The sequence below is a fragment of the Mustela lutreola genome, chromosome 9 (assembly GCF_030435805.1).
Source record: "Mustela lutreola isolate mMusLut2 chromosome 9, mMusLut2.pri, whole genome shotgun sequence".
Taxonomy (NCBI): Eukaryota; Metazoa; Chordata; class Mammalia; order Carnivora; family Mustelidae; genus Mustela; species Mustela lutreola.
Window position 1 is genome coordinate 29337034 of NC_081298.1, and position 123933 is coordinate 29460966.

The 123933-nt window shown below is 50.7% G+C and overlaps 7 protein-coding genes across 23 annotated transcripts; 1 reads left to right on the forward strand and 6 right to left on the reverse strand.

Annotated features, from left to right (window-relative positions):
• Positions 1 to 781: 781 nt before the first annotated feature.
• On the reverse strand, positions 782 to 2758 carry AVP (arginine vasopressin). Its single transcript, XM_059134015.1, has 3 exons — positions 2527 to 2758; positions 1154 to 1355; positions 782 to 1022 (listed from the first exon to the last, which is right to left on the reverse strand). The coding sequence occupies exons 1-3, from the start codon at positions 2644 to 2646 to the stop codon at positions 844 to 846; spliced, it is 501 nt and encodes a 166-aa protein (XP_058989998.1). The 5' UTR covers positions 2647 to 2758; the 3' UTR covers positions 782 to 843.
• Positions 2759 to 20531: 17773 nt separating this feature from the next.
• UBOX5 (U-box domain containing 5) lies at positions 20532 to 55599 on the reverse strand. 3 transcript variants are annotated; one of them, XM_059133797.1, is made up of 5 exons: positions 55486 to 55599; positions 28799 to 28893; positions 25890 to 27090; positions 23814 to 23975; positions 20532 to 21290 (listed from the first exon to the last, which is right to left on the reverse strand). In XM_059133797.1, exons 2-5 carry the CDS (start codon positions 28850 to 28852, stop codon positions 21169 to 21171), a joined length of 1539 nt encoding a protein of 512 aa, XP_058989780.1. In that variant the 5' UTR covers positions 28853 to 28893; positions 55486 to 55599; the 3' UTR covers positions 20532 to 21168. The 3 variants fall into 3 exon arrangements, with proteins under 3 accessions (XP_058989780.1, XP_058989778.1, XP_058989779.1); XM_059133795.1 differs by having other exon boundaries at positions 20532 to 21295; XM_059133796.1 differs by lacking the exon at positions 55486 to 55599 and adding an exon at positions 46522 to 46643 and having other exon boundaries at positions 20532 to 21295.
• FASTKD5 (FAST kinase domains 5) lies at positions 44407 to 55578 on the reverse strand. Its single transcript, XM_059133786.1, has 2 exons — positions 55486 to 55578; positions 44407 to 47141 (listed from the first exon to the last, which is right to left on the reverse strand). The coding sequence occupies exon 2, from the start codon at positions 47102 to 47104 to the stop codon at positions 44660 to 44662; it is 2445 nt and encodes an 814-aa protein (XP_058989769.1). The 5' UTR covers positions 47105 to 47141; positions 55486 to 55578; the 3' UTR covers positions 44407 to 44659.
• Positions 55600 to 57345: 1746 nt separating the features above from the next.
• Positions 57346 to 67096, reverse strand: LZTS3 (leucine zipper tumor suppressor family member 3). 7 transcript variants are annotated; one of them, XM_059133788.1, is made up of 5 exons: positions 66976 to 67090; positions 62476 to 62638; positions 61428 to 61904; positions 60274 to 61137; positions 57346 to 59937 (listed from the first exon to the last, which is right to left on the reverse strand). In XM_059133788.1, exons 2-5 carry the CDS (start codon positions 62545 to 62547, stop codon positions 59239 to 59241), a joined length of 2112 nt encoding a protein of 703 aa, XP_058989771.1. In that variant the 5' UTR covers positions 62548 to 62638; positions 66976 to 67090; the 3' UTR covers positions 57346 to 59238. The 7 variants fall into 7 exon arrangements, with proteins under 7 accessions (XP_058989771.1, XP_058989772.1, XP_058989770.1 ...); XM_059133789.1 differs by lacking the exon at positions 66976 to 67090 and adding an exon at positions 62900 to 63873 and having other exon boundaries at positions 60337 to 61137; XM_059133787.1 differs by lacking the exon at positions 66976 to 67090 and adding an exon at positions 62900 to 63871.
• Positions 67097 to 80457: 13361 nt separating this feature from the next.
• Positions 80458 to 90995, reverse strand: DDRGK1 (DDRGK domain containing 1). The gene is made up of 9 exons (XM_059133798.1): positions 90827 to 90995; positions 89432 to 89638; positions 87848 to 87960; positions 87519 to 87620; positions 84634 to 84756; positions 84328 to 84366; positions 81699 to 81755; positions 81137 to 81185; positions 80458 to 80758 (listed from the first exon to the last, which is right to left on the reverse strand). The coding sequence occupies exons 1-9, from the start codon at positions 90915 to 90917 to the stop codon at positions 80592 to 80594; spliced, it is 948 nt and encodes a 315-aa protein (XP_058989781.1). The 5' UTR covers positions 90918 to 90995; the 3' UTR covers positions 80458 to 80591.
• Positions 90996 to 93977: 2982 nt separating this feature from the next.
• ITPA (inosine triphosphatase) lies at positions 93978 to 104786 on the forward strand. 2 transcript variants are annotated; one of them, XM_059133800.1, is made up of 9 exons: positions 93978 to 94367; positions 96382 to 96439; positions 96536 to 96600; positions 97222 to 97295; positions 98366 to 98397; positions 99050 to 99165; positions 103077 to 103153; positions 103963 to 104094; positions 104312 to 104452. In XM_059133800.1, the coding sequence occupies exons 1-8, from the start codon at positions 94302 to 94304 to the stop codon at positions 104072 to 104074; spliced, it is 600 nt and encodes a 199-aa protein (XP_058989783.1). In that variant the 5' UTR covers positions 93978 to 94301; the 3' UTR covers positions 104075 to 104094; positions 104312 to 104452. The 2 variants fall into 2 exon arrangements, with proteins under 2 accessions (XP_058989783.1, XP_058989782.1); XM_059133799.1 differs by lacking the exon at positions 103963 to 104094 and having other exon boundaries at positions 94007 to 94367; positions 104312 to 104786.
• Positions 104787 to 107446: 2660 nt separating this feature from the next.
• Positions 107447 to 118501, reverse strand: SLC4A11 (solute carrier family 4 member 11). Of its 8 annotated transcripts, none has more exons than XM_059133805.1 (20): positions 118211 to 118501; positions 116315 to 116362; positions 113917 to 114069; positions 113725 to 113774; positions 113231 to 113462; positions 113074 to 113155; positions 112775 to 112898; positions 111202 to 111417; positions 111028 to 111121; positions 110778 to 110903; positions 110580 to 110693; positions 110358 to 110490; positions 109987 to 110060; positions 109328 to 109652; positions 109143 to 109249; positions 108887 to 109055; positions 108619 to 108792; positions 108278 to 108473; positions 108026 to 108195; positions 107447 to 107896 (listed from the first exon to the last, which is right to left on the reverse strand). In XM_059133805.1, the coding sequence occupies exons 2-20, from the start codon at positions 116343 to 116345 to the stop codon at positions 107833 to 107835; spliced, it is 2634 nt and encodes an 877-aa protein (XP_058989788.1). In that variant the 5' UTR covers positions 116346 to 116362; positions 118211 to 118501; the 3' UTR covers positions 107447 to 107832. The 8 variants fall into 8 exon arrangements, with proteins under 8 accessions (XP_058989788.1, XP_058989787.1, XP_058989790.1 ...); XM_059133804.1 differs by lacking the exon at positions 118211 to 118501 and adding an exon at positions 117953 to 118113; XM_059133807.1 differs by lacking the exon at positions 118211 to 118501 and adding an exon at positions 117953 to 118111 and having other exon boundaries at positions 109328 to 109589.
• Between the last annotated feature and the right edge of the window lie 5432 nt (positions 118502 to 123933).

Below are 123933 nucleotides of genomic sequence, written 5' to 3' on the forward strand. Positions count from 1 at the left end.
GTCAAGTACCCCAAGGCATGCCCCTATTGGTTGTTCACTGGTCTGTGTTTGGGTTAGTGTGTGTGGTTTGTGTGGCTGTGTGGATGGGTTGGGGGGGGGGTGTCATGTAGCGAGGGTTTCACTGGGCTCCGTCTTCACTCTGGCTGAAGGGGGAGATTTGGCGAGTGCTTAACTTCTTCCTGGAGGGATAGTATTTGGCCCTCTGTCTGCTGGGTCTGGGGTGATTTGCTGCTTCCCGCCTCCAGACTCTCTCTCTCTCTCTCTCTCTCTCTCTCACACACACACACACACACACACACACACACACACAAACACAACGCACAGCCCTGGATGAAATAGTAGACTGGAAATCTGGGGAGTTGGGTGGGACCCTGAAGCCGTGCCTCAGTGTCCGGGAATGTAAAGGGGCATAGGAAGCCCTGGTCACCCGTCGGTCCCCTTCGAGCTTTCTCACTCTTCCCTCGGAAGCTCTCAACGTCTCTCTCTCCATCCTTTCTCTGTCTTCTCTTGCTGTCTTGTTCAACGTCTTCCCCTCTCCTCACCTTTCCTTCCACCCCTCTGCTGGGGGGTCCACCCAGCCCCTGCAGGGTCGCTCTTGGCCCCAGCCCTGCCCGCCCCCGCTCCCCAGGTCGCCCTATCCCTAGTTGCCCCTAGCACTTAGCCAAGCCAAGATCGCTTCCCCGAGGCTGGAGCGGCGGAGGAAGAAGGGCCGGCGCCCCACGGTCTCCTCTGCGCCCCCTCCCCACCCCCGAACACTGAGACAGACACTCGCGGGTGCGTTTTAAAAGGTTTATTTCTCCAGGTTGCGGGGTGACGGGAGAGGGGAGAGTGTGAGCGAGCGGCTCAGTAGACGCCGGGCCGGGCGGGCTCCGCGGGCTCGGGCGCCCCCGCCAGCTGCACCAGCCGCAGCAGCAAGGCGCCGGTCGGCCCGTCCAGCTCGGTCGCATTGCTTCGGTCGCTGGCACGGGCACGGCGGTGGAAGCCGGAGCCCCCCCGGCACTCGGGGTCGGTCACGCAGCTCTCTGCGGTGGGGAGGGGGCATAGGGTGAGCGGGAGGCGGGCGGGACCCAGATCGCCCAGGCCCGCCCGGAACCCCACGGGCCACCCCTGCCCAGATCCCTGTCCGCCCCGGGGCTGTCCCGGTCGCGCGCACCATCGTTGCAGCAGATGCCGGCGGCGGCGCAGCGGCCCCCGCTCCCGCATGGCTGGTGGCCGGACTGGCAAGGCGACGGCAGGTAGTTCTCTTCCTGGCAGCGCAGCGCCTCGTTGGTGCCCACGAAGCAGCCCAGCTCGTCGCCGCAGCAGATGCTGGGCCCGAAGCAGCGCCCTTTGCCCCCGGGGCCGCAGGGGAGACACTGACGAGAAGGGCAGGGGTGGGGGGAGGTGACCGAGGGCCGAGCGAGGCCGGGGGGGCCACGGGGTCGGGGGAAAGGGCGCACGTCCACTAAAGTCCCTGGGTTTTCAGGTGACAGAGGACTGGCTCTGAGTGACAGCCCTCAGCATCCTCCCTCTTCGTTGAGGGGGGCCCCCTCCGCACCGGGCTGCACGGAAGAGACCCTCTCTCTCAGCTCTGGGGCCATCACTGGTGTGCGCCCCTCTCTCAGCCGCCCACCCTGCCCCTAACGCCGACCTTCCTCCCCTGCTCCCGTCGCTGAAACTTGATCTCTAGCACCTGCCCCGCCCACAGCACTTCCAGGCCCCTCCTCCCGTTTCCCGTCTAGGCTCTACCAGCTGGTGGGCCTCAGTGGGCCTAGACCTGAGCTCACCGCCCAGCGCTAACTGGGGGTGGCAGAAGCCTGACCCTAGGGAAGGGCATGGGGCACCTCGCTGACTCAGGTTTCCAAAGGTGCCAAGCAGAGGGAAGGTCAGTCTGTGGGGGCTGCCCACCACCCACTCCAGTCGGTTCAACAGCTCAGAATTGAGCCACCTCTGGCCTCGGTGGGATTGAGTATGGTGATCGGGTTTCCCTCAGCTCTGCTGAAAAGGGCATAAAAGGGAATTGACTGGACATGCAGGGTGGGAGAGAACTGGGCTAGGTTACCAGCAGAAGTTCCTTGCTGGAGGTGGCACCCTCACCCCAAGGAGCTCAGAGCAACGACCAGCTTCTGTGTGGGGTCCAGGGGAGCTGTGGCTAGGAGAGGGTGAAGACTGGAGGGGGGAGGCCTCCCATGCTGGCTAGGACACAGCCTGTTGTGGCTTCGAGGCTCGGACCAGCACAGAGGAGGCCTTACTGTCCAGTTCTCCCTGATGCGCCCCAAGCCCGGTTACTGGGGAAACACCGGCTTGCCTTCCTCCCTTGCCTGGATGAGGATAGCGTCCCAGAAGTCCCCCAGCTTGTCCTAGCCTGCCTGGCAGCCTGGCCACCCACCCTTGCCCAGCCACGCCAAGCCTCTCTTCTGCTGGGCCCTTCCCCTTAGAGCCTGCCTCTTCCACAACTTCTCTCCTTCCCGGCCCCTGCAGGGTAGTGCTGGCCAGCCCAGGGCCTCTGTCCTCTCCAGGCACTCCTGAGATGCGCCAGGCTCATACCTGTCTCAGCTCCAAGTCAGACAGGGCCCTCTTGCCGCCCCGAGGGCAGTTCTGGAAGTAGCAGGCGGAGGTGAAGGCCAGCAGGCCCAGGAAGCAGGCAGGGAGCATGGCGTCCGGCATCCTGGCGCAGGTGGGCACAGTGTGCGGATCACTGCGCGGACTGTGCAGCACGGCCGTCGCTGGCTGCCTATTTATGTCTGCAGGTGTTCCCCCGGAGACGACGTGGCCGCCAACCCCCCTCCCCGGTGACTCCCCAGGAGCCCACGACCGCCAGGTCCCAAGCCGTCAGCAGTGATTCAGACGTCTGGGGACGCACGTGGACCTGTCTGTGGGGGGGCCTGCGGGGGAGGGCCACCGGCCTCCAGGCTGTCACTGGCAGCGCGGCTGCGGTGTGACAGGAGCTGCTGCAACGGTGACTTGGCTCTCTGGACCTGGGGAGAAGGACAAATGGGGGTGGGGGTCTTGCAAAGACCATCCCCAAGCTTTCTGGCTGCCCAGAAGAGGCTGGGGGGGTCAGCGGGCCCGTCCCCAGACACGGACACCTGAGAGAGTGGTGAGGGGGGCCTGAGGAACTGGGGTGCAGGAAGCAGGGTTGGCCCCTGCCCAGGAATGGTGGGACAGGGGACAGTCAGGTGTGCAGAACCCCATCAGGAGGGTTGGTCTCCTGGGGTGGGGGTGAACGACACTCCCATCTCCCACCCCACACACATCCAGAGCAGAATTCAGACCCAGTAAGATTCAAAGGTGAGGGAAAGGCATCTTCCCCAATTCCTACCCCTACAAGGACCCTAGTTTGTGGAGTTGGGGCAGGTACTGTCTCAGGCCTGGAGTAGAAATGGGGGCACAGGAGGTTTGGTGTTGGGGGGCTAAAGGAGCCACAGCTGAATGAGACTAGCCTGAGAAAGCAGACTTTGGTTCACAGCCCCAGGCTAGTAGGATGAAGGGACTAAAGCCTCCCTCTCCCGGGCCACTGAAGTGTCTCTCTGGTCCTTGGACTCGGGCTAGCCACCCTACTCCTGTCAGGATCTGTTCGGCCCCTGGCTCTCCCAGCCCCAGGCTCTTCGCCTCCTCTCTAGGGGAGCCAAGAAAGTTCTGGCTGCCTTCTCCCCAGCAAGTGCTGTGGGAGACCTTACACTCAAGACCTTACACTGGCCTTTTCAGGAACATCCCTTTATGGACTGTGAGGACACTGGAGCCCAAAGACCTGTCAGAATCTGGCTTCTGTTGCTCAAAACCTCCTGACTCAGGCAGTTTTCTTGATCTTTCTGTGGCTCACTTTCTTCCAGTGTAATGTGGGGAAGACACTAACTAGTATCCACCTCATAGTGTGGTGAGGACTGAAATAATAATATATAAGAGCTTTAGAAAAGTTTCTGCACTACCGTAAAGCTAATTAATAATAGTATTGTATTGTAAATGCCATTATTTTTATTAAGAGCTGAAGAGAGTTTTCCAGAGAGAACAGCTTCCTGGGGTAACCCAGGAGGAATATTTTCATTCCATTCATGGGGCCTGGAGAGAAGCTGGGTCCCAACTGTTGCTCCCTTGAGACTCTCAGTTGTGACGGAGGCCACAACGCCTAGTTTAGGCCAGCTGTTGTGGCCCTGGCCTGGCACCTTACCCTCTCTGCACTTCAGGTCCAAGTCATCATCTGAAAATGTATGGAGCTACACTCACTAAAGGGCTCAGGGCCTGGGACAGGCCAGGACACACATGTACCAACCAGCTGTGTCTACTAAGATCTTCATTCTAAGACTTGCCTCTGCTTCTTCCTCTTTGACTTTGACTTCTAAATATCGGAGAATCCTAGGGCTCATTCATACATCTCTTCTCTTCTCCTCTTTCTACACATCTACTTCTAACCCCATGACTTTATATACTTTCTATAAAATCAAGATTCCCAAATTCATAACTCCATCTTGGGCCTCTCCCCTGAGTTCCAGATTTGGAGTTACAACCTACCTAATGACACCGCCATTAGGTGTCATTGAATATGCAACCAGCCTCTCCAACTCATCATGCTCAGACTCAACTCCTGATTCTCAGCCGTTCCCCTGCTCTCTCCCACGGTTTCCTAACTGTAGTCATACCACCAGCCAGCCAGCTGCTCCTCGAAGAACCCAAGATTCACCTTGGTCCCTCTCTTTTCCTCACCTCTTTAGTAATCCTCCCTTGAAAATATATCTCAAATCTATGCCTTCCTTTTGCTCCTGCTTTGAAGTCTCAGAGCATGTTGTTTTTTGGTCCTAGAAGGTTCCCCTACTCTCCCCTCAGTAGGATTCCCCTGGCCGCTTCGGTGTCATCTCCTAAGAGGACACTTCCCTGGCCGCCCACCTGGTGAATCCCTCCCTCGGCCCCACCTCGGTCACTTTCTAACTTGAGTCAGTGTTGAAGGATTAATTGTACAAACGACAAACTGCAATTCACTTACTTGTATGTTTATCTGTTGTGTGTGATGGCTGTACCCCTCTAGAGTGAAACCCCCAGCGCAGAAAGGACTTAAGCTTTCTGTTCAGTCCCATAGCCTGGTACAGTGCCTGCCACACAGTGGGTTTTGAATAAATTACGCAAAGGAGGAAGGGAGGTTGAGAAGTCCTGGGTTCCAGCCTCAACTTTCCCAGGAGTTACTCCACGACTTTGGGTAAGTCACACCTGTTCCCAAGGTTTCTTGTTTAATGCACTAACTTCCCTTCCTATCTCTCTGAGGACTTCAGGGAATCAGATGAAGGTGATAGAAAGGTTAAGATTTTCTGAAATATTTACAGAACAAAGAGCTGCAAGCCTCCAGATTAAGCCTCAAATCTCAGATACTCTTTAAAGTACTTCCTTACTACCAGAGCATCTTTTCTGAGAGCAGGTGATAGTTAGCTGCCCAGGGCCATCCATCCCTGTTTCTTATTCTCCTTTTCTCAGGATCAGCCACAGGACACTGCACGCTTCTTGTCGGAAGGGGGTTGGCCGCATTCTCAAAGGGCCTCTGCGGCCACAGTAAGCCCACCTTACGCCCTCCTCACCTGTGGTCCACTAATGACCCCCAGGACCCTCCGCAGTGTAGACACCCAAATGGCCTGTCCGCTGTGAAGAGGTGAACTGCAGTGAGCAAAGTTGTAGGAGCCCCGAACTGCTCACTGAATTGAATCAAAAAGGATCCACAGAGCAAGGATCACAAGCGTGAGAAAATGCTGGGCTTTCAGGCGGACACACGGGGAGCTGAGAAGGATCCACAGCAGGCGTGAGAGAGGACAAACCTTGGCTTCTTCACCTCCTAGGGGGAGCGCAGGGTGAAGAGCCATCAGATCTCTACAGGGCGTTACATCAAGCTTAAAAGAAGCAGGAATGAAAAGGCCTCATAAAAGGTCTTACTTGCAAAAACAACCTAACTAAAAAGCAAAACAAACCCGGACAGCATCTTTTGGACACGGTCTTCGTGTTAACGCCTATAGGCGGTAGGATGGGTGAAGTCGCATGTGGGGGTCTCAGTGCCCGCTGGGACCGCGTGCCCGGGCCTGGTGTCCCCGCAGGGCTGGGGCCTGAGCTGCTGCCCTCCCACCCCCGGCCCTCTGAGGCTGCCCCCTCCCTGCGCTGGGCCTGGAGAGCCGGGGTGTCAGGGGGCCTCCACCACCCCATCCCTCCGCCCCCGCACCACGCAGCTCAGCGCAGGGTCAGGCCTCACGCCGGCTGGAGCAGGCGCCCAGCGCCCGAAGCAAAGACAGGAAGAGGCTCCGAGGACCTCGGGGACCGGTGGCGGTGGCGCGAGCCGTGCCCTGACTGCTGAGAGCCGCATGAGCGTGGCGCCCGCGTCACTTGGCGCCCCTGGGGGCCTGGCCGGGCCGTGCTCCCATCCAAGAAAGGGGTGCACCCCAGCGCCCGGGTCCCGCAGCAGAGCAGGGAGCCGAGGCTAAGACGCGGAGAGGGCTTCTCGAATATTCCTTTGGAGCCTGTAATTTGGGTACTGAAGGTTAAATGGAGAGTTCTGGGAAGAAGGTTGGGGAGTGCACACCTGAGCCAGGTGAAGGAGAAGGATGCAAGCCAGTGTGTGTGCCTGTGTGTATCTGTGTGTGTGTCTGTCTCTGTGTGTGTCTCTATGTGTGTCTGTATGTGTCTGTGTGCATGTGTCTGTGTGTTTGTATCTGTGTGTCTGTGTGATTCTCTCTCTGTGTCTGTGTCTGTCTCTGTGTGTGTGTCTGTGTCTGTCTCTGTGTGTGTGTCTGTGTGCGTGTGTTGGTATGTTTGTATCTGTGTGTCTGTGTGTTTCTGTCTCCGTGTGTGTCTGTCTGTGTCTGTGGTGGGGGTAAGGGCACAGTTGGGCACACAGGTTCTGGGGTATGTTGACCCACAGACAACAGTAAGGACTTCCCCTGGGTCAAACTGTTCGCATGCATTTCCTTCTTGAGTCTGCATGAAACCCTAAGAAGGAGAAAGTATTTTTTTAAAGATTTTATTTATTTATTTGACAGAGAGGGAGAGCGCACAAGCGAGGGGGACAGCAGGCAGAGGGAGAAGGAGACTCCCCACTGAGCAGGGAGCCTGATGCAGGGCTTGATCCCAGGACCCCGAGATCGGGACCTGACCTGAAGGCAGGCACTTAGCCCACTGAGCCACCCAGGTGCCCCAGGAGAAAATATGTCTCATTGACACATGCAAACAGGAATCAGGGACAGAGAAGTTGAGGTGCTTGCCCAAGGAGGCTCAGGTAAAAACCAGTGAAACTGGGCCACAGGGTCTGTATTCTCCGGCACTCCTCTGCCTCATAGCCAGTGGGGACTAAACCCCCAAGATATTAATATTTGCTAGGATTCAGAGCTAGAGGTTGGTGGTCTTGTGGCTGACACAGGGTTCAGGGGTGTTACCTGGGGCTTCCTTACTCCCTCTGGCACCCTCCACCTGTCTGGGTATCTCTCCTCATGGTGAGGGTATAGCCACAAAATGGTTCCCTCCTCTGAGCCTTTCCCTTCTCGGGGACCCTCACCTTGGCCCAGGGTCCCCTCTCCCAAGCTCCTCCAGGCTGGGTGAGCACCTGACTGTGTGTTAGATCAGCCAAGGTTGACTCCAGGGCTGGGGTATCTGCAGGCCCCTTCTAAATGGGGTTCTCTTAGTGAGGCACAGGAGGGACTGGCTGCTGGCCAGTAATAGGGGTTGCTACAGGCCCCAGGCTGGTAGGACTTGTAGGATCCTATAGATCACTTCAAGTGGGAAGACCTGGTGGCACAGAGAAGCTCAGTGTCTTGTCTGGGGTCACACAGCTAGGCAGTAATAGCTACTGGGTGAGGAACACTCAGTCCCCCATTCCTGCACCTCCCCAGGCTACACCTGGTCTCAGTTCTGGCTGGATCACCTGCAGAGTGGCTCCCATCCGTCAGCTGCCCAGACTGACCACACCACTTTCCTTGTGTTTCACTTCAGGACCCTCCATGGCTCCCCACTGCCTGCCAGATGATGCCCAGACATTTTTACGTCATCCACCCTCAACCCCCCAAGATTATGCTTCTCCCAGCCAGGACTGCAGGGTGTCTTCTCTTAGCACCTTTTATTCGATTTTTCCAAGAATCAACCTTTGCTTTTATTGAATCTCTGATTTGTTTCATTAATTTATGCTGTTATCTTCATTAATTTCATTTTTATCTTCTGTCTTTGAGTTAATTCTGTACTTCTTTTCTGACTGTATTGAGTGCTTGGCTCATACATTTTCAATCTTTCTCCTTTTTATTTTTTAAACGTTTTATCTATTCAAGTAGTCTCTACACCCAATGTGGGGCGCAAAATCACAACCCTGAGATCAAGGGTCACAAGCTTCACCAACTGAGCCAGCCAGGCACCCTCCTCCTCCTCCCTCTTCTTCTTCTTTTTTATTTATTTGACAGAGAGAGATCACAAGTAGGCAGAGAGGCGGGCACAGAGAGATGGGGAAGCAGACTCCCTGCTGAGCAGAGAACCCCATTCAGAGCTCGATCCCAGAACCCTGGCATCATGACCTGAGCCAAAGGTAGAGGCTTAACCCACTGAGCCACCCAGGTGCCCCCTTCTTCTTTTTAGACAATATATTTTAAGGTTGTAAAACTTCCTTTGTTAAATGAATTTTTATTTGTAACCCCCTTATTGTCATTGGGTTCTATACATTTCGTGATGTCCACACTGATTTGTCCTTTTGCTTTCTAGTTATTTCCAAGTGTGCCACATTTTTGTTTTGTCTTGTTTTGCTGTTGTTTTCATTTTCCATAAGTATGGCAAATGCGTTATTTTATCATTGATTTTTACTGTTTCTGTAGTCAGATAATGTAGCCTGTGTTCCATTGATTATCTGGAATGTGTGGAGACTCAACGCATTGTGGAGACTTGACGCGTTGTGGCAAAGCGGACGGTCCTGATGGACTATCTTAAGCGTCTGGTAATGTTACACAAATCCGTGAAAAGTAATTGTATTGATGCAGCCGTCGGGTGAGCAAGATTGTGATGCCAGTAGTTCCTAGCTTCTCTGCCTTCCCAGACGCGTGTGTGCCTAGCTGTCCTCCCTAGGACAGGTCCGCCGACACCTCTCTGCAATCCTGGCTCGCCCACCTCTCCCGCGTTGAGGATATGCTGTTCAGTGCACACAGGTTTCCGGCTGCTGTGTGTTCTCGATGGATTATTTCTGTTATCCTTAAACACAATCTCCTTATCCTTATTGGCATTTTTGCTTTAAATTCTATTTGCCTCACATTACTGTTGCGACATTCTCCTTTTTTTCCCTCTCCTTTCCCATCCTACTTCTGTGCTTTAGTGATGTCTGCTGAAACAGTACATGGCGGGATTTGATTTACTGAGTGTTCCTGTGTTTGTTTGTTTGTTTGTTTTTTTCACAAGGGGGGCTTAATCTGTTGACATCCGTGGTGATTGCTCAGGCTCATTTGCGCAGCTTTCGCTTCTGTTTTCTATTTATTATGACATCTGCTCACTTCTTTTCCTTTCTTTCTTGTCTTCTAAAAGATTGGCTAACCTTTTTTTTTTTTAAGATCTTGTGCTTGGAGGAGCACCTGGATGGCTCAGTGGGTTAAGCCTCTGCCTTTAGCTCAGGTCATGATCTCAGGGTCCTGGAATCAAGCCCCGTTCAGGCTCTCTGCTCTGCAGGGAGCCTGCTCCTCCCCACTCTCTGCTTGTCTCTCTGCCTACTTGTGATCTTTCTGTCAAATAAATAAAAATCTTTAAAAAATAAAAAATAAAGATCTTATGTTTAAGTAATCTCTACACCCGGGTGTAATCTCTACACCCTGGGTGGCTCAGTCGGTTGGGCATCTGACTTTCGGATGGCTCAGGCTGTGATCTCAGGGTTGCGGGATTGAAAAGAAAAATCTCTATGTCCAAAATGGGTAGGGCTTGAACTCACAATCCCGAGATCAAGAGTTGCAGACCTTTCTGACTAAGCCAGCCAGGGGCCCCCTAATAGATTGGCTACCTTAATTTATTTTTTTTAAGTAGGCTCCACACCCAGTATGGAGCCCAATGCAGGGCTTGAACTCATGACCCTGAGACCAAGACCTAAGCTGAGATCAAAAGTTGGATGCTTGACTGACTGGGCCACCCAAGTGCCCCAGATTGGTTATCTTTAAATTTTATTTCTATTCTTTTAGTAGCTGACCTAAACAATGCCTGAGGCTGTCCATCTCTCTCTTGTCCTCCCGAGCAAGATGAATTCCCTAGAATGTTTAACCAGGAATTCCTTCATTCTCCTCATCCTTTACATTGTTGTCAATATGTTAGGGTCACCTTGATTTTAAGACTCCTCACTACTCATTATTTTTAAAAATGATATTGATGGAAACTGCACTCACCATTCCTCTAAGAGGAATCTCTGCTAGAGATTCTGTACCTCCCTCCCACAGTGAAGAGAAGAAAAAGACTGTTTCCCAGATGGAGAGGGGCATAGGCAGCTCAGGGCTGTGCTGATATACTCCTGGGGGGAAGATTATATTTGGAGCTGGTCTCCTGGAGATGTGTCCAGAAAAATCCCCTCATTTTCCTAGACCTAACTGTCTTCTGCACCAAACGGCACATGGAATGATCTAGAATTAGCTAACATTTACTGCATACTCATAGTGAGTTCTCAGCTCATGCACTATAAACCTTATGTCTTGAGATATGACAAGACAGCCATCACCATTTTGTTGGTGAGGAAACTGAGGCACCCAGGGGTTAAGCAACTGTCCTGAAGAGCCACAGCAGGCAAGGAGAGGGGACAGGATCCCAACTAGTCCCAAGCTTCCAGAGCAGCCCCAAGAGGGCTCGCCACCTGCCAGCTTCCGAGGCTCTGTTGGGTTCATCCAGCTTCCAATCTGCCGTTTCGATGAGAAGAGAGGACTCCAGGAGCTCCCACCATCGTGTCCTCAACTTGTTCATCTGGTGCCACCCTAACTTGCTGCAAAATAATCTGAGAAGGTCGAGATGGGCGAGGGTAAGTGTGGAAGAAATGAGACTAGCCGTGAGGTGAGTGCTGATTCAGTGCTGAGGGGCACACAGAGTTGATTATACTAACCCAGATTTCTGTGTCAGTGTGAACTTTTCATAGTAAAAAGCTGGTCTGTTTTTTGCTTTTGTTTTAGTTTTTTTAAGTCTCAGCCCCACCTTTTGTGGGGCCTGCGGTAAAATATTATCAAATACTTAGAAGTTTTTAGGCCAAGCTAACAAAACGTTAAATGAAATATGTTCTATCCCCTTACCTTCACAAATACGTGCTCAACATGACAAGCCCAGAGGCGCCTGAGTGGCTCAATGGGTTAAAGCCTCTGCCTTCGGCTCAGGTAATGATCCCAGGGTCCTGGGATTGAGCCCCACATCAGACTCTCTGCTCCGCGGGGAGCCTGCTTTCTCCTCTCTCTCTCTGCCTGCCTCTTTGCCTACTTGTGATCTGTCAAATAAATAAATAAAATCTTAAAAAAAAAAATGACAAGCCTGGGTTCATATCAGGAATCTGGGGCTTTTCGGAGTTCTACAGCGGAGCCTGCCAGCGGGGGGTGGAGGGTGAGGGTCTGTAGGGAGCTGGCCTCTCCCTGCAGCCTCATTCAGTCCCACATCCCAAGGGACACGCATGCAAGTGGGTGCCCCAAGCTGCAGGCTTGGGATCTGTCCGTGCACCTCACACTCGGCCTCCCCCTTCCCCCATGCAGGTACGTGTGCACACTTCAGGTGGTCTCACCTGGGCACAGACCCAGAAAAGAGGCCCCCTCCCACCCTAGAAACGGTCATGGGAATGTTAGGCAGAGTGTTCCAGGCCACAGCCAGCAGGGTCCCCGTTAGGGGTGGCACAGTCCCTGGTCTCACCCAGAGGAGGCCTCTTAGGCATTACTGGCCCTTGAAGCCCTCAACACCTAAAATCCAGAGCCAGCAGACCAGAATGTGCCAGAACCTTGCTCTCAGGAGACACAGAACTCCAAGGGCTCAGCTGCTTCATCCCAACATGCCACAGAACATGGGGGTCCAAACCAGAATGTGAATGTCAGTTTCACTATCTTCTGGCCCTTTCTAGACAATCCTACATTCCCCTTATGTTCTTGAATGTCTGTTGCCAGCCCTCTACTCCTGGTTCTGTGTTCTGTAACAAGGTTGGGAAAATTTGAACAAAAGGAATTTACTGGAAGGCTATTAATAGCTCATAATTTAGGGGCGCCTGGGTGGCTCAGTCAGTTAAGCATCTGCCCTCAGCTCAGGTTGTGATCCTGGGGTCCTGGGATCGAGTCCCATGTCATGCTCCCTGCTCAGTGAGGATTCTGCTTCTCCCTCTTCTCTCCGTGTTCTCTGTTGCTATCTCTGTCTCTCTCAGTTAAATAAATAAAATCTTAAAGAAGAAATAAAGAGTTCATAATTTAGGGGAAAAGCTAGAGACCCAGGCTCAGAAACTGAGCGGTTCTGGAGGACCATGAAACACGAAGCCGGGAATGTCTCCTGAAATGGATGTGTCGGATCCCCCAGCGGCAGCCCTTGCGATGGGGATTCTTGTACTCTTGACTTATGAAGGAGGGAGGGGGCCCGGGGGTGAGGGAAGCCAGACAGGGCAGGAGAGGAAGGCAGGCAAAAATGCTGTGTCAGCTGGAGTCTAGGCTCGACCTGATCCCACAGGGGCTCTGAGTGCAAGTGACACCAGAGTTGCCCTGGTGTCCTCAACTTGGGCAAGGGGGTTGGTTTCTGTTCTACCTCTGGGCATGAGGTGTTGGTCAAGGCGGTTGGCGGGGAGGAGATGGCCTAGGCATTTTCTTGGTGAGGTGGCTCCCGTTGGCTGAGGGCCAGCCTTGGGAGATGGGTCCACTGTAGGCATATTCATGGCATCTGGGCGACGAATGGGCCTTGCGGCAACGACACCCCCTGTAGGATGATCGCCTTCAGCTTTCTTCCTCTGCTCAGGGTCACGCTCCAGGGAGGCGTGTCTATTTGGGGTAGTTGGTCTCCTATGCCCACCCCTTAGGGATCTCCGTAAAGCTCCCTTGACCTGTATCTGATGGAGAAAGAAACTGAAGCTTGAGAGAAGTCCAGGGTGATATTATGAAGAGTCAGTGGGTGCTATAGAGTTAACCCCCCAAAAAATCCACTGAGGTATTTTTCTGAAATCAGAACCAGAGTCCAGTCTTTAATGCCCACATCACCATCCTCAGCACAACAGACCTCTCCCACCTCCAAGTGGACTTGTACCCCAAAGAATGCTTGAGTCACATGTTTCCCTGGCTCTCTGAACCTTCAGACAGTGTTCTTTTCTTCAGTGGGTCTCCGGGCCCTGAGGGGGCTCTTGAGGAAATGCCTGAGCTAGTAGCCAGCCCCGGTGCGCACATGCGCAGGTCACAATGTGAGGGCTCAGCAGAGGAACATCTTTGGGCCTTCCCCTCCCCCTCTGTGCTGAGGATGACTCCGGCTTTGCCTTCCTGGCTTCCCTCCACCCCCACCCCCAGCTCTCTCCATAGCAGCAGTCTCAGATCCTGCCCTTGTTCCCGTTACTACCACCGTGCAACAAACCTCTCCAAAAGGCAGCGACACGGAACCACCACCATCTTATGATCCTAGATTCTGAAGGTCAGGAGTCCAAACAGGGCACAGCAAGGACAGTTTTCTCTGATGCACAGTGATCGGGGCCTCTGCTGGGAAGTGTGAACAGCTAGGGGCTAGAATCATCTGGAGAATTCTACACTCACCTGCGTGGGCACCTGGGCAGGGATGACCCACAGGCCGAGCTCAGCTGGGACTGCCATCTGGAGCACCTATTGCCCTGTGGCCTCTCTGTGTGGCTTTTCACAGCTTGGTGGCTTCGGGATAGCTGGGCCTCTTGAACATTCCAGCTCCTGGAATGCTTCAGGAGTGGTCTAGCGAACAAGGGCTTTAAGAGTGTTCCAGAACTGAGGCATCTGGCCCGCTCAGTTGGAAAGCCATACAACTCTTGATCTCAGAGTTGTGAGTTTGAGCTCTACCCTGGGAGTAGAGATCACTTAAACATAAATAAACTTTTAAAAAAAGAAGTAAAAATAAAATAGTCATAGTGACATGAAGTCAGGAGGAAAGGACATAGACTAAGGTTTGAGATTGATTTTTCCAAGGAGTCTGGGAAAGGAGGAGATGGATCAGCTGCAGAGAGGTGGCGTGGGAGGTACACGGAGGAAGTGGGGCTGTTTAGGAGGTGTTACTGAGTAACAGCCTGGGGTGAAATGGCATTTGGGTTGCTGGATCTGTTTCTTTTGCCCCGGAGCGCCTGGCCCTAAGACTGAATGCAGTGGTCACAGCTTTGCAGGTGGTAAGCAGACCCAGCACGGCCGGATCCAGCCAGCCACACCCAGCCTGCCCCCAGAAACCTTCAGGGTGGAGGCGCCTACTGTCATTTCCGTCATCTCATTACCTAGGGTCAATGTACAAGGCCATCTCATGCATAAACGCGTGCCCCAGCATCTCATTTCCCCTGGTGTTCATGCTCCCCTGCCCCTCCTTGTTCCCAGGGGCCAGATCCCCCCAAGCCTGATCTCATCCTTTGGGTAGGAGGGAGAGGAAGGCAGGAGAGAGGGGTTCTCTCTGGAGGCTCCTGGTTCCTGAGACGGGCTAATTACAGGCTTCCTAATTAATGAGCCATGGGGTTGCATTTCATCAGCTGAGTCACAGTTGATGTCTGGGCCCTGGACCCAAGGGGAGGGTATCAGGAACCATGGGAGGGGAGGCCAGCCTGTCTCTGCCTCCCCCAACCCTGATTCTCTACCCACCTCTTCTTTCTTCCTCTCTTTCTTTCTTCCCTTTTCTTTCTTTTAAGAAATCTCTACACCCAACATGTGGCTCGAACCCACAACCCCAAGATCAAGAGTCAGATGCTCCCCCTGCCCCACCCCCGACTGAGGCAGCAGGGCGGGAGGTGCCCTACCCACTCTCTTTTCAAACCCAGTTCTCCCTACTGGTTTAGAGGCTATCAGACTGCCCACCTTCCTCCCTACTCCTGTCTTCTTCCCAGTGTTGACCTGCCTGTGACAGTCCCCCGGTCTGTCTGCCCTTCATGCCTTCCCACCCCACCAGGACCATGCAGGGCTCACTGGGTTACTGTTTCCCACTCTTCCAGTTTCTCTTTCTGACAGTGTCTCGCTAAGCCACATACATCACACATCTGGGGTTGCCCTCTGCAGGGTGGCAAGCCCAGTGCAGGGGTGGGGTGGGTGAGCAGGAAGGACAGTCCTCCGCTGCAGTGACCGCAACCTGCCACAGACCATTCTGGGGCCGCTCTGCACCTGCTCCTTCCCTGTCTGGCTCCTTGCTCCTTCCCACATCCTCCCCCTTAGCAGCCACATATGATGGGTACTTTTCCACTCACATTTCAACCAGATCTCTCCATTTACGTGAAGTGAACTGTGCTGAGTCTTTGTTGGGGTGTGGGGGGGGGAACAGCTTTTATTTTTGTGCTTAGAGGTGTAATATTCTTTAGTGTTCGAAAGCTGTGCTGTAGCTTGGTCGTGAGTTGTTATTCCATAATTAGACTTTTTGGGGAGCCTCTGGTTCTAGTTTGCATGGTAGACTTGGGCCGGAGCAGAAAGGCTCCTGTAGGTCGAGGAGTTGCTTGGCCCCACCAGACCAGTGCTAGCGGTGGTGCCTCTGTGCCCTGCCTGGGGTGCCAGTTTACTGGAGGCATCCTTAGAGGCCATGCGGTGACAACATCCAGGCCACCCCTATAGAGGGGACTTGAGTCTGCTCTTTGGCAGCCCCTGCCACCAGTAGAGCATCCCAGGGGTTAGGAGTGGCCTTGGAATCAGTCAATTGAGCTCTCCATGGACCTGAGCCTCAGTTTCCTCCTTCAGGAGTTAAGGATTGGGGGTGTGGTGCTGGCTCAGTCTGTAGAGTATGTGATCCTAGTTCTCAGGGTCGCGAGTTCAAGGACCCCCCTCCACCCCCTGCCTTGGCTGGAGAGCTTACTTAAAAAAAAAAAGGAGCTGCAAAGATTAAATGAGGTCATACAAATAAATCACTCAGCAGAATGCCCCCTGCCCCCCACACCAGAGTGTACTCAGTACTAGAAACTTAAAAAAATTTTTTTTGAGGGGGCGCCTGTGAGGCTCAGTGGGTTAAGCCTCTGCCTTCAGCTCAGGTCATGATCTCAGGGTCCTGTGATCAAGCCCCGCATGGAGTTCTCTGCTCAGCAGGGAGCCTGCTTCCCCCTCTCTCTCTGCCTGTCTCTCTGCCTACTTGTGATCTCTCTCTGTGAAATAAATAAGTAAAATCTTAAAAAAAAAAAAAAAAAAAAAAAACTTTTGAGGGAGGCCTAGGTGGCTCAGTGGGTTAAGCATCTGCCTTCGGCTCAGGTCATGGTCCCAGGGTCCTGGGATCCAGTCCTGCATCAGGCTCTCTGCTCAGCAGGGAGCCTGTTTCTCTCTCTGCCACTCTGCCTGCTTGTGCTCTGACAAATAAATAATAAGATATATTTTTTTAAAATGTGTATGTAAATGCCTCTTCAAAAGCCATTAAAAAAACTTTTGAATTCAAAGTTTGTGGGTTTTTTTTTTTTTTTTCTTAAACACATAGGTGGCCTTCAGAGTCTCCATAACTTCCTTGATGAGAACATTCGCAGGATCACGTGCGTGTAAACCACTTGTTCCTTGGCCCACCGCAAGGGGGCGACACGGCTCCGTAGGCCCCGCGGGAGACCAGCGCGGGCGGCTCAGGTTGCGGGCCGCTTCCGGTGGCGCCAGAACTGTTCTCCGAGTTTTGCCGGACAATCTTTGGGCTAGAATCCTAGGGGCGGGATGGCGGGGTCAGAGGGTCCACGTACATGTGATTTTGCTAGAAACTGCCACTTGCCCTCCGCTGAGCTCGGACCCCTCGCATTGCCACCCGCGGGGCGCCGCAGCACCTGCTAGCCCACAGCCCCAGCGGGCCGGGGGCGGCCAGAATTCGAGATGAGTGCCGACCTGCGACCTGCGAGCCAAGAGATGGTGATTCACGGTTGCTTTATCATATTGTGAGCAAGGCTGAGCATCTTTTGACATGTTTAAGAGACCGTGTGCACTTCTTTATGAATCTTTATTTTTAGAAGTTCTATGCGAACCACTGTAATACGCTTTACAAATATATCTTCCCAGCTTGTAATTTACATTCTCACTTTGCTAATGGTAGCTTTCTTTCTCGATGCACAAGGTTGTTTAGTTTTTTAATTTCAGTGTAGTCAGATTTGTTAGTCTTCTCCCTCACTGTATCTAGATTTTGAAAGAGGAGGGCCTTCCTCACTCCTGGGCTCCCAGGCATCCCCTCATTTAACAGTTTCTTCCAGTTCTCGGATGGTTTCCTTCTTCTGGCAGCTCCAGCACCACTTCGGGAAAGATCCATCTTTCCCTTTTGGTCTGCTGGATTTTTAATTGTTTGATTGGTCTGTGTAGTCAAGGGTTAGTTCTCCCCACCCAACCCAAACTGTTCTTCATTTTCAGGGTTTTCCTGGTTATTCTGGCTTGTTTTCCCAAATGATTTTGATAATAAGAATAGTGTCTAAGACAAGGGCAAATGTCCATTAAAAAAAAAAATACAGTAAGGAAGGGGCGCCTGGGTGGCTCAGTGGGTTAAAGCCTCTGCCTTCAGCTCAGGTCATGATCCCAGGGTCCTGGGATGGAGCCCTGCATCAGGCTCTCTGCTCAGCAGGGAACCTGCTTCCCTTCCTTTCTCTGCCTGCCTCTCTGCCTACTTGTGATCTCTGTCAAATAAATAAATAAAATTTTAAAAAAGAATGCGGTAAGGGAAAGAGTAAGCAACAGACCCACACAGCATGTATACACATTTTCCCCCTTATAGGAAGATATTGTAAGGAGGTTTAAGAAACCCAGAATGTTCGTGTGGTCCTGTCTCAATAATATGGTTGTGGGTAGCATTGTCGTGCTATTGGCGCAAACCTTGGAGAAAACTTGCTGAAGGCCTCCAGTCTGCCTCTTCTTCCTTCATACCCTGCCACTCTGGAGATCTTGGCACCGGTCTGGACTGTGGCACTTCTTTGTAAGAGAGGGAGTGTGTTACTGCGGGGTGGGGCCCCGGGCTGTGGCCTCCACAAGTGGCCGGACAGAGCATCTTTGGCTGATTCCCAACCCAGCCAGCCCCCTTCAGCCTAGAACTGGAAGGAAAGATCTGCCGGAGCAAGCGGGCCAGAGGCCAGGTGGGCCAGCACAGGCTGCAGAGGGGCTGAGGGGCAGCTGGGAGAGGGCAGGGGGCGGAGGGGGGCACCTGCAAGGGAGGGGACAGCACCGAGGCACCCCGCCCGCAGCCCTCACAATGGCAGTGGGCCCAGTATCACAACCCCACAGGCAGGAGGCAAGCAGCCAAACAGCGCCTGGAAGCCCAGCAGGCAGCAGCTTCCTCCAGGGGCAGGTCTCTTTGTCTGCAGACCTACTTACAGCAACCCCTGAGGCAGAAGGCTGGTTTCCTGGGGGATGGAAAAGCTCCTGGTGACTGGAGACCCACAGGAGGCCACCGTGCAGCTGGGAGCTCGGGGCCCCAGGTGCTGCAGGGAGCTGCGGCCCAGCTGCCAGGAGATGGAGTTCTCCTTGAGTACCGAACAGATGCTCATCTTCTTCCTAGCTGTCTGGTTCTTCTACTTCTTCTTCCTTCAAGACTTGTTCTGAGCAGGCTTCCCTCCCACTGTCCCGGGGCTGGCGGGCCAGAGCCCCGAGCGAGCTGGCCCAGTCCCTGAACAGAGGCACAGAGCAGCCAAGGACAGAAGCCTTCCTTAGATCCGCGGGGAGGATGGCCAGGACGTCAGGTGGCCCTGCTCCTCGGAGATGCAGATTTGGGGCCCAGCCTCTTGCTCGTGGACAGCTCCACACCCCACACAGGCTTGGTGTCGAGTACATGACAGGGGAAAGCGGAAGACGTGCCTCCGTGCGACCTGTGGCCGGTAGACAGAGCAGCGGGCCACATCAAGGCTTGATGCTCCGGAGTCTTCCCAGAGTCAGTGGGGCCCAACTCCGTGCTCCCTGTGGAGCTGTTCTGTGCCTGGCCCGGGGCGCTGCTGAGAAATAAACTGCCCTCTGAGCCTCGCTGGCAGCAAGAGAACTATTATTCCCATTTTCTAGGGGAGAGAATTAGCCCAGCAGCGCTTAGTGCTATTTCGGGCAAGGGCGGAAAAGACCACATCCTTTGGGGGGGGGGGACTCTTCAGAATAAGATAAAGGGGCACCTGGCTGGCTCAGTCAGTAGAGCATGTGACTCCTGATCTTGGGGTTGTGAGTTCAACCCCCACATTGGGTGTAGAGCTTAAAAAACAGTAAGATAAAAAGGGATGCATGTCCAAGGATGTGCGTGTGGCTCCACCTGGGCACAGGACAGCAATTGTCCTCCCCAGTGGCTCCCAAGCCTGGTTTCCCACCAGGGCCATCTGGAAATAAAAGCTGGTTTGAAATGCAGATCACCAGGCCCCTCCACAGGTGGGGAGGCAGCTTGGCCCTAACCTGGGCATGCCTGCTGCAGGAACCGGGCGGGGGGGTGGGGTGGGGAGCAGCGGCCTCTGGCCCCCTGGGGTGAGGCAGACAGGATGCCCCCCTGCCAGGGGGATTCCTGAGTGGTGAACGGACTCCAGAGGGCTGAGTGGGCTGCTACCCTGCCTGAGGCCACCGCGGGCTAAGGACGTGAATGGTCCCACCCCTAGCACAGCTTCTGCTACAAATGCTGGGTGGGGCTTTTCTTACAATACAAGGAGGCAAAGAGGGTAAGGCAAGAATCTGGAATAGCTTAGACCTTTAATGTCAAAGAGCACCCAGGAGCCTCGCTAGCTAAGAGGAAAGCCCACCCGCGCAGACCCTGAAGTCTCAGGTGAGGCTGTGTGAAAGGAACGGCCGCAAGACGGCAGAGGGAAGGAATTTCTTCTGGGGACACGCAAATCCCCTAGGAATCTCTAGCCCCTACCCCAGATCTCTAAATTCCTGGCTCTGGACTTGAGTCCAAGAATCAGAATTTTTAATTAGCTGCCAGTGTAAGACTATAGCTCTGCCTCCTTCCCTGTCACCGCCCTGGGGCAGAAGCGGCAGCAGGCCTGTGAGGGGGCGGGCAGAGAGCAGGCAGCTGGGATTTCGGGGCAGCTTGAGGCCCCTTAGCCTGCCCACGGACTCACAGGGGAGTGGGGAAGTGCCTGGTGCACTTTCGCGCAGATGTTCTTGCAGGGACTAGAACCTTCCACGCAGTCAACAGTTGTAGGAGTACATACAGATTACCCTGGGACTCCACAAACTAAACTCTGCATGAAAAGAATGCAGCTTACTTGTTCAAGTACTTCTCCTGACAAGGGCCCTGTGTGGCAAAGCTCCGTCGGCCTCAGAGGGCAGAACTGCCAGCTGGGCTGAATGCAGCTCAGTGGGTGCCCAGCCTCCCCACTCGCTCCCACACCCATGTGCAAACCCTCACACGTCAGATGCACCTGGAAACGTGACTTCTCATCCCTTCAGGCTACGGACCTGAATTGCAGCCTGACTGGGTTGCCATGACGGCTCGAGGCTGCCCTGTGACAGCCTCACTTTGTGTGGGTGCCGGTGGGGGACAGACGTATGACAATAGATAGGCACTTTGTCAGGAGGAAGCCCACAGTGGACAGACATCAACCATCGCTTTATTAAGGCTCGGAGTGGTCTGCCAGTCGGGGGCTGAGTCATTCACTGAGACCCCCGCCACCGAGCACTCCCGGGTGACACCGAAAGCAGAGGCTATCTTCGAGATCCTGAGCCACGGTCTGTTGTGCTCCACTCACACCCACCCTGCAGGGCCGGGGTGTGTGTGCGGGCAATGTAGGGAGCCCCAGCTGACTCTCACAGCCCCTGGGCTCTGGCGGGGGTGGGGGGGTGACAGGGAGGCTCAGGAAGGCAGGGATAGGTCCCCCATCCCTCCCAGCCCAAACTATGGCTTTGTTATCCTATTGCCACTTGAGCAGGAGAAGAGTGCCCCCTCCTTCCCTGCACTCTGGCCATGGCCTGGGTGCTACATTGTGGAAGGAGACAAAGGGAAAGCCCCTGGGGAAGAAAGGGCCCCTCTTGTGCTTGGGACCTGGCCAGACCTCAGGGATTCTTGACCCCATTCCCTCAGTGACTCCCCTCGGTGGGTCTTCTCAGGCTGAGGCTGATCACTCAGAAGTGGACCCGCAGCACGTCCTGGCTGGCAAATGGTTGCTGGCAGGCTGTGCAGGCCATGGGCAGGGAGCGCTGCTTCTCACCCAGGCACGGCCGGCATAGGAGGTGGCCACAGGGAAGCTGGTACACTGGCTCCTTTTTGAAGTAGGGAGAAAACACTCTTTTGCAGGAGGCGCACTCGGGGCCTGGGACGCTCCCAGGCTGCTCTGGTAAATTAGGGAGGAAAAGAGGCCAAGGTTAGGGAAAGGCGCCCCCTGCCCCCTGGGTCAGGCTCCATCCCAATGGCCAGGCAGATGCCTGGAGTGGGACAAGAAGCTTCCTCACCCTCCACCCCTGCCGCAGCATAGGCTTTATCCCTCCCGGGGCCACTTCGAACTGATCTGGGAGGACAGGGTCTTGGGGAGCCTGGGAACCTGGGAGGCCTCCCCTCAATGATTAAATCTTGGTGCTCCAATAAGTGCTCAAGAAAGAAATGGCTTCTGAGGGCAGGCAGGTCACACCGAGCCCTCCCTCCCGGTCTCTGAGCAGGATTTACTTTCCACTGGGACAGGCTGCCAAGGTCAGAGTGGGGCACAGCTCATCTTGACAACAAAACTAAGAGGCAAGAGGCCACAAGACAAGTAAAAAGCAGAAAGGGGTCAGGTACAGCAAGGCCACCCAGGTCCCTGGAGGAAGGGGGGAACCAGAGGGGTAGGGCTGAGGTCTGTCTGTAGCGGAACTGCCCGCTGGGCCTGGCATCTGCTTCTCTTCAGCCTGGCAGTTCCCCTCTGAGCTGCCAATCCCCTTCCTGCGCTGCAGGCGCTCTCTTTCCCAGCTTCCCTCAGGAGGGTGCCTCAGTCCACACCCCTCTAGAGAAGGCCAGGGGGGGCCTCTCGGGGGAAGAAAAGGGACTAGCCATGCAGAGAAATGGATAGGAAGTACAAAGAATGGCTGGTCCAGAACCAAACCAAACCAAGAGAATAGCTGGTCCACAAAAGAAAGACAGGACCCAGAGGTGTGATGTATGAGACTGGCTTCAGGCGAGACTGCAGTGGGGGGCAGGCTGGGGCACACAGGACTTCACAGGCAGCAGGATGATTCCAGATTCAACTGGTTGCCCTGAGAGACGTCTAAGAAGTACAGTGTCACAAGCTGGCTGACAGCACACGAAGACCCCTCTGCCCCCTGGGAGCAACAGGCAAGGGTGGCTGCCAGGGAGCCGCAGGGCTGCTGCAGGGCGTGGGGGGGCACAGCACAGGCGCCGGGGCCAGAGGGCAGCAGAGAACAGGGCTCTGAGGCTCACCCGGAGGAGTACCAACAAGACTTGGGGATGAATGAGTATCAAGAATGTTGAAGGAAACCAATGATGATGTCCGTATTACAGACCTGACCAAAGGGCAGAAGAATCTGCTCTTTTTTTTTTTTTTAAGATTTTATTTATTTGACAGAGAGAGATCACAAGCAGGCAGAGAGGCAGGCAGAGAGAGAGGAGGAAGTAGGCTCCCTGCCGAGCAGAGAATCTGATGCGGGGCTGGATCCCAGGACCTGAGATCACGACCTGAGCTGAAGGCAGAGGCCTTAACCCACTGAGCCACCCAGGCACCCCGAGGCTGCTCTTTATCAGCACTGGGGTTATGGCAGGTGCAGGGAGAGCTCTGGAGGGTGTTTTCAGTTCTGAGTTAGAATTTAACCCAAGAAATATCCATGAGTTTCTCATGGGGAGGGGCCAGGCAGCTGTCAGGGAGGCTGGGGTTTGAGCTCCAAGGAGAAGGGGCTACAGGTGAGCAAGGGCAGTCACCGGCCGATGGGCTCTTGCTGTGATGACAGAGAGGACAGAGAAGAGGGTCCAGGACCAAAGTCTGGAAGAGGCAGAAGAGCCAGCAGTGGAAACTTCAAAGGGATGGTGGAAAAGGGAGAAAAAGAGTGTACCATCTGAAGGCCAAGAGAGAAGGCGTTTTGGGAAGGCGGGGCTGGCTGGCCACATTAGACACTGCTGAGAGGGTGAGCGGCCACTGGGTCTGAAGTTCATGGAAACCACTCGTCACCTGGACAAGAAGGTTCTGGGGCCCAGCCAGGATGGAAACATAATCAGAGAGATAAGAGGGGTGGGGATGAGAAGCAGAAGAGGTAAGATGGCCCAGGATCCAGACAAGAGAATGGCCCAGCTATGGATGGGCAACAGGAACTGAGTGTCCACCTTATCATGAGCTTCCTCAGCCTTCATCCCATAAAAACTGTCCCAGCATTCCAGCAGATTCTCTCACTTTATATCCTAGCTGAATCTATCTAATGTGGTCCCAGATTCAGGGTAGGCAAAAACTGGCTCAGTAAGCCGCCCAAGTTCTTTGCCGAAACACCAGGGAAAATGTTGACAGGAAGGGACGAAGAGGACAGTCCCAAACTCCCCCCACAGTTACATGAAATAATCCACCCAGGTTGTCAGATGGGAGACAGACTAGATATGAAAACTAAACATAGAAGGACAAACATGAAACACCACAGAGCTGCCAAGCCCTAAGACCATAGAATTACTATGGTCTTAGAATTACAAAGAAAGCCTTTCTTGTGAAGAGTTACACTTCACAGGAACCCCTCAACTCCCCCTGGAAAAGGAAGGAGACCAGGGTCTCCGTGAGCCCAGGTGCCAGGGTTGAGGAGGCCAGGCATGGCGGTTGGCAGAGCCCCAGAGGCAAGGCCCAGCCTCCCGTCCCAGGGCTCCCAGGAGATAGATGGGGCCTTGGTTACCCGAGCAGGAGCCTGGCCTCCAGGAGGTGCTGCTTTCTCTTGTGCCCAGGTGCTGGAGCTGCCCCCTGGTCAGCCGAGCTGTGAAGGAGGGCATGGAGCCAAGGGTCGACGTCAAAGCAACTTCCAAGCTTTGTGACAGCTTCTGCTCATGGGACACTGGACCTGACAAGAGATGCACAGACCACAATATCCAAAGAGAGGTTCAGCAAAAGAGAAGAGCAACCATAAGTCCGTGAAGGACTGATTACTCAAACGGCACTTCCAGCTTCAAATGGACACAAATGTGAAGCACTTCCCCTCTTCCCCCAGCAATGTCTGCTAGTGGACTGTGATGACCGAATACCAGCAGGTAAAGCCCCACCCAGCTTTCCATGGTTCCTGGGCTCTGCTCTAGCTTTCCTCTTCCCAGACAAACTGCAGGCCAAGCCCGGGCCACCTGGTGGCTCTCCTGTGGAACTGCACCCTACTTTCTGTAGGTCTTGCAGGCCAAGGAAATGACTGGGCAAAGGCCCAGCTTTGTGCCCCTGCTCCCTGTCCACTCCTTCACCAGCAGCCTTTCCTCGTCTCCTCCCTTCTGAGGCCCCCGCCACTCCGCAGGGTCACTGGCTTGCACCTCTGGGCGCTCGTGTTCTCTCCCTCCTGCTGAGTAAAGCAAAGTGGTCATTACCAAGCGGAATAACAGAGACCTCACTCTGCCCACACCCTCTCGGTGTGGTCCACAGAAAGCCCACCAGTGGGTTGAGGGTGAAGACACCGGGGGAGGGGCACAGCTGTCCAAGAAAGAACCCAGAGACCCACCTGGTAGCAGGGTTCACAACACCACCCTACAGCAGGGAGTGGAAGACTGTCTACAGTTTGTAGGACTTGCTTGGGGCCCTAAAGCATGGGTCTGCACTGTCCTATGTCCCCAACAAATCTGTCAAGGCCAACACCACCAGAGACCTCAGAGACATCAGGGTCTAAGGATCTTTCCTTGTCTTACCCTGCTGTACCTCAAATTCTTCCAGGAGTTTCTGAGAGTCATGTTAACTAAAACTTATACTCAAAACCAGATATAACCTTTTAAGCATGCTATTTACCTAGTGTTTTTATAATAGAGGAAATTAGAAGAACGATAAAATCTAAACAGACTAATTTTCATAAGGAAAAAGAAAGTGTCAAAGAGCTACTACCTTAAAAAGCAGGTGGCATGGACAGTCACGGGCCAACTCTACCAGATATACATAAGAGTAAATGATCCTGATACTATTATAGTGTTCTAAAGTTTAGTAAAGGAAATTTTCTTAATTCTTCATATGGAGCAAATAAATCTTTTATAACAAAACACAACCAAAGTTGGCATGTGCCCATGCATACATACACACATACACGAGAGTCCAAATTATCCAAAATAAAAAACACTAGCAAACAGATCCAAGCTGAACATGAAAAGAAGCATGACCAAATGGAGTCTCTTCCAGGAATGTAATACTGGCTCAATATTCAGAAGCCTATTAATGTATTTTTTCACATTAAAAGAGCTCAGGATGAAAAATCGTAGCATCCTCTCCATTGACACTGAAAAGGCAGTAGACAAAATTCTACCACAAATCTTCAGTTACAAACATTGAATAAAAACAAACAAATAAACAAAAAAAAACACCACTGAACAAAACTGGAACCAGTGGTGTGGGAGAGTGTCTGAAATGGTTCCCAATGAGACCCGCCTCCAGATACTCCTGCCTTGGGTACCCCGGTACCCCCTCCACTGCAGTGTGGGCTGGCCTTTGTGACTCGTCTCTAACAGAATATAGCAAACATGATAGGATGTCGACTGGGTTATACAAGACTGTGACTTCCATCTTGTTTGCACACACTATGACCGTGGCTGCGGAAGACCCTGAAGCAGGTGTCCCTGCCAAACCACGCCCGGACTCCTGACCAGAGAAGCTATGAGGTCACACATGCGCGGTGTTTTACGTCAGTATGTGTGGGGCGAATTTAAGGTGGCAAAGCAGAAAACACAGGGTGACGGTGCCAAGCGTCACCTGGGAAGCACGGGGATGACCATGGACATGGATGTAGAATGCGGAGTACCTGTGGAGCAGTCCATGTGTGTCAGGCCCAGCTCACTGGCAGCTTTCATTTTCTTAGCAGTGTGCTCTGAGGTAGTGGGTGAGACCAGAAGGCTTGTGGTAGAAAAACAGGAAGTGTTGATACCGAGGCTCCCGTCTGGGGTGCGTTCGGCCTGCTCCATCCTCCTCTTCCGAGAGGGCAGAGCAATGGAAGACGGTGTCACCGCCAATGCAGTCTGTGCTCTCCCGAGCAGATGGCAGCCAGGGATGGAGTGCTGGAGCAGAAAATGGTCGATCCGGGCCTTCAGGGAGGGGTGAGGCAGGGGCTGAGAATGTGGGGTAAAGGCTACCCCTGTGAAAGGGTCGCTGGGCACGCGGCCCCACACGGCTTCGCTGCGGTTACACTTCTCCAGCGTGCTCTGGTCAATGACCTTGCCTGAGGGCAGCAGCATGGGGCAAGGCATGATCTCCAGGGTGATGGGATCCAGGAACTCCTCGGGCACATCCCGGATCACCTCAGCGAGCTCCTGCAGGCTAGAGGGGGCCTGCTGGCCCTCAGACAGGCCTCCAGGATCACAGTCACTCTCCATGGGCAAGGCTGGGGCCTGCAGAGCCAGGTCCTGAGGGAGACTCTCAGAGGCCAGCAGCATGATGCTGTCTATCACCTCCTGAGAGCAGGTTTTAGCCGGCTGGCCCCACACTTCTAATCGTCTAATGCAAGGGATACCGCTGCCTGTCACGTGGGTGATACAGATCTTGAGATGGGCCACGTGGCTAAGAGAAAGGCCCCCTTTATTCCAGAGCTCCTGTGTCACGACAGCAGGAGAGGGGAGTGTGGCTTCCATTGGGCCAAAAGGTGGCCTGGCCTTGAAGCCCCTGTGGCTAAACACCACTTGGCTCTGGTTTTTCAGTAAGACTTTGCCTACCAAGGTGAATGCCTCCTTGTCTGGGATGGATGGCTCGGCCAGGCCCGGGGTCCGGCACTCGGGGGCATTCCAGGATGCTCTGCCGGACGAGGCAGATGTGTACATTTCCAGGCCTGTGACATTCTGGCCTCCCCCCACCGCGAGGTCTATGTTAATCCTACAGATTTCCACACTGAAGGGAAAGGAAACTGTCACATAGACTGGTGGCTTAATGAAATATTCTGTCCTAAAACCACGACTTCTCTTTGTGAGGTCTTCAGAGATGAGATTTTCTACTTCGTAACCATCAGCTGATATCTAGAGTTAATGACAAACATGAAATGCATTCATTTGATGCGATCCAAACAAAGACAACTAGTTTTCAAGAACTTACCACTTCTAAGAAAATTATTTAAAGAAAATATTAAGTTCCTCATTTAAAATGGCCTCTATTACACCAAATTCTCCTGTCTTTTGGGGGGTGGAGGAGGATGCATTCAAAGTCAGGTCAAAGGCCAAGGGCAATTTGTTCCCAAGTACAGCCCATCCTTAAAAAATACGAACAACTGGAATGCCTGGGTGGCTTAGTCGTTAAGCCTCTGCCTTTGGGTTGGGTCATGAACCCACTGGCCTGGGATCAAGACCTGCATTGGGCTCCCTGCTCTGTGGGAAGCCTGCTTCTTCCTCTCCTACTTCCCCTGCTTGTGTTCCTTCTCTGTCTCTGACAAATAAATAGGAGGAATCTTAAAAAAAAAAAAACAAAAAAAACAAAAAAAAAACCCCAAGCAACAGAACTGTTCAACCCAACCAAAAATCCCTTCAAAATAAAAGAGCAGATAAACTAGTGGTTTTTTTTTTTTTTTCTTTTTAATTTAAGAGGATGAAACCATAGTGTCTTATGGGAAAACAAAGATATTCCTTAAAGTTCTTAATTTTGTATTTGGACTCTACCAATTATAACAGTTTCCCTAGCAAGACACAATAAACAATCTTCTGGTACATCTGTGATTGTTGGAACTTGGTTAAAAAAATGTGTGTTCAGAAATAAGGACCACAATACTGTGGGAAATCCAGAAAAGTGAATATGCTATGGGGGTGGGAGTATGGGTAACTTTCTCCCATCTTAAATTTCTAGTATTTGTTATAACTGGTAGAGATTTTAAGATACAGATACCCCACCCCCAACCCTGGGCATCTGAAAGTTCACATCACACCACTTTGCTTTTATAAAGACCTACATTAATACCTGTTTTTGCTAACCAAAAGAAATCCAGAATTCAGAGACTTTTTGCTTTTACAAAAAAAAAAGTCATTATTACACTAACATAGGTCTTTTGTAAAATCAAAGTGGCCTAAAGTGAACTTCTGGAAAGCAGGGGATACTCTTCATCATATGCCATTTCAGCTTATGAAAGGTTTCATAGGAATGTTCTTCTCAGATAGCAGGGAAGGGCGGGGGCAGGGGTGGGGGGACCTGTATCTCTGTTGGAAGAAATCAGTTTCACAGTCTGGGAACCTGAAATAGTACGCTGTGTGCAGAAGGTCCAAATTAAGGGAGGGTTCAAATTTCCCCTTGCAGTATCCTTACACCTTGTTCTGGGCTGTGGAAAGATACCGCCTTTGTACAAAAGGGGAAGCAGCTTAATTCAGGTAATAAAGAAGGAATTCAAATAACAAATACAAGCCATTATTTCTCGTGTGAGAAGTAAGTGGGAAGAACGGCAGGGGAGAGACAGTAGCTCTCTACCTTCACTAGGACTTTGAGCAGGATTAAAATTTATCATCAGAGGGAGGAGCACAATGAACATGACCCTCCAGAAAAATGACCCACAGCTCACCTTCTAACAGTGTTGTATGACTCTAGAGGGGCAGCCTGACCCATGCTTACCTAAGTATCACCTGGTGGGATCTGAAACAGAGAAGGTTGCCACGACGCCTAAATCAAGTCCACATACACAAGGTAGGAATGGGGAAAAACAAGAAAAGCAGCCCATCTTATACTTATGTGCATACTTGTTTTGTTTACCTTGTTGCAATAAATTCTTGGTCTGAACTGTGGGAGGCAAAGATTGATGACCATCTTTGTGGCTGAAAGGGTAGCTTCCAAGCATCAGAAACAGCCTTCAATAAAAAACAAAACTTGGTATTAGACAAGTTAAAGTTCAATTCTAAACTTTAAGGAGTTGATTCCTAAGGGAAGAGAACCAAACAGGGTAACAAGGACTTCCACGCACGCAATCATGGTCTAATCACATCATACATATGATGCTAGGGAAGACTGAGTTACCGAAAAATTGCAGAGGAGCCTTTTTTTCTTTTTTTTTTTTTTAGGTTTTATTTATCTAAGTAAACTCTACCCCAGGGTTCGAACTCACAACCCTGAGATCAAGAGTCCCACGCTCCACCGACTGAGCCGGCCAGGGTACCCCAGAGAGGAGCCGTCTCTTGCAGCCTGTGCAGCTTGGCCAAGACTGACAGCTGGACCCTGTGGAGGCAAGGGACTGTCAGCTCTGCAAGGGGCTCCCCACAGGAAAGAGAGGGTCAAAAGTGGCAGAGCAAAGAGAACAGAACTACTCAGCCAGAGGGTTCCAAACAGAACAGGTCACAGAAAATAGTCATAGTGGTAGGCATCTTTGTCATTTAACACCTGTTACTGTACTTTTATCTTCTTATTAAAATGAAAACAATTAGAAGAGTCTGAAACACCACCACTGAGAAACAGAAAATCTTAGACTTGGAAAGCACCTTAAAAGCACATCTCACCCGGAGCACCTGGGTGGCTCAATGGGTTAAGCCTCTGACTTCGGCTCAGGTCCTGATCCCAGGGTCCTGGGATCAAGCCCCGCACTGGGCTCTCTGCTCAGCAGGGAGCCTGCTTCCCCTTCTCTCTACCTGCCTCTCTGCCTGCTTGTGATCTCTCTCTCTCTGTGTGTAGCAATCTTAAAAAAAAAAAAAAAAAAAAAAAAAGTGGCAAAAAAGAAAAAAAAGGACATCTAACCCAAACAGCAATTTAATGACTAATGTCCAGGATAGGGGAGAATGGATGAAGGTGGTCAAAAAGTACTAACATGTTAGTTACAAGTTACAAGTTCTGAGGAGGAAATGTATAGCATGGTGACTATAGTTAACAACACTTCACTGTGTATTTGAAGGCGGCTGAGAGGAGACTTTAAAAGTTCTCATCAAAAGAACAAAAGCTGTAACTTTTACCTGCATGAGGTAATGATTGTTAACTAAACTTACTATTGTATTTTGTATTATACACAAATACTGAAATCATTATGTGGTACATCTTAAACTTACTCAATGTAATATGTCAATAGCTCAATGAAACTGGAAGAAAAACAAAGATCAATGTCCAATAGCCTTTGGTACTCTTTGTGCAGAAGCAGGGAAGCCACTAGAAATAGCCCTTCTAGCGGCAGGCCTTGCCAATGGCTCTGAACTCCCTGGATGAGGCCAGCCAGGCATTCTATGTTTTTCTATCTGGCAGACAAGACAACAAAAACTGTTAGCCCAACAGGGACAGGGCCATCATCTGGGGTCTGTATTACCATGAACAGCACGTGCCTTTGACTCAGGTCATGATCTCAGGGTCCTGATATCAAGCCCCACTCCGGGTTCCCTGCTCAGCGGGAAATCTACATCTCCCTCTCTGTGATCTCTCTCACTCCCACTTTCTCTCAGATAAAACTAGAATCTGGCATGGAATCAACATGTTTATCAACATGGAATCAACTTATTTTTCCCCAGGGAGGACTGTGTTAACAATGTCTCCAGCTTCTGACACCTGTCTTGTTCTCCACAACTCAAAAATGAGTGTATGTGGAACTATGCCTGCAAATATTCTCAGAGTCCCTAAATGTGCCCCCACTTGGCCAGGAAACCAGAGTGCATTCAGAGTAGCACTGCCCTCAACTCTCCTGCCCTATTAGGGCAGTGGCTTCTTGTTAAGTTTTTCGGTTTTGTTTTCAATGTACAATTAAGTCATTGACTTTAATTGAATATAGAAGTAGTAAAATGAATATAAAGCCCTGACCAAGGAAAGAAAACACTTCTGGAAAAGCCAGCCCAAAGGGTCAAAGGAAAAGATGATAGTGACACAGAAGGTGACATAACACATGTGCAAGTGCAGGGCTGGGCAGACCCTAGGCAGATGGTGAGGTCAGCCACCGCTGTAGGTCAGACTCCTCCCAGCTTTGTCCTGATGGGACCGGGCTTTGCTAAGAACAAGCAAAGAGACAGAAACTGCATTATTACATCAAAATTCGGGGAGGTGGTTGAGATGAGCCCCTCGTCTTTAATCACCACCACCCCACTGTCCACTTCTTAAGCCTTTTCTCTCTCCGTCTTTCAGAGACAAAAACAAATCCAAAGAAACACTGTCAGCTCCCTGAAGTGTTGACCTGATTTCCCAATGGGAGGCAATGATTTCACTAACCTTTTCCTTTCTTTCTATCTCCTTGTTATCTTCTTGGGACGCTTCATACTGTGGGCTTCTAACTTTCATTTATTCTACATATCATGAAATTCATTTCTCTGAGAACTTAAATGCCAGGACCAGAACAAGCCGGGCAGGGGGTGCTCTGGAAGCCATGACGAAGGGCTTATCTGTGAGTATGAAGGCAAATGGAAAAGTCTTCAAAACTATCCAAGGACCCAACTCAGTCGTAAATGGCACTGTGAAAGGAAGTTGCCCAGAAGTGACTACCCTCGGGACTACCCTGCCCTTTGCCTTTAACACTGGCTCAGCTATCACCCGATACCTGCTCCTGTGGTCGGACTGGAGAGGTGACCAGAATGAGGGCAAATAGGGCCTCCAAACTTCAGCTACCTCATAACTTAAAAAATCCCACTTCAGACACCTGAGAGGGGAGACTCTGACTGTCCCTACAATCTGTAGGACAATTTACAAGGTTTTTTCTGCACTGGGTCTCAGCCAACACAAACAACTCCTAGTGAGTCATGAGACAAGGACCCTCTAGTAGCAAAATACAATTCTGGCTAGAAAGGCACATACATAAAATGGCTTAGAGGACGCCCTCAGTTCTAACCTTACTAACTGGTTAGCCCTCAAGTGGATACTAATGTCCTTAGTTTGCAGATGAAAACACTGTGGCTTAAAGAGAGGTGAAGCCCAGCTTCTAAACCTTCTAAACCACGCTGGTTACTATCTACTTGGACATCATTTCCTGGAAGGATTTACCAGGAACTTTTTTTTTTTTTTAATATTTTATTTATTTGACACAGAGAGAGAGAGACAGCGAGAGAAGGAACACAGGCAGGGAGAGTGGGAGAGGGAGAAGCAGGCCTCCCACTAAATAGGGAGCCTGATGCAGGGCCCAATCCCAGGACCCCGGGATCATGACCCAAGCCAAAGGCAGACACTTGACCACTGAGCCACCCAGGTGCCCCAGGAACTTTTTTTTTTTTAAGATTTATTTATTTGAGAGAGAGAGTGTGTGTATGTATGCATGCAAGCAGAGGGACAGGCAGAGGGAGAGAATCTTCAAGCACACTCCCCACTGAGGGTGGACCACCCCTCCACCCTGAAGCATGGAGCCCGACATGGGGCTCAATCCAATGACCCATTAAGTCATGACTGGAGCCAAAAGCCAGAGTCGGATGCTTAACTGACCGATGCTTAACCCAAGAGCCCCTTACCAGGAACTTATATGGATACTTTGCAACTTTGGGGTTTTTTTTTTCCCCTCTTACTTAAGTCAGGCTTTCATACCATTAATTTCTTAAAAAATCAATTCTCCCAAAACCTAAATTAATGTGGCTATCCTCTACAATGTAGAAATTTGGAAACCTTGACCTTGACAGCCCCTTCCATGTACTGGATCAAGCCTCAACTTGTTTTTCTAGGAAAATCTTTAGACAAGCTAGCTCTCTATTCAAGCATCTTACCTCATGAGGCTTCTCAAACTAAGAGGCTGTTAATGCCATTAGCCAAATATTAAAGTGTATGGACCTACAGCTGACCATAGTTTACTTGTTCTCCACAGCACTTATCAAAATCTAATTTGAGAGAATATTTACAGAGACTGTTCAGTCCATCCACAGCAAATTCTCTGTAATGCTAGCCTAAGCGGCACCTCTCGTTTCCTGCCTGGCTCCCCCGTAGCTGGGGCATTCATATCCCACACCACCATCAGACAGACTGCTTAGCAGTGTGGACCCATAGCTGGAGCAAAAATAAATGTAATTTGCTGATAAAAATTTGGTGGCTTGTCTGTGAAAATTCACAGGACACCAGATTAGCACAACACATGAACCAGGAATCATAACTATGGTCTCTATAATGTGCCCCCTCCCCAGTGCCACCTCAGCGCAGTGTATGGGACCTTCCTCACGTCCATACACAACCATCACCACACTCCTCAACCCGCCACCAAAAGCCTGACCAACTATTCACTCCTGTGTGGCCCATGAGCAAGGAATTTCATAAGAAACACCTCTATGAAGCTGACTGCTGTTTTATTAGGTTGTCAAGATGATCCTTCTTTACTCTGCGTGGTATCCTCTCTTTGAGACCCATGAGAAAATTCTCTCTGGTGTCAGTACTAGGAAAAGTTGTTTTTTCCTATCAACTCAATATTTTATGATACAAACATGAAATATATATAATTGATCATGATCCTTTCTCTATTTTGGCTGCTGGAAAGCTCAGAATAAATCTGTGGCCCATCCCTCTAGATTTCCTTGCCTGAATCCTTCAGTTATTTTTATGTCATCATGTACATATACTTTGAAAGTGAACTTAAAATCATTATGGAACAAGACAGAGTACAATTAAGAGAGCAAAATTAATAGAGTAAACCTGCCCCTACCCCCTGCCCCACCGTTCATGTTCTCTCAAATAAATAAAATCTTTAAAAAATCTTAAGTCAATTTTTGTCTTAGTATAATTTTGACTTTTTTTCTTTTTAAAAGATTTTATTTATTTGACAGAGAGACAGAGCTGGACAGCACAAGCAGAGGGAATGGCAGAGAGAGAGGGAGAAGCAGGCTCTGCACTGAGCAGGAAGCCTGACACAGGCCTTGATCCTAGGACTCTGGGATCAGCACCAGGGCGGAGGCAAATACTTAACCATCTGAGCCACCCAGGCACCCCTTGAATATTTTTCTTAAGGGGTCCTCCATGTTTCTTGTTAAGGTGCCTATTTAGTAATAGAATTCTTTTATCTCATTAATTATTCTAACCAGTTCTGCTATATAGAGGAAACTTTTTCACTTGGATATCTATTATATGTTCAGCTATCTTATTAAAACAATTGATTTTAACAGATTTTCAGTTTATGGGGGGCAGTGGTTTCCTACAGTCTCAATAATAATGACAACCCCTTTCTCAAAACGGTGACCCTTTTGTCTCCCACCTTCATTAGTAAGAACTTCCAGAATTACATGAAATAATAACAGAGCTACCAGGCTTGTTTTGTCCCATTAGAAAATCCTTTTAGTGTATCAGCTTTGAAATAATGCTGATTGAAATATTCTTTTTATGTTAATAAAGCATTCTAATTTCCAGAGTTTTCTGAAAATCAGGGATAAGCTTTCAATTCTGATTTCCTCTATATACTGAGTTTTATTATTTTTATTATCTGACAGACTAATGAGAGATAGCACATTTTTCTAATTTTAAACCATCCTTTCATTCCTAGGATAGGCTCTATTTGGTTGCAGCAGATTGTTCTTTAAATGTTTTTCAAATTCTACTGAATTTGATTGCTCATATCTAATTTTAGATGAGATATCATTGCACATTCATATAACATTTATAAGCCCTGTGCTAGACACTGGAATACAGAGATAAAAGTGAAATGGTCAGGTGATGAAACTATTCTGTATGATACTGTAATGGTAGATACATGACATTAGGCATTTATCAAAATCCAGAGAACCACAGAACACAGTGACCCTTAATTTTCATGAAGTTTAGTTAATAATAATGTACAGATATTGGCTCACCAAATATAAAAAATGTAACACACTAATGCAAGACGTTAGTAATTGAAGAAACAGTATACAAACAAGAGGAGGTACACAGGAACTCTACATATCTGCTGAACATCTTGTAAACCTAAAACCACTCTAAAAAAATAAATCCTATTTTTTTTTTCATTTTAAATCCTTTTTATAAAAAAGATTTTACTTAGGGGCGCCTGGGTGGCTCAGTAGGTTGAAGCCTCTGCCTTCAGCTCAGGTCATGATTCCAGGATCCTGGGATCGAGCCCCGCATCGGGCTCTCTGCTCAGCAGGGAGCCTGCTTCCCTTCCTCTTTCTCTGCCTGCCTCTCTGCCTACTTGCGATCTCTGTCAAATAAATAAGTCAAATCTTTAAAAAAATAAATAAATAAAAGATTTGACTTATTTATTTGAGAGCGAGAAAGAGCACAACCATGGGGTGGGCCAGAGGGAAAAGCAGACTCTGCTCTGAGCAGGGAGCCCGATGTGGGGCTCGATCCCAGGACCCCACCACGACCTGAGCCAAAGGCAGTTGCTTAACCAACTGAGCTATCCAGGCACCCCTTAAATCCTTTTTCTTTTTTTTTAACCTTTTTTTTAAAGTAATCTCCATACCCAATGTGGGGCTCTAATTCACAACCCCAAGATCAAAAGTCACATGCTCTACCGACTAAGCCAGCCAGGCACCCCTAAAAACCTATTAATAAGAAGAAGAATGGTGGGGGAAGCAATGGAAACAACTTAAACAACTGGAAATCCAACTGGAAAAAATGACTGTGCATGGAAGAAGAGTGGCAAAGCCTTCTGAAAACATCTTACAAAAGATAGTATCTGTTTATTTGGCTAATCGTGATGTCCAAACTGCAGGATTCTACAGGAGGTTGGCTGCCATCGAGGTCTTCATGTGATCTTATCACCTCTCTAGTTCCAACACCCCTGATCTTTTAAGGTCAAGTGCCTCCTGCCTTGATGCTTAATCCAGAAAAAAAGAATGGCTCAGCTCCACATATGAAAATCTGAACAGCTTCACCCAGGAAGACTCTCCTCAGCCCTGCCTGGGAAACTGCCATGTTACCTGAACTCTTGCAAATACTTAAAGTATTTACTTATACATTTACTCCGTTAAATACTTACAAATGAGAGTCTCCTTTCCCAAAGTTGGCATATAAGAACAAGAGGGACTGGGTCTGAGTATAAATTGAGGGCCACAGATCACGCCTCAATTGCTCTGCAGTTCAGAGAAGTAGCCTGGAGCCAGATAATGGAGGCATTCTAAGACAGCAAGATAATACAGGTTTATAAGCAGGTAACAAGTCAATTGTCTTTTTTTTTTTTTTAAGATTTTATTTATTTGACAGAGAGAGATCACAAGTAGGCAGGGGCAGGCAGAGAGAGAGGAAGGGAAGCAGGCTCCCCGCTGAGCAGAGAGCCCAACATGGGGCTCCATCCCAGGACCCTGGGATCATGACCTGAGCCGAAAGCAGAGGCTTTAACCCACTGAGCCACTCAGGCGCCCCCGTCAATTTTCATTACAGAAATTTTTTTTTTTTCCTTTCTTAAAGTATTTCAGATAAAAAGGTAAAGAATATAGGGGCGCCTGGGTGGCTCAGTGGGTTGAAGCCTCTGCCTTCGGCTCAGGTCACGATCCCAGGATCATGATCCCAAGGTCCTAGGATCGAGCCCCACATCGGGCTCTCTGCTCAGCAAGGAGTCTGCTTCCCCTTCTCTCTCTCTGCCTGCTTCTCTGCCTACCTGTGATCTCTGTCAAATAAATAAAATCTTAAAAAACAAAACAAAACAAAAGGTAAAGAATATAGTAAACACTCTTAATACCCACCATGTAGCTTTAGTAGATATAAACATTTTGCCATGCTGCTTCTCATTTCAGTGTTAAGAACAAAATTGAAAAGATACAAATAAAACCCATCACTAATCCTATTTCTTTTCCTTTTTCACCAAGAGGCAAACTCTATCCGAAGTTGGTCTCTTATTTGAATCAGTATTGGTACAGGTGTATCTATAAACAGTATGCAGTGGTCTTACGTATTTTTAATGTACCTTAATGATATTATACTCTATGCACATCCATCTCACAACTGGCTTTTCCATTCAGCATTATTATTCTAAGGCTTTCCATGTTGAAATGTGGATATCTAGTTTATTCATTTTAACTTCTTCATAGTATTCAATTGCAGGACTAAAATAGTGTATTTTTCAATTGCCCTAGTATGTTGTTTGTAATTTTTTTACTGTGAAAAAAATGCTGTAATAAATATTCTCTATAAGTCTTCTTGTGGAAAGAAGAAAAAAAAAAAGAAAATATGGATGAAATGGTCCTGTCCTCGTCTTGAGGCACAATGGACTTCCTTCCAACAGTGACTACAGAATATAAAAGTTTGAAACAGAGCTTTCTGCAAATGACATTCAGAGTAGGGAAGGACAGCCTAGGTGAATGTTTTCAATCTGTAGTTTTGAAATCAAGTTATGGGTTGAAAAAAAGAAACATTAATTGAAAAAGAAGATAAAATGTCAAAATGCACATAATATGGACATTATTTCATGAAACTTTTTTTTTTAAAGGATTTTATTCTAAGTAATCTCTACACCCAACATGGGGCTTGAACTCACAACCCCAAGACTGAGTTGCATGCTCCACTGACTGAACCAGCCAGGCACCTCTATTGTATGAAACTTTTGTTTGCTATACACAAATACATATAACAAATTATATTCTAGGTCCAATATAAAATTTCTTATTTTGGCTCTTGGTGAAAAAAAAAGCAAAAACACTGACCAAAGGTATTTGGTCCCCAAAAATTCAGGGAAGAATTCACAGGAGTAATGTTTGAAATGGAGACAATGAAGATGTATGCCTGACATCATGGACAGCTCTGAAATGGGACAGAAACTTCCTAATAATGGTATGATGGACAGTATGTACTTGACTATGGGAGTAAGGAGGCAAGAACAGGAATAGGGAAGACACTAGGGATGCGGACCAGTAACAGTCAAGGCATAGAAATGGGACAGTGAGGCTGGTTTAGGAAATGCTGAATATACCACTTAGCTTCTTAGAACAGGATGACGCAGGGCTGGAAACAGATACAGATGGGGAGGGCCTTGGATGTTACGCCAAGGAGCTTAAGACTACCTGTGGTCTGAGGTAGTGTTTTTCTCCCAAATTGCAGATCAAGAATCAAGAACTCACATTACTGAGGCATAACCAGAGTGAGTCTGTTTGTTTTTTTTAATTAAGAACAGAGTCAGAGTGCACCATACATGAAGATGGGCAGTGTTTCATGAAACTTTTGAAATATATAATTGAAACTATATTTCTTCCTTCCTTCCTTCCTTTTTCTTTTCTTTTTTTTTCTTTTCTATCTATTATCTATCTATTATTCTGAGTTAAGTAATCTCTACGCCTGACATGGGGTTCAAACTCACAGCCCCCAAATCAAGAATCTCATGCTCCACCAACTGAGCCAGCATCATCAGTCTGGGTTTTGGTATAAAAGGCATTTCTTACAAAGGACTATGATTAAAAAAAAAAAAAAAAAAAGTTTGAAAGCTACTGGTCAGAAGGAAGTCACAGAAGGCTTCTAACCAGACAAAGAAATGACACTAATGAAAAACCTGCCATTAAGCTCCTAGATGACAAATCAATTCTGAACCACTTAGAGGCAATTCACCCTTCAAGGGGTTCCTGCTATCTTTTTTTGTACATGAGGGGCTATCTTTGCAAATGGCTTCCTGAAGGCATCAAAGTACAACTACTAAGAAATACACTAGCAATCTCAATTTCTCCCTGGGCTTTTTCTTCCTTTAATTTTTTTCTTTTTGAGGGAGAGGTATCCTTAAAGAGGAGGAAGGAGGGAAATGAACTACGTATAACATATTACTGTCTCACAAAAATTTCAAAGCTACCTTCAAGGAAGTAATTTTAAAAAAAAAAGGTGGATTTGTTTTGTTTTGTTTTGTTTTAAGTAAACTACACCCAGTGTGGGGCTCAAACTCATGACCCTAAGATCAAGAGTCGCATTCTTCAACAACCCAGCCAGCAAGGTGCCCTAAAAAAACCTTTTGCTTCTAAAGATTTTAATTAAACTTTTTATTTTAGGATCACAGCAGATTCACATGCAGTGTAAGACACAATACAGAGATCTCATGGACCCTTTAAGCAGTCTCCCCCAATGATAACACCCTGCACAGCTACTGTATAGTGTGTCACTGGCAGGAAGCTGGTAACAATACACTCCATGATCTTATTCAATTTCCCCAGTTTACATGTATTCATGCACACGTGTCTGTGGATTTGGTTCTATGTAATGTTATCACATGTATAGATTCATGTAATTAATCACTACCACAGTTAAAATGGAGAACAGTTCCATCACAAGAATCCTGGTACTGCCCTCTAAGAAGCCTTTTATTTTAAAGATTTTAAAGTAATCTCTACACCCAATGTGGGGTTCAAACTTACAACCCCAATATTAAGAGTCACATACTCTACCCACTGACCCAGCCAAATCCAACTACTCTATTACCACAGAAGTCTTCAAGTTCTTTACCTAGATATAAGGCAAAAACTAGGCCCAGGGTCAACTCAAGGGTCCAGTGTATCTCACTACCCACACTGGAAGAAACACTTGAATGACATATTTATTCTTGGTATACCTGCCACTTAAATGATAAATATGACTAGGTACAAAAACTGCAGAAGTATGTATGTGTATATACAGATAGATAGATGGATAGATAGGCACAAAATATCAAAAGTATTATGATCACACACCTGTCAAAAATTTGTATCGGGGCACCTGGGTGGCTCAGTGGGTTAAAGCCTCTGCCTTCAGCTTAGGTCATGATCTCAGGGTCCTGGGATCGAGCTCCACATTGGGCTCCCTGTTCAGCAGGGAGCCCGCTTCCCCCTCTCCCTCTCTGCCTGCCTCTCTGCCTACTTGTGATCTTTCTCTGCCAAATAAATAAATAAAATCTTAAAAAATTTTTTTTTTTATATCTAAGGGGGTGGCATACCTAAGTACACTCAGTCGGTTGGGCATCTGACTCTTGATTTCAGCTCAGATCATGATCTCAGGGTCCTGGGATCAAGCCCCACGTGAGGCTCTATGCTCAGCTGGGAGTCTCCTTGAGACTCTCTCTCCCTCTCCCATTGCCCCTATCCCCCTTGCCCACACTCTCAAATAAACATAATAAACAAATCTTTTAAAAAAATCTTTATCTAGGAATATGTACACATGTTAAGTTTGGGAAGTAATGGTGGCCATGCAGAAACTCAAAATATGCAACATCAGAGTGGTGGGCTACCCGTTTTTCCCTTTTGTGTGTTAAAAGTACATGTAAGTAGTTAAACAATTGGACTGGGTTCCTGGGGTTGCAGGATGACACCAGAGAGGACTGCAGGTGAGTAAGAGTATTTCTGGCAGCTGACAGTTCCTATAGGACTGGATGGCCAGATGGAGACAGACTTTTCTCCTCTGCTTCCCAGTATTCAGGCTGAATAAGGGAATGCAAGGGAAGGGCTGAGAAGGGATCCAGGAGTTGGGTGATTGACCACATGGTCAATCCAGGACCGACAGTTTTTCCAGAATGTGGAACTTTCTGTGTTAATACCAGAAAAGTTACAGGCAAACTGGGACAAGTTGGTCATCCTATCTGGAAGGTTTCTATCTGCACTTCCTTGGAGCTTGAAGCAGCTAAGTAAACCTTTTAGTGGTTAAGGACTCAGAACATAGGGGTAGGGAAGTACAGAGAAATGATGCAGAAGAGAATAAGGTGACCATGACACTTTCTGAACACCTGAGCATCCATCTTCCTTTGGCCTAAAAAGAAGATGCCATAGCTGAGTTACACAACCTGATCTTTGAGTCACACGAAAATGTAATGGAAAGTAATTCTGGCAGATACACATATTTTAAAGACTAGGCTCAAACAGGTTACAGGAGAAAAAAGGGAAGAAAGATTACCTGTCAAATAAGAGAAAAGCATTTAACCTCAAAGAGTGGGTGGAATACCAACGCACTGAGCAATTTTATAAATTGGGCACTTTAGCTTTTAAAGAAGTACAATACTTCTTATAATTTCTAAATTGAGTTACTTGTCCATCCATGAAAAAAATGTGACTTGTATTCATTTTTCTCAGAGCTGGTTAAAATGAAAGACAGCTGTCCAAGCACATCCCACACAGTGATCCACCAGTGAGAGATGCACAGAAGACCAGGACACAGGGGTGCACCCAGAAAAAGCTTGCAGTCCTATATGCTTGGAGCAACCTTCAATGGCTTAATATGCGCAAGGCACTCTGCTAGGCACAGGCAGACACAACTTCTACTTTTAAGAAACTCACAGGCTCAAATCAAGGCACAGATGGGTCTCTTATGAACAAAGCATTCTAATACCATTTACTTATCACCTTAATAGCAGGGTCTGCAAAATTCTACAGGAACCCAAGCGAAGCAGCCATGTTCTTCATGTATAAACCCAACTACTGGACCTTACTGCATCTGATCTTGCCTCTCTCCTGAATGCTCAACTTATCTCTGACTACTAGACCCTTTCCTCAACATGTTAAGTCTCTTCTGCCCTAAACAGCCCACTCAAAAAATCTTGCCTTGCTACTGAATTTTTCTTATGTTGCCAATTTAGCAAATAAAAATAAAAACTGCACACTTAGATCTGAAAATCAGATAAACAATGGATTTTCTTCTTCTAGTGCAAGAATGTCCTGTGTACTATTTGTGACATATGCTAAAAAATTATTTATTGCACATCCAGCAAACTAAGAACAGAAAGGAACTTCCTTAACATGATAAAGGGTATTCATGAGAAACCCACAGCTAATATATTCAATGGTGAAAGACTGAAAGAATTCCCCCATACGATCAGGAACAAGAGAAGGATGCCTACTTTTACCACTTCTGTTCAATTTCATATAAGAAGCTCTAGCCACAGCAAGTAGGCAAGAAAAAGAAAAAGGTCTCCAAAGTGGAAAGAAGGAGCAAAACTACCTTTATCTATAGATTATACGATCATATATACAGAAACTAGTACAGAATCCACACACACACACAAACCGTTACAGCCAATAAAAGAACTAGGCAAAAATGCAGGATAAAGCATCCATTTCTAAGCATTAGCAATGAGCAATTCATAAAGACGTTAAAATAAAAATTCCAGGGGCGCCTGGGTGGCTCAGTGGGTTGAGCCTCTGCCTTCGGCTCGGTCATGATCCCAGGATCCTGGGATAGAGCCCCACATCGGGCTCTCTGCTCAGCGGGGAGCCTGCTTCTCCCTCTCCCTCTGCCTGCCTCTCTGCCTGCTTGTGATCTCTTTCTCTGTCAAATAAATAAATAAAATCTTAAAAAAAAAAAGATAAAAATTCCATTTATAATGGCATTAAAAAGAATAAAAATATTTAGGAATAAATGTGACTGGGGAGATGCAAGACGTATACACCAAAAACTACAAAGTATTGCTAAAAGTGAAAAAGATCTAAATAAATAAAGACATCTCCTATTCATGGTTTAAAGACTTGGTATTGTTAAGACTGAAAGATGCTAGGGGTGCCTGGCTGTCTCCGTCGGTAGAGCATGTGACTCTTGATCTCAGGGTCATGAGTTCAAGCCCCACACTGGGCATGAAGCCCTTTTTTAAAAAAGAGAGAGAGAGAGAGAAGAAGAAAAGTAAGATGCTAAGCATCATTAGTCACTAGGGAAATACAAATCAAAACCACAATGAGATACCACTTCATACTCACTAAGATAGTTATTATTATGTAGCTCGCCCTGCTTGTGTTCTCTCTAATAAATGAATAAAATTTTAAAAATAATAAAAATAAAATCCTTATTCCCTAATCAACTGATCAGCTTCTCTTCTAAACATCTCTGAAACTCAGACCTTCCATTCCCATTCTGGCCCTCATCAGCTCTCACCTGAACTCTTGCACACATTTGTGAGATATTCTCCTTAATAGATTTCATACAGGGGCGCCTGGGTGGCTCAGTGGGTTAAAGCATGACCCTGGTCATGATCCCAGGGTCCTGGGATCGAGCCCCACATTGGGCTCTCTGCTCAACATGGAGCCTGCTTCCTCCTCCTCTCTCTCTCTGCCTGCTTCTCTGCCTACTTGTGATCTCTAGCTGTCAAATAAATAAATAAAATCTTAAAAAAAAAGACAACCAGATCACATGTATCCCGACCCCCCCCCCAATCTAGTTCTATCCTTTTTAACCTAACAGTCTAAACTCCTTTAGAGGCACTCCAGCCCCTATAGACTTGGGCTCTTTAGCAAGACCCTAAGTTGTGACCCAGATCCACTCTCTCTACCCCCACCCTCTGCCTTTCCACGCCAACTCTCCAGCAGTGCCCAACCACTCTAAATTCCCAGACCATACTCACTAAACATTATCATCTCTGTGCCACAACTCATTCTAGGCACTGTAGAGAAATTAGTTAAGTAGACACAAAGGGCTATCTTAACTCAAAGGGCTTTCTTCCAACAGGGAAACCAGTAAGTAAACAGAATAATTTCTGATACTGCTGACTGCAGTGAGGAAAATGAAGCTGAAGATGACAGAGCACGATCAAAAGCCAACAGGGGTACTGTTTTGGCATGGGCAGGGAAGTGGACTTTGAGAGGAAACCTGAATATTGGTGGAAGGGATTCTTTTTAAAATTCTCAGACCCCAAATGTTTACAAAGGTTATTTGTATTAAGTAGCTTACATACATACAGGATTCATATACACAAAATCTACATATGCAATTATCTTTAGCCTGTGGCTCTAATACGACAAACCCAAAGCCCACTAGACTTCCTAACATAATGCATTTCCTTCTTGTCTGAGCTACTTAACACAAAAAACATTCTACCTCATCATCAGATAGGGGAATCGCTGGCCCGAGAGGCATTCACTTAATTCTATTCCTCTCAGTCCAACTTTAGGGAGAAAATATTTGGAGGGAAGGGTAGGTCGACGGTTTATACAAGAGAAGTAGAAATGCAGAAGAGGTGGGGCTAGAAGAGGACATTAAGCTCACTAATTCTGAAATGGCTCTTGTAAATACAAAGAACAGTAACGAAGGACAACAAACAAAATCTAAATGAGAATGAGATTTTAATATTATTTATTTATTTATTATTAGATTTTATTCATTTATTTGACAGAGAGAGGTCACAAGTAGGCAGAGAGGCAGGCAGAGAAAGAGGGGGAAGCAGGCTCCCCGCTGAGCAGAGCCCAATGTGGGGCTCAATCCCAGGACCCTGAGATCATGACCTGACCCTAACACAGAGGCTTAACCCACTGAGCCACCCAGACGCCCCTGAGATTTTAATTTTAAAGGGAGAAGAAAACATGCATGGGAGAAAAAAAAACCTGAAATGTAAATGAAGTTGTAAACGATTCTCATTTTATTTTTTTTTAATTAGGCTCCACATCTAACGTGGGGCTTGAACCCTGAGATCAAGAGTCACATCCTCCACCAACTGAGCCAGTTACATGTCCACGAGTCTTACTTTAAAACAAAGTATATGAAAACCATTTTAAAAAAACTGGCTTTGACAATGTCTTGACTATACTTTTATCTTAAAAATTCAAAATCATCATGAGGTGAGGCCAGTCAAGAGAGTAAGAAAAATATGACAGGAATTACTTGGAAACAGGGCACAGTAAGAGGTTTATTAGTCATATGCAAAAATTAGCAACAACTTGTCCAGCTGGGCCAGGTTACAATTAGTTCACAGTGATACTAACTTCATTCTGCCATAGACAAGAGCATAGCTACGTCTCCTCAACAGAGGATTTTATTACCAAACCCATATTCTGGCTTTTCGAATGGTCTCCCAACCTTATACAGTGTGCCTCCACAGCATCTGTAAGTAAGAACGTCCCTGAAAGCCCTTCAGAGAGCAGAGGAGAACACCTTCTCGTGGAGGAACATCAGCTTTTCTAAGCGAGTTCGTTTCAGGAGCGGGAGCCACTCCCAGTGGAATAACTCGACCACGCGGTACCCGAGCCGCTTCAACTGCCGCCTCTTCATATTGTGCAGCCCGAGCAGATCCCTGGAACCATAGCAGTACTGGTTCTTGTTTGTCAACTGAATAGCCAGCTTCACTTGTGGGGCCTGCAGGCAGGCTGGGGGATGAGGGCCCGCCATCTCCCTGACCCCCAACCTGCCTGCCACACCGCCAGGGGAGCTCCCCAAATGTATGGCTGCCTTCGCTAATATCCCTGCCTGCTGCTCAGTCTTTGACTCAGTTTCTCTCTGGAAATGTACTCTTGATTTCCCTTTTAGTAGCTGAGTCATCAAATCATCTGTAAGGCTGACTCCCACATGCTTCAGCCTCAATTTGGCTTTATCTTCAAGTGGTACCGCTTCTTCGTTAAATGGTAATGGCTTCATGTTAACGTCAAGCTGGACCTCTAAGTCAGAAGACCGGGTATGAGGCAAAATCATATGGTGTTTGATGTACTGGGGCCCGCCCAACAGGTTTTCCAGTAAAAAGAGAGCCTCTTGGAATTCAGGCTTTGAGCACATATCCCTCCTCGCTAAATTCCACAGCATTTCCGACCCCTCTTGCTGAAGGTGAGCAGTAAGACGATTGCCTCTGTAATCTAGACACTCAACACCGACTGTACCATCAAGAGTATACAACTCCTTTGTGAGTTCGAACTTAGTTCTCTCCTGAGCTAACCTGATGAACTCTGGACTCAAAGCAAAGTTGATGAGCTCTAACGGAAAGTACTCAGAAAAGGCCAGGCCCAGCAGGCAGGTGAGCAGGTGTTCTGGGTATCGACTGAACTCAGGCATCTTTCTGTGAATCTCGCTTATCAGACTAGAATAAAACTCTTCTGTATTGGGTGGCTTATAATTCAAAGTTCCAAATGACCACAGAATCTTGGCTATGTCTTTACTTCGACAGAATGCCACCCGAGGAGGCAAAGAAGCAGCCACAGCATTCATTAGCCCTTCATCCAGGATGCGTAAGGCTGAGCAAGCAAGAGTCAGGTGCATGACACCCTGAACTCCTAGAAAAGGAATTCGCTGAGGAGCGATCTGGCCAAATTGCTTCATGAAATTTACGTGATCCACATGAGTGAAACGGAACATTTTAAGAATATTCACTAGGGCATAATTACTCAGATGCTGCATGTCAGCACAAGCCAAGTCTCCAAGTTTCCTCATGACATATTCAGAGAGACCACTGCTTGATTTGAAGAACCCCAAACAGATTGTACCAATCTCCTCTAAATTGATCGAGTCTATATACTTGAGAATCAACGATTCTAGTTTTTGCATAAGGTCTTGGGGTACCTGGCGACTTTCACCTATAATATAAATTAGGTGAATCAGCTGGGACAAGGATAGATCTTTCCAATGCAAATTAAGGTAACTAAAAAAGATTTTCAAAAACCGAGGTACTTTGCGGCCCAAGTGCCGCCAGAGGTCCGCCACCAAGAGAAGCTGATCTAGACTCATCTCCCACACCTTCCTGCAAAATCTGATTTCATACACATCCAGCACTGAATGGGAGCAAGGGATTCCTAAACTGACAAAGGCTTTCAAAATCTTGATCAGATCTGGGACATCAAAGAGCTGTATGTTTTTCACACTCAGCTGGCAGAGCAAACCAAAGCTGGGACTGGACAGGACAGCAGGGTGCCGCTCTGCAGGCAAAGAGCTCAGCTTACACAGATAATCAGCAATGACTTGAGGCTGGAGATTATCTTGATAAACTGTGATTTTGTGCAAAATTAATTCACCTTCTGAAACGGAAAGGGGCTGACAAGTCTCCGATCTGTTGTAGCTGTGGAGCTGGTACTCTGGTCTTAGCTGTAGGAAACCTCGGGGGTCTTCAAAGGAATCAAACACTTCTACATTGTCTTCAACAATGCCTGTGGACCCAGGGGAGCCCGGCTTCAACGTGCTGGCCTGTGAGGCAGAGACCCCACTGGATTCCGAACCTGGAAGGGCACTGCTGGTTGTCAGGAGCCTCCGAGAAGAGGAAGCGCTAGGAATGTTCCCAGCTTTTTTGGCAGGCTCGCAGAGGCCGCTGTGTTCTGGAGCCTCCTGTCCCCTCTGCCGGGCGCTGCTTCCCACATTCCAGTATGTCACACTCTGGGCGGCACTGCAGGCAAAAGGACTGCAAAACGCTCGATATCCTAAAGGTTTTAATAACTTGAGGGTGGCTGCCGTTCTGGGGTCAGTACAGATCGTTCTGGCAGTCAGAACACAGTCCTCACAGGTTTGTCCAGGCAATTTCTTTACATGGTGCTGGATTAGAGCTGGACGCGGAGGCGTTCCACAGAAACTGCCTGGAAATCTTCGGCATATCGCAAGAGCCATGGGTCACAAATGACTGGGCCAGAATTGGTGCCAGATACTGAAAAAAGGGTAGATGAAGAATAAGTGGCTTCCACCTATCACAATACAAAAACGCACACATTTTAAGAAAGGGATTAAGCTACCCTGCTGTCCACTTGAATAAGTTCCATACTAGTGAATGCCCAAACCACAAGCCAGCACACATCAAGGATAAACTCCTTCTCCTGGATACCAAGGCATAAGGGGCCCACTTGGAAAATAAGAACATTGGTAAAAGCTGCTGTGCTGACTCTGAAAGTAAAAAGTGGGATTTGGTATAAAGTTTAATTATGCCCACCATAACCCTCCTTGTCCCTAAGGTATGAAGACTTGATTATGGGATTGTGTTCTCATGCTGCTCCTACACCTGTTACAAGATGCTTATTCTCCTCCCCAGGAGGCTTACCAGATACTGAATCACTATCACAGAGAAGTCAGGCAATTGGTACATATATTCAAAAAACTCCTTTTGGCAGGAGAAGGCAGAAGGCTGATGCCCCCTGCTCACTGTCACTTCACGGGTGGGAAGCAAAAAGCATCTCAGAGTTGGGCTGTAGATTCAGGGCACACCAGTTCACAGGCCTGCCCCACTGAAACGCAAGGGAGCAGCACAGCTCTCCTCTGGAGGTGGCTATTAGCAATGTTGTCAGTGGTCAGGCATGGATTACCCTGCCTCTGAGCGGCGCAGTCCCCACTGTCCCCTGAGGTAGGAGCCACGAAGCTCCTATTTTCGGATTCTGCGAAGCTCCTATTTTCGCTAAAGGCTTTTAGCTTTCCCTTCACTGGAGAAATGCCAAAGCCTGACAAGCAAAACCCAGTGAGCCCTGAACTGCCAAGATGTGGACCAGGTAGGGTTGTTGCGGCACATGAGCAAGTTCTGAGGGTGTCAGGGTGACTTTCTGAAATTCCTGCCCAGCTCTCCTGTCAGCCCTTCCCTCCAGAGCCCACAGCAGGAGAACCATGTGGCCACAGGGCATGCCCCATGGCTTTGTTCGGGCAGTCCAGCTAAGCAGGCTTCTCTGGATGGTAGGAATGTATGCTCTGATTTCTTTGTGAACTTAAGCAGAATTTATCACACTAAATCCTTAGATACTTAGTTCTTTACCGTGGCCTGTGGACCATTCTCTCTACTATGTTTCAATCTCTGGGTCCAGATATTACAGACCAGGGGTCAGCAAACTATGGTCCACAGGTCCAAATCTACCCCTCTACATATTCTTTGGTAAAGTCTTATCTGAGCATAGCCAGGCCACATATTACGTATTGTTTATGCCTGCTTTCTCACTACAAGAGCAGAATTGAGCAACTGTAGCAGAAAATGTATGGCCTGCCTGCAAAGCATAAAATATTTAGTACATGGCCCTTTACAGAAAAAGTTTGCTATCTACCATTAGTTTATTCCTATGAATGCAGATGGCCAACTTTTTAAAAATTAGAAAATATTAGAAAAGTAGTACTGAAATAACTTTTCCTTTAATAGTTAGAGATAACTAAAGATTTATGCCTCAAAACAGTCACTACAAATCTCAACCAGTACTGCACTACAGGCATGGTAGGAACAAAACAGCAAGTAATAGAACTCTCTAGTTGACAGAATAGGGCTTTTTTTTTTTTTTTAAAGATTTTTAATTTATTTTGCAGGGGGAGGGAGAGAGGAAGAAGGGAGAGAAGGGTTTAAAAGATTAAAAATTAAAGGTCTAATTAATTAATTAATTAGAATTTTAATTGATTAAAACTAAGGTTTAAAAGATTTAAAAAATTAAAAGATTTTTAATTTGGGGCGCCTGGGTGGCTCTGTGGGTTAAAGCCTCTGCCTTCGGCTCAGGTCATGATCCCAGGGTCCTGGGATCAAGCCCCGCATCAGGCTCTCTGCTCCGTGGAGAGCCTGCTTCCTCCTCTCTCTCCGCCTGCCCCACAGCCTACTTGTCATCTCTGTCAAATAAATAAATAAAAATCTTTAAAAAATATAAAAATAAAAGATTTTTAATTTATTTGGGGGGAAGAAGGAGGGGGGAGAGGGAGACAAAGAGAATGTGAGCAGGGGAAAGGGCAGAGGGAGAGGTAGAGTATCTCAAGCAGAGTCTTCACTTAGTGCAGCGCCCCACCTCACAACCCTGAGATCATGACTTGAGCTGAAACCAAGAGTCCAACGCTCAACTGACTGAGTCACCAGGGTGTCCCGACAGAACAGGGCTTTTAAGAAGACCTGCTTTACAACCTGGAATCCACATTTGGCTCAACATAATTTGCAACTAAAGCCATAATTTGCAACTAAAGCCATAAACAGTCAAATCTGTAGACCTTCCTCTCATCTTGAGAACTAGTTTGAAATAACAACAACAAAAGACAAAACATTTTTTTTTTTTACAAAATAACTGTGCCCCCCAAAAAACTGAGATGCCTGGTTGGCTCAGTTGGTAATGTGTGACTCCTGATCTCAGGGGTTTTAAGTTCAAGCCCCACACTGGGTGTAGATTACTTAAAAATTAAAAATCTTAAAACAGGGGCTTCTGGGTGGCTCAGTGGGTTAAAGCCTCTGCCTTCAGCTCAGGTCATGATCCCAGGATGCTGGAATCGAGCCCCACGTCAGGCTCTCTGCGAAGAGTCTGCTTCCCTTCCTCTCTCTCTGCCTGCCTCTCTGCCTACTTGTGATCTCTGTCTGTCAAATAAATAAATAAAATCTTAAAAAAAAAAAATCTTAAAACAAAACAAAACCTGAATACAATTCAAATGTCCACCCAGAAGTAGAGGGCTGTTTTACAGGGGAAGTGTGTGGTAGGGATCAACATGAGAAAAAGCACATACAAATATTCAGTGGAACAAACTGAACACGAATGAGTGCCAGCACCTAAAATATTTATATAAAAGGAAAGTAACTATATAGCGTTTTATAACCATATAACTTTTCCCCCTTTTTATTGGCATTGAAACTCTTAATACAAAAGAGTATATGAATTTAACAAATGCCTTTATAAATAATTTTAAAAGCACACTAAATAACTTAAATTACTTCAATAAATACTACCTAAGAGTACTTAATGAAATTATTGTGCATGGTCCTTACATGAACAAAAGAACCATTTCCTCGAACATCAATGTTTGAGTGCTATCAATTCTGTATTTCGAATTGATTCTGTACTTTGAATTAACGTGGCTCTTCTTGATTTGCAAAAAATACAGACTAAGTCCCAAGATGGAAAAAACAACAGCCACAATCATTTTAGGGCTTCCTCTATGCCAAGCGTAGTATATGTTTTTTATTTATTTTTGTTGTTTTGTTTTTTACTTTTTTTTTTTAAACAGATTTTATTTATTTATTTGAGAGAGACAGGGCAGGAGTGGTGAGGGGTGGTGGGAGGGAGAAGCAGATTCCCTGCTGAGCAGGGAGGCCTACACAGGCTTGATCCCAGGACTCTGGGATGATCACCTGAGCTGAAGGCAGACGCTTAATCAACTGAGCCACCCAGGAGGCCCCAGTATACACACTTTTTAAATTTGCATTAGTTCCAATCCTTACAACCTCTCTGTATGGTAGGTCTTATTATCTCTATATTGTGGACGAGGAAAGGGACACTTCACAAGATTAAGAAATAGCTAAGGGATGGAGTGGGGTTTGACATCAAAGATCATCTGATTCCAAAATTCACATTGTGGGTGTATTCTAGAAGAGAGGAGGAGTCAGATTCCATATAAAGAGGAGAGGAGGATCCTGAACAATCACAGGGTTTCCAGACATAGGGGAGCTTGAGCGTTAGAACTGGGTGAACTCAAAAGCCCCTCACCTCTAATACGGGCAAACCTCGGAGGTAATGTTGTTTGGTTCGAGATCACTACAATAAAGTGAGTGTTATGATAAAGTGAGTCAAAGGAATTTCCTGATTTCCCAGTGCACACAGTTATGCTTACACCATACTGCGGTCTGTCAAATGTGCAATATTATGTCTAAAAAACAGCAGACATATCTTAATTATAAAATACTACTAAAAAATGCTAACCATCACCTGAGCTTTCAGCAAGTCATAACCACAGATCACAAATCACCATAACAAATAAAAAATAATGAACATCTGAAATATTGCAAGAATTACCAAAATGTGACATGGAGATAGGAAGTGAGGAAATGCTGTTGGAAAAATGATACCAAGAGACTTGTTCGACCTTCATAAACCTTCAACTTGTCATACACCTTCAACTTGTAAAAAACGCTCTCTCTGTGAAATGCAATAAAGTGCAAAATGAGCTATGCCTGTGGTCTAGGATCCGTGCTATCACTATGGTTTGTTTATACCACTTATGAAAAGAACATAGAGAAGACCTCAAAGACCAAAATCTACAGAGAGGAATGGATTTACAAGATATCCCCTCATCTGAGGGAAGAAAAAGTAACACAACTGAAAACCTGAAAGTCAGCAGGAGAGATAAGGGATCCCAAATCTCAACATAGGAGAGAAGCAAAAGGAAACCCCAGGATAATGATGAAGATCTCAAAACTAGAACTGTGAGCAGACATAAAGTTCCTGCCAGAGGAAGTAAATATTACCAAGGAGAGGAGATTTATACTTCTGAGGAATAATCTGAGGATGGACAAGCAACTGGTAGACAGAAAACCAAGCCAGTAACAATAGTGACAAAAATTAATTCTGGGAAAACAAAAAAGTTGTGTAAGACAGAAAATTTTATATTATGCTTCCTACTCAGCTATGAATATTTACATAATCTTATTGATATAAACCCTGAAGATCAGCTTAACCAAAAACTATAAGCAAACTATATATGGAAGATACAAGGAGGGGAAGAAGAACAGGGACTGGGTAGTGAAGCCCAGAGCCACAAAGTCCATAATAAAGAAGCCGAAGATTTTATAGATATAGATACTTCCTAGAAATCAAGAAACAGCAACACATTATTTAGAAATATACTGATAAATGTCAAAAGAAACAGAGTAGAAAGTACCTCCACAGAACAGAAAAGGAGGGGGAAAGAAGGAATTAATATTTAGTGTTGTAAGTTCCATCAAACTATTGGACTGTGTAAACCATGTCCAATTTTGACAAAAATTAAATTTGCCAAATGCATGTACTAACAGGAAATTAAGGTATTTTTTCAAGAAGACAATCAGTGTTCGAAGAAAGTAACCTACGGTCCAAGGAAAATGCTGAAAGCTTTTCTAGTCCAAGCAATTCCTACTGTCTACAAAACTTCTTTAAGGATGCCCAGTAACAGAAATGATGACAAAATAAAGAATCATAGAAGCATGCAAAGCCAACAGCAAATGGCAAATAGGAGGTACTTACCTTTTCACCATGCAACTTTTAGCATAACTGTATAGACACTGTATTTACATATACAGGTCTGAAATATAATCACTTTAGAAGTCTGGTCTTGAGTACTGTGGAAGGAAAGGAAAGAAACGAAGGGAAGATACAGAACCAATAAAGCAGAACAGTTAGGAGAAAAGGCAATACAAAGGAGAGGTTCTCCTCTGCCCAAAGGAGAAGAGAAAACACAGCTGAGTGAGTTAGTTCCTCTTTCCTTAAAAACTCTCATAGAATCGGTAAGAAAGATGGAAAGGGAATACTGTGAGATTCCCCAATCAGTACCTACTGATGCCTTCTCTAGAGGTTCAAAGCCATGTGACATCAGCACAAAGCTCCTTTCTTACTTTAAATGTATAAATTTAACTATATGTACAACCTCCTCATCTCCTTTTTTTTTTTTAAGATTTTATTTATTTATTTGACAGAGATCACAAGTAGGCAGAGAGAAAGGAAGGGAAGCAGGCTCCCTGCTGAGCAGAGAACACGATGTGGGGCTCGATACCAGGACCCTGGGATCACTACCTGAGCCAAAGGCAGAGGCTTTAACCCACTGAACCATCCAGGCACCCCCTCCTCATATCCTCTTTAGGGGTCCTAACAAACCAGAATGAAGCCTCAGAGACCCCTGGCACTGCCCAACCACCCTGAGCAATGGAATTTCATAGGAGTGAATGAAGACTCTTTCTTACCTTTCTACCTTCCAGGTCTACAGGTCTGAGCAAAGCCAAATAGCTTCATTTAAACTATAATCCTGAAGTTAGAGGAAGGGAGCCAGTCGGAGGAAGACAGCCATGCTAACTGTAGATTAAGTCTATGACACTCTTAGCGTATTCAATTCACCAGTTACGGGATCTCCTCTCTGAATTCTGATTTCTGTCCTTTTGCTACAAAGGTTTAACCCCTTATGTCCTCATAAAATTGCCACAAATAAATGGATACTTCAAATTCTAATCTTGTCTTAGCAGAAAATTTGTTGAGTAACCGAGAATTAAAACTAAAAACTAAATTTCTCCAGGTGTTGAGAGCCTACCAAGCTTTAATGCCCCTGGTGAGGGCTTAGAGACTGACCTAAGGACCCTTAGCTGTTAATGCAAATGCTAACTGGGCTAGACTCTTCTGTGCTTCAGTTTCCACATAGGAGCAGAGACAAGACTAAAGTCTTGTACTATTACTACGAAGGTCAAACACTAGTGCTAAAGTGTTTAGGTCAAGATAAGTATCACCTAGAGTTAAGCCAAACCAAAACCAAGTCTAACAGCCCATCCCCTCCACTTCGTTCCAGCTTCCACTTTCTTTTCTTTTTTTTAAGAGAGGGAGAGAGAGAGAAGCTTAGGCAGGCTCCACACCCAGCACAAAGCTCCACTGAGGCTGGATCTCACAACCCTGAGATCAGGACCTGAGCAGATAGCAAGAGTTAGACACTTAACTGACTAAGCCACCTAGGTACCCTCTAGTTTCCATTCTTATTGGAGAAAACACACGACACAATTAACTGTGAAAAAAAAATTTCCCCCCAGCTTATATAGCCCTCTCCTCTCCTTCTCTAAGTCTCTGCTATTCCTCTATTAGAATGGCAAAAAGCGCCTGGGTAGAAACAGTCTGACAAGACCCCACAGATGATTCTGTTAGAGCCACTGCTCTTAAAGGATTCACAATGCTTTATCTAGAAAATTTCTGGGTTTAAAAACAGAGAGCAGGCACCCATATCCTCTCAGACAGTGACAGTGGAGCTATCAAATCTTTGCAAGTAAAGAGAAATATCTGCATCCAAAGTCACGTCAACTGGCCAACTCAACCCAGTACTTGGTTTTAATCTATTCTAGGTTTGCAAGGCTGAGCAGTACAGGTTTTCAGACAGCTGAAGGGGAAACTTCAGAATTCTCTAATATAAAAGTTGACTTATTTGCATGATGAATGACAAGCCCCTGCTGGGAATCAGAAAAGTAACCCAATGAACGGCGAAGAAAATCATACAGTCAAATAAATTAGGCCTGCACACTGCCAAAGGCCTTACTTTCTCCGCTGTAACACTGAGTCTTCAGATTTTTATTTTGGTTACTAGACAGTAGTGAACTCATCCCAGAGCTTGCCTGAGGCCATTCAGAGCAGTGAGTTGTAGAATCCAGTTCTGGAGAAGCCACTGTTCTTACTATCCACAAAATGTGAGCAAAGTGCAGAAAACGGGAATTAACATGCCAGCTGCAACAAATGACTAGAGCAGGGAACACCAGACACATTTAGGAACACCTAAAGCACTTGGCTACCAACTCCATAGGATGAAGCACTACTCGAGGTTTACAGTGAGGGAGCAATGAAGCCTGGTCTGAGTGGATGAGTAACTGGTATAAAGAGGGCCCAAGGCTCCCTGAGTCAGGACAGAAGAGCTGTGTCATGATTTGCACAGAAAGAGAAAGGGCAATTATTTTTATCTCTGGAGAGAAAAGGGAGGAAGACATCAATAATACCCTTAGTTAGGTCTGGGCAACCAGAAACCGTCTGTTAAAATGGGGAATAGGTATACATCGTATTGATATTTACTCAAGACTCAAGTTGACCCAGTGCTAAGCAAAATACTGTAGGATTTTGCGGCTCAAATTGTGGCCTGCGGAGCAGCGGCATCAGCCTCACCTGGAAGCTGGTCAAGAATGCATAACCTCAGACCCTACCACAGGCCTACATCCTCAGATCTCCAGATCCCCAAGTGATTAGCACGCACGTGAAAGTGTGATAAGGAGTGCGGCAAAGCAGCTCGCAGCATTCCGCCAACAGCCCTGCGAGGCAGCCAGTTGTTATCTCCGTCTCCCAGAGGAAAAAGTCAAGGTTCACACGAACCGTCTGCCCAAGGTCACAGAACTCTGAAGTGGCGGGGTCGCCGAGATGCTGCCTAAAGCAGGCCTGCGAAAGGAGTCCGCAGCCGGGCCCAGAAGCGCGGAGTCCGGCCTCGACGTGCCCGGCCCTGCGCCGCCCAGGACGGGAGAGGCGGGCCAAGAGCCAAGTGGGTAAGGAGAGGCCGCCACGACCTCCTCCCCGGCCGCCGCCACTCACCTGAGCCTGGCGAACGCGGGCGCCGCAACACCAGACCCCGGATCCCCGCGCCACCACGACTACTCCAGCAACACCCGTACCTCAGAGCCCCACTTCCGGCCAACTGCCCGTTACTTCCGTCTTCTGCGCTAGTGACGGATGCCGCCGAGGCTCAAAAGACTCTGTCAGCGTTTTCCAAGGACGTTTTCCAGTGGAGGACCTTGCTAAGAGGACGCGGAAGTCTAGAACCTGCGGAGGGGGGAACAGCGCCGTGGATGGACCGCTCTGGAAGTCGCTAAATAGGCTAGACACTGGTTCGAATCCCAGACCGCCACTCAGGCTTTTATTGCCTTGGAGAAGTGACATTAACTATCTAAGCCTAGTTTCTCAACCCTATAGTGAGGATAATCATGCATCTATAATAGAGATGCATCTGTGAAGTGCTCTCAGGAGAAGAGTTAGTGATGGATAGCCGAGCCTGTTAGGAGAAATGCATGTGAAGAGTTGGAGCTGGAGGAAGCCTTTGCTATGGCTGCTGAGCTAGGGTCATCATTAATCTCCCTGAGTAGGCTTACACCTGAGCGGCTATCAGCAACTAAGCAAGGGAGAGCTCCTCCAGGAGGGCTTGGTCCCAGACTGCTGTTCTGGGGGAAACTTGAGCACTGCCAGTTGGAGTTTGTCATACCTTGTCAGTGCCTTGGTTGCGGGTCCACCTACCCTAAGATCTGAAAGGGAGACTTGAGGACTGACGCTCCTTCCAGGGCACCATCTTGTCAGGGAGACAAAAACCAATGCAAGGAGGACACTTCAAGGAGGGGCAAGGCTGGCATCCCAATTCCTGAGCTCTGCAGAGGGCAGTTTGTCTGAAAATCTCACTTGGGCCAGACCAGAGCAGACATTCCTAGTGGCTGATTATGACTCTCTTTGTGAGAAGAACTCAGAAGAAGCAGAGAGCTCATCCCCAGGATATGAACCGCATTGCTCCTAGGCAGCCATGACAATTCTTTTCTTTGCCAAATACTCAATTTCCCAATCTTCCCCAAAATAAGAAGAGGATGCAACTCAGTTCTGGCCAACAACATTTAAGGAGAAATGGACGAGTAGGATTCTGGGAAAGCTTTTACCTTCATGATAAAGTAGTGTGACCTCTGTCTCTTGTGGAGCTGTGGCAGCCACCTTGTGGCACTGAGGGAACTACATGCTAAGGATGGGAGAGTAGAATGAAGTCTTATGTCCTTGAAGAACCAATACTTATGATGGGATGCTTGTGACCAGAATTGTCAGGTGAGAAAAAATAAACCACTATTTAGGATCTTGTAAATCCGGTTGTTACTTGTAGCGGGGTGCATTGCACTGCATTGCATTCTTGAGTTGGGGAGGGGGGCTTTGTGAAGATGACAGAGGCACTTACATAAAGGACAGCACTTACGCACAAAGGACAATTCCCTGCTCACAGCATTCTTGGGCCCATTCTACCTTTGGGGCTTCACCACTAATAACAACCTTGTTCTCAACCTTTGTGTTTTTGTCTTCTGCCCTCAAATATTGGCCAATCACTGTAAGGTGGCTCAGGATACCACATCTAGCGGTCTTGCCTTCCAGCCAGCAGCCTGTTGTCCAGATGCTGAGTTAGAACGACCTTGAAACCCTTCAGGGTGACAATCTGAGCTGAAGAGAAAGCCCCTTTGGGTAGAAACTTGGATCCACTCCTCCTGGGCAACATGGAAGAACTTGGGCTTTGGGCCAACCTTCTCGCATGGCCCAATGAGCACCTCCAGCCTCATACCTCTCCGGGAAATGTTTACTCCAGCTTTGACCTCCACACCCCCTTCACCTAGGCTTCACCTCCCCAACCTACAAAGACACAAGCAGGCCAAAGAATGCCACTCAAGAGGCTTTCTCCATTTTATTTCTTTGGGAAAAGAAAACGAAGTCTTTCCATCACATATGGTAGAGATATATATTTATATATATTTATATAGAATTTCTTTTGTGTTTGGAAGTCCCAAAGCTGAGTCTGTTCATATTTTTTTCTATATATTTTTTTCTTACTAATGCCTTCTCTTCCCCCTGCCCCTCTGGCCCAGGCCCAGGTTCTGGGGCAGGTACAGTGAGGGGTGAGTGGAATGGGCAGTGATTGCCAGATGCCCCCCCCCCCAGCTCAGAGATCTGGTGAGGGTCACCTGGAAGGGGCTGTGCAGAGGGATAGAGGCCACACAGAGGGGCACTCTTGTTTTTGTGGGGGACGCACAGCTCATTAAACAGTCACCAGTCATGGGAGGAGGCTGGTCAGGAGTTGGGGAACTTGCTCACAGTAGTTGCCAGCTCTCTCCACCCTGCCCTCCAAACCGAGTCTTGGGGAGGAAGAGAGTGAAAAGAGAGAAATACAAGGGCTGAGGGCCAAGCCTCCTCTAATTTTTATTGCTGGTGAATTAGAAATTTGCCTTTCCCTTCCTTTCTTAGGGAGATAGACTCAGGATGCTAGGAGGAGGAGGGACATGACAGTGCTGTCCCAACCCCCACTGATGGCCATGCCAGGCCTACCTTGGGCAAACACTGGGCTACCTTGAGATCCTGGGAACTCAGGGGTCAGTGTTCTTCTCAGGTAGCCTTGTCCTTCAAGGGCAAGCACAACCATCCTCCCTCGCCACCCCCTCCCCCCAAACAAAGGCCTCTGGCTCAGGCTTGGGCCCATTGGAGCTTGGAAGTGGGCAGTGCACCAAAAAATCAAGCAGAATTTTCTACTGGAAGAAAAGGTGAGGTTGGGGGAAGAGGTGGCCTAGGACAATGATGTTCTTAGCATGAAAGCAGAGGGAGGCTGGGGGGATCGAGTGGGAAAAGACACAGGGAGACATCACAGACACTCATATGACCTCAGAAACCGGGTGAGGGGAGTGCCTGAGAGGCAGGTAGCACTTAATAGCTGTAGTTAGAGCCAGACAGTGGCCCTGGGTGTGGGGTAAGCCAAGCAGATGGGGCTATCACCCTGTGGGGTCCTGGCCAGAAGGGTAGGGTAGAGCTAAGAAGCCTCCAGGTGACCCTTCCCAAGAACAGGAGAGCAGATCTTCCCTGGGCACTAAGTCTTCACCCCCAGCCTTCCCTACGGCCGGCCCCTGATATGTACATAGGGACATATACTCAGGACCAGGCCAGGCGCCAAGGCCTGAGCCCAAGAGACCTTGGGGGGGAGGGGCTGGGCAGGTAGCCCTCTCAACCACATACAGGCTATCTGCTCCCACTTGTCCTGTCAATCTGCCCAGGGAGGGATAATAGGACAGGAAGGAGAGAGGCCAGGAGCCCAAGGTCTGTCAGCTTTGGCAGACCCCATGAAGACCTCCTCAGGCTACATGACCTCTGAGGTGACCACACAGAGCATCACCAGACACCGGGATGGCCAACGGTAGCCACCCAGACCTACCCAAGGGCTGAGGCACCTCATGGTGCTACAGGCCTGCTGCCTCCCATCTCCCAAAAAAGAGCGCCAAGATGGGGAGCACGGGGCTCCCCTGCTGCCTAGGCCCCTCAATTTCCATACATGCCTCCTTCTCTCCCCTCCTTGGGAGGAGGGTCCAAAGGGGCTGCCCAGAGGGCCAGTGGTAGAGCCCCAAGGGCACCCCTTGGGGGTCGGGGAGGGACCTGGTCACAGCTGCTTTGAGAACCTCTTTGGTCTGGGGACATGGGAGACATAGGGAAGAGACATGGCAGGGAGGGGACACTGGGGACTCTGGCCTTTGACAGGGCACTTGTCAAAAGGCCACATGCCCAGGTAGGGGATCAGATTTCCGTGGACTCAATGCGTTCGAGGCGGGAGGGTGTCCAGGCTTTCTTCTCCTCGCCGTGTTGTGGGGTGGGTGTGCTGGCCCCCCCGGCTGACCCACGCTCCCGCAACCGCCGCTCCAGCTGCTGGTTGCGCTGGTACATCTCCACGTAACTCAGCTGCAGTTGCTTCTGGTACTCGATGACCTTCTCCTTCTCCTCCAGCCACACGCGGCGCTCCTCCGCGAAGCTGGCGCCCTGGCGCTCCCGGGCTCGCCGCTCCGCCGCCAGCTCGGCCTGCAACCGCCCCACCTCCCGCCGCAGGGCCCGCGTCCCGCTCTCCCCGCCAGCATCCACCTCCCCGTCCAAGGAAACCAACGAGGCGGCGGCGGCCACCCCGGCCTGCCGGCGCATCTTGGCCTCGTCGCTCTCGCACGTGGCCAGGGCATCCTGGGGCTCGGCAGGGTCCACCGGGGTCAGGGCGGGCTTGAGGCACGCCGCGGGCAGCTCCGCCTCACTCAGCTCCAGGCTGGCCTGCTTGCTGCCGAAGGAGTCCCTCAGGCTGAGCAGCTGTTCCTCCTTCTCTCGCAGCGAGGCCCGGCCCTCCCGCAGTTGCGAGCGCAGCCCCACGATCTCACTCAGCTTCTGGGACACGTCCGCCTGCGAGTCCTTCAGCTGCTGCTTCAGGAGGGAGATCTCCCCTGCCTTCTGGCACACCTGGGCAGGGGCAGGGACGAAGAGGACCAGGGTCAAGGCAGAGCCCCGCAGGAGGGCACCCCAACCCCTGCATCCAGCCCCAGGCCCAGCATCCCCAGAGGCCAGGTTAACTCGTGGGTCACAAGGAAGGACCCAGAGGGCCCTCCTTGGACTCAGGACACATGTGGCTAATCTCACACAAACCCCTGGGCCACTCTGGTCCTCACAGACCCTCCTCATCTGTTCTGTCCCCCTCCCCTTCACTCCCCTTGTGACATTGGCCACAGCTCTGGGTTTCTCCAGAGTGACAGAAGGAGGGAGACTCAGAAAGAGAAAGCCCAAGCCCCCTGCCCGCACCTCCCACTTAGTTTCCTCCATCCGGGGCAGGAAGTCAGCCTGCTCCTTCTGGCAGGCGGCCACCTTGTCCTCAAGCTCTTCCCGCTGCCGCATCAGCCGGGCTGCCTCCTCCTGAAGCTGCTTCTTGTCCTGCTGCAGCCGCAGCACCTGCAGCTGGAGGCCCTGCTGGGCGCGCTGGGCGCGGCGGGCCACCTGCTGCAACTTCCCACTGCAACCCTGCCGCAGCTCAGCCAGCTCTCGCTCCCATGCCTTCTGCCGTTCCTCCAGCACCTGAGCCACCGCCGCCTCGCTCTGCTCCAGGCTCCGCCGCAGGGCTGCCACCTCCTGTTCCTTTTCCCACAGCCGCTCCTCGAGCTCCTGGATCAGAGCACTGGGCGAGGGTGGTGAGCACGCCGCGAACGGCAGGCCTCCACCTCCGCCCTCCCCCGAGCCCAGGTGGCCTGGCCGCCCCATGGAGGAGGATGACCCACTCTTGCTGGAGGCCCGCCCACTGTCAGAGGTTCCTAGGTCCTGGTAGCCCGAGCCACCCCCGCCGCTGCCGCTGCTGCCGCTGCCATAGGTGGCAGTGCCAATGCGGTTGATGTGGCTGGTGGAGGCACTGAGGGGCGCCAGGTGCTGGCTGTAGCTGGAGCTGTAGGTGGGCAGGCTTGTGAGTGAGTTCCGGCCGGAGTCGGAGAGGCCGCCCCCACCCCCGCCCGCTGGGGTCATGGTCCGAGACTTGTCCAGTCCACCCTTGAGACCACCAGGACCCTGTCGTCCCTCGGGAGTACCATTAGTCTGCGGGGGACACAAGTTCTGCATGGAGTGGAAGTTCTTGGGTACAACAGGCTTGAAGGCCGAAGGCCTAACTAGCGGCTCTGAGCACTGAGTAAAAAGCAAGCAAGGGGGAGCGGGTATCAGAATGTGGCCTTAACCCAGGCCCCACCTCTTCCTTCTAGCTGAGAGAAGTTCAGCCTCACCCCCAATTAATCTCCATCTTGGAAGTCCCTCCCAGGTGGGTCTCCACCTCATGGCCAAGTCTCTACCCTGGAACCACCAGCTAGACTTGGCCCCCAGGACCCCACCCCATGGCTCCCCAGCCCAACCTCCAGGGTCCACACCTTACCCTCCTCTCTGGAGGAGCCACCCCGCAGAGAAAGGCCCTAGGGACTGACCTGGTCTAGCTTGCCAGAGGTGGCCAAGAGCTTAGGTGGATGGCTGGGCTCACGATACTGTGGTGGGGCCTTGTCACTGCTGCCGCTGCTGCTACTGCCACCACTGCTGCCTACCACGTTGCCGCAGACATCAGTGTGGTCGCTGCCCCGCAGCTCGCCATTGAGGTAGAGGGAGTTGGCGAGAGCCTTGTCTTCTGAGGGGTAACGGCCTGGCCTCTCCCTGCCAGCCCCGCCACCGCTGCTGCGGGGGCCGGGGAAGCTGCCCTGGCTGCCCCCACCCCCGGTGCGGGTGCCCACGCTCTTCATGGCGAACTCCTGGGCGTGAGCCACCCCACTGCCCACACTGCCCATGGCCAGCCGAGGGTCTGGGGGTCCGAGCTCAGAGGGCCGAGGGGCAAAGGCCAGGAGAGGATCCCGCCCTGGGTCAGCGCGCACAGGCAGTGTCTCCAGCTTCGCCATGACTAAGCCAGGAGGGCACTGTGGGCACAGGGGGGAAGGCAAAGATAGGTCAGCCCCACCCCCACCACCCCAGACGAGTCAGCCCAAGCAGCACTTGCACCCAGCCCTTCAGTGTCCCTTCCTTATAATGGACACAAGAGTTCCCAGACACCCAGGATGGAGGAATGGGGCTGGGGTAAGAGTGACAGCCTGGTAATAGGTTGCCTGTTGCCCACCTAATTGTGCCCAGACCCCAGGGCACCATGCACATACGCTCCCAGCTTTGCTCAGCTCAGCATTCCACCCCTCAGCTCCTGCCTCAACCCCACCTCCTCCATGAGCCCCAACTCTTCACTGCAACCCCCAAAACTTAGGCACTCTTTACCCTGGGTTTGAATCCCTATAATCCAACCTTATGGGCTGGAGAGACAGGGTTGGAAGGGTACAACAATACTTGAATTCAATAGGGAACCTCAGAAATTAAGGGAAGGAGAGAACCCACCCCTAACCAAATCTTCTGAGTAGGGGTCTTTCCCAGCCCCCTAACCTAGGGTGTTGCAGACAAGGGCAGAAGTGGAGGCTCACTACCAGCGCAGGCTCCTCTCCTTGCCTTTCCAAGGGGGTGGAGGGCCGATGGGTCCTCAAGCCTGGGACCCTCCGAGGCCCGGTCTGCAGGGGCCATGTGCCTCACTCTCGCAGTCGGGGCTCGGCCCGAACCGGCTGGGCGACTTTGGACGGGCCGACTGAGCCATCCCGGACTGCAGTTTTCTCCTCTGCGAAATGGGAGGAATGAAGGACCTACCTCATGCAGCTGCCGAGTGCCAGGCGCCCCGAGGCGACAGGCGCGGGAGGGACGGGAGTCTTGTCGGGGGAGGGGTGTGGGTACCGCCGCGCGCCCCTGGGTCGCATGTGGGCGCCACCTCGGGCACGCCCCGCCCTCCACGGACGGCTGGGGACCGTGGCTGTAGCGCGTAGCGAGGGGACCTTCTGGAGGTCCACTGCCGCACGAGGGGCCCCTTCCCCACGGTCAGTACCTCTGCAGAAGCCCGGGGGCTGGCTGAGGCTGGGGCAGAGGACGCGGTGTCACCAGCTGCGGCCGCTGGCAGTGCCTCCCTCTTGGTCCCGGTTTCCCACCGGTGGGCGGGGCGAGGGGCGGGGCTTCCGTCCCCAGCTGCGCCCGCAGGGGATTCCGCGCCTCGCATCCGCTCTAAGAATTCACTGCCACCGGGAAGACTTCCTGGGTTACCCCCTTTCCCCGTTCCCTTTGGACCTTGAACCGTGAAGTCCTCTGAGCCCTTCCATGAGCGCGCTCCCCCCATCGCCCAAGGCCAGCCCACGAGAGCAGGGGGAGCAGCGCAGGCTTGCAGACAGGGCCTCGGGTTACCTGTGCTCATAGAGGCCCCACTTCCTGGTTCCTTTGTCTCAAATCCACACCGGGGAACACCTGCCCTAGAGATCTGCATAATCTGGCGGGGCCGAGGCACCAGGCAGTGCCAGTCGTGGAGGCAGGCCCTCGAACCGAATCCACTTTCCCCTAAGGAGCCCTCCTTCTCTACCAAGGTGAAGGGGTCTGGGCGGCACTCCATGGCCCTCCAGTGCCCCTCAGACTATCTTCTACCCAGGTGCCCATTCTGCTGCTGCGTCCTTCCTATTAGACCCCAGACCCGGGGAACCTGACAAAACTCTTGTCCTTCAGGAGTCTTTTGGCCACCACACCTGGAATTACAGCCCTAAGTGGTTGGAAAGTTCACCACCAAGCCACGCCCCACTGCCTTTGTAAAATTCCATTCTCTCAGCATCTGTCCCCCCAGGGGTGGAGAACAGCACTCTACAACCTTCCTCCCGTGAGCCAGTCTATCCCCACATACACAGCTGAGTCCAGGCTGAGGCAAGAGAGGAACCTAGCGCAGAATTTTAGCGCAGTGTCACCAAGTGCAAGACCCTCAGAGTGAGTGCCTCTCAGGCCCCCCTCTAGACCCTGCTCTGCCTCTGTTCCCCACACACTCCAGCCCAGTTACCCCTCAATCCCTAAATCCCCTTCCCACCCTTAAGCATGACCCCTTTCTCAGCATCCTTGGGTGCAATGTAGGGAAGAACTGAGGACTGTGAGGATGAAGGCTGAGTGGCCTAAGGCTTGAAACCAGTGCCAAGGCCTGGGCCGGGTCTGGGAGGAAGAACTGAAAAAACTTCACAGAGATGGGGTTCGGGGTGGGGGCAAGGAAGGAATCCAAGCTGGAGCACCAGGGTGGGTGTGACACCCTTAACAAAACAGGGGGAGATGTTTGAAGGAAACAGGTACTTTGGGAAAGACCACACAGAGATCTCTCTCTCACAGTGGGTGGAAAGAGACTGCGGTGATCAGCATTCGAGGGTGGTATGGGCGGGGCCCCACATGGAGGGAAGGTGGCAGGGCCCCAGAAGCCTGGGAGGCAGCGTGGATGCAAGAAGGAGGCCAGAAGAAGGCAGGCCTTGGAGAACAAGCTGGGGGGCTTCCAGAATGTTGGAGCAGCTTCCAGTGTGAGAAAGGGGCCAGGTAATGTCGGGATTGGAGAGTGTATCCTGGATCTGGCAGGTGGAAACCTCACTGTAAGAAATGGCTTCAGAAAAGGGGTGCATGGCCAAGCCAGGCTACAAGGGTGGTTGGGTCTGGAGGGAAAGATGGGAGAGTTCCCTAGTGAAGGAGGAGGCCAGAGAAGGCAGTAACTTAAGGTCTTTGGGATCCAAAGGCGCTTTTTCTAATTTTAAATTAAGCATTCTAGAAACCTGAGTATGTTGCTATGCCGAAGGAAGGTGCCAACAGTGAGATGAGCTAGGCAAGAGGGCTCTGCCAGATGCCTGGATGTGGGCAAGAGTAAACCTCCGAAGTGATCACGTTGATCACAAGAATGACAGGGGACAGTGTTTGGGAGGGTGCTTTCCGAGATGTAGGGTGCAGTACAAACATGCGGTACTACCTTCTCTGATCCACAAAAGGAGGATCTGACCACAGGTTGAAGCTGGTCATAGGCTACTCTGTGCCACTGTTGCCCTGGGATGTGTGTGGTCCTCAGACAAGCTCAATGCCCAGAGTCCTAGATGGAAATGAGGTGTTCCCAAGAATGTCTCCTGGGACCGGCTCCTGCTCTACCTTGGGAGTCCTTGACTGTCAACCCACAGCAGCTCTCCCTGGAGCCTCATTCCCCAAAGATTGTCTTGCCATAATTCTAACCTGTCATGATCAATCCTGTGCAAGCGTTCCCTGCCCCTTGTTTCTTCGAGTCTGGGCCACTGCAGCTTCTTTTCTCAAAACCCCACCAGGGACTTGGCAAGAGAAAGAGGGGCATTTGTTCCTTGATAGGCAGAAACTGAGCCCGGGGCCGGGGGGCGGATTTGAGCTTCATATATGGGCTGGGGTCCTGAACTGGCCCAGGGGGGTAAGCATGGTCCACACAGGCAGACTCAAAGCATCAGCCCAACACCTGAGATGACAGCCTGTTGCCCAACTCTGCCACTGTCTCTGCACCATCAGCCTTCAGTGCCTGGGACATTATGCAGAGTACTGATGGTCATAAAGCGGTCAAGTGAATTGTACCCGGGCTCTACATGGGCAGGTCCCTCCAACCCACAGTGACCACTCAACCCCTCCTTCCCTGTGTCCCTCCCACAGCTAAGAACACTCCACCCTTCTCTTGTGGTCTCAGAAGCCCTATACTAGTCCATTCACCCCCTAAAGCTTTCAGAGCCCCTCTTGCCAGCACCCTTACTGGAGGGTCCTCACTGGCCTTTCCCCCCCTGCACTCCCTCCCACACACAGCTGCTAGGGGACTCTTTCTAAAGGCAAAGCTGATCTTGTCCCTGCTTTGCCCAGATTCTTCCATGAGCAGCACCAAGAACAGTCGACACGAGTTCTGGAGGCATCAGCTCAAGTGCAAATCCCAGCTGAACTGATTAGGGGTGAATGCATGCAGGTTACTTCACCTCGGGTTCTCACACCTACCTTACAGGGATTTTAAGAGGTAAATGTATTGTGGGTAAAAGGTCTGACATTCCTCTCAGTCTCCAGAACAAGAGCAGAGCTTGCAGTGGGCCTCCAAGGCATCTTCCACTGCCCATCCTGTTTCTCCTGACCTGAGCTCCTCTCCGCTAAACACAAAATCTCTTCCCAGCTCTCTATGCCCACCTTGCATCCTTCAAGGACCAATCCAAATGCTGCCTCCCAGGAGAGCATCCCTGATAGCCCCTGGAGAGCAGGGGCCTGGGAGCACTTGGGTCAGGCTACTCCAGGGAGATTTCACTCTGAGGCTTCCCCAGGGGTTGGCCTGGAGGTGCCCTGGGGGCACAGATGGCAGAGTCCTGGGGGGGTCTCTGGGCCCAGACCTTGAGGAGATGCAGAGAGAATGCTGTGGGAATGCTCGTTAGGAGCAATGCAAAGAGGCAGTGAATCTAGACAGGAAAATCAGGAAGGGCTTCCCGGAAGAAGGGCTGAGGGAGAAAGGGGACTGAGGGCACTAGAGGGCTTTTGGGGTGCAGAGGTCTTCAGAACTTCTTGGTTGGGATGTGTGAGAGGAGATCCACCTTCTCTTGGTGTCAACGGGGGAAGGGAGCCATCTCCTAGATCCTGGCTCTGGTGAAGCTGGTGTTTAAGGACTGAGGGGGCTGACAGCGCCCCCCCTACCCCAGCACACACACGCGCGCACACACGAGCTTTCGCGCTGGGGAGTGGGGGTGTTCGCCATTCACCAGCAGTCCACGGCCCGCAGCGCCAGTAGATAGAGACCCTAACCACAAGCTGTCCTGAGGAGGTGCCCAAGGGTCTCTGTGGTGCAGGAAATACCTCTCGCATCTTCCCTAGCTCCCTACCAGCGCGTGTGGCCCCGGGGGGCGGGGCGCAGAGGGAAGAGGTGACATAATCCGGGCCGCACCCCCTCCGGCCGCCACCTCCCCCCAGGCCTGGTGAAGCATCCATGACATCATCGGCCTTATCTCCACTCCCCTCCCCCGCCCCGGGACCCCAGCAGCGGGACGCACCCCCTCCCCAGCTCCGGGTCCGGCAGGACGAGCATCGCAGTGCAGCGGGCACGGCGACAGGTCGGAGCCGGGAGGGGTGCCGCGGTGGGCCGGCCTCACTTACTCGCTGCCTCAGGGTCCAGCGCGGGGTCCTCGGAGCGGGCACCACCGGCCCGGCTCGCTGGCGCAGCCCGAAGCCCGCCCGGCGGGGCGCGCGGCGCGGGCCCGGCTCGGCTCCGCGCCCCTCCCGCTCCCCGCCCGGGCCCCGCCCACCCGCGGCTGCGGCAAACGCGGGCCCGCCCTCCGGCCACGCCCCCCAGGGCCGCCAATCCCCAGGCTGGGGCGGGACGCAGCGCCTTAACCCTTTTGGAGCTGCGTCGGGGTTCGCGCGTGGGACCCCTCTATCTCACCCTCTCCAGGGCTGCGTAAATCGGTACGAGGCCCTCTGCTCGTTGCCTGTTACCCACCCCCAAACCCCTTGGGTTCAGCCCCAGGCTCTGATCTAATAAATTCAGTGGGACAGAGCCCTCCGCCACTTCTTTGGCAATTGGGAGGAGCCTCTCCGGTTTGGGGAAGGGGCTCTCACTGTGGACCCCGACCCCCATTCCTCTCCCGCTCCTGCTCTTCCGGACGCGGCCTCCCAGCGGACGCCGTGAGACTGCAAGTCTGCAAGGTGGGGGCGGGGCGAGCCCTCCCGGGGGGATCCGACACCGCGGAGGGAAGACCCGCTTGGGCGCGGAGACCGCAGGCCGGCGTGTAAGGGGCTTTGAAGGGCGGTGACTCTGTCCGGCAGCAAACGGAGCCTGTTTGAAACTTGCTGCTGCGGAGGCAGTAGAAGAAGGGCAGCAAGGAAAAAGATACACATTACAATCCAGCAAGGTGTGAGTGCTTTCACCCAGTGCCCCACACCTGGCATGAGACCTGGCCCCGACGCCCACGCTGCATCCGGAGGCCAGTGGGAGTTAGATGAGGACTTAGTCCCTACCCGGAGTATCAGTTTCGCACGCGCCTGCTTCGTTCTGTACCGGGAGCGATCATTCAGCACCGGCTGGCCCGGGAGGGCTGCCGGGAGGAAGCCGGCCGGGACTGGAGGTCTTAGCTTCGAATTCGATGAATATGGCGGGGAAGCAAACGAAGCGTAGGGTTCAGCATTAGTGAAAGCCTGGAGGCACAAACGGTCTGTCCGAAAAACTGCAGCGCCTCCACTCTAGGGGATTTAACCCGTAGTATATTCGTTGTTATTTGGTCATTGCTGATTTGTTTGATTATCAGTCATCCCATTTTATAGTACATATTTCTTGCTATTACCTGTTTTCTGGATTTTTCCATATTTGCTTTTGTTTTCTATAGTGGTCTGCAAGATAGAAAGCCTGTTTTTAATTCTCCTGGTGGTTGCCTTTGAGTTTATCAAGTAAAAATACAGTTTTTTCACAAATCATTATAGTCAATGACAAATCATTCCTTTTTATATTCCTCTTTATGTAATGACAAATTTAATGTGCTTTTCCATCTCGAGGCCTGCTGCCCTCATACCTACTTATATCTGTCCCTTTAATCCAGGATGATAGACCCAGTTTTGTTTACACTTCTTTTTCAAGCCACAAATGCTGTTTTTCATCATTGTCTTTGGCTTTTGCCAACTCTTTAATTGGTATCAATGTCACTGCCAGTTTTTATGCTCTAATTTTCCTATTCCTCAGTCAGACCCATCTCTCATTTTATTGGTGATTTCAGGGAAGACTCCTGAATGTATTTTTCCTATGCCTTTTCCCTAGGTAAAATGCCTTTCTACTGTCTTTACACACTAATATACCTTATGGCTTGACTGTTTATAGAATTTTTGCATCTCCAAGACTCTCTTGTCCTTATCCCATTGTCTTTTGGGTCGTAAAATGGTAGCAAGTACACCCAAAACTAACATAAAGTTAATATGTCAATTTTATCTCCAAACAAGGTACCAAAGCTGGTCAGTTCTGTGTTAAGTGAGCAATTTGCCCAGTGCTTCTTAGGATTTTTCTTTATCCTTAAAAGTTAAATATTTACCAGCAGAAGTCTATTAATTTTCCAGAAAAGAAGTGGTTCTTTCAGCTTAGAAAAGTTTTCTTCTAATACGTTCCTGTCCATTCTTTGAACAGGGTTGCTTTGGGCTTTTTTTTTTTTTTTTTTTCTCTCCTAAAATTATCACATTAGATTACCACTGTCAAATAAATCTCTTCATCCTTTTTCTCTGCATTCTGAGAGAGTTTTTCTTCACAAGCAAGGAGCCCACTGAACAGAGAGCCAGACAGGAGGCTCCATCCCAGGATCCCAGGATCATGACCCAAGCTGCCCAAGCCAGACACTCAACTGACTGAGCCACGCAGGTGCCCCTAATTCTGCTTGTTATATCTTCCTTTTTTCTTACCCAATTTCCAACCCACCTCTGTCTTGATCTCAGTTAATCTCTTTTTAGTTTTCTGTTCCTATTTTATAGAGAATGTGGTTTTGCATTTTAAGAAGAACAACAGGTTAATAAGGGAGTATCCTAGCTGATTCTGTTCTAATGTATATGAAAGTCTTGATAAAGTGGACCATTTTCGGGGAAATACAATTACAAAAATAAGAAGGATATTGAAAACATTATCTAAGAAATGTGTCCAAAAAAAGGCTCTGGGCTCAGATGGTTTAATGGAAGGATTGTCTCAAACTCTCAGTGAATCCTTACCCTGTAAATTTGTATTACAGCCCAGAAAAGTTAGAAAGCTATTTCATTTTATGAGACTATAATTCTCCTTATACCAATTCCTAATAAAGATAGCATAAAAGGGAAAACAGCAAACCAATTATACTTATCAATTCTGGGGGAGAAATTGCTAAAGACAACTCAAGGAAATAAAGTTAAGTATGACTGTATATGAAATTAGTGCATGAGTTTGTTAAGTGAGAAAAAGAAAAAACCAAACAGTTGTCATAATGTATGCCAAAAAGTCATTCAAAAATCAGTGCCCAAAAAGAACCCTCCTGATTAACCAGAAACAGTTGAAGTTAAGATTCGCTATTTTGTGTCTTGACATCTGGTAAAATCAGGAGTGCCTCAAATAGCTGAACTGAACATTGCCTTTGCCAAATAATCCTCCTTATCAAATCAACCAGGTGCCGTTTCTGCTTATCTCTGAGAGCAGGTCTCAGTTCTTTGCCAGCCTGTGGAATCATTCAAACAAACCAATCACATTCCCTGCAGGGACAACAGGCACACCTCAGCCTCTTACTGCTACAAAGCTTGTCTGTCCTCTGGCTCTTCACTGCATTTGTGAGTGTGACACCTGGATGTCCCCATGTGGCTTGTGGGGTCCTCCTCCTTCCCTGAGCCATGAGGATAGGGGACTGACAAACCCCTGTTGGTCCCACCTGTCCAGTGTCAGGGGCTGTATTTGGCCCCCGTAACCCTAGGGTGGGAACTCCTTCCTCACCAATGGTAAAGAGGAGGCGATTAAAACAAAAGTCTATTATTACAATAAAGCTGGGAGGGGGAGAGTGTATCAGACTGACAAAACTTAAAAACTGATGATACTGCATGGTGGTGAGGCTGTAGGGAAACAGGAACTCACGGTGTTTTTGAGAGTATAAATTGGTACAACCTTTTGGGAGGACAGTTCGGTCATAGATATATAAAAATGTGCAAAGTGCATATCCTCAGACTTAGCAATTCCATTATGGGAAGAAATGCTGTCACAAATAATATGATAGATGTACAAAGAGAAGTCACTGACATACTGACTGTAATAGAAACATTTAAACGTAAGTACTATTAATGGAAGAATGAGTAAATGAATCACAATGCATCCAGTGCAATGTAACAATCATGATGTAAAAGAATGGCATAGTTGTCTATTTGTTGACATAAATGACTATAGTAAGTGAAAATAAAGCATGGAGCAGAATCATATGTATGCATGCTCTAACTCTTCTATTATTTTATTTATTTATTTATTTATTTATTAAATATTTCTTTATTTCCGGGAGCCTGGGTGGCTCAGTAGGTTAAGCATCTGACTCTTGATTTCACCTCAGGTCATGATCTCAGGATGGTGAGATCAAGCCCAGAGCTGGGCTCTGCACTCAGAAAGGAGTCAGCTTGCCCTTCTCCCTCTGCTCCTCCCCTCCCCCGCCCCTGCTTGTTCTGTCTCTCTATCTCTCAAATAAACACAATCTTTAAAAATATATTTATTTATTTAAGTAATCTCTATGCCCAATGTGGGGCTCAAACTCACAACCCCAATATCAAGACTCACATAATCTTCCAACTGAGCCAGCCAGGCTCCCCATCTTATTTTAGTAAGAATGTATATGTACCTGCATAGAAAAGTGGAAAAAATGCACATCCAACTATTAGTAGTGACTACTTTGAGATGGTGGGATTACAGGAAGGAGGGCAGAAGAGAAGATTCTAGGCACTTCTGTAATGTTTGCATTTTTTTTTTTTTTTTACAACAAGCATGTATTACTTTTGTAAAAAAAAAATTTGAAAAGATAATGCAATTTGCTTGGAAAAGTAAACAGGTGAAGAAGCTCTGAAAATTTAGAAATAGCAGGCTATTAATATATTAAATATCTGCTCAAAAACCCCTGCTCCAATAGGGGTTTGCAGTCTAGTGGGAAGAGACAGTAAGTAATATATAGTGGATTAGAAAGTGCCAACTACTAAGGAGAAATTGAGATTGCTGGGGGAATCCCAATTCGGAATAAGATGGAAGGCCGCCCTGCAGAAGTGGCATTCAAATTAAAGACTTGGAAGCGAGGGAGCAAGCCAAGTGTAAATCTGGAGGTTTGTAGAATGCAGTCATTTTCTGTATAATAAAATGAACTCTCTTTTCAGTATTTTCTTGTTTTTATGCACCAACTAAAGCTTTCAAATAGAAAAAGCTACTTAAACCTAATTATAATTAGTTTTACAAGATCAATAACTACGTGAAGAATTAACAGTGTTCAAGGTTTACCCTTTTGAATGGCACTTGCCCTATACTATAGTTCTACCCAATCTATAAAGAGATCATTCTAAATCATAGGAAAAGATGAAATGCTCCCTAATTCATTTTATAAAGGTAGAATAATCTTTTTTTTTTTTTAAGATTTATTTATTTATTTGACCGAGAGAGAGAGAGAGAGAACACAAGTAGGCAGAGAGGCAGGCAGAGGGGTAAGAGGAAGTAGGCTCTCGGCTGAGCAAAGAGCCCGAAGTGGGGCTCAATCCCAGGACTCTGAGATCATGACCTGAGCCAAAGGCAGACGCTCAAACAACTGAGCCACCCAAGCGACCCAAAGGTAGAATAATCTTAATACCAAAATATGAAAAATAATATAAAAGAAGAAAAATTGTGATTGATTAATCATCTGTCTTCCCCACTAACTTGTAGCATCTATATAGACAAGATACTTTAAAATTTCATATCTTGGGGTGCCTGGGTAGCTCAGCCTGACTCTTGATTTCGGCTCAGGCCATGATCTCGGAGTTGTGGGATGGAGCCCCAAGTCTGGCTCCACACTCAGCAGGGAGTCTACTGAAATTCTCTCCCTCTCCCTCTTCCCCCATCTCTCCACATGCTCTCCCTCTCAAATAAATGAAATCTATTTTAAAGATTTACTTATAATCTTTTTTAAAGACTATTTTTTTTAAATCTTTTTTAAAAGATTTTATGTGTTTATTTGAGAGAGAGAGAGAGCAAGAAAGAGAGCACAAGCACGGGGAATGGCAGGAGAAGCCGACTCCCCGCTGAGCAGAGAACCCATGGTGGGGCTGGAGCCCACTGCAGGGCTTGATCCCAGGACCCCGAGACCATGAGCTTAACCAACTGAGCTACCCAGGCACCCCTCAAATAAACAAAAAAATCTTTTAAAAAAATTCCATATCCCCATCTTAATACTCTGGTAAATAGGGGCACCTGGGTGGCTCAGGGGGTTAAAGCCCTGCCTTTGGCTCAGGTCCTGATCTCAGGGTCCTGGGACCGAGCCCCAAGTTGGGCTCTCTGCTGGGCGGGAAGCCTGCTTCCCCCTTTCTCTCTCTCTGCCTGCCTCTCTGCCTACTTGTGATCTCTGTCAAATAAATAAATAAAATCTTAAAAATATATATTCTGGTAAATAGAATTAATGAACCCCCAAATATATCCAAGTCCTAATCCCCTGAACCTGTAAACATGTTAGGTTACATGGCAAAGGAGAATTAAGCTTGTAGACAGAATTAAGGTTTCTAATCAGCTAACCTTAAAATAGGGAGATTAGGGGTGATCAGTCAGTACAGCATGCAATCTTGATCTCCAGTTGTAAATTTGAGCCCCATGGTGGGTGTAGAAATTACTTAAAAATAAAAATCTTTATTAAAAAAGAGATTAGCCTGGATTATCCAGAGGGCCCAGTGTAGTCATAAGGATCCTTACAAGTGGATGAGGAAGGCAGAAGTCGGGGCGGGGGGCATATGACTAAGGAAGAATGGTTAGTGATACAGGGTAGCTGGCTTTACATATGGAGGAAAAGGACCACAGGCCAAGGGATGTGACTTGAAGATGGAGTAGAGCCTCCAGAAAGAAACAACTCTATGTTGATCTCAGCCTGGTAAGACCCATATCGGACTTGTACAGAACTAAAGATAGGAAATTGTGTTGTTCTATGTCGCTAAGTTTGTGGTAATTTGTTACAGCAGTACTAGAAACCTAATGCAAATGGGTAACAGACACTCGAATTCATTTGTTGAATGGTGAATGAAACTGCAAAAACCCTTGGGTCTACAGACAATTGGGTAAAAGGGAAATCATTCACAGAATACAAATGGCCAACCAGCCATGGAAAACATCTCTAGGCCTGCTGATATTGAAGAGATGCAAATGAAAACCTACCATTTAACAGACAACCTGACCCTTTGGGGTCCTACCCACCAAGTTATCCAGAAGTGAATGTGGGGCTTCTCTAGGATGACTAGGCAGTGACCTCCAAATGCCAAATGGGGGGCAGTGGGAGGGCAGACATGGCACTTTAATCCATGCTTAAGTTTGGATGTTTGTACTAAAGCTTTTTAGAGCTGTGCTTGTTTTATGAGGAAATAAAAACCTCTAGAATTGGGCCAAAAATTCCTGGGCATGACTAGTAAAGGCCTTGGAGGTTATCCAGACCCATATAAAACTATAACTGAAACATTTATGATCCAAGTATGCTGGAGTGTTTTACATGGGGTTTTATAAGCTGATGAGCTGATGCTTGCACATATAAGCTGATGAGCTGATGCTTGCACATACCCCCACAGGACCCTTGAGAAATAAAGGTTAAAGGGAAAAATACTAAAAACTTACTAGACTGTATACTCCTTTTAAACACTCTTCTTTACTAATTGCATGTTTTTCCCAATAGAAGATAGTTTTTGCTTTTCTGTTCTCAAGGATCCCTAGAATTTTTTTGTTTTTACGTAACTAATGCTTTGTTTATATAATACGAATGATAAAACTTATTTGTATCTATACGGTGTAAACCCCATTGCAAGATATTTAGAAATAAAGCATAAACAAATACAAGCCACCATCCTATCACCCACCTCTTACGTGAGTTTTATAAACTCACATCTATTTGTGAAGCATGTTGTTCTTCTTAAAGTCCTAAGCAGAATAATAAGGATTATTGCATCATGGAATTATGGTTATACCCAAATCTTTAATCAGTCTTACAGAAACATTCAGACTCCAAAAATATTGCCAGATTTAATTTTTGTAAAAGCTGGGATAAATCTGTCTAGCAGAAAGCCTTCTTTGTTAACTTTTTACATTGCAGATGATAATCACTCCAAACTAAATGAGATAGCTAGGTGAGATTTTTATTACCTGCCTTTGGGCGCTAAACTTCCCATGTGTCCTTATCATTTATTAACTTCTCTCTTGAGTTATCATAGTTAAGTGGTGATGGATTCTATGCTCAATAACTTCTCATCTATTCATATTTGTTATAACGGTCTATTTTGATATGAGGCAACAGGCACAAACTGCAGGGTACATAAAGACAGCTGCCAAAGTAGACATCAAGCCTGTGTCCACCCAGCTGTGCTGTTCTATAAACCATAGGGTTTAGCTCAACTCCAAAGTGGCCAGACTAACCTCGTTGATGAGGAACAAGGAGAAATCAAGTAACTTAAGTATTAAATTTCAGGGACTCGGTGACAATACAGTTGGAGCATAACTAGTTTTAGTTCTTGTATTATTATTACTATAAAGGATGTGTTTTTATACCACTATGTTAGCAATGTAAGTCAAGAAAAGTTAAAATGACTAAAACCAGCCAGTAAATCTAACCTGTTATATATAAAAGATCATATATAAACAAATTTAATGTTACTGTATTGATACCCGTTAGGTTCTAAGGTTGCCTTAGGCATTTTGCTCTAGAGAGTAATCCGATAATGTATAATAAGCCAAAAATTATGTATGGTGTCAGGATAAACCAAGTAAAACTATTTTTCAGTGTCACTACTGTAGTCTAAGTTGTTTTTGGCACAACCCTGTGTCATATATTATACATGTTATATACGATACACAGCTCTGCATCCAGATACTGATCTTGTCCTGTCCTCAATGTAAAAGGAACAGGCTTCTAGAATGCTGCTTTTTCAGACTGTAGGCTGAGTTCTGTGAGTGGGTAATGAAATCAATGTAGTCACCATCAGCTCTGGCACAGATCAGAGAAGCAAGTATCAACATGCATTAACCACACTAAGCAAAACGCTAGGACACCTTAGCTTTAATGATCTCTATGCATGGGCATACAAACGTGGACTAAGTCCATGCTTGTAAGTCCAAATAAAAAATGGATTTTTAAAAAGATTTTATTTATTTATTTGACACAGAGAGAGAGAGAAGACACACACACAGCGAGAGAAGGAACACAAGCAGGGGGAGTGGGAGAGGGAGAACAGGCTTCCTGAAGAGCAGGGAGCCCCATGGGGGGTTTGATCCCAGGACCCAGGGATCATGACCTGAGCCAAAGGCAGAAAATCCAAAATTGATTTCTTAATAAGAGATAATGTCAAGTAAGTTTGGAAAACACAGCCTCAGTGGATAATCTCCACTGGGGCTAGGGCTTGGGACAGCTGATGTCTGGGGCCAGCACTTGTGAAGACTTGCGGTGGTACCCTCTGATGACGGAACAAAGGGGCTGATGGAGTAATGATGATTCGTGGGATATGAAGATTGCAAAGAAGGATTAAGAAATGAGTTCCTCCAGGTGCCTGGGTGTCTCAGGCAGTTAAGGGTCTGCCTTCGGCTCTGGACATGATCCCAGGTTGCCAGATTGAGCACTCCATCCAGCTGCCTTGCCCCCTGCCCCTCCCCCTGCTTGTGCGCACTCTATCTCTAATGAATAAAATCTTTAAAAAATAATGAGCTACTCATTCAGAACACTACTTAAAACATCACCCCCCCACTTCACTGAATATCACCCATATTTCTGGGCTCAGCAATCCCTGCCCTTCCCAACCAGGCCCCAACCTCCCTTTTCACCTACTCTCTCCTTTGCCCCAGGCTTTCCTGTTCCTCTAGCCAACACTGCACATCCCCTCAGTGAATCATAAGCCTTTACATTCTCGCACCTATCCTCCCCTCAGTCCAGAAGGCCTTACACAGATCAGTGTTTGGCCACACACCTGCTGGCTGGTCGCCCTATCAGATTAGCACCACTGCCCTGGGTGGATTGGGTCTTGTTTTGGCCACTGCACTTCCCTGGGGTGCTTAGCATCCTGCCTTGCACCCAGTAGGCTCTCCGTAGATTATAAATGGTTAGTTTTGCTTTTTTATTTTATTTATTTATTTTTAAAGATTTTATTTATTTATTTGACAGAGAGAGATCACAAGTAGGCAGAGAGGCAGGCAGAGAGAGAGAGAGAGAGGAGGAAGCAGGCCCCCCACTGAGCAGAGAGCCCGATGCGGGACTCAATCCCAGGACCCTGAGATCATGACCTGAGCCGAAGGCAGCGGCTTAACCCACTGAGCCACCCAAGCGCCCCAGTTTTGCTTTTTTAAACACACTTTGAACGTGTTAAATAACTTGTGTTACAAAAATCCAACGTGCATCCCACATCCTATCCCACGGTGCCACTGTGTAGCCTGGGGGGGGTCACTCAATTGCCAGATGAATGGGGAGACTACTAGAGGCTTCAAAGGGCCCAGCTTTTTTAGCCCCTTTTCTGAAGCTTACCTTGAGCCAAGATCATGGGATCATCTAGAGCTCATTGTGTTTATTTATTTACTTTAAAGTGATTTATTTATTTTATTTTTAAAATATTTAATTTTATTTCAGAGAGAGAGAGAGAGATCACAAGCAAAGTAGAAGGAGAGGGAGAAGCAGACTCCCAGCTGAGCAGGGAGCGGTACATAAGGCTCGATCCCAGGACGTGGGGATCATGACCTGAGCTGAAGGCAGACACTCAACCAACTGAACCACCCAGGTGCCCCAGTTTTATTTATTTTAGAGAGAGAGCGCACGCACGCATGAGTGGGAGGGCCAGAAGGAGAGGGAGAAAGAATACCAAGCAGACCCCGCACTGAGCACAGAGGAGCCCAACACTGGGCTTGATCCCACAACCCCGAGCTCACAACCTGAGCTGAAATTAAGGTCAGACACTCAACCGAATGCACCACCCAGGTGCCCCTATTTATTTTTAAAAAATGTTTTATTTTTAAGCCCTTCAAATGATCTTCTCCATGAGGGGGAATGAAGAAAAGGACTACCCATTTTGTAGAAGGTGGAGATGCTGACAACAGGGAAGACCCCATCAACAGGCTTATTAGAAGGATGAACTAAAGCATCTACTGTGATTATTTTTGTAATTTTGTCAATTATTAAATGACTACTTTCAAATTGAAAAAATCTTTTTATTTTCAAGTAATTTCTATACCCAACATGGAGCTTGAAGTCACAACCCTGAGATCAAGAGCCACAAGCTTCACCAACTGAGCCAGCCAGGGCCCCTTGTGTGTGTTTATTTATTTTTAAAGATTTTATTTGAGATAGAAATAGAGCGAGAGCACAAGCTGGGGGTGAGGGGACAGAGGGAGAGGGAGAAGCAGGCTTCCCGCTGAGCAGGGAGCCTGATGCAGGGCTGGATCCTAGGACCATGAGATCATGACCTAAGTCAAAGGCAGATGTTTAACTGACTGAACCACCCAGGCACCCCCCTCCATGTTTAATTTTAAACTTTTTGTTATGAGAAACGTTCAGTATAAAATTAAAGGAGTGGGGCACCAGGGTAGCTTAGTCGGTGATGTACTGACTAAGGGGAAAAGGGGCTACACAACTAAAGGCCTCAGGGTCACAGTCAAGGTCAAGTCCAGGGTCCCTGATTTATTTTTCATATATATGTTCTCAGCCCCCTGAGATAATTACCCTGGGCTCCAGAAGAAGTGAAAACTGTGTCCTCAGGAAGAAAAATAAAATCAGAGCTAGTGAATAAGCAAATGTAAATCCATGGCACTGAGATGTTTATGATCAGTTTCAGTACTACACACACAGATCAGTAATGTCATTGTTCTACTACTAGTAGATGTGTCTGGTCTACTGTTTGAGATGTTAAAGCATTTATTTTTTAATTAATTAATTAATTAATTAATTTGACAGACAGAGATCACAAGTAGGCAGAGAGGCAGGCAGAGAGAGAGAGAGGAGGAAGCAGGCTCTCTGCTGAGCAGAAAGCCCGATGCGGGGCTCCATCCCAGGACGCTGGGATCATGACCTGAGCCGAAGGCAGAGGCTTTAACCCACTGAGCCACCCAGGTGCCCCGAGATGTTAAAGCATTTAAAGTATACATTAAAGTATATATTAAATTTGGGAACCTGAAATGTGGAGAATATTGAAGTAATAATTGTTTAAATGCTTGAAAAATTACAAGTGGCTAAACCTGAAAGTTTTCATTTATTGTAAAAGAGGTTCTACATACTGAGAAAAATGTTAATCACCATTTCAAGAACAGCTCGTCTGATAAATTTCTTAGATTAGTGGGTTGATCGCTAAAAAATTCAAAGGGTCATAGATTTTCTCCTCCACTCTAAGCCCTTGGGACATGAGGGGTTTTAGAAGGCTTCCAGGACGCAAGAAAGGGACGTGCCTCTTCTTCCCTCCAGGCCTGTGGATGGAGGGTGCAATGTCCTGACGGAATATGGAGCTGGAGCTGCTACAGTCCTCCTGCAGCCTGGATGGCCTTGGCCAAGAGTGGAGGGGAAGGGCGGAGGAGACTTGGAGCCCCTGTCTTGCTCTGGGAGAAGCCCTTTCCAGTGGGGATTTTCATTACTTCTAACTTGATGGCCTGTCTCTCCACCCCACCCCCACCACCTTCTCAACCTAGGCACATGCTGAAATCTCCCACTGATGCCGCTGGGGTCCCACCCCCGGAGAGTCTGATGGCACTGGTTCAGGATGCAGCCTGGCGTGAGACTGCTGACAACTCCCCAGGGGCTTCTAATGAGCAACCAGGGCTGAGAACCATCACTCAAACTGTACGCTTTCTTTTCCCTTTACAATTTTATGTTTCTTTCTCATATTGTCAGTACCTCTCTCTGTTTCTTCCCTCTCCTACTGGACTGTGGGTTCCCAGATGGCGTTCCAAACACTGCACGTGGTCCTTTCTAGCTCCAGGTGACTCCAAGTGCCTATAGCTGACAGAAGCAGCAGTCACGCCTCACTTGGAATTTAGGCACTATAGTTATTATTTATGGCACCAAGTGAGTCAAAGTCATCCTTGATGACACTCAGGAAGGCTCTACCCTACAGCCTAATGTCCTGTCTCCATCACCATCTCCACAGACCAGTTCCTCCAGGGTAGGAGCAAAAAGCTGTCTCTTCTACCAGCAGAGGAAGTAGGTGGTTTATGTTTAGGGGCAACTCTGCATAAAAAATACACTTAAACCCATGCCTCACCCTCGGCACAGCCGGATGCTCATCCCATGAGCAGCCCACAGCAACTAGAGTGACTGACCCTACAGGAGAGACACCTCTCCCATCTCACACCCACTCCTGAGCATATGGTCCTTACATCCACCAGTGGGTGGAATCACCCACACCGTCTAAACTTTCTGGCCAGGATAGAGAGCTAAATTCATGGGATGGACCGTAGGAAGCACATCTCTCCACTGCACAACTCTACCCAGCTCAAACAGGTTCCTCCCTTCCTTCCATCTGCCTAGCCTCTGACCCTCCCTGACCACCCTTCCCGCCCTCTGAAAGGCTGATGTTGCTTAGGATTCTATCCTTGGCACTTCCCTCTTCTCTTTAAGGGCTCTCAGCACTCCGTAGGGATCCTCAAACCATCCACATAACCAATAATGAGACCTCCCTCCCCAGTTAGGGGAGATGTTGCCCTAAGGTTGCTTAATTTTGCTCTGGGAAGTAGGGGAGGGAGAAAAAGACCTCATCTTTGTAGGGTACAAAGGAACACAGTAATTGCTCAATATTCTTTTTCAATGAATGAACGCATGGTAAGGATGAAACTTTCATCTGCCCCCACAGGGCTCCTCCCATCCACCCCACAGATATGTTCTGAGGACTAGACTTCACTTGCTCATCTGGACTCCCAGGCCAGGCCTTCTGTCACACCAAGCCACACCAAGCTCAGCAGTGCTCACAGGCCTTTAATCTGTAACTGCCTGGCCACATTCCATCTCTCCCCCAGGGTGGAGGGGAGGGATTAAGCTGTACGCCGGGGTAGGCTGTGCAAGCTGCCAGTCCAAAAGGGAAGGGCTGGGTCAGGCTGGGGACTGGACAGGGGGCTCCCGGCCCCAGGCAATGAGGGAGTTGCTGGCCTGGGCAAGCTCAGTGATGGACACCCGGCCCCGCTGTCGGATGAAGTTAGCCACGGCAGCCAGTTCCTCAGGGGTTATGTAGATGAACTTGCCCCGGTCGTCAATCACACCTGTGGGGACAGGAGGGTTGTGGGGCTGAACCTTCTAGGGTCTCCTCCCCACCACTGCCTGAGAATGCCCACCCACCTACCCCTTCACAAGTGGCTCAGAGGCCTCCAAGCCTGCCCACCTGCCTGGGCTCCTCTGGCTGCACCCAGTCCTGACTATGCAAGTCAAATCCAAATCCAGCTTTCTTGCCTGTCCCAGTCACCCAGAGCTGCTCCCAGGCCTGGACACCTCCCTCAGCTCAGCGGCCCTCCTGCACACCACTTCCCCACCTGGGGCCGAGACAGGGATCATCCGGCCTCCGCAAAAAAGCCCTGCAGGCCCTCTGTGGCTAGACACACCCCAAGGCCAGGGCCTATGGTGACTGACTGTCATCCTCTCACCTGTCAGAGTCCCCTCAGCCAGCAGGTCCTGGATGCGGTTTATGGTATCCTATGAGAAGAACAAGTCTCAGAGTAGAGATGGGCACTGCCATCCCAAAAGACAGCTGCACTCTCCCTCCCACCACAATCAAATCTCCTCCTCTCCTTCTCTCGGCCACCCCCAATGTGACTCTCTGCTTCTCGTCTGGAGGGGTTCAAGGGAGATAGGGCCATGGTCCCAGGGCACTGTAAGACCTCCGAGAGAGGCTTTCTTCAAGGCAGGAGAGGAGTGGTGGAGACATTTGGCCGCGAAGGCTGGCACAGCCTGTTTGCAAGAGAGTTGTCAAGGTAACTGGGTTTGGGCTGCCTCGCTTACAGGGGTTGCTGGAGTGATGGGGTTTGGGCTCTTTTCTTTTTCCTCTGTCTAGTAGGAAGGCAAGATTCCTGGGGTGCCAAAAAATTCCTACAGTCTACTCTTGCTTGAGGGCATTAAGACTCCTACCTTTAAGGATAGGTCCCCCTCTGACAGCCATATAGACCCTTTGGCCATATTCCACGGAGCAGGCCACCTTCAAGGGCTTACCTGAGTCCGCAGGCCCACCTGGGAAGCCAAGTCTTCCAAGAGCACGACCTTCGACTGCTGCAAGGAGGGGGAAGGGAGAAAGCCTCTCAGCACCGGAGCCCTCTGAGGTCGGCACACTGGCCTGTTCTGCTCTGGGTGGCTGGCTAAGCAGGCTCCATGCTCCCATGGGAGAGCTTTGTTTCTCTCACACACTACTCACATGCTCTCCCAGCTGCCTGTACAAACACACACACACACTCATCGACTCTCATGCCCATGCTTACTGGAAGGGATCTGCTCAAACCAACACCTGCCCCACGAGTCACGTCCTGGCCTGGGGACTACCCTGAGACAGACACCCATGGAGAGTCAAGTACAACTGCTACCTTTCTCCCCTGTATCCAGCTGTATCACTTTAACATTGTGAACAGGCCGGAAGGGGAAGCACCACAGAGATGAAGGGAGAGGCTGACAAATGCCAAGAGCTTATTAAAAAACTGTCGCTAGGACCTGCGTTTGCTGAAGACCTGCCAGGACCAGGAGCTGAGAAGTTGTGGGGAGTGCAGAGGTGAAGAAGACATAGCTCCTGCCCTTGAGCTCATAGCCGGCAAGACGACAGGCGAGAACGTGGACAAGAGAGCAGATGGGAAGCCCTGATGAGCCAGGGTCTTGGTAGGAGCAGTATAGCTCATTCTTGTCTCACCTCTGTTCACTGCCCCCTTGGCCTGAGACCCCCACCACCCTGATGTGCCACACTGCTCCCCATCCTCTCCTCACTCTGCTGAGGCACTGTGTCCACCCTTAAAATTACTGTCACTAAATCTGCTCAGAGCTTTCCACGCATGGCCGTGCTCCATGTGCCTCCCTCACACCCTCAGTAGAAACTTCGGTTCCTGGCGGGGGGCAGGGGTGTGACCGAGGGTCCACCGCTGGGTCCTACGCAGGCATCTGCTCTGCCTCCCCCATCCCCTCCCCAGACAGATAGCATGTGACTTGAGAGAAGGCGGTCTTCTGTGTGTCCAGGAATCTTCCATAGCAAATGAGCGGGGGGAGGAGTGACACAGTGACGCCTCCTCAGCTGCAGATGGCATGTGACTGTTCAAAATGCCAAAATGAATGTGCAAGCCGGGAGGCAAGTGAGTGGCGGCTGGGCCAGGGGGTGGCAAGCACAAGGTGACCTGGCCAGCTGGCCTCTACCTACAAAGCAGGGAGTAGGCCCTGGGTTCTCAGTGACAGCTCAGAATGTGACCACAGAGTCACCCCAGGGGTCCCTGAAGACCTGGCCTGAGAGGATCCTGGGGCCCAAAGTACATTTAGAAAAACAAACCAACCCACTTAGCCCTGCTCAAAAGGGAGAGAGGATCGGCAAGAGGAAGTTAGGCCTACGCTGCACATAAACTACACCTAGCACGAAAACATGCCTCCGGATCTGAAATGCTAGCATTCAAGGGCCTGTTCCCCTGGAAGCCTGGAAGAAGGCAGGTGGGCTCACTTTGGAAGTCGTCCTTCTCCCTGAGACAGCAGCTGTAGAGGATCAGCCTGCGCAGGCTGGAAAGACCTCTGCGGTCCAGGAGAGTCTGGAGAACCCCCCAGAAAACGGCCTCTCTAGAGAGCCTCTGAAAGCAAGGGCCGGAATTGCCCCCGAGGCCTCTACTTGAGTCTCTGTAGAGGTGAGGGGAGCTGAAACTGGTGGATGAGGGCTTCCTGGAGGATAGACTCAAGATCTGTCACTGCCCACTGGGTCGGTGGGGATGGTGAGTTCCAAACAGCAGCAGGAAAGTGTGAGAGATGTCCTGGCAGCCCTCGGGGGTTCCATCAGAGAGGAATGAGCTCTCTCCCCGCTAGGAATACCAGGCCCCCAGGCCATGAGTCCAGCCCCTTACTGCTGGGAGGAGTTTGAACCCTGCTCCCTTTGGAAGAAGTTGGGGTGGGGAGGATTATGCAAGGCCTGGCTCTTTGGCACCCCCTAGTAGCACCCCCTCCACCGCCTCCACTCCCTCTGCACTCCTTCCCTCAGCCGCCTCTGCACCTCTGAGTTGCACTTGAAAACCTCTCCCCTCGGAGCATCCTTCGTGGGAGAGAAGTTGCTTAGCAGCAAAGCAGAGCAGGACATGCTTATGCAACTCCAAGCAGCATCCAGCCCGGCTCCAGACGGACGGGGACACACATGCTGTCCCGCCCTAGATTCCAAAGGAAACATCATCCTGTTTCCCTGCAGACCCAAGTTCCTGGTCAGAAACACGTGGCCGGGGATGCTTGTTTCAACTCAACAGAGCTCAGTGTGACAGAACTGACAGAAAACACATGTGAAGAAACTTGAAAACACAGTGACTCACTGAGCGTGGGGTCTGAGGAGCAGGGAGACTGTCAAACCCTAAATGTGAGGAAGTGATTGAAGGCTCAGGCCTCCCACACAGACCAGGTCCCTCTCCACTGTCAAAGCAGAAGGGGCTCTTCTGGCCAGGACTGGGCAGCACTGACTCCCAGGTCCCCTGCCCACCCCTGCATGGGCTCAAGTTAGCCACCAACAGCCCCAGCTTGGGTCCACTCCTTCTACAGAGAGCACACGTGAAACGCACACACATGCACACACAACACACAAGCGTGAGGCAGGGAGCGGACGCCCAGACTCCGTTCCGTGGCTTCTTACCTTAATGTAGTTGATGAACTCAGTCAGGAAGCTGTGGGACTAGAGGAACAGAGAAATCGGGGTGAGTGTCCCCCTTGCAGGGGCTACAGGGGTCTATGCCACCCGCTTGCCATCTGTGTGAGCAGAGCTTCCCACAGTAAGGGGTTCGGAGGCACCCCCTCTTCCAAACCTGAGCCTGCTGGGCCTAATGCCCACCCACCTTTCAGGGCATGACAAGGGCAGCAGGCAAGGAATGATGGGGTGTCTGGGAGTGGGTGGCAGGCTTGGTGGGCACAGAGATGGGCCTTCCAGGGGCTGCAGGCCTACCTGTTCCTCAGTCATGGTCTCGCCCACACCTTCCTCCTCCACCACGAAGGATTCTTTCAGTTTCAGGTACTCCTCATGCTCCCGCTGGGCCTGCTCCTCCCGGGCCTTCCTCTCTTCCTCCTCCTGTGGACAAGAGGTAGGTATGTTGGGGCTGGTGCCCACCCCATCCCTGTTCTGGGCTCTGCTGCCCCCACAGGGCACCAGCACATACAGTCTGGCCCTTTCTCGGGGACAGAGTTCCTTTAAGACACTGCTCCCTCAACCCAAGGCTGAGCTACAGGCTGAGGCCCTTCTTCTCATCAGTTCCATCACCTCCCAGAAAAGTGCTGCTCAGCCCCCTCTCCTTTAAAATGCTGCCAATGAGCCCCTCCTTGTCATGTCCACACTTCGTGTACAAACACCCAGGCTCCATTTCCTCATCATCCATTCACTCAATTCCATCATACTCAACTCCACCAAAACAAGTGCTATGGTCTTACCCATGCCCTTCATCCCACCCAATCCAAAGGGACAACATCAGTCTCATAACCCTGTCCTCTCAGTGGTGCTGGAGAGAGCTGACCATTTCGTCTTCCCTCGCTTGACTGGCAGATCCCACCTCTATTGGGCTTCCTCTTGCTCCTTGGGTCACTCTTCTCACCTCCTCCATTGCTTAGCCCTGTCCCTCCTCCCTCCTTCCCCTCCTCAGGCCACTTCGCCATGCCCACAGCATCAACAACCATGTCCTTGCCAGCGACTGCCACCGCTGTACCCTGCCCCAAATCTCTCCTCCCATTTGACGCACTCACTGGGCCATCTCACAGGTACCTCAAGTTGAGTACATCCCAGAAAGACCCTGTGATCTACTCCCCACACGTCCGGTCCCTGGCTCGGTGCGTCACAGAGCCATCTGGCCAGCTGGTCAGAAATAAAGTTCTATCTACTGTTTCTGTCTTCAACTTCTGGAAAACTTCTCAGTCTGACCATGCCACTTCACCACCACCACCGCCCAGTGCCGTAGCGTCCCTCCAAGTCAGCCTATTTTCCAGAGCTCTCAAAAAGATTTTTTTTAAACATGTAGCTAAAGCTGGGACAGAGAATACACAAAATAAGCCTGGAGCATCTTGCAGTGCCAAAAAGGAAGCAAGTACTCAGAAAACAAAACAATGAGGTTACGTCAAAGGTACACAGGGCCAACTGCAAGAGCTCCTGCTGACCTATGTGACAAGGTAAATGAGATGGTATCAGACTGTAACGCAACACACAAAACATATCCAAGTCCATGTAGGTATAAACAACTAAATATATACACAGTGAAGAAAAGGTAAATCTTCCATATAGAAAAATCCCCAATACTTTGCATACTTTGCTCTCGAGAAGGTGGAGAATAACTTCCCACCCCTTAAGTGTGGGCTGTGCACAGTGACTTGTTTCCAAAGAACTACAGGAAGGAGGGCGTAACATCACAGCAGACAAATCTGGCAAAGAAAACCTGAGCCAAGCAATCCAGGTTAACATCAGTTGCGACACGCCAAGTTGACAGCAGGTATCCTTCATATGTGGCGTTGAGAACGGCCCTTCATCTGTGATCTTCTTCCCCAAAATCCATAACCCGGTCCAACCATGAGATAAAAAAAATGAGTCCAGCAAACTGAGGAATATTCTATAAAGTATTTGCCCAATACCCCTCAAAACTATCAAGATCACTAAAAGCATGGAAAAATCTGAGAAAATGTCACAACCAGAGGAGCCTAGGGAGACATGATAAGTAAGTGTAATGTGGCGTCCTAGAAGTGACCATTTAAAAGGATAGTGGAGGAAATTAATGAAATCCGAATAATGAATAATGTGTGGGGTTTAGTTAAAACAATATATTGGTACTGGCCGTGGGAAATATACCACAATAAGGTAAGGTGCAGGGGAGGAGAACCCCAGGACATTTAAGGTCCATCAGACAGGGTCATTATTCAGAAAGGTAAAAGTGCAACCTCCACTAACGCCTCCTCTCTCCTGTGCTCCGGCCCGCTTACTACAGTAGCCAAAGCCAGGCTTCCTGCCAGCAAGGGTCCCTGGACAGCAGGGCCAGGGAGAGGCCAAAGGCACCAGTGAAGTCTCTCTAACTGGGGCAGTCCTGGCTTTCATTCTGTATACACATTGCACTTTTGTGATGTTCCCTTTCTTGGGGACCAGTTCTCAGAAAGGAAGCATCTGGCAAACAAATGCTCACTAACCACCTCTCCCATAGTGGTTCGCATTCTCTGAGCATCTATCTCCTCCAGGCCAGGCCCTCCACAGGACCTGACTCAGGCAGGATCCATCAGCTCTTACAATGACCTTTAACAACTTCAAGCGCTTTAGGATTCAGACCCTACTCCCTCTCTGACTTTTCTCCTTCTTGCTTAGCTTGTTTTAGCCACTCCAACCACCACAATTTTCTTTAAATGCTTCAGGCATGTTCAATAAATCACATGCACAAAAATCCCCATCACCGGCTCTGCTTTTCAGCAGCAGTTTCATACAGGTTGTTTTTAGAGTCTGGGGACCAAATAAACCAGGGCCTGTTCCTAAACCCAGTCCATGGGCCGTCTCCTAGGTTAGAAGTGTGAGGAGCTGCATAAGAAGCAAGGTGCCGGGGCACCTGGGTGGCTCAGTGGGTTAAGCCTCTGCCTTCGGCTCAGGTCATGATCTTGGGGTCCTGGGATCAAGCCCAGGATCAGGCTCTCTGCTCAGCGGGGAGCCTGCCTCCCCCCCCCCCCACCTGCCTCTTTGCCTACTTGTGATCTCTGTCAAATAAATAAATAAAATCTTAAAAAAAAAAAAAAAAAGAAGAAGAAGCAAGGTGCCTGCAGGTGTCAGATGTCAGGACTGCAGGTGGGGGGTGGGGTGGGGGGTGGTGTCTGTCTCACCTTTTGTTCCTCCTCCAGACGAAGCCGCTCCTCCTCTTTCTTCCACTCTGCCTCACGCTGGGACTCGAGGCGTTTCCGTTCCTCACGTTCAGCCTCCTCTGCCTGGAGAGAGGCCTTCATAGGGAGCACATCCCTACCCCCAACCAGACCTTGCCTACCTCACAAACGGGCCAGGGTGGCAAGGTGTGGGCCGGACCATGAACCCAAGCTGTAAGAGACAGTCAGGCAAGCAGCATGCAAAAAGCCTGAGGGGAGGGCCTGACATAGGGGACAAGGAAGGCAGGACCTTTCCACACTTCCCAGAGCTGCACCCCAACCCTCCTGCTTGCCTCACGCTGGGCTTTTCGAGCCTGTTTCTCCTCTAGCTTCCGTAGTTTCTTCGCTCCAATTTTCCCGGACAGGTGACTTTCCACCGGCTTCTCGATACCTTCTTCCTCCTGGCCTGAGTATGGTCAAAGAAAGACAGTTCAGGTCCTGTAGAGGGCTGATGAAGATGGATCCATCCTACCCCTTGTCCCTTTCCACATGGCAGCAAATCCTGTTCCTCTCACCTGCAGATGTCACTAGCCCAGCTCTGCCCTCCACAAACATCTACCAGGAACACAGAAATTAATGCTCTGAGTGTGTGTATGTGACAATGTGTGAGCCGAGTGTATGTGTGTGTTGAGGGTAGAGGGTAAGGTAGGGGAAAGGTGAGGGAATCATGGGGCAAGGGAACAGATAGCAACTTTAGCCAGTGCATCACCATGAAAAGGGAGATGTCAGGTTCTAATATCCGAGCATCTGAAAATCACAGGCAGGGATGTTTGGGCTTGCGGACTTCTCTCGTTTGTCTCTGAGCCAAACCTCAGGGAAGGATGGCCTCATGGGGAAATGTATCCCTGTCTCGTATCTAAAATTGTCCTCACTCTGTTCAGGAACTGCTAAGGGTTCTGGGCTCAGCCCCTGGCCAAAAAGACAGCTCCAACCCCAAGACTACCTAAAGTTAGGGCCAGCTAAAAGTTAAAGATTTGTTGGGGCACCTGGGGGGCCCCTAAATCTTGATTTTGGCTCAGGTCATGATCTCAAGCCCTGCCTCTGGCTCTGCACTCAGTGTGGCATCTGTTTGAGATTCCCCCGTACTTTTCCCCTCCCTATCTGCTCCTCCCCCTGCTTGTGCTACAAGCATGCATATGTATGTGCATGTGTGCACTCTCTCTCTCAAATAAATGGAATTTAAAAACCAAAACCTGTTGATGCCCAAGCAGCAGAGATGTCTGATCCTAAGTCTGAGACAAGAGGAATGGCACCACAGACTGCCTCTTTTTTGAGCTAACGGGCTAATTCCCAAAAGTACCAGGGCAAAAGTCCCAAGTGCCCCTTCTTCAGGCTCAAGCTAGGTTTGAGCACTGCAGAAGAGATATTTTTTCCCAAAATCTGAGGGCCTCTGTCGGTCTCCCAGGGATATGGAAGCTTCATCAAAAAAATGTCCCCAACCCTAAACCCTTCTAGGATTACAGGTGACCTCACCTCAGGAACTGCAGAGGCTCTTAGCTGGGTACTCTGGTCCTAGAGTGAGGTTCTCAGAAAATGACTGTGCCCAGACCAGTAAGGTGCTGGGATATAAGAAGTGGGCTGAGGAACTATCTACGTCAATCTAAAGACCCCTGTCCTCTTGCTTAGACACTGAAAGCCAAAATGAAGGAAGAGGGGGCTAGCCCAATGGAATAGGGATCAGGGTCCAGAATTGCTGGTCAGGGTCCAGAACCAGGACTAAAGGATGGGTCCCATGTCTCCTCTCCCCCAACCCTATCCTTTGGCTCCCAGACATGTCTCCTACACTATAGCTTCACATCCCATTCTTCCACCCAGCTTTGGAGGTCCCTTCATGCCCTAAACCAGCCCCTTTCTCCTCTAGGCTGGGCCCTTCTCACCTGGGATGATGGCTTCCTCCTCATTCTCATCCACCTCTGCCCAGGTGACACGCTGGGCTCGGCGCTGGGCCTGCAGGCGGCTGCCCAAATCCCTCCGGCGCCGGGGCCTGCCCCCAGTTCTCTGCTCCTCAGGCTCCAGGGGCCGAGGCTGGGCCACTGAGCCTGCTACTACCGGCAGCTCCTCATTGTGCAATGGCTCCTGGCCGGCTGTAGGGAAGAGAGAAACCACACAACTGTCTAGCAGTCCAATCCACCTGATGGCAGGAGACCAGCACCCTGGAAGCCTCACCCTCCACTCAACTTCCTCCAGTTTATGGCAGCCTAAAGCACAAAGCCCCAGTTTCTCAGATCATAAGGGCCTTTATAACCCAGACCCACACCTTGGTCCTTTGCAGCAGGATCACCTGTTCCCTCCTGCCTTTGTCAATACCTTTCCAGCCAGCTGGCCAGAAGACTACCACCCTGGAGGAGGAGATGAAGGCCAACTTCCTCCAGGAAGCTCACCCTGACTTCTCCAGACTACATCTAAATGCCTACTGCAAGACTGCATTTATTTCTTGCCTGCCTAACACCACCTGCCATAGTTTTATAAGGCATGCCAACCAGGAGTACACCTGGGGAATGAGGCCTCCCTTCCAGGAAGATTTCCTGGCTATCTGCCTTACTTCAGCTCTCTCCACCTGCCCGACCCCTGCCCTTGGAGCATATAAGTGCTCTCAAGTAGCCTGTGGGCCCAGAGAGGAGGAGAGACATATACACAAACCCACATACTGACAAGAAATGGAGGATGGAAGATGATATGCACATCTGTTCTATACCCTAGCAGATGACCTGAGCTCCTGGTCCGGGTGCAGGAGAGAGAAGGGTGCACAGGTGCTCTCTTTGAGGCGTAAAGAGAGAGATTCAGGGAGTTACAGCTCGTAGGTAGGCACAGTATACTCAAGGGCCCCCTTCTTGGCACCTGCTCTGGAGCCAGCCTGGGTGGGACGGAACAACCCTGCGGTCTCTCCTAGGGGCGCACAGGGGAGAGACCCAATGACGGATGGGGGAGCATGTTCACCAGGGGACCGGGCCCCTTTGAGTCTAGAGTGCCGGGGGGCGAGGACAGGGATTGAGTGAGACTATCTTTGAGACTGGGGGGGAAGGTGTAGGGGAGCTGCCATTCCGTCCGCGAGTAGAGTTGCTGCACTGCGGCTCACCACCGCGTCCGCGACGCGCAGGTATGCGCAGGCGTGCAACGGGCCTGCAACAGGACAAGAGCGACCGGCGCGGAGCACTCGTCAGTCCAGCCGGGCAGCCCAGCGCATGCGCAGGAACCGCGGTGCGACGGCCTACAAAGGCTCAGGAGGCCAGAGAACGTGGCCCCACCGGCCCTGGAGCGGCGGCTTCTCCTACCTGCTGTCGTCCGGCCCCGGCTGTGAGTCAGGAAAAAGATAAGGCCGACAAGCAGAGCCGCCGCCACCAGGTACACCACGGGGGCCACCATGACAGCAGCTTCCAGGCGGAACCGGCGCGTCCACCCGGAGGCCCCGGATCTCCCGGGCCCCGCCCAACGGCTGTATGGCCCCACCCGTTTCCAACTCTAAACTCCGCCCACCAGCCGGGGCCCCGCCCAGGCCGCACTCTCCCTAGAGACGCCTCAATTTTTCACTGTAAAAGGAATTTGGGGGGCATATGAATACTCATAACTGGAAATGGTCTCAAACGATTTTGTGCAGTGCCACATTTATATGTGTTTTAAAAGCATTAAGCAATATCGCAAAGCGTTTATAGAAACATACATATGTAGAAAAAGTACAAAAAAATGCTAAGGAATGATACCAATTTCAAGATAGATGTTGGGAGGAGGGAAAACGATGGATGAGATTTGGGGCAGAGCTTTGCCTATATCTGTGACATATGATTTCGTAAAAAGAAGAGAGGGGAGGAGAAGAGAACAAATCTTATATTTAAATGAGTTGTGGGGCGCCTGGGTGGCTCAGTTGGTTGGACGACTGCCTTCGGCTCAGGTCATGATCCCGGAGTCCCGGGATCGAGTCCCGCATCGGGCTCCCAGCTCCATGGGGAGTCTGCTTCTCCCTCTGACCTTCTCCTCGCTCATGCTCTCTCTCACTGTCTCTCTCTCAAATAAATAAATAAAATCTTTAAAAAAAAAAAAATAAATGAGTTGTGATATTATTTTTGTACCCACACCTGCAACTTTATACCCATTTTAGTATAAAATTAGCTTTATTAGACTACTACGAGAATTTGTGACCCAGTTTTCCATAGTGAGCACTCAAAATTTAAGTACCCGTGGAATTTAATTTCCCTTTAATTCTTAAGAATTATTTAGAAAGGGTCTCCTGGGTAGCTTAGTTGGCTAAGCGTTTGCCTGCAGCTGGGGTCATGATCACAGGGTCCTGCCCGGTTCCCTGCTCAGTGGGGAGCCTGCTTCTCCCTCTCCCTCAGCCGCTCCCCTTGTCCATGCTCTCTAATAAATAAATAAATAAATAAAATCTTAAAAAAAGAATTATTTAGAAACTAGGTAGTAATTATACCTCAATAAAATTGCGGAAAAAACCTGGGGACAGTATGTAAACTCAAGATTTTTGAAAAAGTAAAAATCTACTGCGGATTTGCTGTAACAGTAGTATGAAGCTCTTTGAGTGTGTGATAATACAAAGATCCAAGGAACAATGGTATGAAGTGTAAGATTTGAAAAAAGATGGCACCATGTGAACATTTTAACATTTGTTAAGCTGGAATAGTGGAACTTATGCATCTATTTTATTATTTCCTGTAACTCTGGAATATTTCATAATTTACATTTTTAAATTTTAAGCAAGCAAATAGGCCAGAATAGGTGAAATAAAAATAGCAAATGTTGAAAATTATTAAAGTTGGGTAATGGGTATGTTTCCTCATTCTACTGCTCTTTTCTATTTTTTGTAAAGTTTGACATTTTTGTTTAAGTTTGAAATTTCCCATAATAAAATTTTTATTATAAAACTAAAAATTAGGGGCACCAGGTGGCTCAGTTGGTTAAGCATCTGCCTTTGGCTCAGGTCATGATCCTAGGGTCCTGGCACAGAGCTCCACATTGGGCTCCCTGCTCCGTGGGGAATATACTTCTCCTTCTCCCTCTGCTGCTCCCTTCCACTGCGCCCCCTTCTTGTGCACACATGCGTGCACACTGTCTCTCAAATAAATAAAATCTTTTAAAAAACCTAAAAATTTTGGGGCACCTGGCTGGCTTAGTTGGAAGGGCATGTGACTCAAACTCACCATCTCAGGGTCGTGGCTTTGAGCCCCACAATGGGTATAGTGATTTCTAAAAAGCAAACTTTTTAAAAAAAACTAAAAAGTAAGACTTTATACATTTTTGTGTGTAATTTGCACATGCACAGAAAGTTTCTGGGAGGTCAAAACAACAAACTGTCAATAGAGATAACTCTTCCTTGCTGCCTCAAACAGATAACCATTTTTACAGTTTTCATTTAGAGTTCTCAGGTTCTCAGAGTCCTGGACCCCAAGCATATTATTTAAGGTTTGTGGAGGGGGAGGAAGATGGCTGGGAGAACAACAGTGAAATAGCTGCTGCCCTGGTCCAGAGGAACCAAACAGGGCTGGGTTCAGACAGTTGTAGTGGGGATGGAGAGAAGGGACTGATCGGGGAACTCTTTTAGAGGTAGAATTCAGGATGCAAAGATCTGGCTAAGGGAGTGGGCATGGAGAAGGCATGATAGATGTGAGAGGCTGTAGGGATGAGGGAATGGAATTGAAATACTGAAGTCCCAAGCTTGGGAGATGTTGAGAAGAAGCTTTAGGCTATGCCAAATTTAAATTCAAAGGCAAGTAGTTGGATCTGAAAAAAACAAAAAATAAGCTCAAATTTACAGAGAGCAGATCTGTAGTTGGGTTAGGGGATAGTGGGTGAAGGGGGCTGAAAGGTATAAACTTCGTTATAAAATAATCCTGGAGATGTACAGCATGGTAAGTAATATGCTGACTACAGTTAACAATACCGTACTGCATATTTGAAAGTTGCTGAGAGTAAAGTCTAAAGGTTCTCCTCACAAGAAAAAAGAAAAAAATATATATATATATATTTAACTATGGAAGGTGATCCATGTTAACCAGACTCACTGAGGTGAATGTTCCCAAATGTATACAAATATCAAATCATTAGTTGTACACCTGAAACTAACATACTGTGACATGTTAATTATGCCTTAATTTAAAACAAGTTCTTTTTTAAATCCACAGTCAAGGTCATCAGAGCTGGCTGGCAAGGAAGAGAGGGTGGGTCTGGAGGTGAGGTGAGGCGAGGTTTGCTGCCCTTGCCCAGAAGAAAAGCGCTCTCAGAGGCAGATTTGGAGGCGCTCGCGGAGACGATGAACCGTCCCGAGCACAGGACTGCACCTCATTACCGTGCAGGTTCTTTGCCTCCCTCCGTGCCCCCTTCCCACAGAGGAGAGAAAGCAGGGGTGGGGCCGAGGGCTGCAACGGTCCCTTCTCTTCGAAGAGAGCGCCCCTTAGCCGGGGTCGGGGGAGGGGGGGGCTGATCTCAACGCAGTCGACTGCCAGTCCCGGGAAGACCCAGCAATTCTGGCCGCAGACGGGCCTCGCCATTTCCCTCCCTTGTAGCGCCCGGCGCCCCAGGCCGCTCGTCCGGAAAAGGGGCGCTCTGTTCTCCAGGATTTGAGCAAGGGAGCCGGACGCCCGGGACAGCCTCTTCTCCCGAAGGCAGCGAGGCTGAGGGTAACACGAGAGGCGTTCGGTGGGAGCCCCGGCCCGAGTGTGCGCCGCCGGCCTCCGCGCCAGCCGGAAGTGCCTCCCCATCGAAGCAAAGGACTTCCGATGGGTCTGCAGGGTAGTCGGAGTCAGCATGGCGGTCTCCTTGGCCGGGAAAAAAATCGTGTTTGTCACGGGGAACGCCAAGAAGCTGGAGGAGGTACTGGGAGGGCGCGGGAGCCCGGCCAGTGGGCGGCTGGGGGGGGGGGTAGCGCGTGGTAGGGCCCGCGGGGGATCGGGCGGAGAAGCGGCCTCCGGGCGGAGGGGGCTGGAGAGGCCGACCCGGGCGTGTGGATTGGGTTGGGCCGCGCTGAGTGAAACGACCGTGTGTGCGGAATGGGGCTGGCCGGTGGTTGGCCTTAATAGAATTCGGGCGTTGACAGAACCAGGCTCGCGAGCTCGGGAGCTGCGGGAGCCAAAGGAGTGCGGGATCCTTAGTACCTCATCTATTGGGTTACACCCCAAACCGGGACTCTTGACACCCCTCTCGAGCTGATCCAGACCCCGCTGCCGACCTAGGAGGGGCAGGGGCCAGGCAGAGCGTGGGGCAGGCAAGCAAACAGCCCTCCACGCCCCACGGGGAAATGGGGATGATTTGGAAGGTCGGTTTCACACAACGCAATGGGGAGGAGAAGTGAAGAAGACATTAGATCCAAAGTTCCTGCCTCTGGGAATTTGTGGCTAGTTGTGAGAGTTCTGCAGGTGGATGGATAGCCTTTGGCTGCAAATAATAGAGACACACAGGGAGCTCATGTCAACCACCAGGAGGCTCTTCTGGGAATACAATGTTACGATATCTCACAAGACTTGAGGAGTCTCCTGAGGACCTGTCTTGTCCTCGTAGTTCCCCGTGGATGCCCATCCCTTTCCTAGGAAACGTTTTTCTGCTTATTTCGCTTCTGGTGGAGGGAGCAGTGAGCCTTCTGACATACATTAGCTCTCATTAGCCTTGGGTCAAAGATTTGCCCCCTGCTCAGTTAGCCATGGCCAAGGAGGTGGGTCATGGTACAGAATCAGGGTGACATCCACTAGATATGTTGAGGCTTAGAGGTGGGACCCAGTCATTAGGGGACGACTCTTCATTGTCCACAGCATAGGAAATGATGCACTTCTGTGCTAGTACAGGGTGTCCTCAAGAGCAAGAGCCCTGTGCTGATAAAAAGTTTGGGATCCTAAGGCCAGGCCAGTCAAACAGACAAGTAGTGCCACCCTGGGGGATAGTGGGTGCCAGCTCCCAAGCCCATCTCTGTCTCTGGTTGAGAATGTGACTGCCTACGTTTTAAGAAGAGGCTAGAATGGCGAGAGGAGGCGCACTGGAGAAGATGGACTTGAAGTTGGCTTAGGACAGGGTGTCTTTTTTTAATTTTTTTTTCCCCTTTTCTTTTCTCCCCCACCCCCGGAACAGGGTGTCTTAACTCTTCATCCCATAGCACTCCCCTGGCAGGCTGATGAGGCCTATGGACCATTTTTCAAGAAAAGATTTTTAAATGTACAAAGTAAAATACATAGGATCACAAAGGAAATTGATTCTGTCAGAGTTTAATTCTCAGTATCAATATTTGTGATTTGTGATTAGCATACATTCTTTAATGCATTAAATAATTCAGTCTACCTGTGTGTAGTTACCATAATTTTCAAATAGGATTGTAAATATTTTGAGATCTCTGCTACAGCTCTAATGGGATATGACAACATCTGTGATTTTAATAGGTTTAGAGGTCATAGGAACTGCTGATGCTATTTTGGTTTTCTATATTTACAATTGAAAGAGATGCTAAATTTTAGCTAGGGGTTAGTGAAAATAAAGGCATCCCCCCCACCCCCATCCTGGTTCACAGGCCTCTTGAATTCTGGGTAACCCCTGATGGAGGATTGCCAGAATAGGAGGTTACATAGAGTTTTAGGGAGCAGGGAGAAGGGAAGAGGGCATTCTGGGTGGGGGGGATAGCATCAACAGAGAGACCTGAAGTAGGAGGGGTAGGAGACTGAGGGGATGGGGGAGCTGACCTGCTGGGAGTGGGACCCTGAAGTCTGGAGTGAGGCTCATGGGCCTGACTTACTAAGCTTTAGGGGGCTGGCAGAAGAGTTACCCGAAGAGAAAGGTGGGTGACAGCTTCTGTAGTAACCGGGAGTTTTTAACAAATGGTGATAAATATTCTTTGATTTTGAAACAGGTCATTCAGATTCTGGGCGATAAGTCTCCATGCACTTTGGTGGCACAGAAAATTGACCGTATGTCTGTTTCGTTTTATTTTTTGAAAGATGGCTTGATTTTCCCTGTCTCCCTGTGACCTGTCTCTCTTTTTATGTATCTGTTTCTCCAATAAGTGCCGGAGTACCAGGGAGAGCCTGATGAGATTTCCATACAGAAGTGTCAGGAGGCAGCTCGCCAGGTGCTTGCCCCCCACGTGTCCCAAACTTGCTTCTCTGGTCCTGGGGGCTCCTGGGGGCTGTGCCTGCTGGGCTGAGGGAGAGAATAATAGGGTGGGCACAGCTGGTCATAACTTCAAGGACTTACCCAGGCCTAGCTAGACTGGGTAAGTTCATGTTAGTCCAGGAATACTACCTTTCTTTCTCAGCCTTTACTGCATAAACCAATACACACATAGGCACGCACACGCATACACATATGCACACACTTGTCTCCGATTTTCAAATGCCTACATTACATTGCCTGCTTTCTCCCCCCAAATATCTCCCCCTGCACTCACACATCTCTGTGGAATTGGAAAAGAACACTTTCTGGAGAGTCAGGCTGTCTGAGTGCGAATCGCACTTCTCTGGTTGCTGTGCCTGGAGTAAGCTTTACAACCTGCCCAATTTTTGGTATTCCTATCTCTCAAATGAAGATAAGAGATTAGCCAGGGGCTGTTTCCTATAGCTGTTAACTGCTGCAGCTATAGATCCCAACTAGCTGAGGGCCTGGCTTCAGCCTGGGTAGCCTGGGAATTGGGGTTAGGGACAGGGTCTACTCCTGGTCACAGGTCTCGGGGCTTTGATTCCTTGTCTTGCAGGTACAGGGGCCTGTACTGGTGGAGGACACCTGTCTGTGCTTCAATGCCCTCGGGGGCCTCCCTGGCCCCTACATGTGAGTGCTCCCCCACCCCTTTGCGGGGCCCTGGCCACAGAATCACCTGAAATTCAAAATGATTGGTTACCTGATATTGTGGGTCATTCACTATCTTGGTGTCAATCCCAATATTTCACATTGTCCTGAGGAAGGATTAGGGATGGGGGAGAGGCATACCTTTCTTTCTTTTGTGAAGGGTGAGAATGTGGTTGTGTAAGAGGAGATGGGCCAGGGGAACCCCACCTGCTGGAGAGGTACATTCGTGGCAGATCAATTTCAGGAAAAAGGAAATAAGGAAGGTGAGATCTGAAAATGGATTTCCTTAAAAGTATTCAGTGCCCTGGACACCCTCAGATGGCCTTTGTGTATCTCCAGGGTACATGTACCCCACTTTGAATGCTCCTTGGAGGGGCTGGAGGGCATATGGACAGAGCTGCTTCTGCTGGGTGTCGGATCTGTTTTTCTTGAACTTCTGGATTGCCAATATGTTTCCTAAGGCACCAGCACCCGTATATGTTGCTCCATATCCTCACCAGCACTGAATATTAGGACTTTAATGTTTTGCAATGTAGGGAATGTGAAGTGTTACCGCATTTGGATTGAATTTGCATTTTCCTTTTTTTTTTCTAAGATTTTTTTTTTTTAATGTATTTGAGAGAGCTAGAGCACACGCGGTGGGGTAGGGGGTGGGCAAAGGGAGAGGGAGAAGCAGACTTTCTGCTGAGCAAGAAGTGATGTGCGGCTTGATCCCAGGACCCTGAGACCATGACCTGAGCGGAAGGTAGCTGCTTAACTGATTGAGCCACCCAGGCATCCCTGAATTTGCATTTTTCTAATTACCAATGAGGTTGAGGCCTTCCCCGTAGGTTTTATTGATGCTTCTGTGCGCTGCCTGTTTACCTCCATCCTTCCTATTGGATTAGTCTTTTTCATTTTGAGTCAAGACATTATTTATCATGCCCCCTGCCTGTCTTGGGGGCTCTAATCCTGTGGGTGGGGTAAGAAGGGTGGGAAGGGCACAGCCCAGAGAAGATGTTAGGAAGATCCTTCTGTACCTGGTGTCTGACTCATCTTCATTTCTCTTGCAGAAAATGGTTTCTGGAGAAGTTAAAGCCTGAAGGTATTAATCTGTTTTATCTCTTAATCTGTTGGGAATTGAAAATCTGGAGGTGGTCCAGGGGAAGGGTTCCAGCTAAGTAATCAGGAGTCTCCCCACCATGGAGCCCTTGTTCACCTCAGTTTTTCCAGTCTGGAACCTGTGGCTTGGACTTTCCCTGCACACCCGGCTCCAGGGAGTGCTGAGATGCGGGAAGAGTGGATAGGAAGGGTGGAAGGGACTGTGAGATTGAGAGACACGGGGGCTGCCATTGATTCCGGCTGAGAGGTTTGGCCCAACTGACTCCTGGCCTGTTCCTGCCTCAGCCAGGGCCTGGCCTGGAGGCTTGGGGGACCGGCTGCCTCTCTTGCGGCGCTGGCAGTGCATACCCTATCACAGTTGTGGGCCAGAATGTCCCCTCCTTAGGTCCTTCTATGAACACTTCCAATTATGGAGCATCTCAGACATGTACAGTAGTAGAATAAAATAACGAGCTCCATGTCCCCATCATCCAATTTCCAGGGTATTAACCTGGATAAGGTATAAACCTATGTGATGACATGTATAAGCTCCCCCAAATCTGGTGGCTCCCCCTCCAGGGCCTCAGGGCTGGGGAGTGAGGCTGGGAACTGAGCTGCGCAGAGATCACTGCACTCCCCCTTCCCTCCCACCGCAGGTCTCTACCAGCTCCTGGCTGGTTTCGATGACAAGTCTGCCTATGCACTCTGCACTTTCGCACTCAGCACTGGGGACCCCAGCGAGCCAGTTCGCCTGTTCAGGGGCAGAACCTCGGTGCGTATTCACGCTACTTTCCCCGTGGGCCGCCAGAGGGCGCTGTAGCTTGAGCCAATGGCCCAGAGTCTAAGGCAGGAGGGTGGTGGGAAGGGCTCATGGCCAGTTAAGTTCCCACAGCTTTGCCCAGACATGCCTCTGGGTCTCACAACTAGGAGTGCTGTCAATCGTGAAATCTCTTTGACCTTTGAGGCTCGTGTTTTAGGGATACACAGGGGCTCATGGCCTTTGAGGCCTGCACAGAGTCCCCTCCTAAGAAGCAGAATGCGGAGGTGACGTGGACAGCCCAGATTTCTTCCAGCTCTGTCCCTTTCCAAGTGCTGAGGCTATGGCTTCCCTTGAACATCTCACATCCTTTCCAACTTCACATGTTCCTGTAAAATCTTACTTTTCCCCAGCTGCCCTTCAGCACAGCCACGCCAGCCTATCAGACCCTTGGGTTTAGCTGCTTCTTTTTTTTTTTTTTTTTTTTTTTTAAAGATTTTATTTATTTATTTATTTGACAGAGAGAGATCACAGGTAGGTAGAGAGACTGGCAGAGAGAGAGAGAGAGCGGGAAGCAGGCTCCCTGCTGAGCAGAGAGCCCGACGTGGGACTCGATCCCAGGACCCTGAGATCATGACCTGAGCCGAAGGCAGCGGCTTAACCCACTGAGCCACCCAGGCGCCCCGGTTTAGCTGCTTCTTACAGGGTACAGACCACCCTCGGAGCTGACCTGCTCCCCCACCAGCGCAGCCATTCCCTTCTTGTGTCGGGACGGTGCCTTCTGGCCCATCACTCCTCTGCCAATGCCTTCTGCTCGTGATAAAATCCAGAGTAGCCCACAGAGCCCTTCCCCAGAGGCTCCTTTGGGGGATGCCCACAGACATTTCGTGATGCCCTGCCTTGTTAATTTTTTTTTTTTAGTGGTTTAAAAAAAACCATAAAAATTACCATCTCCACCGTTTTTAGGTATTTGGTACAGTGGTATTAACTCTGTGCATTGCTGTGCCATAGATCTTGAACTTCTCATCCTGCAAAACTGAAACTATACTCATTGAACAAACCCCCCCCCTTCCCCCTCCCCACCAACCCCCCTGGCAACTGCTGTTCCACTCTTGTTTCTAAGAGTTTGGCAACTTCAGACCCGTTATGTAAGTGGAATCCTGCATACAGTGTTTATCTTTTTGTGGCTGGCTTATTTCTTAGCATAATGCCCTCCAAGGATCATTTGTGTGGTGGCAAGTGACAGAATTCCTCCTTTATTTATTTAACATATAATGTATTATTTGCCCCAGGGGTACAGGTCTGAATTGTCAGGCTTACACATTCACAGCACTCACCATAGCACATACTCTCCCCAATGTCCATCACCCAGCTACCCTATCCCTCCCCGCCCACACCCCCCAACAACCCTCAGTTTGTTTTGTGAGATTAAGAGTCTCCTATGATTTGTCTCCCTCGAACCCATCTTGTTTCATTTTTCCTCCCCTACCCCCTAAACCCCCCCACCCTGCCTCTCAAATTCTTCATATCAGAGAGAACTCCTCCTTTTTACTATGGCTGAATAATATCCATTGTGGGTATTTGCACATTTGTTTTGTCCATTTATCTGTCGATGGGCACTTAAGATTTCTTCCACGTTTGACTACTATGAATAATGTTGCTACAAACACAGATGTTCCAATATCTGTTGAGATCTTGTGTTTGGTTCTTTGGGATATTTATGCAGAACCAGGATGGCTGGATTGTAATTGCCAGGTTACATTTTTTTTTTTTTTAAGATTTTATTTATTTATTTGACAGACAGAGATCACAAGTAGGCAGAGAGGCAGGCAGAGAGAGAGAGAAAGGAGGAAGCAGGCTCCCTGCCGAGCAGAGAGCCTGATGCGGGACTCGATCCCAGGACTCCGAGATCATGACCTGAGCCGAAGGCAGCGGCCCCAGGTTACATTTTTTTTTTTTTTTAAGATTTTATTTATTTATTTGGCAGAAAGAAATCACAAGTAGATGGAGAGGCAGGCAGAGAGAGAGGGAAGCAGGCTCTCCGCCGAGCAGAGAGCCCGATGCGGGACCCGATCCCAGGACCCTGAGATCATGACCTGAGCCGAAGGCAGCGGCTTAAACCACTGAGCCACCCAGGCGCCCCTCCCAGGTTACATTTTTAAAAATTAATTCTAGTTGTCTGCCCCTGTCACAGAAGTGTTCTCTAAAAAATCAGAATTGTGAACAAGCATAATCCCTGCTGATGGGGCACAGTCACTGGGGTGACCCATAATTGGGGTCCCCGCTATTCCCCATCGTCTCCCCCACTTCAAGCACCTTGTTGCTTGCCAGCCTCTATGTTAACCTGAGGTGGCTTTGTTTCTTCTTGTTTCGTTCTCACTCAAACTTTCCAGACCCAGTCATGTTGTCCTTTCAACAACGCATATGCCGAGCCCATCCCCATCTTGGGTCCCAACACCAGCTGTGTCCCCCACCTGGAATGTTTTTGCCCATCACTTTACATGGCCACATTGTCTGCTCCCTGAGCTCCCCATCTAGGCCCCTCCATCCTGTTATCCTTGAGCCCAGCTCCCTGTTTGTTCCTTCTAAGGCACTTTGCATTTTGTAATCATTCATTTGTTTACTGGTGTAAAGCCTGTTTTGCTTAAGACATCCATTTGAGGAGGGCAAGGCTGGGTCTGCTATGGCTCCAGGGCTGAAAACACTACCGGCCCCACTGTAAATGTTCAAAAACCATTTGTGCAAGGTTCAGGCTTGGGTCAGGAATGGGTCTTGGTCCCATAGCTCCCCACCAGCACTGGTGGAATCTGCCTTCGGTCTGAAAAACTTAGCCATTATGTGGCTAATCTCCATTTTCTACCATTTTCCTCATATTTTTTTATTTCTCAAGAGATTTTATTATTTATTTGAGAGAGAGCAGCTGCACAGGAGCAGAGGGAGAGGGAAAAGCAGACTCCCTGTTGAGACATGGGGCTCAAGCTGCGACCCCGGGATCATGGCCTGAGCTGAAGGCAGATGCTTAACCAGCTGAGCCACCCAGGCCCCACTCCCTTGTATTTTTTAATTTACTAATTTTTAATCCTCATGGCAACATGACATGGTGCTGAATTAAATCGATTCTCTTTGTAACATTTTTCTATTGGAATTTGCCTATTGTAGTCAAGAGTTACTGAGCTCATTTATGTATTGAACAATGTGCAAAGTAATTTCTGTTTCTTCATTCAATTGTTAGAGCCTCCTTTGTAGTTTGAGAAATGCAGCAATTTATTTCACTTAATATAATAAAAATGAGTAGCAGTCCTAGGGCTTGTCTGCCTAGTCCAGGATCTCATACCTTCCTATTCAGAGAAAATGTTTTCTGTCAGTTTTTCCATTGACTCTCTTCAGTGAGGTCACAGTTTGTCAGAGCTGTAGAGAGAGGGAGAGTGGCCCCAAAGGTATCAGTGGGCTGATAAGGTTTGTGGTTCCTGTGTGTGTGTGTGAAGGGAGAGTGGTCCTATATGTATTTATGGGATTCATAATACAAATTATGTATTCAGCAAACATTGGCAGGTACCACAGACTTCTCGAAGCCATATTTTTTTTAAATAAGTACTTAAAAAAAAAAAAGATTTTATTTATTTGACAGAGAGAGAGAGAGAGATCATAAGTAGGCAGAGAGGCAGGCAGAGAGAGAGGGGGAAACAGGCTCCCTGCTGAGCAGAGAGCCCAACACGGGGTCAATCCCAGGACCCTGAGACCATGACCTGAGCTGAAGGCAGAGGCTTAACCCACTGAGCCACCGAGGTGCCCTAAAGCCAATTATTTTGAATAAATGGGACTTAACCAAATACATAAACTAGTTAGACTCAAACTGGCTACCCTTCCCTTGCCAGGGCATCTCCTCTGTGCCCAGTGATACACCTATCCCCTCTTTTCCCTGGCAGGGCCAGATCGTGGCGCCCCGAGGCTGCCGAGACTTTGGCTGGGATCCCTGCTTTCAGCCTGATGGATATGAGCAGACGTAAGGAGCCTTATTTCCTTCCGGGGATGTAGGGTTGGAATGGCCACAGTCCGGGTTGGGCCGGCACCCTGCCCCAGTGCAGGCATGCAGACATGGGCGGGCTGGCTCTCAGCTGCTGCTCCAGCTGAAGGCAGTTCTGCTGGGGTGGATGCGAGGAATCTGAGTGGGCCGATCTCCAGGGTAGGAGGCAGCCAGGCGGCGCCGGGAGTTCTGGGCCCTCGGGCTGCAGCTCCCCGCAGAGCAGCTGTGTGACTTGAGTGCCTTTCCCCTCTACCCTTGGCTTGTCCTATATGAAGCTGACAGTTTGGTGGGATCATCTGACTTCCCCATGGAATTTGGAAAAATGTTAATATTTCCAGCCTTTGGGGTGGCATGAAACCCCCACAGCGCCAAGTGTTCTCATCAATTGCCCCTGACCCCTCATGCCCCCCACCATTTGCAGTGGACATGTTTACTGTTATTGGAATCAAGTGTGCTAGGCTAGAGGGGCCCTTAAAGGAGGGTGGCCTGAAGCCTCCCAGTAGCCAGAAAGGGCTGAGGATGATATGAAACAGCACCATCCAAGAATGCAAGATAGAGAAATGATCTTTCTCTACTGTTCAAGCCAACTTGTGGCTATCCAGTATGACTTCGGGACTGAAAATAGTCTTAGTTGATGACAGTTAATTTCCATGTACATGGCCACTTGCGGCTAGTGGCCACAGCATGGACAGCACGGATCTGCAACACTCAGGTGGGGTGTGGGTCCTCACTGGAGCCCTAACACGGAGGAGAGGCCACTAGCCAGCTGTCCCATGCCACCCCCACAGTACAAGAGAGGAGACTCTCGAGTTTGCTCTGTCAGGCCTCACTGCTTCCTGTCAACAGATGACAAAGCTGATCAAACACGCAGCTCATCCCCCTGTCTCCGGCTTCCCCTAGCGACTTTTGGACACACTCGGGCAAGTCTGACATCCTTCCACATTCGTTAATATGGGTTTCCATTTCCAGGGGAATTTAAAACTCTCCGGTTTTTTTTTAAAAATTAACTCTGGCTGCTGGGAGCTGGTGGCCCCATCACCCTTTCCTGGCGACTCCTTGATCTCTGGGCTCCAGGATGGGTGAGGGATGCATACCCCCAAATCTGGGCTCCTCTGAGCTGCTGTTGTCACCCCTTAGGTATGCAGAGATGCCCAAAGCTGAGAAGAACACCATCTCCCATCGCTTCCGGGCCTTGCTTGAGCTGCAGAAATACCTTGGCAGCCTCGATGCCCCAGTAGTTGGTGATGATCGCCCTGGCCGGGGAACTGGGGAAGGCTAGCCTGCCGCCTCCAAGCCATCAGACAGGCAGTCCTCCAAGTACTGCCTTCCTGGTCTCTACTTTCTAGAGGGGGGTTAGACAGCCTCGCCAACCCTGTTTGGAGGAGCAGCTGGCTCTGCTTGGAGGAACTTGGGGCCCTTGGGGATTCAGTGGTCCCTCCTACAGCCTCCTGGCCTGGGATCCTGAAAGGACTTGGATGTTAAAACTGGCCATGGTGGGTCCGAGGGCTTGGGCAGAAACAAATCGCCCTCGACATTTTTGAAGTGGCAGAAATAAAAATACTGGAAGGCACTTGCCCCCAGAATAAACTGGATATATCCGCTTTGAAACCTACCCCGGGCAGTTGTCTGTGCCCTGAATCTCTTTTGGCAGGAGCAGGAGACCTCGAAGCTCGGGGGGCGAGGGTGGGACGAGGGTAGCAGCTATGTGTGTTCATGTGACCGTGCTCTTTCCTCTCGCTCTCCAAGTCTCAGCTTGTGAGCGGACCTTGTCCTTGACCCATGCTGCCCACCACCCAGGGAGGGAGGCCACCCCCCAGCTGCCCTCCACGGTGTTTGCCAGGTTGGGGGGTGGGCAGTGCAGATGTTGAGTGCTTCAGCTGTATTTCAGTGTGACATCAGAGCAACTAAAGTGTTGAGGTGGGGTTTTGTTTTGGGGTTTTTCTTTTTTTTTTTTTGAGAGACAGAATGAGTGGCAGGGAAAGATAGAGGGAGAGAAAGAATCTCAAGCAGGTGCCACACCCAATTCTGTGCTGGGCGTGGGGTTTGATCTCAGAACCCTGAGATCATGACCTGAGCCGAAATCAAGAGTTGGACGCCTAACCGACTGAGATTACAGGTGCCCCTAAAATGTTGGTTTTTTTTTTTTGTTTGTTTTGTTTTTTTTTTAAGATTTTATTTATTTACTTGACAGAGATCACAAGTAGGCAGAGAGGGAGGAAGGGAAGCAGGCTCTCTGCTGAGCAGGGAACCTGATGCAGGGCTCTATCCCAGGACCCCGGGAACCATGACCTGAGCCGAAGGCAGAGGCTTTAACCCACTGAGCCACCCAGGCGCTCCTCTAAAATGTTGGTTCTTAATGATGCCAGGTCCGTTTTTATGGCAGGGACAGGGCATGGAGTCTCCATTCGAGTTGAGAGGACACAGCATGGTTCAGCCTGGGACCTCCAGGCCCCGCGCAGGAAGTCTGCCTCAGCTGCCCCAGGTCCTCACAGGCCCTAGGGAAGCCAGTCCTGGGAGGGACTTGAGGGCCCTGGGGCAGCTCCCTTTCCTTTCCCGCAGGTGTTTCTTTGGTAAGGAGGAGGGGCCCACCCCAAGGAAATTCGGAAAAGCCTGTTGTGTGCAATGGGAGTGGAGGGAGCGTAATGCTGGGGGGTCACTCCCAGGCTTATTTCTGGACTGGTAGGCAGGTCTGGAGAATGTCCCTTCCTTTGCTGTTCCTCAGTCCTGGCAGCATGGCCCAGGGCCTGCATTTAACTGTTGTTTCCTCCCCTAAGGTGCATCAGTGTGTGTGGGCGAGGACAAAACATTGTTTCTGTGCTCCCCACTTGCCTGCGAGGCTTGGCTGGGTTGTTGCCCCAGGAAGGGCCAGCAGCCCAGCCTCCTCTGAATTGTCTCCTTGGTGCAGAGTACTGTCTGGCTGGGGCTCAGATGTGCAATGCTAGGGGCTTGTCTGCTCCCCGCCTGGTGATTCTGGATACGGCCCTACCTGGAGGGAACACGCAGGCCACTGGGGAGGGGACCCCAAAGGACCGCATGCCACCTGGATGGGGTGGGTGCATAGAGCTTCAGACTGCACGGCCCAGTTTGGATGATGGCCCAGGCCCACAGGACACCATCCCCCTTTGTTAACCTTTAGCTAGCCATCCCTCCAATGAATGGGCTCGTACCCACGCAGGTTGCCCGGGAGCAGAGCCGCACAGCTGGTGGAGGAGGGGTTTTGGTTGTGCCCCGGTCTCTGCTCCCCGATCCATGCCCTGGTTGTACATACCTCTTCTACCCAGCTGGCGGGCCGGCCGGCCTGTGTTGCCGGTTCCAAGGAGGGCGATGCCAGCTCCCCTTGGGGCTGCTTTTCCCAGATGACCAAGGGCATTGAGCATGTCCTGTGACTGTTGGGCCACTCCCTCACCCCAGGTTTGCCTCTTCTATTGGAGTTGGTAGTCATCAACTTTGTGGTGTTGCTGGTTAGCAGGAATCCTTCGCATATCTAGAGAGGAGGCCTTTTCAGTTGAGGTAGGTCTTCTCTCACCTGCTCCCTTGGTCTGTGGTTTACTCAGCAAGCCAAAGTGCTGTAAGGGAGGTCATGGGATGGCTGGGGGCCATAGGCTCTACTACTGCTGGGGCTCCCAGGTAACGCACAGGGGGTGCTTCCGAGTCCCAGATCTGGATTCCCCACTGCGTGCCGTGGGGCCTCTGTCCAGGTACCAAGTGACCAAGCCAGGAACACAGACCCTTCTCCCCTCCACCAGACCAATCCCCACATCATGCCGTCGGGGTCTTCCACTGCTCTTCATCCCCACTATCAGTGTCTTGGTGCGGCATGCAGCCCCCGCCCCACCCCCACATACAGAATCAGTACCCACCCCCAGAGGGCATCCCTCACAACGGCGGCTCTGACCTCCATGAGCCTGGTTTTCAGTCTGCTGGGCTGCTCTGCAGCTGCCTCTGGGAGCCCAGGCCCAGGGCCACAAGGCCCACCCATCTCTCTTCCACCACTGTGGCTCACTACTGGCCCCAGGCCTTCTCCTCCAGGCCCTTGCATATGCCATGCCCTTGACAACACCTCCCCTGCGGTTGCCTGGCAACACAGCAGCGCCAGGGCCTCCTGGATCTTCCACAGGCCCCTGTTGGGCCAGCATCCGCTGTGTGGGGTTGGAGGTGACAGCCTGTGGTCCTCAGCAAACACGGGTCCCTTTTCCTTTCTCCCCCCCTTTACATCAAACTTTTTATTCTCCAGTGGCCCTGAGGCTGCGGCAGGGCGGGACAGCTGAGATGGAAGCTAGAAACAGGAGCTTTATTCTCTAGTGTGCATATAGCAAGTTCCTTACACAATCAAGGAAATGGTTTCTCTTTCAGACATCTGACTCTTTTATCAAAAGAAAATCCGTCCTTAGTCCTACTCTGGACAGAAGTTGCCCTGAGCAGTGTCACTGACCCAAGCAAAAGGCTAATGGGGACAGGTATGGGCCCCCACCATGGAACAACCCCCCCCCCCCATGCCTAATGTCCTAGGCCTGATGGGACAGCAGGAAGGGGATGCAGCACAGAACCACGCCCCAAAAGACCCCATCCCTCTCCCCACGGGGCTGCAGACTCAGTCTGGGAAGAGCCAGAGGGACAGGGAAAGGGATATGGCGCGGGCCTGCTGGTCAGGGCCTCAGTCAGTGCTCGGCATCCATGGCATCCAGATACTTGGCTTCAATGATTCGGGGCAGCAGGTTGTAGCTGGGCAGGGGGATAAGAGACCTCAAGGTGAGCACTGGGTCAGAGAGCAAAAGTGGGGGGGCATCTGCCCCTGCCCCTCCCCAGGGGTAGACTGGGTGCCACCCCCAGCCCCCACCCGGCGGCCCTTACCGGATGGGGATCATGACAATCATGATGAGAGGGAAGATCATCTTCATGTAGGGCAGGTTGCTCATGCCGAAGGCACAGAGCAGCAGCAGCTGCAGGACCTGCAGGCCGGTGAAGTAGTGGATCTTCCTCTGGGGCACCCTCCGGATGTAGTGGGTGGGTGGGTACGAGGTCTGTGGGCGGCAGAGACCTGCTGTGGGCAGGCCTGGAGCCCGTATGCCCACCCTGCCCCTTGCCCTTGGGGCTGAGGCTCACCTGGTCCTTGAGCAGCAGGGCCACGCGCTCGAAGAGTTGGTTGCCATCAATGGAGGTAAGCGCGATGTAGAGGAAGAGGCCGTAAAGCACGGGCTTGGGGATCCACTGCAGCGGGAAGGGAAGCAGCAGGAGGGAGAAGCCCACCAGGATGCTGGCGCCCAGGGTGGTCAGCCGTGTCTCCTTCACGTTCACAATTCTGCACAGCCACAGGGTACCGGGTCACCTCTGGGCCCTAGTCCCCGGAGCCGCATCCCTCCCCAGGTCCCCATGGCTCAGGGTTACCCCCATTTCAGGGCCCATATGACAAGCCTCAGGTCTTAAGGGACCCGGCCCCCACTCACGTCTCATAAATGTGCCCGTTCTCCACACGCTCCTCCACCAAAGCCAGGGCCCGCACATGCAGTGGGGAATGGGGGTAGGCAGCGTGGATCCAGGGCAGCCCGAACAATGACAGCCCGCTGTTGATGATGGCGATGAGCAGGAGGTCCCAGTGGTAGGCAGTGCCCTTCACCAGCCTGCAGCAGAGGGTGGGGGCACATGTGGCTGGATCTCTGTGACCCCAGGGAGGCTGGGGCACATGCTCAGCCCTCCCAGCCCCGCCCCACAAACCTGTTCTCCGGGGCATTGGCTAAGGCAGCCACCAAGTTCTGCTCGATGAAGAAGAGCAAGGAGAGCAGGAAGCCCAGGCCCATGGCACTGGCGATGGCCCCCAGGGATAGGGAGTGCATCTCAGCCGCCTCAAAGACTCTCTTGTTAGGGTTGTAGCGGAACTGGCTCACTGCAGCAGATACAGGCCCCTGCTCAAGCCTGTGGCACCCAGGGACCAACCTCACCCCACTGCACCCCCTGCCAGACCCCAACTCACTTTTGATTTCCCGGAAGCCGTAGGAGCAGATGAGGGAGAAGGTGAGCACCGAGATGGGCAAGGCACAGTCTGACAGGATCTCCCGCATGTAGGGGTGTAGGTAGGGGCTGGGGACATGGGTGGGGAGTGTGAGTGCGGCCTGGGAGCTGGCGCCTTCTTTCCCTCACCCGCAGGGCCCCCCTCACCTCTTCTTGAACTGGTAGAGGGTGTAGCTCAGCCACAGCGTGCCCAGCATAATAAGGAGGCTGAGCACCGCGGTCTCCCGGCCCGGGGGGTCAGCCTGGTGGCTCCCGGGTGTCGGCTGTAGTGAGCTGGCCGGGAGGCTGCTGTTGAGGGCTGTGTGGAGGCTGGTGTTGAGGTCGGTGCTGAGACCCAGCAGGCTCACCAGGGAAGTGCTCTCTGTGTTGTAGGTCCCAAAGTCATGGTGGTAGTAGTACTTCTGAAAGACTGTGGATACAGGCCAGCAGGCTTCAGCAGTCTGAGCTCTGGAAGATGAGGCCCAGCTCTCTTCTGGATATGGGGGAGAAAGAGCTTCTGGGGGGATGGGGAAAGGGAGGGGCTGCCTTTCTCTGTCAGACAGGAGGACCCCACTGACTTGCTTGTCCCCCACCATCTCTGACACTGCCTCACACCTGGCCCTGTGCCTCTGATCCCGCCTGAGGCAGCCCTGTCGCCCTCCAGCACATGGCACCGTGGCTTCCTGCTGGTCACAGCTCCTGAGAGCGCCCTGGACTGGGGAAGGAGCCTTAGCTTGCATGCTGCTTGGTGGTCCTGGCCACAGCCCACAGTCCCCCAGCTCAGCTCAGTTTCCCCTGCAGCAGGTGGCCACCGACTGGACACTCACTTTTGGCCATGCCCTTGACAGCGTCCAGCATGAATGTGATGGAAATGAACAGGGCAATGATCTCTTCTGTTGACCTGCCGGGGTGATGTAGGGGGAGGGGGATGTCATGCCTCATCAGATGGTGATGAAGTGTCAGGGCACCGGGGTGGGGATGGGGAGGCTTCCCTGAGCCTCTGCACAGTCTCGGACCTCTTCCTGCCACGAAGACCAGGGTCCCACACTTCTGTCTCAGGGCAGTGATGTGGAGGGGGCACCCCATCCACTCTAGGGTTATAGGGCCTCAGAGGCTGGCGTGGAGACTGCCCCAGGTCCCCAGCCTTGGTCTCCCCTCCTGGCTGAGGGTCCCAGAAGCTCGGGAAAGGCCCTGTCACCTCTTGAAGAGACGCATGATGAGACTGAGGTTGAAGAGGGCATAAAGTGCGAGAAAGAAACTGTTCCACAGGCCCGTCCACGCATAGAAGGTGCTGAAGTCCAGATTGTAGTCGTCACAGATACCACAAATTACTGCAGGCAGCAGGACGAGGGGGGTGGTCAGAGCTGGGCAGGGGCTGGGGACCTTGGGAGCCACCTCCCCACCGCCAGTGCAAAGGCACCTTGGATGTAGAGGGCCAAGGGCGCAGTGGTCAAGAGCACCACCAGTGGCTGTCCAGAGAAGAGGGCATATAGGAGGCCTCCGATGCCCTGCCCTGCCATGGTCTTCTGCACATCTGAGGAAGTGGGGGACGTCAGGGGGGTGGGTCACTGCAGCCCTGGGCCTCCCGCCCCACCCCCACCCCACCTCCTCCCCTCACCGATAGCCCCGTTTGTGTTCTCATCGTTGAGGGACCCAAAAGCGATGGTGGGCAGGAGGCAGGCGAAGTAGAGGAACAGCGTGGTGGTGATGTATTTGCCCACAGCCTTGTTTTTCCCAATAATGCCTAGGGATGGGACAGGACAGGAAATTTGCTGGGATGCAGGACAGGCCCATGTGTTGTCCTGGGACCAAAGCCACAGGCTGAGCTGTGGCGGGGGGGTGGGGCGGGGAACCGTAGGGCCACGTACCGTCTGTGAAGTCCAGCGGGTACACGGGGAACCTGCGGGCAATGTCCTCCCGGATGCCCTTCCCCACAGGGAGAAAATCTTTGCGCTTCAGGGGCTGGGGAAGGGGACAGATGTCAGCTCTGGCCTGTGGCCCTTGCCCCACCAACCCCGCCCAGGTCTGCATCCCTGCTGTACCTTGGGGGGTCTGTGTATGTGGATGGAGGTCATGCTGTAGCCCTTGGCGCTGAGGGCTGGGCACTGGCTCACCATAGTGAGCAGCTGTCTCTGACGCACCAGCGCCTCCTTGAATTCCTCCTCTGTGCGTGTCTTCAGGAGCTCCTGGCGGAAGGTGATGTCCAAGAACATGGTGGCGAACGTGCGCGCCACCTCTGTGGCAGTCTTGGTACTTTTCTGGGGGCGGGAGATGGGAAGTCACACCTGCGGTTCCTGGCAAATGGAGGGGTCCCCGCCCCACCCTTGTCATCACTGATAGTCCTGAGCCTGTCGCAGGTGCCCCCAATGTGACTAGCAGCACGTTTTGTCCCCCAAAGTTCAGGCGTTAGTGGAATCAGCCAGGATTCCTGCCTGGTCAGCAGATCACTAGAACCAGTGTCAAGTCTCCCAATTTCCTTCATAAACTCATGAGTTCTTAAAATCTGAGGTACTGATGCAGGAACACAGACCTGCATCATCACAGATAATGAGATCACAGTGACAGAGACAAGCCCTTACCCAGTTCCACTTTACTGGTATTATTCCCATCATCTGCTGGTTTATTTGATTTCCTGAGGGGCTCCAGGCCTCTCAAGCCTTCTCCCTGTTGCCTGACCAAAGCCAACTCATGTCCAGCCTCCCCCATGACAACCTGTCCTCTGGGAGCAGCATCTATCACTTCATGCTGCCCAGGGCAGTCCCCCAGGCCTGTCCTGCCCACGCTTTGCTTTCCTGTTTGCTCCAGAACAGGCTCACTCTCCGGAGAAGGAGCCGGGTGTTGGGCTGGCTGGCCTGTCACAAGGCATGAGTCCAGCCACTTGACCCTCAGGATACAGCCCCTTCTTCCTCTCTGACCACCTCACCAGCTGTCACTCCCTCTGCCCCATGTGCTGCCCATGTTCCCTCTCCCCAGCACTGTAACCTCCCAGGGAGGGACATTCCCCTCAGCACCAGTTTTGCCTAAGAGCAAGCCCATAGAGGAGGGCCATGCCAAGCTTTGAGTCTATCAGAGGCAGGGGCAGAATCATCAAGAAGCTAAAGGAAATTTAAGCATGAAGGCCCTTCTCAGGCCTGGCAAGGGGCCTTCCCCATTTTCCATTTATGATTTTGAAATCCATTTCCTTCAGAAAAGACTCCCCAAACCATACTAGCTTCAGCCTCCCACACAAGTAGGATGTACCCCTGACCATGCAGAAGTGGGGATCCATGGCCAGCAAATCATAGAGCTGGCCAACTGGGAGAAAGATAGGTGTTGGGGCAGGCTGATGAAAAGCCCCCACATTTGAATAAAGCTAATTTTAACAAGTATCTCTTTTAGTCAAGAAGGAAATACAGCCTTATGGGCAACCTCAGGGGGAATTAGGGCTGGATGAGGACCTAGCAGGATGCTTCAGAGAGACTCAGTGGGGCAGACAGGAAGGACAGCATGAGCACGAGGCCCTCAAGGGCCCAGACTGTGGGGTCCCCCAGCACGCGGAGGAGTTGCCCCTGGAGAGAGGGCCAAGTAGTCTGGGACCTTCATTCACGAAACAGCCCCCTCCAGAACCCTACTCACCGTCTTGGGAGGGGCCAGCACCAGGATAACGAACCGCACCTCACAGGAATTCTCCCCCCAGTTCTGAGGGCGAACCAGACGGCTGATGCACACATGTCGCCTCAGCAGGGCCTTGGAGGTACAGCTGCCAGGGGCGGGGAGGGCACACGGTTGCCACCCTGGGAGCTGGGCTTCCCCCCACACTCCACCCCTGACTTTGACCCCCAGCAACCTCTGACAGGAGTGCTCCCACCCTCTGTCCCAAAACTGGGTGGGCCCGCTTATTGCCAGGGAAGCCACCCTGCAGGCCTCCAACTCACATGATGCAGATCCAGGACTGCTGGTATTGCACCCCCGTGACCGTGGCAGTGACCCCCTGGATGGTATCAGACAGCAGGTGGGCTGAGGGCAGAGCGGACAGGGTCAGAGGGCCCACCTCCCTGAGCCCCTGGGCCCCACCAGGGAGACGGGCCCCACCTTTCCCCTCCGTGGGGGCCCCGGCATCAGTGAAGAGCATGGCCATGAACAGGTCCAAGTTGCAGTCAGGCTCCGTGTTTTGGGGGTCGTGGGCTAAGCGGCACAGCATGGCCCGCAGCACGTCATCCAGCGAGGTAGCCGTCTCGTTCAGGATGATGCTGGCCCGGGCCAGGAAGCCGTCCAGGTCCCGGTGCGCCCGGATCTCCTCCTCAAAGTTCTTCAGCTTCAGGTACTGCGGGGACCGCGTGCACAGAGCCGCACAGAGCCACAGCAGCCGGTAAGGGAGATGCGCTCTGGCGACCTGGGCGCCTCCTCCGCGGCGGCCCCGCCCCCAGGACGGACACCCGCGCTCTGAGAGGGAAGGCCCCCCCACCCAGACCCACCATAGCCAAGTGTGAGAGGTCTGTCCGCTGTGACAGGGAAGCAGGCACCTCCACCCCCCTAATGGGTGGCCCGGGACCACACGTCCCCTGTCCTGCCAGCGGGCCACTCACCTTGCGTGAGGTGTGAAGGAGCCCGCAGCCGCCAGGCGAGTCATTCTCGGCTAGGGAAAATCGGGAGGGCTCAGTGGGCTGCCCCACCGCGTCAGGACTCTCTCCATGGAGTGCAGCTGTATCTGCCCAGCACCCAGGCCCCTGCCCGTCCCCCCCCAACCCCCCAGCCTGTCCCTGCTACAACCCCCATACCAGCCTGGGTGGGCTGCACCTCGAGGTTGACGTTGACAAAAAAACGGATGCTCTCGCCAGACACAATGGAGGAGTTGACCGTGTCGAAGGCCTCATCCCCCAGGCTCTCCTCACGGGTTTCAGAGGCATCATCCATGTCACACTTGAGGTAGCCTGGAGACCCAACCACCACCGAGAGAGAACCCCCCAAGAGGGCCCAGCTGTCAGTGCTACACACCAGAGGGAGGGACTCCAGGCTGTCCCAGTCCGCACACTCTCAGCGAGTGGTGAAGGCGGCCTCTTGTAGGCCAGGAAGGAAGCCTCAGGCCCAGGTGGGCCGAATTGCTCATCCCGGCCTAGCCCCAATTAGAGAATGGACGCCAGCCGGCAGCCCCCACCCAACAGCTTTCTCCAACATTCTTCAGCTGCAGGAACCAGGGCCCTGCACCGTTCTGACCCATGTGTATCCTTTCAGCTACAGAAAAACATGGTCATTCCACAGCTCTGGGCCCGGAAGGTGGTGCAGTGATGCAGTTAAGACTGGCCTCTGCCCTCCCCGAACCCCCAAATTACGGGACCCAGATCTGCCGGGCTCCCTAGATGGGACCCAAGGGAAACTACTACGGTGTCCAGCCGTCTCCCCACCGTACTGGCACAGAGTTTTAGAGGGCTTTCTTTCAGGGAGGGCATGCAGGCCGAAGCATCAAGGCTGAGAGACTTGGTCCAGACAGCAGACAAGGCCCAGAAAGTAGGGGAGCCAGAGACACAGGGACTAAGGGAGGGACCCCAGGAGACACCCAGTGGCGGGCAGGAGGAGTGCTCTGGCACCTTGGGACTCCCTGCCAGAGGGGAGCCTTTTCCTGGGTGGGCCATACTTCCAACAACGGCTCACAGCCCTGGCGCCCCTCCTCTAGAGGAAGCCTTCCTGGTGACACGCAAATGTTCCACCCTTGCTTGAGCTCCTCATGACCTCTGGGATGGCAGTTTGGGCCAGGCCTGCTACCCCTGTCGCGACCCCCCAGTCCTTCAGGCCCAGGGCCACTCCCGACCTCTGATCTGTCACTCCTCAGGCCAGGTGACCAACACCCCAGACATGCCAGTGCCTGCCCTCCGAGCAGAGGGCTTCCCTCCCTAGAGGGCCTTCCTCAAGGCTCCACAGAAGCTTCCTCTTCCGGCCAGCCCTCCCAGGGCCCTGCTGGCACCCTTTCCTGACTGTCCTGTGGGTCCCTAGGGTTCACCACCTGTGAATGCTCCCAGGAAAGGGGGTCTTAGAGCCCAGACCCCACCAAGGTCTGACAAACACCTGTGCAGGGACAGGGAAGGGTCAGCAGCACGTCCACACCTGCCAGGCAGTGACTCACCCTGACTCACTTCCACTCCAGCCCGCCGGTTTCCTCTGCACATCCCAGGCCCCGTCCCCCCGTGGCCTGTGCTTAGCCTGGCCCCTTTTGGGCAGGAGGGCCTAGGTTTGCACTGTACTCAGAGTTCCGAGCTAAAAGATATCCTTCCCTTTTTTTGCCATGGAGCTCATGTCCACAAGAAACCCCCTTCTCCTCAGCCCCCACCTGCCCTAGCATCCCTTCCATCACACTCACCAGCACTCTTTATTCCTGGGCACTGCCCTTCACACTGTCCCTTTCTCCCCTACTCTGGGCTCTACCTAGGACCTGCCCAGCTGACATGACCAGGTCCCTGCAATGCTCCTAGGAGGCCATGTCCCCACGTCCATCCTATAAGCCCAACCACACACCTAATCCACCTGCCAGCAGCCTGGCCCCCACAGTCACCAGGCCCTAAGGACCCTGAGTCAGACGCTATCACCACTGTCCAAGCACCATCCCACTGAACACCCCTCGGATGGTCAGGCCAGCGCCCACGTCTGGGTACAGGAGTCCCCTGAGACACAGAGATGGGGAGAGCTGGTCTGGAACAAGCAGGAGAGCTGAAGTGAGGAAAGGTTCGGTTCCATGGATTTAGAGGGACAATAGCAGCCCCTCCCTCACAAGGCTGGGCAGGGACTGAGGGACAAGGGCATATATGGCATGGCCTAAAGTCTGACCCAGTAACCACAGCATTCTAACAGCGAACCAAGGGAGGTCACCAGATGGTCCTCAGAGACCAGGAGAGGGAACTGCCTTCCCTCCCAGGACCACCGGAGTGGCCTCTCAGTGTCGGAGGCGATTGTCAACTGTACCGTACCTAACCATACCACCACCTCCTGGAGGGGAAGATCTAAAGGCTTCCCAGCAACAGCAGAGGCCACAGGTGGGGGCTCAATGCCATGAGTACCCTGCTGGAGGGACCAGGTCCCCTAGAGACCAAGCTCCTTGAGTCAATGCCATGAGTACCCTGCTGGAGGGACCAGGTCCCCTAGAGACCAAGGAGCTCTCTCTGTACATCCCCCCACAGAGGCACTCACCTACATCCTCAAGGTATCCATTCTGCGACATGATGGAAGAGGATTGCTCTGCAAGGGAAACCCAGGAATGGTTACCAGCTCCACGGACCAGCCGTGGACAGTCTCTCCTGTGCCCAGCCGCTCCCCACCCTACATCAACCCTGCCCATGCCTTCTTACCCTTCCCAGGTACCCAACACAGGCCAACCTGGGGTGCGGGGGGGAGGGGGGGAGCAGGGGCTTGCACTAGGCAGGGGCCCCCTAAGGAACCAGAGGAAGCCCAGCCCGGTACTCTTCAGCCAGTCTCCTAGGGTCTCCCCAAGTGGGAAAGGGCCAAGTAGGGTGGTGGGGAGCCATTCCCAGCCCCGTTTCCCCCAGGAGTTATTAACAGTACCCGGCACGGGTTTGTAGACGGTGTTATTCAGCACCGGCTGCGAGAGCTGGAGGGTGGGGGCCTGTCCTTCCACCCTCCACGTAGTGGCCGGCCTCCCTGTCTCGCTGTTTCGATGCCAAGCCCAGGACCTGGGCGGGGGACCTCTTGCCTCCACATACTTCCTCTCACTCTCACGTTGGTCCCAGGGGCCATCAACACCCATCACACGTGCAGTTGCCCCCAACCGCACGCGCCCGGGGTCACAGGGGGCCGACTTGGCAACGGCCTCCTCCCCTCAGTGCCACCCGCGTCCCGGGCCTCCTGGGAGGCGGAGCCGTTGGTCCTCCAGGGAGAAGGCGGGGCGGGGTGGGGGCGGGGAGCGCCGGGCACGCTCACCACGCCGGGGCCCCGGATGGTCGCAACTGTTTGTGGCGCTCGGTGCGAGGAAGGAAGCTAGAGGAGGGGCGCGTGCACGAGAGGAAAGAGCCTCCAGACTCCGAGACCCTGGGGGTCTGGGGGCAGGATGCGGAGGAACGCGCAGGACAGGAGCCGGGGCTACATCTAGAAGGGAGGGGCGGGGGCGGTAAAGCCAGCATCTGAGGGATGGGCAGAGGACGAGGGCGACGAGGGTCTGGAAGAGTGCGGGTAGTGCACGCCTTATTCTCATCCCGGACGCCCCACGTGCGGGTAAATAATGGTCGTACAAAGCCCTGGCTTGCCCTCAGGCGTCAGGGCCTTGAGGTAAAAACTGCAGCGGCCTCGCAGGGGACAGTCGGTGGCCCCGGGATCCCTAAGAGTGGGCAGGTTTCTCCGCAGCGCCGGGGGCGAGAAGGTGTCCGGGCAGAACGTAACGAGAGACGGCAGCGTACCGGCTGGAAAGGGTCCAGCTCGGGGTGCTAAGGACCCCATGGCTCCATTCCAATCACTTCCACGCCCCACCCCTTCACTGGCTACCGCACTGGTTCAAAGACTAAGAATTTCAAGTCGGCGATAGAGCATCGAATCAAGCACTCAATGTCCACGAGGCCTCCCTCCACCACTCGTGTACTCCCCGCCCCGTCTCCCCGTCTCCCCGTCCCTCTCGGCCGAACTTACACCTGACCCCAGGCCTAGGAAGCTTCCACGACCCCCTCGCCCACCGTGGCCCAGGGCCTCTGCAGGCCCAGGGCAGGCGCGTTCTCCCCGGTGCTCCGACGGCTCCGCGACCCCGCCGAACACCCGTTCGCCGCGGAGAACGGACGGCCCTCCCGCCGCCTCCCTGCCGCGCCTGCAGGCTCAGGTACCCACCGCATGGCTGGATATGGAACATGCGCCGGGCGGCCGCGGCCATGGCCCCGGCGATCGGCCGCCGGACGGCTGCACACACGCGCGCACGCTCGGGGTCCTCACCCCAGATCTCCGGGACCCCGAACTTGGTGATTCGGGCGGGCCAGCGGCCGGAGCCGGCGACACACCCCCGCGCCGCGCCTGGGTCCTAATGCCGCTCGACGCCCCGCCCCAGTGCCGCCCCGGGCGGGGTCCCGTTCGCCAGCCCGGCGCCCTCACCCGCGCTCCTGTCGGTCCCAAGCAGGCTGCTCCCGGGATCCCAGGGCGACTCCTCCAGAACGTGTAGATCGGGCTCCTACGAGCCCGCGTGCCCGCCCAGGCGTCGCCGGATTAGGGGCTGGGCGGGGCCGGGAAGTTTCTGGGAAGAAGCTCGACGGGCCCGGGACCCACGAAAATTGTGTCTCTGCGGCGGGTCGCGGGAGGACTCCTCCGGCGTCAGCTTTATGCGTGCTGCCGGCCCCCCGCCCCCGGCTCGGCAGGGGACCTCGGCCTGGCCCAGCCCGCCAGCTGCCCCGCCCCCTCCATTCATCCCAGTAGCTCGAGTGGTAAACCCTCCTTCTCCTCCTCCAGGAAGCGCGCCCCGACTAACTAGATGGGCCGGCATGCTTCCCTGGGCTACGCCCTAGTTCGCCTAGCCAGCGACGCTCCTGGCTTGGCGGCGTCGGGTTTGCTCGCTGCGCGCCTCGAAGTTTTTTCTTCTGGCCTCCGCGCGCCCCCGGCATTCTCTTGGGTCAAGGTCTTGGCTCGCGGCTTCTTTCCTTCCCAAAGTGGCCCCGCCGTCCGGTTTTCCTTCCCGACCCGCCGGCGGGGACGGGGACGGGGGGGGGGGGCGCCCGACTCGGGGACGTGCATTCGCCAGCGCCTGGTCTTCTGCGAATCTAGAGAGCGCGCGCGCGTTTGTAAGGGAGGCGGTGCTGCGGACAGGCTGCTGGCTACCGCTGCGACGGGTCAGGCAAATCCAGCCGGTGCGATGATACCCTGGCCTGACCTTGGGTGTCTTCTCGGGAAACGATTCCACGGCACTTGAGCCCCAGTTGGACTCAGGAACTCTCCCCACCAGTGTTAACCCCCATCCCTCTACACACTGTCTGATGGCCCGAGGACTAGCAGCGACTCCCCGCCCCCCCCAACCTCCTGCTGGGAGGGAGTCGTCGGCCACTGTCCCCTAGGCTTGGAAGCGGGCCAACAGGCTGGGCAAGCAGAGGGTGAGCCCACCTCCGCGTAGAGGTTGCCTTGCAGCCCTCAAGGGCTCCTGGTGCTTTGAGGAAGCCCTATGCACAGAGCGAGTGAGCCCAGCTACCCAGCTGTGAGTCCCTTGGCAGACAAATGGCCTGGGAGTCGGGAGGGCTCTGAGCACGCGGCTTCTTACTACCAGAGGGGATGCCGCAGAAGATATCTGCCGGGTTCTGCTCCCCTAGTTGCCCTGGAGGGAGCTGAGGAACCCCACAGTCCTCCCCCCAGCCCCCAACATGAGAAGGCGTTTCCTTTGGTCCTCCTACCCACCACCTGCTTTCTGTGGATCAGGGCAAATAGAGGGGCCCCAGGTGTCTCTGCTTGTGCGCCATTGGGTCCATACATGGGCAGGCAGGGATCCAGACGTAGGTGCATGCCTTTCGTCTCATTCCCTTACTGGGCTGTGGACATGAGCGCTGGTTTCCACAAGGCACTTAATGGCTTTCCAAAGGAGTTTCAACTCAGTTTCCCCTGTAAGCCTTTTAGGATTAGGGATTGTAGAATCTGGAGTGAGAAGTAACTCTATAGTATCTCACTCAAAAACACAGACTAGGGGACCCCTGGCTGGCTCAGCAGGTGGAGCATGGGACTCTTGATCTTGGGGTTGTAAGTTCCAGCCCCACATTGGGTGTAGAGATTACTAAAAATAGAAATCTTAAACAACAACAACAACAACACTAAACTAAAAGCACAAAAACAAGATCATTCCCCGGAACTCCCTTCCTCCTCCAGGAACCATGCAGTTCCTCAGCTGTGCTTTACAGAGCACATGTCTCCAGAATTCTCTCTGCTCTGCTGTCTCCACGCCCTCTGCTTACTTCTCTTTAGCCCCCTCATATGTCTTTTATCCCCGCTCCTGCAGGGAAACTGCCTCGGCTCTCTTGCCAGGCTCTCCCTCCTCCCGCAGCAGGGCCCAGCACCATCCTCCTCCTCCTCTGACCGAGCTCTCAGAGCTGTCCCCATGGGAGAGCTTCCCCTGGACCAGCCACAGCCAATGGTCAGATTTCACGACTCCTGTCACTGAGCTCCTGCCTTCAACACGCCACAACCCCTCCCCACCAGCCTAATAGGCTAATAGGCAATTTTCAGCAAATCCAGGCAAAACAGAGCTTCCTAGTCTGCCATTCCCCCCCTCCCCCACCACTGCTCTGGACCTGGGAGTAGCCTCAGTGCATCCCCATCGGATCCATGAGCAAATTTTGTTGGGTTTACCCTCAGAACAGAGCACAGTTCTGCCCCCTTTCCCCTCCAGCCTGGTCCACCATCTGACTTACCTTCTGACTTGCCCCCGCCCCTATTCATTCTCCACCACCAAGGCTTTTTGTGGCGTTTGGGAAAACCAACAAAAACAGCAAAGCAGTCTCCCTGCTGTGGGTGTCTGGAAGGTCTGCAGTCCTTACCACTGCTCACTTTGTCCTTCGGCTCTCAGTGGGGGGCCTTTGCTGCTCCCACCACCCACAGTAATTGCTGTTTCCTCCCCTCACAGACCCCCGTGGCCCTCACTGCAGCATAGCCTTCTTCATTCTCAGTTTGCTACCTGGGCCCCATCTCCCCGGCCAGACTCGGAGCTCCTGGAGAGCAAAGCTGTGTGTGTGTGTCTTTCCCCAGCACAGCCCCCAGTGTAGCAGGTGCTCGATAAACCTGTGATATGTGGAATGCACAACTGATGGCTCCACCTGTGGTTCCCAGAGGCTTTCAAGCCAGGGAAGCCCTCGATCCTCCACTGCCACTCTGGTTTTCCAGCTGCAATTAATGGGGGTCCAGCCAGAGACCCGATTCCCTCGGCTCCCTTCCTCTCACCTCAAACTCCTCCGGTGGGGCACCAAATCCTTTTATTTCTACTTCTGGTCGGCCCCATCCCTCTGCCTTCCCCTTGTTTGGACCCTTGGCAAGCATGGCTTCCCACACCTTGCAGCCCTCAAGCTTCCCTTGAGTCAGCTGGGGTTTTACAAGCCTCTTGAGGCTCCTGCTGCCTTGACCAGCCTTCCCAGCCCCTCTGGGAGGAGAGAAGCATCAGTGCTGCTGGTGGGCTGGGGGAGGGAACATGGCCTCCACTGACTCTCCTCTCCTCGGGGACATCTCCAAGCCCCATAGATGGGTTTTGGGGTAGGCAGAAGACTTTATGGTGCCCAACTGACACAGCATTAAGCCCTCTCCCAGTTGCTGTCTATCCATACTGAAAGATCCAGACTCCTAGGAGGGTAGGCAGGAGGGCAGGAAGCCCTACGGAGAGCCAACAAGGACCTGCTCCTCTTAGAAGAGCATCTCTGTGTGCCACCCCCTGCCCCCATCATCTCAGTCACAGTCTAGAGGTTGAAATGGAGTCTTTTTAGTTAGAAAATTCCATGAAGTTTTGATTATCAAATCATCTTTCCTCTTCCTGTTGTCCTTACTTTGCTATTATTTGTACATTCATCCGGGCATGAAACTTCTGAGTAAATACGTAAAGTTTCTTGAAAATTTGAAGCCATGTGAGGAAAAAAAATTAAACTTCTCTACTGGTACAGTAAACACAGTAGTAGTAACTGTAGGATAAAATGGACATATATTCACATTTGATTAGAAGGTTTTAAGAACAGATTTATAGTCATTTATTAGTTTGACATAAAAATGTATTGACCCTGATACAATTTTATTTTAAAAACCAGATTATTTTGGCTGGTCACTTGAGTAATGCAGAAACCTGGGGAAAATGGGAGTAATTTGTGGATAAATTTATTTTTCTCTAAATTTTTGGATAATGAAACAAAAATGTTTTTGGAATTCTTTCACAACGTTGGGTTTTTTTCCACTTTGGTTTTTTTCCACTTCTACCTGGAGGTCACCCCCTCGCTCTTGTCTAATTAGTCATTTTGACTTGTCAATTGTTCCTTCAAAATCACTCTCCAGTTAGTCCTCTTCTCATCCCCAGCAATGTGGAGCAGCGGTCCACCCCCACATTACAGTCTATAAGATCTTTCCTATTTAGGGGAGGAAAAAAAAGATCCTCAAAACAGGCTGCCATGGAACAATGGTGTCCCTGAGCATGCTGAGGCACTAGAGAGCCAAATAATGGTGGTCTTTTCTCAGACTGCAGGGGGAAATGGTCCTACTGCATGGAATGTTTCGTATCAAATCGTTTTCCCCCTTAGTTAAAAATCACTACCACCACAACAGAACAACATTGTGTTATCACTTGTACTAGAAGAGACTTAGCAGAAAGCAAAACTAAAAAAATCAAGTATATTTCTGATTTTAACAGAAAAGCTCAGAAACAGTCTGCCATGCTGGTTTAGGGGAGCAAGCCCTTTTTTGGGGGACTGAGATTCCCCAGTGGGCCTAATTTTGGGGAGGCCCTTGGAAATGCACAGTGACCCTTGGCCAGGCCAGTCAGAATATTCCTGACCATTGTGACTGGGTCAGGGATGGCAATGTGACCTCAGACTTCGGTGCTGCCTTTGGAGAAGGAGGCTGGGTCTCCCCTTTGGGGTGTTAGGGCTTCTGGTAGCACAAAGGAAGTTCAGTGCCAGGGGAGAGGGAGGTCCCCAAGTATGGAGAGAGGGCTCAGATGACATCTGAGTGCCTAGGTCCAGCTTGAGGCTGGCACCACCTTAGACTCTTTGTACAGCAACCAAGCCATTCCTTTTCTATCATGCACTGGCAGCGGGGCAGATTCTCCTGTTTCCTTTGGGCTTGACTGTTTCCTAGATTGTATGACGGAAATGAACACATGACTATTTCTCCATGCTCCTGAGAGTGCTATGATACTCAGCAGCTCTACCAGACCCCCTCTGCTCTGAGTCACTTCCCACCGATCAGCCAGGATCCCTCCATTCTGAGGCTCCTGCTCTGTCAAGCATGCCCCCAGCTTTCAGTAGTCCAGTGGCCCTACTGTGGGCTCCAGGTGGGGACAGGCCCCCTGCCCAGCCCCAGGCTTCCTGGCCTCGAAGTCCTCCTGGCTGTCAAGGATCATCCCCTCCAGGAGCCCTTCCACATATACCGTCTCTCCCATCTCCCCAACAACTGTGAGGTTAATCCCCAAATCCTGGTGGTCTTCCAGGAATTCAAGGCACAGGAGCTCCCTCAAGGTTCAAATCTGGTCCTGCAGGACTAGGAGGCGGGAGACTCTGGAGAAAAGGGTTGTGAGGAAGGGGATGCTTCTGCCACCTCCTCCCCCAATTCTCTGGGCCCCACACATGCAGTTTTGCCTTGGTTTGTACATGACCAATTGAGCACACAGAACCTCCAAACCGAAGATCACCTTCCCCACCATCTGAGGGAGGCTGCCTCCTCCCCATTGAGCCAGCTCTCCATCTTCCCAGTGGGCACTTCCCTTGTCCAGAGGCCCCTGCCTTGAGAGCGGGACAGAAAGCACCATCTCTGTGGAAGCACGGCGCCTTGGCAATCAGCCCTTGCCCTGCATTGCCAGCGGGCCCCAGCCAGGCTCCCCTGCAATATGGGGAAAGGGGCGCTGGTGACCATTCTGCTATAGCTGCGGGCCTTTGGACGACCTCTCCCTTGGAGTGAATGGCTCCTAGGCGCCTGGGCAGGGCAGCACCAGAGGGGCGTCTTGGAGGGACATTGAGCCAGGGCAGTGGCTCTGACCCCCCAGGCCCTTCATTTTCAGTCGTTCCCATTTGTAAAGTGGGAACAGGGGCCCCATCATGGAGCTCTGGCTGGCCCAACCAGCTTGTCAACCACCGTGGAGTCAGGGTGAGGGGCTGCGAATG

What these genes read in the sequence shown, in the direction of transcription:
- UBOX5 (XM_059133795.1), bottom strand. Translation starts at nt 28,852, where the DNA reads ATGGTCATCAATCTTTGCCTCCCACAGTTCAGACCAAGAATTTATTGC. An exon ending in CAAGAATTTATTGCAACAAG is followed by an intron (nt 27,091 to 28,798) that starts GTAAACAAAACA and finishes CATTAACTCTAG; the next exon opens with ATATCAGCTGATGGTTACGA. An exon ending in ACACATGGACTGCTCCACAG is followed by an intron (nt 23,976 to 25,889) that starts GTACTCCGCATT and finishes ATCTCTTGTCAG; the next exon opens with GTCCAGTGTCCCATGAGCAG.
- SLC4A11 (XM_059133801.1), bottom strand. Translation starts at nt 116,888, where the DNA reads ATGGGTGTTGATGGCCCCTGGGACCAACGTGAGAGTGAGAGGAAGTAT. An exon ending in TGCTGGCCCCTCCCAAGACG is followed by an intron (nt 111,418 to 112,774) that starts GTGAGTAGGGTT and finishes TCCCGCCCCCAG; the next exon opens with AAAAGTACCAAGACTGCCAC. An exon ending in CCCTGCTGCTCAAGGACCAG is followed by an intron (nt 108,196 to 108,277) that starts GTGAGCCTCAGC and finishes TGCCGCCCACAG; the next exon opens with ACCTCGTACCCACCCACCCA.
- DDRGK1 (XM_059133798.1), bottom strand. Translation starts at nt 90,917, where the DNA reads ATGGTGGCCCCCGTGGTGTACCTGGTGGCGGCGGCTCTGCTTGTCGGC. An exon ending in GTCTGGAGGAGGAACAAAAG is followed by an intron (nt 84,757 to 87,518) that starts GTGAGACAGACA and finishes TCTTGTCCACAG; the next exon opens with GAGGAGGAAGAGAGGAAGGC. An exon ending in AGTTCATCAACTACATTAAG is followed by an intron (nt 81,756 to 84,327) that starts GTAAGAAGCCAC and finishes CCCTCCTTGCAG; the next exon opens with CAGTCGAAGGTCGTGCTCTT.
- FASTKD5 (XM_059133786.1), bottom strand. Translation starts at nt 47,104, where the DNA reads ATGGCTCTTGCGATATGCCGAAGATTTCCAGGCAGTTTCTGTGGAACG.
- LZTS3 (XM_059133788.1), bottom strand. Translation starts at nt 62,547, where the DNA reads ATGGCCCCTGCAGACCGGGCCTCGGAGGGTCCCAGGCTTGAGGACCCA. An exon ending in CCCTCCACCCCCTTGGAAAG is followed by an intron (nt 61,905 to 62,475) that starts GCAAGGAGAGGA and finishes CTGTGCCCACAG; the next exon opens with TGCCCTCCTGGCTTAGTCAT. An exon ending in CCTCTGGCAAGCTAGACCAG is followed by an intron (nt 61,138 to 61,427) that starts GTCAGTCCCTAG and finishes CTTTTTACTCAG; the next exon opens with TGCTCAGAGCCGCTAGTTAG.
- ITPA (XM_059133799.1), top strand. Translation starts at nt 94,302, where the DNA reads ATGGCGGTCTCCTTGGCCGGGAAAAAAATCGTGTTTGTCACGGGGAAC. An exon ending in ACGCCAAGAAGCTGGAGGAG is followed by an intron (nt 94,368 to 96,381) that starts GTACTGGGAGGG and finishes ATTTTGAAACAG; the next exon opens with GTCATTCAGATTCTGGGCGA. An exon ending in GGAGAAGTTAAAGCCTGAAG is followed by an intron (nt 98,398 to 99,049) that starts GTATTAATCTGT and finishes CTCCCACCGCAG; the next exon opens with GTCTCTACCAGCTCCTGGCT.
- AVP (XM_059134015.1), bottom strand. Translation starts at nt 2,646, where the DNA reads ATGCCGGACGCCATGCTCCCTGCCTGCTTCCTGGGCCTGCTGGCCTTC. An exon ending in CTGACTTGGAGCTGAGACAG is followed by an intron (nt 1,356 to 2,526) that starts GTATGAGCCTGG and finishes CCTTCTCGTCAG; the next exon opens with TGTCTCCCCTGCGGCCCCGG. An exon ending in CGGCATCTGCTGCAACGATG is followed by an intron (nt 1,023 to 1,153) that starts GTGCGCGCGACC and finishes TCCCCACCGCAG; the next exon opens with AGAGCTGCGTGACCGACCCC.